Source organism: Loxodonta africana, chromosome 16 (genome assembly GCF_030014295.1).
Source record: "Loxodonta africana isolate mLoxAfr1 chromosome 16, mLoxAfr1.hap2, whole genome shotgun sequence".
NCBI classification, from domain to species: domain Eukaryota; kingdom Metazoa; phylum Chordata; class Mammalia; order Proboscidea; family Elephantidae; genus Loxodonta; species Loxodonta africana.
The window spans coordinates 83,037,036-83,158,931 of record NC_087357.1 but is presented as its reverse complement, the minus strand read 5'-3'; the positions used below and the strand labels follow the sequence as shown (position 1 = coordinate 83,158,931).

Sequence of the window (121,896 nt, the reverse complement as noted above, 5' to 3'; positions counted from 1 at the left end):
CTTCTTCTTCCCCTCCTCCTCCTCATTCTCTTTCAGTATTTAGTTAGAAAGGTCAGATCTTTTTTTAAAACACTATTTCTTTTGAGGGGGTAGGGACGTAATTGGATTGAAGCTCTCCATTCCTTTTTTTTTTTTTCAATTCTAGGAATGTCTCATGAATTTGCATTACACAAATTCAGTACTATATTTTTCTATCATTAATCAGTAATCTATATTATGCCCCTCTATGATGTAATGCTTTTACTTTTTTCCCTCCTTTTTCTCCCATACTACCTTCCATGTTAAGATTATCTGGGACTTTAAATGTATTGCACTATCATTAGTATTACCATTTTTTAAAGTAACCATAACTTATTTAAGCTTAAATGTAAATTTTACTGGTTCACTTGCTCACTCTCACTTCTTTTATTTTACATATTCCTCTTAAATTCATTTTTTATTTTGTTGAAGTTCATCTTATAGTCATTCTTTCAGAGAGCATTCTTTTTGGAGAGTAAATTTTCTGAGTTTTTGCATGATATAACATGTCTTTTTCTTTTTTTGGCATATTCACTTGAAAGACAGTTTGGCCATAGAATAGTAGGGGACATAATTATTTCCCCTCAGAATTTTGAAAATATTGCTACTTTGTCTTCTTTCATTCAGTTCTGCCAAGGAGAAATCTAATCTCAATAGCATTCTCATATTTTGGTAGGTAATTTAATTTTCTCTGTTCTTGGTCCTCTCGAATTTTACTTTGTTTTTTTTCTGGGTGTGGTTGGCTTTACATTTACCTCACTGGGTCCTTCCTTTTAAGCTGATGTCTATCTATTATCTTTCTTCAGCTCTGGGAAATTTACTTTTGCATTTAGCTCTATGAAAGAGAAAACAGTTTCACAAAATCCACACAACCAAATGGCTAAGCTTGTTAATACCTTGTTTGCATCATTCTTCCCTACCACTCTCTTCCCATGCAGCCTAACCCCAGGGAACAGTGATTTTCTTGCTATTCCTTAGCGTCACCAAGTTCTTTTATACTTCGGAGAATTGGCATGCCAAGTCTCTAAATTCTCTGATACACAGCCCTTCTTGTCCCGGCTGAATCATCACTCTGAACTGCCAATTATGGTTTTCTTTTTCTTTTTCTGATCTCCGGCAGCACTCTACTCACACCTGTAAAATAGTCCCTGGGTGGTACAAACAGTTACTGTGCTGGGATGCTAACTGAAAGGTGAAAGGTTCCAGACCACCCAGAGGGACCTCAGAAGAAAGGCCTGGTGACCTACTTCCACAGCCACTGAACACCCTGTGGATCACAGTTCTACTCTGACACACATGGGATCACCGTGAGTTGGAATCAGCCTGATGACATGCATACAGACACTACTTGACTGGTTTCCTAGGTTAAGGACCACATCTTTGTCATCTGTGTTTTTCCCACAGTGTCTAGAACCATGCTTAATAATAGGTAACATTAATAGAGCATTTACAAGTTTTGGGCACTGTTCAAAGTGTTTTACATGCAATAACTCATTGGAAACTGATGACAGCTGTATGTGGTAGCTTTGTTGTTGTCAGGTGCCATCAACTCAGTTTGGACTCATGGCAACCTATGTACAACAGAACAGAACACTGCCCAGTCCTGTGCCATTCTCACAATCCTTGTTATGCTTAAGCCCACTGTGTCAATCCATCTCCTTGAGGGTCTTCCACTTTTTCATTGACCCTCTACTTTGCCAACAATGATGTCCTTCTCCAGGGACAGATCCCTCCCGTTAACATGTCCAAAGTATATAAGTAGTCTCGCCATCCTTGCTTCTAATGAGCATTCTGGTTGTACTCCTTCCAAGATAGATTTCTTTGTTCTTTTGGCTGTCCATGGTATAGTCAATATTCTTTGCCAACACCATAATTCAAAGGCACCAATTTTTCTCCTGTCTTCCTTATTCAATGTCCAGTTTTCACAAGCATATGAGGCAACTGAAAACACCATGGCTTGGGTCAGGCATACCTTAGTCTTCAAGGTAACATCTTTGCTTTTCAACACTTTAAAGAGGTCTTTTGCAGCCGATTTGCCCAATGCAATGTGTCTTTGATTTCTTGACTGCTGCTTCCATGAGTGTTGATTGTGGATCCAAGTAAAATGAAATCCTTGACAACTTCAATCTCTTCTCCGTTTATCATGATGTGTCTTATTGGTCCAGTTGTGAAGATTTTTGTTTTCTTTATGTTGAGGTGTAATCCATACTGAAGACTGTGGTCTTTGATCTTCATCAGTAAGTGCTTCAAGTCCTCTTTACTTTCAGCAAGCAAGATTGTGTCATCTGCATAATACAGGTCGTTGATGAGTCTTCCTCCAATCCTAATGCCCCGTTCTTCTTCATGTAGTCCAGCTTCTTGGATTATTTGCTCAGCATACAGATTGAATAGGTATGGTGAAAGGATACAACCCTGAAGCACACCTTTCCTGACTTTAAACCATGCAGTATCCTCTTGTTCTGTTCGAAAGACTGGCTCTTGATCTATGTATAGGTTCCTCAGGAGCACAATTAGCGTTCTGGAATTCCCATTCTTCCCAATGTCATTCATACTTTGGTATGATCCACACAGTTGAATGCCTCTGCATAGTCAATAAAACACAGGTAAACATCTTTTTGGTATTCTCTGCTTTCAGCCAGGATCCATCTGACATCAGCAATGATATCCCTCATTCCATGTCCTTTTCTGAATCTAGCTTGAATTTCTGGAAGTTCCCTCTTGATGTACTGCTGCAGCCACTTTTGAATGATCTTCAGCAAGATTTTATTTGCATGTGATAATAATGATATTGTTTGATAATTTCCATATTCGGTTCGACCAACTTTCTTAGGAATAGGCATAAATATGGGTCTCTTCCAGTCAGTTGGCCAGGTAGCTGTCTTCCAAATTTCTTGACAGATGTGTGGGGGTGATAGCTTTATCATCACCATTCCCATTTTACAGATGAGGAAACTAAGAGAAAATTAAGTGACTTGTCAAAGGTCACTTATAGTAATAGTATAGTAAGTGGCACAGCAGGAAGGAATTAGAACTCAGCCATCTGGCTTCAGAGCTGATATACTTAACCATGCTGAATGAGTGATTATGTAAGTAACTAAACACATTGGTAGTTATAGTGTCTAAAAAACATGGATATATATTAAAAAAAAAAAGACAGGTATGGGTGAAGGTAGTAGGTACCTGCCATGATTCTCTAAGAAAGTTTTCTTGTATTCTGTTGTGCCTTATTTTCCTTCAGTGGGTAGTCATTTCCTTATGATCTGTGATTATCAGTCCTACTCACAGCCCACCGACTGAACACAAATCAGGGTCTGAAAAGGGGATCACAAGCCACCACCATAACCTGACTTTGGAAGGCTAACAGAGTTGAAAGGAATATTATCCACAGCAGCAGCAGGTTGGACTTTCTGGATGATGTAGGACTAGAGGCCAGGAGACACCTATTGTTCAGAGTGAGTTCACTGCTGAAAGTTGCAGAGACCTTTGCGCTGAGCTGCAAACACCCCATCAGAACATGCCTTGGGTCATTCTGAAACATGGTTTTAATTCCTGTTGGTCTGTCAGCAGTTGTGCTTGAATCATGATTTGTTTCCAGTATATAAGAACCACCTTCTGATTTAAACTCAGAAAAGAACAACAAAATACAAGAAAACCACATTTTAAAGTCTTCCTTATGGATCTTTTCATGCTGAGATCCATAGGGCAGCTCTAATTCACTTCCCTGGAGAGCTCATACCACCCTGCCAAGAGCTCCTGGCTGTCCACACAAGTGAGCAAAGGTGAGCTTGTCTTTATCTCGGTTGTGGACAAGCAACCCAAATCTATACTTCCTCCAGAGCAAAGCCTCAAGCCAGGGACAGTTTACCCAATTAGCAAGGTATGTGTGGATTTATTCATGCTTACTCACTGATCTGCAGTGCACAATTTCATTTGTTTTTCACCGCATCCAAGATATGAAACCCATGTGAAATTGTGCACTACAGATTAGTTAATAAGTGCAATGAAGCCTGTGCGCACCTTGCTTACTGTTTAATCCAACCCCACTATCCTAAAGCACAGGTGGTTCTGTGGGGCTACCAGCTTGTCATTAATTTGCAGCACTTACTTTGCTTTATTTATAAATGTTTTTTTTTTTTACTAAGCTTACCCAGTTCAAGGAGTCACTGGGTTATACAAACCAGGGCTTCGAACTGGTTCGTTCTGGTTCAAACCAATCCTGCGAATTTGCATTTCCACCCCAGATATACTGAATCAGAATCTACAGTTTAACGAGCTCCCCAGCTGTATCATAAACTGTGAGATCCACTGCTCTACTCGTGGTTCTCAGAGCTGGTCCCTAAACAGAAGCATCACCTGGAAACTTGTTAGAAATGCAAAGTCTCAGCAGGGCTTTGAACTGGAACAAACCAGTTTAAAGTCCTGGTACAAGGAGTTAATGTGGTTAACTGGTTACCAAAAGGTTGGAGGTTCAAGTCCACCCAGATGCACCTGGAAAAAAGGCCTGGTGATCTACTTCCAAAAAATCAACCATTGAAAATCTGAAGAGCCAGAGGCAACTCTAATTTAACTGGTACTCAGTTCAGAGTTAAGTAAGGTTTGTCAGCTATCTGGCTAATTTTATTTATATGAACAACAATAAAGATTAGTGAACACATAGCTTTCATATGATTATAATCAATTTTATGTTAATCTCAGCTTAAAAGAAATATCTCTTCATAAGAAAAACGTCAGACAATTCCCAACAGAGGCACATTCCACCAAATATCTGACCAGTACTCCTCAAAAATGTTGAGGCCATCAAAAACAAGGAAAGTCTGAAAAACTAGCACAGCCTAAGGAATATAACAACTAAATATAATGTGGTTTCTTGGATGGGATCCTGGAGCGGAAAACTAACATTAGATAAAAACTAAGGAAATCTGAATAAAGTATAGCCTTTAGCAACAACGCATCCATCTTTTTGTTCATTAGTTGAGAACAATGCGGCATACTAACGTAAGATATTAGCAATAGGGGAAGCTGGGGTGGGGCGTATGGGAATTCTCTGAACTACCTCTGAAACTTTTCTGTAAATCTAAAAGTGTTCTAAAATGAAAAGTTTGTTTTAAAAAATCTGCAAAGAAATTTGCCCTTAAGAATGAACCCTTCCTTAATCTCACCTTTTCTGAATTTCAGAAGGTGGTAGAACTTGACCAAAGCCATAACCCAGGCTGGCCGCGTCAGACGTTATCAGCGTATGACAGTGCTGTCATACGGTGCTCTAAGAGCTCTAGGTGCGTCACCTCCTGTCAGTCTCACCAAGACCCTGGCAGGCGAACATAACCAGTAGCCTATTTTAAAGTTGAGGAAACTGAGGCATAGGAACTTTGGATCATTTGCCCAGCTCACAAAGCAGCATTTGAACGCATACAGCCTGGCTCCAGCCATGTGCTCCCAACCGCCACCCTGCACTGTTCAGAAATGGAACCTCCGAAGTCTGAGTTAACAAACGGAGAGGAAAATGACAAGTCTTGACAATCCAGGACCCCAAGTGTGCTGATATGTGGGCTGATGCACCTGTCGCTGGAGTGACTTCCCTGGTTCTGAACATGTAGTCTGGTAGCTGGGCCACAGGTTTGTCATACACTGATATGCTCTCATGAAAATCAGATTCTTTGAAGGATGACGAACTTCTCTGACAAGTTTGAGACTCCAAAGAGGAAGAATTAGCCAGCAGGATAGGTCCTGAGCACAGAAGAACTGGTTGTGGATCCAAGGCTCCCATCCCTCTTCCAGCCGGGACCTGCCCCATTTAGGCTTCATGTCCCAGGTACCTCTCCCGCCTTCTGCTAGCATCTTCAAGCTCTGCTCTGGACTTCCTCACTCTGTGTAAGCAACTCCTTCTACGCATTCATCTCAGGGAGAGGAGCCTTACAATTCCTCCAGGCCAATTCTCCCTGCCTTCTCTAACGAATTCTAGAGCATGTTCTAGAACAATCTCTGACAAGTGTATTTTTAGCCTCGTTTCAAAAGTCAGAGCACCTGCAGGAATGTGACTTTCACTTTCTCCAAACGCAGCCGGTCCCTGGGCTTTCTAACAGGCAGCATAATGTGAGAGGCCCAAGACCCGACTCAGAAACCGTCCCGAAGCCTAGCACTCCTCCAGTTCTCCACATCTTAATAAATCGCACCCTCTTCTAACCCAAACCATTATGCAAACCAAAACCTAGGAGTGATGCTTCAGTCTTTTTTCCCTCATCTCCCCCAAATCTATCCATCTGCAAGTCCTGTCATCTCCACCTCTAAAGCCCACCCCAAACCCATCCATGCTCATCACCTTGCTGCCATCAGCCCAATCCAAGCTGCGCTCATCTCTCACTTAACTGTGGCAAGGATGCAACACAGAACCCCAGAGGTGGCAACTGATACTGACTTGTCATGACTTATTTGGAAATCAGAATAACCTCCACCTGCCTAACTCTTCGTCATTTTCAAACTCGGATGATGAAAAGGGAGGTCATTTATTAACTCCTTTAAACCCCCATATGTTTCTTGGAATTCTGTGATATTTGTACTTTTAACACACACAGAGTATATATACACACACAGGTAATTTTAAATGTATTGACTGTAATTTAATTTATACATATTTTAAATTTATTGATATATAGATTTATACATATTTTTAATTTGTTAACCTTGCCAGAAAAGTCTCTCCCATCTCACCTTCTCCTCCAGGTACTGGATCCTGAGGCACCAAACCACAGCTACCCCATTAGATCCTGGCTAGCTGCTGCCCCCTGCAGCCTCCTCGACCATGTTGGGATGGCTTTTCCTCTAAGCATTTGAGTGCTGTCAGCCCCTACCCTCTGGGCAGGGTGTTCTGCCTGCCATGGCGGGCTTTCCAGGACCTGTGTGTGTTTCTGTGGCTCTAGGACCTACTGGAGATGGACAACAGGGTTTGTTCCTGCCCCTGGCCTCTGCAAGTCTATTCCCAAACCACAGTGTGAGGCAGCTGTGTCTCAAAGCCTGAATCACTCAAGCTGTTTCACCAACAGAGAGAATGGGATCTTGTGACTCCTCCTAAACACTTCTGAGAGCCTGTTGGAAGCCCCAGCCCAGTACTAGTCCCATGACGAGAGGCTATTAAGAGGGGCTTCAGAGAGCTTCCAGCAGGACTGCAGCAGATGAAAACCACTGAGCTTAGATTTGGGGTGTAAGCCAGGTAGGCCCCCCAACGCACAATGCCTCCTGGGGCATGCCAGCCTGTCTACCCTGAGGAAAAAGCACTTGTCTTTAGCCGACTTCTCTCTATTCTTCAAACAGGAACATGCGTGTGGGGCTAAAACACAAACAGAGCCCAGCGGCGGTGCCGGGAGAGCGGCGGTGAGGTGGAGGACTCCAGGTTCTCTCAGGTCTGTAGAAAAGGAGATGGTTCCTGAGAGTCCAGGTGCACTCACCTTCCACTTGGAAGTGTCTCTGCTAGTTAAAGTTCTGCTAGGAGAAGCAAATCAATTAGCAGACACCTTACAAGATGGTTTATTTTATCCTAAAAAAAAAAAAATTTTTTTTTTTTTTTTACACACAGAAAATTGCTTATGAGTGTCTTGTTACTGCTTTAGGTTATCAGTTAACAAAGGCGGCTAATGAACAACATTGTTATGGAGTCAGATAAAAGACACACTGAGAATCCAGGCAAATTGTTGTAACAGAGCACTTTGCTGTGAAATAGAGCTCATCATTCTTTACACTTGGAGGGGGACCCAATCCAAGGAGAATCAGCCCACCCGTCCACCTGGAGCTTTTCACTATGCAGTCCCAGCAACACAGGGTTAATATCACAGGGGAGGAGTGTTGACAAGGGTCAGCGACACAAGGTCGATGGCAATAAGAGAATGATGTGGGTTTCCTCAACCTCTGCAAGTCATGCCTGCGTGCATAAGCTATGCACATGGTAATAATAATCACAGAATAATTATATAAGGATAAAAATAATCATTTATATTTGCATAACTCTCTACAAAACACTGAAGCTGCTTCTTCATTTAACCTTTTGTTAGCTCCATTGTTTACTTAGCCCAGAAGATCGGTAGGCCCATTGCGTGGCCATCAAGCCCCTCTTTCATTTCTTTGCACGTCCTCTCACCTCAGTACAGCCCACCATTTCCCCCCTTTGGTAGGTCACAGCCTCCATGCTTCAGTGTCCCTGGATGTTCTTAGGCCTGCGTTTGAAGTAGGATTCTCCTGGAAGCTAAGAAATCAGGCTAACTGTTCTAGAAAATGCTGCTTAACTATCTGTAAGACTGGTGATAAGGAGGCTTCAGTCATGGGTTTGGTTCCCGTTTCCGTGAGCCATTGCTGCGGGTAGGTTCCATTGCCGTGAACCGCTCCTTCATGGGAGCTCGGGATAAATGCTGTGGATTTATTAGCTTAAATCCTTTCCTACATCTAGATAAAGTGTTCATGCCTCAGCATATGCACCCAGAGTCTTGTGGAAGAGGAGCAATACGTTTCTTCAGGGTAGACGCACTGTAGATTCTGTCCCTTCTCCTTCTTGTCTCCTGAATTGAGTTCTTCGTGTAGGTCAAACACCAGCCTTAGCATTAAAATTCAAGAAATCCCCCAAAATGGAAATCATGGGCAGTTTTCCAGACTGCTGAACTACTCCTGAGGAGGGCGCTCTGTTACAGCTCAATTACCTGGGCATCTCTGAAAAAGAAGAGAACTATCTAAAAGGCAACAGAATAACTATGTTGTCACTAGTTGGTGCATGTAATTATGCAACACACAATTAAGCAGTTATGAAAGCATTAATCAGCAAACCCCAGCAAGGCGGGACATTTCCTAGTGCAACATAGAAAGGAACCTGAAAACCAATGTCTTCTGGATAATGGGGTGGGCATTTTTTAGACAGGGCTCAACCTGAATTTTTTTTTCTGTCTGCCAAGCCCAACACCACAAAACCTCACCCAGTTTGGTAACCAGAAAGGAAGAAGCCACTCTCAGGGGTCCATAGGCATATTTGGTTTGTGGGGGGCACTCTCACTTTCTGTAGTTGAAGCATTTGTACATATCTGTCAGGTGCTACCAAAAAAAGCACAATGTAAATAGATCTATGGGGATATAACTGGTAACTGACATCTTAAAATCTGAACTGTAAGCTGTTACAGAAACTTCTTTGTACTAGTGTACCAGCCTGGACAGGAGGGAATGGCAGTATGGGAGATATAAACAAAGAAAAGAGGAATACAGAAGAGACGAGAAGGTCACCAAATCGGACACTGATGCAATAGAGCTTGGGCTGAAAGTGGGGCAGAGACACTGCTGTGGCTATTCGCAGCTAAGACTCCCCAATACCTTCATATAGAGACATTGGGGGCTACACCAACACTTCACTGTAGTGTCACATGACCACCAGCTACAATTATAATAGAATGATATATTTATGCTTAATTGAATGCTGCAGAATGGTATATGTCATTTATTGTGCACACTTAGTCATAGTCTATTGGTATCTAAACTTTTCCTGATGGAAGAAGGAGCAATAACAGCAGAAAGGCAGGGCAGAGTTAAGCCTTTATGGGACAAGCCAAGTCAAAGACCATAAAAGGGACAACAAATACCTACCCCATGTCTGGAGGCCAGAGGCACAGGGGAAAGTCAGGGTTATAGAGCTTAAATGCAATAAACTCAACAATAAAGTAAGTTGGAAACAAACAAGGCAAAGTGAGGGGGAACAGGAGAGAGAAGTGGAGGAAGGGATTTCAAGAGAATACTTCAAATGCCGTTGTCAGGTGTTTGTGCACTTCCCTTAAAAGATGGGGGTTCAGGAGAACTAATGGTTAAGTTTGCTGGTCTGAAGAGCCAGGAGTTGAGCAGAGTTAATCCCTTCTTCTATTGTCTTCATGGAGCCCTGGTGGCACAGTGGTTAAGAGGTACAGCTGCTAACCAAAAGGTTGTCAGTTTGAATCTACTAGCTGCTCATTGGAAATCCTATGGGGCAGTTCTACTCTGTCCTGTAGGATCGCTATGAGTCGAAATTGATTCAGTGGCAACTGGGACCTCGCCAGCACTTGCCCTTGAGATACTGATGCCGGCCAAGAACTGTGGGGATGTAGGCAACCAAGAGAGCAGCTCTTCAGTCCCATCCCTGACAGCAAGGGGACATGACACCTGCTGAGCTATCGCGTGGATAAGGTTGTTCTCTGGAGATGGGTGTATCTGTAGGAGAAGATAAGAGGGGCTCTGATTGGGGTAGCATTTACTGGCTGGGCTATTTGGTGAATTAGGCTGCAGACCAGGCTGGATATCAAGAGAAAGAGCAAGAGATTTCAGACATCTGTGGGATGACAGTGGCTACCTAAACCCAAATCTCTTACTACGTCTTCCAAAAATCATCTAGATCAACAAGGAGAGAAGAACAATGGGAACAAAAACCAAGAACGAGGATGCTCATATATACTGGTTTGCCTGGGACAGTCCCAGGGGATATTCTGTGGAGGCTAAGTTCATGCCTGAAAGGACTCTTGACAAACTCCAACACACATTTCCAATGGAAAAACTCAATAAAATAGAAACTGATGAGTACTTTCTTAACATGATAAAATATGTGTACTTGAGCCCTATAGCCAACATCTTAGTGAAAAACACTAGTAGATTTCCCACCAAGGTCAGGAGCAAGGCAAGTATGCCCACTATTTCACTATTATTTAACATTGGTGGTTTAGGCCAAAGCAGTTAAGGAGGAGAAAACAATTAGAGGCATAAAAATTGGAAAAGAAGATCTACATTTTGGCATATGATATAATATCATGAAAACTCAAGGGAATCAAGGAGAAAGCAAAGACAATAAAAGTGTTCAATAAAATAACCAGCTATAATGTTAACATATATAAAAAAAAATCAATATAGCATCATTGACTAGGTAGGAGACATAATGGGAAACTCCCCTTACCAAAGCACAAAAAACATAAAATACTTAAAAATGAACTGAACAAGAAATGTGAAAAATCCTTAAGAGTAAAATCTTAAAACTCTCTTGAAACACACAAAAACAGACTTGAAAAAATTGCTTTTCTTGGAGGATACTTAATATCGTATAGAAGTCAATTCTCTTCAATTTAACATACAAGCAGAATGCAACCCCAGCAAAAATATAAAGACATTTGTTCAGTAGATAGAGTCTGACACTGAATGGAAAGTTCACATGGAAAATTAACTGTGCAAAAATAGCTAGGCCAGCCCTGCAAAGGAAGAGCAGACAGTAGAACACACCATGAAGCTTCTATAAGTAAAAAAAAGTGGTACTCACACATGAATAATCATAAATACCATTGGAAAATAATATACATTCTAGAAATAGGTCCAAGTACATATGAAAAGTTAGAATATATTATGGTGGCAGCCAGATTCCTGGGGAAATTAGGGTGTTTAAAAAAAAATAATATTGAAATAACTGGATTACCATGTGGGAAAAGATAAAATTGGATCTATAACTCACACTATACACCAGAATAAATGCCAGATATATCAGAGATCTAGGCAAAAAATAAAACTACAAAAGTTCTAGAAAAATATTATGTATATGTAAAAACAAAAATTTAAATATATTTTTATAAAAGGAACACAGGAAGGGTATCCCAGGAACTACTGAAAAGAGTTACCGAAAAGCAGTGGGTGGGAACAGGGTACGGTAGACCAGTATGGGAGCAAGATTTCTCTGAGTTTATCTTTTTGCTTATTTTTAATTTTGAAGCATGTAATGTTTTACGTATTTGAAAATTAAATTAGATTTAAAAATCTGTAAAAGGGAGCATTAAAATAGGATGCAAGCTAAAACAAATGGCCTTAACTCTGTCAAGTGTGTAACAACCACGCAGAGGACTCCTGCTGCACACACTTAGGGGGCTAGATTCTGAGGACCGAAAGAACTGTGAAGAAACCTTCAATTTAGTAAACAGGTCTGCAGTTGGTAGTTGTATGTTGTTGTAATTCTGGAAGTTTTTTGCGTGTGTTATAGGACAAAGCAAATGAGTAAAAATATCTATATGGTTGAGAATCAGGATTTTCATTTTGGAGGAAGCAAGATAGAAACATGGAGTGGGGACAGCTTAGGAAGAGCCCTATGGCATTGAATGTGTGACTTAAATATATGTTTCCTAACTCTGTCCATTGGAATGGCCCAGAAGCAACAAAAGTAACCGTGAGCACACCTTATGCCCAGATCTTGGTTTCTAAAAACTATTCCGCGCTAAAAGAAACCAGGAGTCCTTGGGAAAGAGGGTGGTACAGGTGGGAGCAGAGAGAGTGCAAGGTGAACCTAGAATACGCTGTTGTGTCAGAAGTCTAGAAGTGCCCAAAGACTAATGGGGACCCATCAAAAGGGCACAGGAGCCACTAAAAAGTGACTTACACTAGCCAAATGTGGGACCATTTCAGCATGAAAAAAATCATAATGGAGCAGGTTACAATGCACTTAAGTCCATAGTAATGATAGTCACCAAGCAAGAGAAAAACGGGGGTGGGGGAAGAAAGCCCTTTCCACAGAAGAAAAAAAAAAAAAACCAAAACCCAACGACGAGTAGATTCTGACTCATAGCAACCCTAAAAGGCAGAGTAGAACTGCCCCCTAGAGTTTCCAAGGAGCTTCTGGTGGATTCAAAGTGCCAACCTTTTGGTTAGCAGCCGTAACGCTTAACCACTATGCCACCAAGCTTTCACTGAAGTTAGAGAGTCAGCGTGTTGTAGCCAACAATGCTACTGATTGAAGCAAGGATGGTCTACGGATACAAAATCATTGGGTAAAAGCTGGTTCCTGTCGCCATCAAGTCAATCCCAACTCACAGTGACCCTGTAGGACAGAGTAGCACTGCCCCACAGGGTTTCCAAGGCCGTAATCTTTACGGGGAAACCCTGGTGGAGTAGTAGTTAAGTGCTACGGCTGCTAACCAAAGGGTAGGCAGTTCAAATCCACCAGGTGCTCCTTGGAAACTCTATGGGGCAGCTCCACTCTGTCCTATAGGGTCGGTGTGAGTCAGAATTGACTCGAGGGCACTGGGTTTGGTTTTCGTTTTTTTTAATCTTTACGGAAGCAGACTGCCACATGTTTCTTCAGAAGAGCGGCTGGTGGTTCAAACCACCAACTTTCCAGTTACCAGCCAAGCACCTGACCACTGCGTCACTGGGATATTCACATGGCCTCAAAGCACCACCTTTCAGATTCTCTATATTAATTACAAAGGGGCACTTTTCTCTCTATAAAGCAGAGATCTAGCAGCTGCTTCCTTAACCAAGTGATCCCACGCAGAGGCAGCCTGGAATTACACGCTCCAGACAACGTTGCCTCCGTGGTATTCTTGCCAAAATCTTCAATCTGTCTCTACTCAGGTAGAAATAATCAGACAAATCTGGAAAATGAGGTGTTACGCCATTGCCTTGGGTACTTCAAAATTGAGAATGCCATGGGGAAAAAAGTCAATACTCTGTTAAGCTTAAAAAAAGAAAAAAAAAGACAAAAACAAATGCCGGGTATAAACTTCGAATGGACCTGGGACTGGAAAAATAAGGTTAAAAAAGATATTTTTGAAACAATTGGAGAAATTTGAGTACGGGGTATATAACAGATATTGCTGAGTTATGGAATAATTTTCTCAGGCCTGGAGATGCATTTGTGAGTTCGTAGGAGATGCAGAATGATGCATTTAGGAGTCAGGTCTCAGAACATCTACGCTGCTTTCCAAATAGATCAGCAAAACAGTACGTACAGGGAGATAAAGCAAAGGGGGCCAAACGCTCCTGGGGGAATCTAGGTGAAAGTGGATGAGTTTTTACTCTTTCAGCTTTTCTGTATATTTGAAGATTTTTCAAAAAAGGGTGTGGGGGACAAGAGATTGCCCCAAGCCCTGTCTGACCATCTTGAGAGGGTCCAGCAAGGAGCCAATTCTCAGTGAAGCTGCCATTCTGGGTGCACGCGTGTGGGCAGGAAGGCAAGGATGAGACATAAACCAGTGTCTGCCTGAGGGGCGAGTGCAGGAAACGTGGCCTAGGGGATCTGAGCCATCAAACAATGATTCAGATAAACCCGTGGCCACATCTCCTTCCCTGGAAGCAGCGGTGCGCAGCTGGCCAGCCAAGGTCACCTCACCCTCCTGCAGGCCTTGGCCACAGTACGCTCCAGCCTGTCTACTCGGAGACCCCAAAGCACCAGTGTAAAGCAAAAAAAAAAAAAATTTTTTAACTTTTCTTTTGTAAAGCAAAAATTTGAGTGGATAAAGTATCTTGAGGACACATAAAAGACTTTTGGGAATTTTTTTTTTTTTCATCAAATGGACTAAATTGGCTGTTTGATCACTGTCAAGGAAAAGGTCTTGATAAATGAAAGGGAAATTCAATTATTCTGCTGTTATCAAGCCAGTCGTTACTGAGTCCGCTCTGACTCATGGTGGCCCCATGTGTCAAAGTAGAACTATGCTCCAAAGGGATTTCAACGGCTGGTTTTTCAGAATTAGACTGCCAGGACTTTCTTTTAATGCACCCCTGAGTGAACTTTGACCTCCAACCTTCTGGTTGGCAGCTGAGCGTATTATTTCTCAGCTCTAAGTGGGCGAATGCCTCCATGTCTTCACTTTAAAGCTTGCCCAGGTGTCACCATATCAGGCCTTTCTGCACATGCCCCAAAGAGGTATTGATTCCTCGGCCCGCAATCCTCCTGGTACCAAGTCTTCCAGCCAAGGGCTAGAGACCCCCGCCCGTCAGTGTGCCTGGGGTGACAGAGAGGATAACAAGGGCTGCCAGCGTGGTGGGAGGCGGGTGCTGCCCTCCCAGGAGGAGAGATCACTTTGAGGACTCACCTTTCTGAGGAATTGTGGTTTCGTCTGCAAAACAGAAGAGAATGCTCATTGACTTGTTTTTAGATGACAGAAAGCACATGCAAAGATTTCCTAAGAAAAATGGGCTCCTTGCTCCTAACTGTTTCTTCTGAGTCTAACTTCTTCTGATTCATCCTGACTCCATCTAGTGTTAGTTTCAGAAACTTGAATTGCGCCTTCTCTCTTCCCGAATCACTCCCTCTCTTTGCAGAGGCGCTCTGGCCTGAGCAACTCCCTGCTCTTGGCCGGGCATATAGCGGAGACATGAACCACTGTCCAGCCATGAGTGCCTGCCTCTGCTCCCTCTGCCCCCCATTTCTGCCTTTCCTTCCTCCAGTCGCCCTCTTCCATCCCACACCCCTTCACCCTCCTCTTCCTGAACTTTGCTTCCAAAATATTTGATGCTGGGTAAGTATTTTTAAGTATTGCAGTCATCTCACCTGGGTTATGGAAATTACCTCTTACAGCCCTGATGTATCAAAATACAGGTAGTCCTCGATTTACGACAGGGTTCTGTACAGACCGCTCAATCATGAGTCAGCTCCGAAGTCAGTCAGTCCCTCATTTTTTTAAAGTTTTCATTATCACTGCCATAGCCTGCTATGCAGCAGTGTTTTGAACAGTAAATCATAAAACTGAACATTTGGGAGTGAACATCGGAGAATGAGGACATCAGAAAATCACACACCGCAACACTGTATGTAGCGCGTGTTACCAGTGATAAGATGTACAATTAAAAAAAAAAAAAAAGGTTGTTAGTGTGGTTGGTCGTAACCCGAAGACATAGTAAGTCAGAGACTACCTGTAACGGCAAACGCTCATCCGCACGGACAATCCAGAAGCGCCTCTCGCGGCCTCACGTAGAGGAACATGGACACAGTGACTGTTCATTCAGCAATGCTTTTAAATTGACTTGTGTTTCAGGGTTCACCACAGCACCTTCACACATACACAGGCTGGGGGGTCTTCACAGCCCCTGGATCACTCACCCTCCCTCCCCCCCGCCACTCATCCTAAGATTACGAATTGGGCCTTGGAAAATCTTTCATTCTATGTGAACTCCATGACTAGGATGTCCCTGAAGGAGGAGACTGCAGCCAGCTCTGCAGAGTCCCGGGGCAGTGGAATTTCCAAAGCAAAGCACCTTCACCCTAAGTGACCCTCAGTGGGGGGAACGGGGACTCTGAGTGCCACTGTCTCCTGCAGCCGACTGGCTGGGCCAGCAGTGTGTCTCCAAGCCCTTCCTGTGGCTGGTGGAAGACCACTGCACTGACTGACTGTAGACACAGAATCTCCACTTAGTTAAACTGTCCTGACCATAGAGCTAAGCTTGTCATTGAAGTCTACAGCCACATGCACTGGGGACCCTGGTGACCCCAGCCCAGGGCCTCTGACGTCCTGTAGTGAGCACTGTAGACACACCCCACCATCCAAAACTGATTTCCACCCTGCACTCCCCACAGATGCCAGCTGGACCTCTGGAAGCAATGCAGGTCCTGGGCATGGCTGTCACCTGGTCACTTCCAGTCTCCCTTGGAGTCAGGCCTAGCCCCAGAGCAGATCAGAGCACTGCACCCATGAGCCAGGGCCAGGATGCTTCCTGGTGGGGTCATAACTGCACACTCCGGGGAGCCTGGCATTGTGCCCCTCCCCCCTCCAGGGCTGGAAAAAGAGATGACAGCTAGTTTGAGGACAGGAAAGAGATGCATCTTGGGCACCCAGTGACATCCCAATGGATATAACTCTTGGGGCAACTCTCCCAGAAGCTGATTTGGGTACACTTTGATTCTGCCTCATAGGGGATCCTGTGAAAGATGTTGGAGATCCTGCTAAGGGGCTGAACCACCAAATGGGCCGGGGGGTAAAGTGACCCCCATAGTCCACTGCTTTGGAGACAGGATGCTGGAAGCTGGTGTACATCAGGCCCCACAGCAGAAGCTTGGGCAGGAAGAAGCCAGCAGCCCAGCCCAGAGCCCAGGGACCCACTGTCATCCCAAGGAGAGGCTGTCTGCAGTGGGGGTGCTTGGAATCTGCACCCCATCTTGAATGGTCTGTCCAAACGCCTCTTCCTGCAGAGATGAGTGTCCACTTCAGCTAGAGTGAGAGTGTACACGTGTTTGCACAGAACTGTGGGTCAACATCTGTATTTAAAAGCACCGAGGGGTTCTCAGCCTCCAGCAGTGTTTCTTCCAGGGCACTGGGTGGAGTTCCTCCTCTAAGATGGGACAGTGGCATCCCCCAGCCCCAATTCCACTAGGACTTCCAAAAGTCCCTTAGGGTGCTCCCCCCTCCTTGAGAACCACAGGTACAGACAAGGCGATGGAGCATCTACCTCACCTGGCCATCAAGAGGAGAGTTTGTGGCTGCGCTGGGCCTGAAGACCACTCAGCCCTGATGACCAGATGTCCGCTTTATGCCCATGATTCCGACATAATCACCTCCAGAGCCTCTTCCACCCCCAGAGTGTCCTGACGTGGGTGATAAGCTATATGGTTGCACTGACTACCCCTCAGAACGTCCTGACGTGGGGGGATAAGCTGTATGGTCACCGTGAGTACCGCTTTTCCTTGCCAGCCCAGACCCCTGTGAGGTGACCAGAGGTGACAGTAGGGCAGGGGCCAGGGGAGGGGACTGAAGGAGACAGAGTGAGAGTTATAGAGATGAAGCGACAGAGACAGAAATGCTTGGAGTTAATGGAAAGTGCTTTGGGGCCTTAGAATCAGAAATCATTGCTGAAAACCAGACCACAGGAAGGAGGAGAGAGTCTTGAGAAAGTGATCTTCTCAAGAAAATCAGAAAGCCTAGCAATTATGGCTGCAGGCGTGAGTCAGGAAGGTCTGGTTGGGGGGGGGGCAGGACAGCATGGGGCAGGGGTGGGGGAATAGCTAAGAGATGGGAACCTCTACCACAAGCACTCCCTACACCCACGGCCCACCTGAGCACCGACCCAGTGCTCTTTCCCTAAGCGCGGCTCAGTGCTGCTCAGTCCTGGGCTCAGGGAAGGATTGCAGGGGGACTCCAGACCTCTGTCCTCAGTGCATGGAAGCCTCCAGCCACACGCCCGCCACGTTGACTGGCCAAACCTGCTCCCGCCTCACCTACTTCCCAAATGGTGCCACTACTACCTGGACCCCAAGCCTGAAAACACTGCACTGTCCTGGCTTCCTTCCCTCTTTGCCTGCTGCACCTGTTTCCCATGTCCTGGGCCCCTAGGCCAGCCTCCCCACTTGCTCACGCCTTCTCTTTGGATCTGCTCCCTCCACCTGGCCTTACTCCCTGCTCCCTAGTATTTCTCCCCCAAGCTACTGTAATAAACAAAACACTCCGTCCCTCTGCTGGTCAGAATCCTTCCTAAGCCAGACACAAGTTTCCGGACAGGGCCAGACTCCTCACCTTCCTGGGAAGCATTTGCTCCTGCCACCCTGAACCAAGGCTCCCAAATGTTCCCTGAAGTCGCCCAGGTGCACCTGCCCATCCTGGGCACCCCATCTAATGCGCCCCTCCCCCACTGACTTCTCGTCTTTCCAGATGCAGGTGGGGCTGCAGTCCCAGACACTCTCAGTGCCCCAGGGGTTAGGTGCCCCTCTGCATCCCAGGGCCACAGGCGTTTAGTCCTCACACCACTCCCCACCTTCCCTCTGCACTGCAGCTGTTTGGGACGTGCCCGTCTCTCCCTGTAGACTGGAAGCATCATGTCTTACTTCTCTTTTTTTTTTTTTTTTTTTACCTACCTCCAGCTCCTAGCCCTAATGTCCCTTCAATCAACAAATAATTTTCAGCCCTGGCTAAGTGCCAGGGCTACAGAGATAAAACAGGAGACCCCATCCTCAAGGAGTTTACATTTTACAGGGGAAACAGATAATGAAATTAACAAGTAAATATGTAATATATATAAGTTATAGTAGCAATTAATATAGAGTATATGATAATACGAAGTCCTGGTCGTGTAGTGGTTAAAAGCTTGGCAGTTTGAATCTACCAGTGGTTCTTTGGAAAGCCTATGGGGCAGTTCTACTCTGCCCTATAATGTTGCTATGAGTTGAGATCAACTTGACAGCAACAGGTTTATATGATAATATAATGTAATGTAATACATATAATGCCAGTGGAAAGTTCTATGAAGAAAAATAAAGCTGAGTAAGGGGAAAAGAAAGATTTGCGGGGGAGGGTCTCTTTTAAACAGAGTCCCTGGGTGGTGTAAATGTTAAGCTGTACGCTGCTCACGAAGATTAGCCATTCTAATCCACTCACAGGGCTCTCGGAAGAAAGGCTTGGAAATCTGCTTCTGAAAGATGGCAGCCACTGAAAACCTTTTGGAAAGCAGTTCTACTCTAAAACACACAGGGTTGCCTTGAGTTGAAATCAGTTCGATGGCAACTGGTTTTTTGTTTTGTTTTGGTATTTTAAACAGACCACCTAAATGAATAGTGGCCTTGAACCAGGTGTGTGAAGGAACCCTGGTGGCACAGTGCTTAAGAGCTATGGCTGCTAACCAAAAGGTTGGCTGTTCAAATCCACCAGGTGCTCCTTGGAAATCCTATAAGGCAGTTCTGCTCTGTCCTATAGGGCCTCTACGAGTCGGAATCGACTTGATGGCAACAGGTTTGGTTTTTGAGGGGAAGAGCACACCACATCATAAAAAACAGCAAGTGCAAAGGTCCTGAGGCAAGACTGTCCTCGGAGACATGAGCACTACACAGAAAAGCCTTGTGGTTGAAGCAGGGTGAGCAGTGGGGCCGCACTGTGCTGCTAGAAATGGCGCAGCAGGATGGTGGGAGGAGGGGCTGTGGAGGCATTCTTCTCTCCTACAAAGCCTGGCCCGGTGGAGAGAGGGACTGGGAGGGCAGGCGAGGGAGCAGAAATGTGCCTGGCTAAAACAGGAGGGAAAATGACTCCTTCAACGACTGTCAGCAGTGGCCTTACCTCAGGGCGCTCTTCTTCAGCACGATGGTGTCTAAACAGAAAAAGCAGCATTAGGAAGGCAGTGCTGTGACTCCGGGGTGCAGCCCGCTCAGTGCCCCCAGCCACAGGCAAGCGGGAGGGGTCCCAGCCAACCTGACTTTGGCAGAGCGAAGAAGCTCCAGGAATAGGGCTACGACGGGGGCTGACTGCTCCACTCCTCTTCCCGCATTAACCGCCTGTGTCCCCTGTACTCCCCTGGACCTCCTGTACCCCCACCCTCTATAACAGCCACTGTACCCACTGCACCTCCTGTACCCACTGTACCTCCTGTACCCCCCACCCTCTATAATACCCCCTCTACTCCCCCGGCACCTCCTATACCCCCACCCCCCTATAATACCCCCTGCACTCCCCCCATACCTTCTGTACCCCCACCCCCATAACACCCCCTGCACTCCCCCCACACCTCCTGTACCTCCCACCCCCTATAACACCCCCTGCACTCCTCCCACACCTTCTGTACCCCCTGCCCCTTATAACACCCCCTGCACTCCCCCACACCTCCTGTACTCCCACCCCCTATAATACCCCCTGCACTCCCCCCGTACTTCCTGTACCCCCCACCCCCCTATAACACCCTGTAACACCCCCTGTGCCCTCTTTACCCAGGACCAGTCACTGAGGCTCATTGGCTGGGCACCCAGGTAAGACTGAGCATACCCAGAACCCTCCCCCATTCCTCCCTGACTTTCCTTGCCCACCCCTGTCCTCTATGCCTTGTAGGTCCTGGCCCTCTTGTTAGCTGATGTCCTCAAGAGGTGGGGCTGCCTGGCTGCCCTGTGATTAAGAGGCTATTTTTTCTCCCCCCTTATTTACAGGGATGCAAAATCAACGACCGGCAAATGCCTCTGACAGATCAGCCCCTCCTGCGTTGGACAGGCCAGCGCCTCAAGAAGCCCTGGTGGTCTTGTCTCCTTCTCTCCCTGCCCCAGGTTCCCCCAGCCCTGCATATCTTCCCAGCTAACAATCGCATTTTCCAGAAACACAATTGGCTCCTTCCTCCTCGAACTGAAAAATACATCCTGGAACACCGCATTTCATTTCACTAAGCAGTTTACATGACAGAGGGCGACTTTGTGGGTCACACCTTAGGAGAGGGGGGAAAAATCAATATTGGGCTTTGCAATCAAAACTCACAAACAGCTTAGCATCTGCTTGGAAGATGTGTCCCCATGCAGAGCTACAGGACCCCTCCCCTGATGAGCTACAGGAGTGCTCCCCTGCAGAGCTACAGGACCCCTCCTCTGCAGTGCTACCAGAGTGCTCCCCTGCAGTGCTACAGGACCCCTCCCCTGTAGAGCTACAGGACCCACCCCCTGCAGAGCTACAGGAGTGCTCCCCTGCAAAGCTACAGGACTCCTCCCCTCCAGAGCTACAGGAGTGCTCCCATGAAGCACTACAGGACCAGATAGCCAAGCAGTCCAGCTCTGCTTGTAGCACGAGGCTTCTTTCAGCATGGCTCTGGGTGGAATGTGCTCAGTTTATGAAAAAAAAAAATGCAGTAGACCCACATGATCAGTGCTGGCAGCACCTCCCACCACCCACCCCATGCTGGGATCAATTTTACCTGTTTCATTGGAAATAAAAACGTAAGTTTCTCTCTGAAGCTAGTTTTAACACCTCTGTCTTTTTTCTCCCAGGAAACCTGATTTCCAGGAATACTGAGTGGGTGAATGAAAAAGAAACAGGGAGGGGGGCAAAGGGCAGGAGAGTGAAGAGGGAGGGGGAGAGAGAGAGAGAGAGAAAGGATGGAGAAGGGGGAGAGAGAGAAAAAGAGGGGGAGAGAGAGAGAAAGAGGGCAAGAGAGAGAGGAAGAGAAAAAGGGAGGGAAAGAAGGAGAGGACAGAGAAGGGGGGAAAGAGAAAGACAAAGACAGGGTAAGAGATAGAGGGGAGGGAAGAAGAGGGAGAGAAGAGACAGCCTGCCTGGCTGCCTGGCTCTGTGCCTTCTGGGTTGTTGGTCTCCCTCTGACCAACAGGGTGGAGCCCCTTCTCTGGTGTGGGGGCCCAGCTGCTGGCTGGGAGCACAGAGTGCTTCCCACTGGGCTGTGTCTTTCTGACCTGAGGCGTCGCCATCAAACATGTGCTGCCGGGCTGTGTCTTTCTGATCTGAGGCGTCGTTATCAAACACTTGCTTGCGGATCACGCAAATCTTCAGGGCCAGGAGGCCAGCAGATATGGCGACCCCCAGAACCGTCCCAATGATGGCATATTTGGCATCAGCACCTCACAGAAGGAGAAAAATGGCCTTAACCAGTCACTGTCCTGCTCAAGGTTCTCCACGCCTCTCGTCCATTCAGGACACAGTCTGACCTGTGGGGCCAACCTTCCCTCCACTCTCCAGGAGCAGTGTGGCTCTCACCCGCCTGTCACACACGTCTGCTCCCTCTTCCTGGAGCACCAGCCCTGGTCTTTCAGGTACCCAAGTCATTCATGCCTTTCAAGAATGGGCTCAATGAACACCCCTGACAGAATCTGGCCCCCAGTCCCAAGTGGCTGGTTGTTCATTTGTCTGATGCCTGCCCTTCCTCCTGCATTCCTTCATTCAGTTACTCCTTTATCAGACACAGGTCAGTTACCTGCTCTGTGGTGGGGGATGAAGGTAAAAGATGGGGCAGCCCCGTATCAATCTTTGGGGGAGCCACGGTTTACTGGGGAAGATGACCTGGCAAAGAACTCACTCTTATACCACATAACAGGGCCAGCTGCCCTGGAGGTGAGCCCCTGCAGTGAGAGGATTGGGTGGGTCCTAATGGAAGGAGCAGCACAGCCAGGGCCCAGACCAAGGCAGTGCGTGTTTGGCAGGGAGCCTACGGCAGAACACAGCATACTCACCTGGCACAGTGGACATGGTGGCCTTGTGGTCTATCATGTCCCCTTTGAGGATAGGGACTGGAACTCCCCCAGGCTCTAGCGTAGGACCTTCGCCCCCGGGATAAACTGTTAACCCCACTGATGCACAGGGAACAAAGGTCAGCCCTGCATTCATGTGCCCATGCCTTTTGGGGTGCTCCTTCCTGCCCTTGACCTCACAGAGGAAGCTTGGGCATCAACCTACCAGTGTCAGTGACAGCAGGCTCGCCCGTTGCCAACACTTGAGCTCTTCCAACATCTCAAAGAAAGAAAACACAGAGTCTGGTTAGAATGGAGCTGGCTATGATCAGACCAGGGGCACAGGTCAAACCCATGTTCCCAGCTGCCCCACAACAGGTGCGTGGGGTTAGCCTGGCTTCCCCCTTCCCACTCAGCCACCACCGCAGGAGCATGCAGGTGGGCTCCTGATTGTTGGAGGGCACTTTGGAGATTTGCTGGAAGGTTAGAGCCCTTCCCAAAACCCAGACCAGAATAAGGTTGCATCGAGTTCAATTAAACTAGTGTTTGAACGTGGTTTCCAAGATCCCCACAACCAGAACTCTACCTTCCTTTCCAGCCTCCTCCTGTCATACCCACCCACCAAACCAGTTGCCATCAAGTCAACACCAACTCATGGTGACCCTTATACATATCAGAGCAGAATTGGGTTCCACAGGGTTTTCGGTGGCTGCTTTTTCAAAAGTAGGTCATGGTGGACTCAATTAGCAGCCAGGTGTGACATTGCCCTCTTATTCCATTCCAGTCCCACGAACAGGCGGGTTAGCTCTTTCTCTGAGTCCTTCCCTGCTTGGCATGATCTTCTCCCCTCTCTTCCTTGAACTGGGCTTGGTCACGTGGCACGTTCTCCTGCTCCCCAGACCTGGGGTAGCTGCCCCTCCTGTGTGCCCTCACAGCGTGCTGCCCTGACCCCATCACAACTGATCGTACTCCTATTGATTTCACTATATTCACAGGGCACTTGCTGCGTGCCAGACATTATCCTACGTGCTTCTCAACCAGTAGCTCATTCAACGCGTTTCCTTGCTGGCCTCCCCGCTGGACTGGGAGCCTCCTGTGAGCAGTGCAGACCCCCCCATTCATTGTTTTGCTGCCAACATGGGACACAATGCCTGGCACATGTTGTTGTTGTTAGCTGCCATGGAGTCAGCTCCAACTTATGGCAACTCCACATACAACAGGCTGAAACATTGCCTGGTCCTGCACCATCTTCATGATCGTTGGTGTGCTTGAGTCCATTGTTGCACCACTGCATATTTTGAGTGTCTTCCAATCTAAGGTGCTCATCTTCCAGTGCTATATAAAGCAATATTCTGTTGTGATGCATGGAATTTTTTTTAATTAATTTTTATTGTGCTTTAGGTGAACGTTTACAAATCAAGTCAGTCTCTCATACAAAAATTTATACATACCTTGCTATACACTCCTAATTGCTCTCCCCGTAATGAGACAGCAACACTCCTTCCCTCCACTCTCTCTCCTCATGTCCATTTAGGCAGCTTCTGGCCCCCTCTGTTCTCTCACCTCCCCTCCAGACAGGAGATGCCATCACAGTCTCATGTGTTTACTTGATCCAAGAAGCCTGTTCTTCACCAGTAACGTTTTCCATCCCATATTCCAGTCCAATCCCTGTTTGAAGAGTTGGCCCCTGGAACGGTTCCTGTCCTGGGCTAACAGAAGGTCTGGGGACCAAGACCTCCACGGTCCTTCTAGTCCCAGTCTGACCATTAAGTCTGGTCTTTTTACGAGAATTTGAGGTCTTCATCTCACTGCTCTCCTGCTCCCTCAAGGGTTCTCTGTTGTGTTCCCTGTCAGGGCAGTCATCGATGGTAGCCGGGCACCATCTAGCTCTTCTGGTCTCAGGATGATGTAGTCTCTGGTTTATGTAATCCTTTCTGTCTCTTAGGCTCATAGTTACCTTGTGTCTTTGGTGTTCTTCATTCTTCTTTGCTCCAGCTGGGTTGAGACCAATTGATGCATCTTAGATGGCTGCTTGCTAGAGTTTAAGACTCCAGATGCCACTCTCCAAAGTGGGATGCAGTATGTTTTCTTAATAGATTTTATTATGCCAGTTGACTTAGATGTCGCCTGAAGCCATGGTCCCCGAACTCCTACCCCTGCTTCACTGGCCTTCAAAGCGTTCAGTTTATTCAGGGAACTTCTTTGCTTTTGGTTTAGTCCAGCTGTGTTGACCTCTCCAGTATTGTGTGTTGTCTTTCCCTTCATCTAAAATAAAACTTATCTACTATCTAATTAGTGAAAACCTCTCTCCCTCCGTCCCTTCCTCCCTCCCCTCTCTCATAACCATCAAAGAATATTTTCTTGTCTGTTTAAACTATTTCTCCAGTTCTTATAATAGTGGTCTTATACAATATTTGTCCTTTTGCAACTGACTAATTTCATTCAGCACAATACCTTCCAGATTTCTCCATGTTATGAAATGTTTCAGGGATTCACCATTGTTCTTTATCGATGTTTAGTATTCCATTGTGTAAATATACCATAATTTATTTATCCACTCATCCATTGATGGACACCTTGGTTGCTTCTAACTTTTTGCTATTGTAAACAGTGCTGCAATGAACATGGGTGTGCATATATCTGTTCGTGTAAAGGTTCTTATTTCTCTAGGATGTATTCTAAGGAGTGGGATTGCTGGATTATATGGTAGTTCTATTTCTAGTCTTTTAAAGAAGTGCCAAATTGAGTTCCAAAGTAGTTGTACCATTTTACATTCCCACCAGCAGTGTATAAGTGTTCTAGTCTCTGCACAACCTCTCCAACATTTATTATTTTGTGTTTTTTGGATTCATGCCAGCTTTACTGGAGTGAGACGGAATCTCATTGTAGTTTTGGTTTCCATTTCTTTAATGCCTAATGGTCATGAGCATTTCCTCATGCATCTGTGAGCTACCTGAATATCTTCTTTAGTGAAGTGCCTGTTCATATTCTTTGCCCATTTTTTAATTGGGTTGTTTATCTTTTTGTGGTTGAGTTTTTGCAGTATCACATAGATTTTAGAGATTCAGGCTCTGATCAGAAATATCATAGCTAAAAACTTTTTCCCAGGCTGTAGGTAGTCTTTTTACTCTTTTGGTGAAATCTTTGGATGAGCAAAGGTGTTTGATTTTTAGGAGCTTCCAGTTAACTGGTTTCTCTTCTGCATTTCCAGTAATGTTTTGTATACTGTTTAGATGCATGGAATTTTTATAGTATGATTTTTGGAAGTAGATTACCAGGCGTTTCTTCCTAGTCTGTCTTAGTCTGGAAACTCTGCTGGAACTGTTCACCATGGGGAGCCCTACTGGTATTTGAAATACTGGTGATATAGTTTCCAGCATTATGGCAACACAGTAGGCACCACAGTACTACAAACTGACAGACAAGTGGTGGGCCTCATACGTTAAGCCAGTGCTTGAAGCTTGAGACGAGGACACAGCCCATGATCTGTGGCCACTAGTGCCTGCAGCTGGGCTCTACAGAACTATGGCGGTACTGTGGGCTCATCAGGGAAGCAGCATGTTAATTGGCCACTTACTTGGAGCAAGATGTTGGGTACAATGCTTGTATTACGACACTCACAGCAGTGCTGCATGAGCTAGGCACTGGCACCATCCCCTTGGGTAAACGAGGAACTGGGCATCAAGTACTTTGCAACATGCCCAAGGGTCAGGGTGGCAGAGCTGGAAGGCAAACCCAGCCATCTGAACTGTAGCCCACGCTGTTTTGTGCTAGGCTGTCCTGCCCTACCAGCCTCTGTGGTCTCTAAAATGAATCCAGGGAATCTAACAGAGTAAAACCAAAACTGTTAAGGCTGGAGTGAAATAACAACGCACTGAAGACCAGAGAGGCTGGGGCTGGGATCAGGAGGCTGGGGAGGGGAGATGCTGCACCTGTCAAGCCTGACACGCACACCCCAGCCCCAGGCAGAGGCAGCAGCAGGAAGGGCCACAGCCCCTGCTCCTTGTTAATGAAAGCACTCCTCTGCATTGGGAGAAACCAGGCTTTTCCAGCTTAGCTCAAGACACTGGTCCCCTGAGTGCTGGCACTCAGGAGGGTGAATGACTGAGTGGATACTGCAGTGGCCTTGGTCTCCCAGGAGCAACCAGGTCACGTCTGGTGATCACCCCAATAGTGCCCAGGTGATGGAATCAGGTGAAACTCTACAAAGGACCTCATTTCTCTTTAGGGGCACAGGGATGGAAATCTTAATGGAGTGTAGGGTTTTTCTCATGGCCTAACTTGGTAGACAGGGAAGTTTGGGCATTCTAAAGCCAAAGTACGCAGCCTTGTGTTAACCACAGCTCCTTTGGAAAATCCGGTGAATCCCCCTCTCCTCCAGCATGCTGCCCACAAGGGGCACACCGGCTCACACACAGACTACCCTTCACCCACACACAGCAGGACCCTGATGCTGTCATTTCCCTGAAGCCCTGGGATGTGCTCCTGTACTTTATAGTCCTTATAGTGTTCCTGTACGTTAACCCTACTGCTGCAGCTAGGCTGAAGGCATCCTGAGGTGGGAAAGCTACGAACACTTGCTGCTCACTTATCGACTACCTCATTTTCTGACATTTGGCATAACAGTAAAAAACCTACTATCTGACTATTTTGTGCATTAATTACGTACATCTGGCAGTAATGTACACCGAGGTGTGAGGCGACAGTGATGCTGGCTGTGATGGTCAAGGTTGTGGGTCAACTTGGCTGGGCCATGATTCTCAGTGGTTTGGTAGTTATGTAAGGATGTATTTTGGCAGTTATTGCAATCATGTAGTCACCCCCATTTTGTGACCTGATGTGATCATCCTCCATTTTTGCATAATACCAATTTTTGCAAAACAATTTGGTCTTTGGCACCAATAAGTGAGGAGTGGGTGTATTTAGCATCAGCTAGGGGCTGGACTTTGTGGCCAAGCAAACTAAGGGCTGTGGGTGGGAGCTAGATATCTGGACTGATAGCCCAAACTCAGAGCTATGTGTGCCTCATGCTGCCCTGGTCCCTGTCCTACACCATGCTGGCCTCTGCCTGCCTTGACAGGGACCAGAGAGTGGGGCCCCTGTCCCTCTCACACACCAACATCCCACATGCCCCCACCTTAAGGGTACCCCCAGCAACTGGCACTCTCCTGTGGAGCCTGTGGCATAAAAACTGCATAAGAGCCCAAAGTGAAACTACAGGAGAGAAAGAAGGAGCACAGACTGGGAAGAGGGAGGTCAGAAGCACACAGAGACAGGAGAGACCTACAGAGACACACACAGACACAGGGGCAGGAGAGATATACAAAGACACATACAGAAACAGAAGAGACACAAAAAGATCAGAGAGACACAAAGGTAGACACACACAGAGGCACAGGCAGAGAGACACACATAAAGGCACGCAGAGGAAGATGCACAGGGAGCATAGACCACCAGCGGGAGGCCGGAGAAGAGGTGAGGAGAACTCTCAGGGGCAAAAAGGCTGTTGGCAAAACTGTAGAGACAGTGAAAAGAGCAGTGGTTGTTCAGATTCGGGCAGAGGTGGGGGTGAACGGGGGCACAGGGTATTTTTAGGGCAGTGAGACTATCTTGTATGATACTGAAATGGTAAACACATGACATTATGGTCAAAACCCACAGAACTGTATGACACAAAGAGTGAGCCCCAATGTGAACTACAGATGTTAGTTAATGGTCATGTATCGACATAGATTCACCAGCTGTAACAAACGTAGCCCAGAAAGGCAAGACGTGAATAATGGGAAACGGTGTGCAGGAGGGAGAAGGGGCGATGGGAACTCTCTGTACTTTCTGCACAAGTTTTCTGTAAACCTAAAACTGCTCTAAAAAATAAAATCTAGTTCAATAAAAGACCTGTCCCTTGGCCCCAACCTGCCCCCCTGGACAGACAGCAGCCAACCCCAGCATACTTCCTCATCAACCTCACCCACCAAATGAATCTTGCCAAGCACTGGCTCTTTCTACCCCTCGCTAGCAGGGTTCCCATGTTGGGCTCAACTCAGTACCTCCCATCCCACCTCAGGCCAGGCCCCTGAGACATCACCCCCAGCAGCATTTCTCCTCCTCGGGGAGGGAGGTCCCTCAATGTCTCCCCTTCCTGTGCTCCTGCTAGCTCAGCTCCCAGCCTGAGGCTCCCCACCGGTGGCCCCAGACAGGCTCTCCTGGCCTTCACCTCTGCTTTCTCCAGCCTGAGCTCAGGACCCAGGGCTGCACATAGTGGCTCAGATGGGCTCAAGGCCAGAGGGAGCAGGGCTGGTCCTGGACAGAGCTGTGTACCCTCAGGCTGCATTCCGTCAACTCCAGTTAGCCAACTGGCAGCCACTCCTGCAGCCTTTCTCCTCCTCGAGGGGCGAGGAGGAGGTCCCTCAATGCCTCCCCTTCCTGCGCTCCTGGTCTCCACACAGTCTGACCCTGCGCTATATGGAACCCCTGGGTAAGGATCCTTCTTGTGCATACCAGCTCTGCCTGTCGCTATCCTTGCCTTCTGCCAGGGTCTTGAGTGCAGGGGTCCTTTGTGGCCCACAGAAGCCCTTGAACCCCCACTGTTGATTTCCCCATGCTCTGCAAAGTGGCTGAAGGATGGATGGCTCCAGGAGAGTTTGGATCGGTGCAAGGCTTGGGCTGGGCTGTGGAGTGGTCCCCATGTTCAGACCCACGAGAGGCTTCACACTGCCCTTTCTCTGCTGGGACTCTGTTTCCTGTGCAGCAGAGGAGGGATAGAGCCAGATCCAGGGGGGCTCCAAAGGGGGGTGAGGGGGACTGGTTGTATCAGGCCAGGCTCACTCGAGACAGGGAGGTACAGGAACTCTGCTGACCAGATTTGCTAGGGCAGCAGGAGGGCACCCCATCCTACTGCCACCACCAGCCCCAGTGGCTGCTGTGCGCACCCACCCCAGGCTATCCATGCTGAGCCAGGCAAAGAGAGGAGAGCTGAGGCCAGGAGGCCTGCCTGGCCATGGCCCAGCCCTTACTGCTTCCTGGAGCTGAGAGCAGGAGACACTTTGAGACTCGCATGGAGTCCAGAGGCCACCTTGCTAATGCCCCTTCTGGCTTCTCTGGCCCTTGGTCTTCTAGCCTGGACCCACTCCACGGTGCACATAGAACACCAGCTGTGCAGGAGCTCGCTTGCCTGCCTCCCCCCGACTCACTCAGCATCACTCTTGCTGGCCTGGGATTGCACACAGGATCTCTCAGTGAGCTGTCCAACCAGGGCTGTGTCTGCCCCAGGGTGCCTTGTTCAATGTGCACGAAGGCCCTCTGCAGGCGTTCTACTACAGGGCCACTGCCTCCACCCCAGAGTCCCACCTGGAAGTGCTGCTGCTGCTGCTCAGTGATCTGGCACTGCCCTTCGCTGACCAGGGCCCCTCTCCAGTCCCCCTCTCGGAAGCACCTCCCCAGCCCTACAAGCAGAGCTGAGCCTGCTCTCCACAGGGCTTCCTCAAAAGCAAGGAGCCTCCTACGACAGCTTCGTGTCACATGGGCTCCCAGAAGGTGAGAGGTGGCCATACTGGGCCCTTCCAGGCAAGCAGCGGGCTGCTCCACAGAGAGACACTAGTGTGAGCACAAGATGAGGGACCAGGGCCCAGCCAGGAATCCGGCCTCCCTGGCACTCTGAGCCCTCCATGTTGCCCATCACACCTGTCAGACTGCCCTCCTTGGAGGCTGCCATGTTGTGCCATCCTTATTTGGGCAGCGTCAGGCTGGGTGACTCCCCATTGCAGGAGTGGGCGTGATGTAGTTGGTTTTCTATAAGTATCTGAACTAAAATTAGGCAGAGATCTCCCTAATGTTTGTCAGTCTGTGCCTGGCCATATTCAACTTGGAGCTTAAACACTAGAGAAGAGCTCCTAACTTTAGATCCCATGGATTCCAGGGTTCTCAGCTACAAGAGGGGGGTTGAAATGTCTAGGACATGCTGAGCTAGTAACAGTCACTGTCATCCCTAACAGGGTGCTTGGGGTGGCCCCAGGACCCAGGGAATCCAAGAGCAGCCCATCCCACGTCTCCCCATGAAGGGGCTCGAAGATAACAGGCGGGGGAGGGAGGGTCAAGAATCACATGGATACAAGCTCAGAGAGTCACAGGCAACACTCAGTGCCTCCCTGCGAACCTCAGCTGGAGGAAGCCTTGGTGGGGGTTGGGGGAGGCGACTCTTGCTGTGTGGCCTGTCCTCTTCCCTTACCCTTTGTCTGCTAACAGCATTTGGTTTTCCTCTGAGGAACCACTGTCACAAGACTCCTATGGGGCTGGCTCCAGGATGGACGGAGAACACACCTGACCAATTAGCATATCTCTTCTTCCTGTCAATAGTGATTGGTTGAGGGATGGGGCAGGTGATCCAATTCAGCCAATGAGACTCCATTCTGGGACTTTGAGGAAAACGAGGCTGGCGAGGCCTGGGGCTGGCAGAGCCCCATGGAGACGGCCTGCTGTCACCAAAACACCTTCAGAAGGGCTGAGACCACATCCTAAGACAGCTTTTGAGCCTCTGAGTCCAGCTGTCCTTGAAACACCTCACCCTGTACTTTTCAGACACTTCAGTGAGGACATTTCTTCTTTTTCGTAACCTTACCTGTGTCAGGGAACTGCCATCAGTAATCAGAAGAACCCTGATGACTAGGTGACAGGTCCCTCCTAGGGCATCATTAGAAATTGGCTGGCAAGGTGGAGACGGGGGCAGAGAGGCTGGCTGAGAGTGGATTGCTGCATAGCACAGCCTCGGCTAAGCTGGGCTGGGATCTGCCAGCACTCTGCACACGTGGCTTTCTTGATGGGGTGCCTTCCCCAGTCCCCAGGGAAAGTGCTTACTGATCTTTCAAGGCTTAGCTCAGGAGCCAAGTCCCTGAAAGTTCTCCAGGACCATCCCTGCCACCTGGTCATTCCTCCACCTGCTTGCATTGGCCTGCAGGTTGTTCTGTGGCAGGAAGGGTGCGGATAGCTCCCCTCTAGTCTCAGGGGGAAATGTGAGCCCTCTTGGGACATTGATTCCTGTCCCAAGAGATGCAAGGAGAAGGTGGACGGGGAGAGTCCTGAACTGACAGAGCAGTTACTCCAAAACTACTGAACAGTAAACCTGAAGTGACTTGAAGTGATAAGATCAAGTTTCTAGCACTGAATGACAGTTGGCCTTCAGAGCTGAGCTCAGCCGTAGCTGCCGCTTGCCATCCAGTCAGTTCTGACTCATACAGAGAAAGAAATCAAGTGATAACATTGCACCTGTGACCCTGAGCTGGGAAAACACGTAGCTGCTATTGCAATGCCTGTACCTGCCTCCCCCACCCGACTTTGGCCTGAGTCCAAGCCAAACACAGCTTATGCGGCTGCTGGGAAGGAGGGCAGGGTGGTGGTCAGCAGTGTGCAGTGAAAGAGGGCACCCTGTGTGCAGCTGGGTCCACTGATGGTTCACGCCATGGTTGGACTCCAGGCCTTACTATTCCCATCTGAAAATGGGGGCTTATGACCCTGATGAATAAAAAGGACTAATGAAGCTGGTTCCCTGAGTTCTCACCCTGAGCCTCCCTGTAACAAGAGGTGGCCCAGGAGGTCACAGCAGAACATAAGTCATGCTGTGCTACCTGGGCTAGCTTTTGTGACGTGAGGGTCAACAGCCCCTTCCCTTCCTCGGGGTTCATGAATGTGTCCATTTCTCAGGAAAGTAAGATCAGTTGCCCTGGCCCTTTGACTTCTCCATGGGGTTTGATGCTGGAAATAAGCCATAATTGTATCCACCCAAGATTCAGAACCTTTTCTTCAGCCTTTCCTGAGCAGACAGCTAGAAGGCAGCTGAGGTGCCATGAGTCAGGAAGTGCTCCGCTCAGTGCCTGCCTGGCCCACTCTGTGTCTGCAGGCTTCCAGGTCACTGCTGTCACTGCAGACCCCAGGCTCACCCTCACCTCCCAGCACCTGTCTGCTCTGTGATCTGCAGGTGTCCAGGTCACCGCTGTCACTGCAGACCCCAGGCTCACCCTCACCTCCCAGCACCTGTCTGCTCTGTGGTCTGCAGGTGTCCAGGTCACCGCTGTCACTGCTGACCCCAGGCTCACGCTCACCTCCCAGCACCTGTCTGCTCTGTGGTCTGCAGCCTTCCAGGTCACTGCTGTCACTGCAGACCCCAGGCTCACCCTCACCTCCCAGCACCTGACTGCTCTGTGGTCTGCAGCCTTCCTGGTCACCGCTGTCACTGCAGACCCCAGGCTCACCCTCACCTCCCAGCACCTGCCTGCTCTGTGGTCTGCAGCCTTCCTGGTCACTGCTGTCACTGCAGACCCCAGGCTCACCCTCACCTCCCAGCACCTGTCTGCTCTGTGGTCTGCAGCCTTCCAGGTCACCGCTGTCACTGCAGACCCCAGGCTCACCCTCACCTCCCAGCACCTGTCTGCTCTGTGGTCTGCAGCCTTCCAGGTCACCGCTGTCACTGCAGACCCCAGGCTCACCCTCACCTCCCAGCACCTGTCTGCTCTGTGGTCTGCAGCCTTCCTGGTCACCGCTGTCACTGCAGACCCCAGGCTCACGCTCACCTCCCAGCACCTGCCTGCTCTGTGGTCTGCAGCCTTCCTGGTCACCGCTGTCACTGCAGACCCCAGGCTCACGCTCACCTCCCAGCACCTGCCTGCTCTGTGGTCTGCAGCCTTCCTGGTCACCGCTGTCACTGCAGACCCCAGGCTCACCCTCACCTCCCAGCACCTGTCTGCTCTGTGGTCTGCAGCCTTCCAGGTCACCGCTGTCACTGCAGACCCCAGGCTCACCCTCACCTCCCAGCACCTGTCTGCTCTGTGGTCTGCAGCCTTCCAGGTCACTGCTGTCACTGCAGACCCCAGGCTCACCCTCACCTCCCAGCACCTGTCTGCTCTGTGGTCTGCAGCCTTCCTGGTCACCGCTGTCACTGCAGACCCCAGGCTCACGCTCACCTCCCAGCACCTGCCTGCTCTGTGGTCTGCAGCCTTCCTGGTCACCGCTGTCACTGCAGACCCCAGGCTCACGCTCACCTCCCAGCACCTGCCTGCTCTGTGGTCTGCAGCCTTCCTGGTCACCGCTGTCACTGCAGACCCCAGGCTCACCCTCACCTCCCAGCACCTGTCTGCTCTGTGGTCTGCAGCCTTCCAGGTCACTGCTGTCACTGCTGACCCCAGGCTCACCCTCACCTCCCAGCACCTGTCTGCTCTGTGGTCTGCAGCCTTCCAGGTCACCGCTGTCACTGCAGACCCCAGGCTCACCCTCACCTCCCAGCACCTGTCTGCTCTGTGGTCTGCAGCCTTCCAGGTCACTGCTGTCACTGCTGACCCCAGGCTCACCCTCACCTCCCAGCACCTGCCTGCTCTGTGGTCTGCAGCCTTCCAGGTCACTGCTATCGCTGCAGACCCCAGGCTCACCCTCACCTCCCAGCACCTGCCTGCTCTGTGGTCTGCAGCCTTCCTGGTCACTGCTGTCACTGCAGACCCCAGGCTCACCCTCACCTCCCAGCACCTGTCTGCTCTGTGGTCTGCAGCCTTCCAGGTCACCGCTGTCACTGCAGACCCCAGGCTCACCCTCACCTCCCAGCACCTGTCTGCTCTGTGGTCTGCAGCCTTCCAGGTCACTGCTGTCACTGCAGACCCCAGGCTCACCCTCACCTCCCAGCACCTGTCTGCTCTGTGGTCTGCAGCCTTCCTGGTCACCGCTGTCACTGCAGACCCCAGGCTCACGCTCACCTCCCAGCACCTGCCTGCTCTGTGGTCTGCAGCCTTCCTGGTCACCGCTGTCACTGCAGACCCCAGGCTCACGCTCACCTCCCAGCACCTGCCTGCTCTGTGGTCTGCAGCCTTCCTGGTCACCGCTGTCACTGCAGACCCCAGGCTCACCCTCACCTCCCAGCACCTGTCTGCTCTGTGGTCTGCAGCCTTCCAGGTCACTGCTGTCACTGCTGACCCCAGGCTCACCCTCACCTCCCAGCACCTGTCTGCTCTGTGGTCTGCAGCCTTCCAGGTCACCGCTGTCACTGCAGACCCCAGGCTCACCCTCACCTCCCAGCACCTGTCTGCTCTGTGGTCTGCAGCCTTCCAGGTCACTGCTGTCACTGCTGACCCCAGGCTCACCCTCACCTCCCAGCACCTGCCTGCTCTGTGGTCTGCAGCCTTCCAGGTCACTGCTATCGCTGCAGACCCCAGGCTCACCCTCACCTCCCAGCACCTGCCTGCTCTGTGGTCTGCAGCCTTCCTGGTCACTGCTGTCACTGCAGACCCCAGGCTCACCCTCACCTCCCAGCACCTGCCTGCTCTGTGGTCTGCAGCCTTCCTGGTCACCGCTGTCACTGCTGACCCCAGGCTCACCCTCACCTCCCAGCACCTGCCTGCTCTGTGGTCTGCAGCCTTCCTGGTCACCGCTGTCGCTGCAGACCCCAGGCTCACCCTCACCTCCCAGCACCTGCCTGCTCTGTGGTCTGCAGCCTTCCTGGTCACCGCTGTCACTGCAGACCCCAGGCTCACCCTCACCTCCCAGCACCTGTCTGCTCTGTGGTCTGCAGCCTTCCTGGTCACCGCTGCCACTGCAGACCCCAGGCTCACGCTCACCTCCCAGCACCTGCCTGCTCTGTGGTCTGCAGCCTTCCTGGTCACCGCTGTCACTGCAGACCCCAGGCTCACGCTCACCTCCCAGCACCTGTCTGCTCTGTGGTCTGCAGCCTTCCTGGTCACCGCTGTCACTGCAGACCCCCGGCTCACACTCACCTCCTAGTACCTGTCTAGCCCACTGTGTCTGCATGCTTCCTGGCCACCACTGTCACTGCAGACCTCAGGCTCACGTTCACCTCCGAGCACCTGTCTGGCCTGCTGTGTGTCTGCAGACTTCTTGGTCACTGTTCTCACTGCAGATCCCCAGGCTCACTCTCACCTCCCAGCGCCTGCCTGGTCTGCTCTGTGATCTGCAGCTTTCCTGGTCAGTGCTGTCACTGTAGACCCAGGCTCACTGTTCACAGCCAGAAGCCACCTGAATTTGCTTTTCCTCAACTACCCTTTTCCAATGTCGTTAATGCTCAGCTTGAGCCACCAAATTACAAGCAGACAGGACGTTCCACCACTCTTTCTGTGAGAGGACTTAGACTTTTTAAACCAAGCCTGGCAGAGCTGGGTGGCCCCATAGATAGAAAGCAAAAGAAAACAAAGGAGAAAGAGCAAAGCAGAGACAGCCACCAGGGGTGGCTCAGGGGCACCTCCTTAGTTTCCATCAATACCCCAACCATGGCAAGTGATGCCACACTGTGAAGGGAAGCAATGCACTTGCTCCCTGAACCAGATCGAGACCCCCTGATCTGGCCAGGGGCAGTCCCCAGAGCCCCTGGGAAAGTGGGCAGTAAGAAAAGAATCCCATTTGCAGGTGCATGGGAGGACACAGCAATCCAGGGGTCACACGGGGGTCACCCTAACCTAGCCTGGGGCATCAGGGAAGTTTCCCTGGAGTAAGCATTATTTAGGAGTCCCTGGGTGGTGCAAATGGTTTGTGCTCTACTACTAACCTAAAGGTTGGCAGTTCAAACCCAACCCACCCTGCACCGCTGTGGAAGAAAGGTCTGGCTATCTCTTTCCATAAAGATTACAGTCAAGAAAATGCTATGGAGCAGTTTTACTCTGCGACATATGGGGTTGCCGTGAGTCAAAATCAACTCAATGGCAATGGGTTTGATTTTCGGTTTTCAGGTGGCACAAACAATTGTAACCAAAAGGTTAGAGGTTTGAATCCGCCCAGAGGCACCTTGGGAGAAAGGCCTGGTGCTCTACTTTTGCGAAATCAGCTATTGAAAACCCTTTGACGCACAGTCTTACTCTGACACCTGGAGTTGTCACGAGTCGGAACTGACTCCACGGCAACGTTAAGAAGCATTATTTAAATTAAAACCAAAAGGAACAGTCAGAGCTAGTGAAGGTGAGGGGAAGGCTGGGGGTGGGAAGGGGTGTGCAGGTTGGGGGTGTGCCAGACAGGGGTAGAGAAATAGCAAAGGACTTAGAGGGCTCAGAGACGTGGGCGACAGGGTGTGACAGGACTGCAGCAAGCTAGGGGGGAGCTGGCGTCGGATGAGGCCAGCACTGTGGTGTGGTAAGGATCCCGGGTACGCAGGGAGGAGAGCCCCTGGCCATACGTGCTGCACAGCTCCAGGCTCGTGGAAGGGTCTTGGCCCTTGCTCACAGCTTTCCTATTCCAGTGGCCTCTGTCCTCTCTGCCAGACTGAGCCCCTGCTGTTCTAGGCCAGGTGAGCAGAGGCTCTTGGGCTTTCCAGAGCATCGCCCCCACAGCCAACACAGCCACCCTGGCCAGGAAGGGAGAGCAGGAGTTGAGGAAGCCACATGGAGGGTGGAGAGGCTGAACTGAGGCTGTGAAACACAAGAAGTGCCTGCAGCTTCCAGAAATAGCCTTGTAATTAAGAGGAAACAATAATGGCCGGTGACCAGACTGTATCAAAACTTCTGCCCACTTTGTTTTTCCTGAGCAATCTTTGCTAATTAATTCTTAACGATTCACACACTGGGATTAAAACACTCAGCTCACAGAAGCCAAGCTGGTCGATACCTTTTCAGCCTAATGGAGGGACTGGAGGCAGAGAGCAGGCTTCAGGCCTGAGGTGGAACCGGGCGTTCTGGGCATTCAGAGCTCTTCCAAAGGGGTGAGGCCTCCCAGGGCGTCGCAGGGGGCGTCCCCCTCCCCCACGGAGGTCCACTCTGACCAGGAGATGGTAACACATGCTAATACTACACCACCTGTGACAAGGTAGCCGCTAGAGCCTTGAGGGAGTAAGCCGGGGGCGCAGGAAGCCATGGGCGTGGGGCTCGAGGCTGTCCTCGGTAGTGTGGGTGGTGGTGTCCAGTGAGGACCAGACAAGGGGACCCAAGGCCAGAACTCCCAGCTAGGCCCTACACTCACTGGGGAAGGGTCTGCTCCATCTTAAGCACATCTCTGTTGGGACTGGAAACTTCCCTATGACCCCCGAGTGGGGTGGAAGGAAGAACCAGGTCCCTATTCAGTCACTGTTTACTCAGCTAGCGGCCTTGGGCCAGTGGGGCCATGGCTCTGAGCCTCTGCAGTGGGGCTGGTCACAGAAGCCGCTTGCTGGCCTGCCCACAAGGGTGGACAGGAGGGCCTCCAGACGGAGGGAGGACACAGGCCGTGCACTTGGGCAGACAGGGGTAGTCCTTCCACGAGCACACCCGATAGCCACTTTAGACAGGGTTCTGGAGGCCACGGGAGATGTGCTGTAGAAACAACACTGGGTGGGGCTGGAGCAGAAGGGAGACGCCTGCCCCGCAACGCACGGTTCTCGGCAGTTCTGAGAAGTCACTGTGCCAAGGCCTCCTGAGGCCACTGGACTTTTGAGCCTCAGACCAGAGGGGCCTGTTTTCAAGAGTGAGTCTCCGAGGCATTTCCAGAGTGAGCAGGGGAGTCTGGAAGCCGTGCAGAATGACTAATTAATGATGGTAAAGTACTGTGGGAGAGGAAAGCACTGCGTAACTGCTAAGTGGTGGGGTTATTACTATTCATGCAGTATTCATGCTGTGCTCTCCAGCCTCTGGGAAGCTTCACTCTGGAGTCCTCAGGGACTGGACTGAGGGAGCACGTGCCCAGGGAACAGGGCTGTGACAGCAGCTGGCCTGGCCAGCGGGGAAGGGGCCAAGAGGGTGCAGAGGGGCGGCAGACACGCCACCGCACTGAAGCCACAGTGCTTGGGGAAATGGGACCTTGGCAAAGCCAGGGAGGCCAGATGGAGCCTTCTGCCTCCATTTACCAGGAGAGGGCATCCATGGAGCCCAGCTGTGTGCCAGAAACTGGGCTGGGAGTTCCCACCATTGTCATCTCTTTCAAGTCAGCTCCTAACGCTGCAGAGGAGTCCCTGGGTGTGCTGACTGGAAGGCTGGCAGTTCAACTCACCCAGAGGTGCCTCCAAAGAAAGGCCTGGCCGACTTCTGAAACGTCGCAGCCATGACATTTCTACTTTGCAACACATGGGGTTGCCAGGAGTTGAAATCTACTTGACAGCAACTGGTTTGGTTTGGTTAACATCTGTATTATGTCTAAATATTTACAAGCTATACCACAGGCCAGCCTGCTTCCCACCCTGGGCCCTGCACTCCACTCCCCAGGGATCCCCTGCTGAGGGGTGCAGGTCTTCTGGGCCAAATACGAGGAGCCAGGCCTGGCCAGGACTCCTGGGAAGAACCAGACCCTCCAGGACTCAGGTAGGCCTGACCCAGTCAGATGCCCAGGCAGGTTCTCCTGCCTAACTCCTAGGCTTTCCCACCCAAGTGGTCCCCTAACCAGTCCTCCAATGTAGGGGAAGGAAGCAGAGCTACCTGAGAACCTGGCCTTCTGAGAAACCCATGCTGGTAATTGCAATAAAAGCAGCCCTCCCTCACTCTCCTTCCCAGGGCTGTGGTTTTCCCTCCCCACATGCACACGGCCCCCCTTTCCAGCCCCTTCCCCTGGCACGGGGACAGAGGACACACACAAAGCCCTCTTCCTGAATTCTCATGAACTTTCCCTGAACTTTCAAAATAACGTTCTTACAAGAACAAAAAGAAAAACAATGTCTTTGCATTTGGCATGTGTGCGATGTGTGGGGCCCTCAGAAGCCGGGACAGGGCCCGCTGTGCTGGGGGACGGTGGGCCTCATCTCGCAGGGCTGGGGCCTCCTCAGGCTTACACAACAGAATGAGAGACATCTGGGCCACAGCTGGTCTGCGTGGCTCCAGGGAAGACCTGCACTCCAGCACGGTGGATAGGGGTTGGCCACAGTATTTCATGTGCCTCAACCACCAAGGCTTCTCCATAGCTTGGAGGGCATCTGTTCTCCAGTGCTCTTGGCCTGCTCAGGGAGCCCCTCTGAGTATCTCCAGAAGCTTCCAGGCCTGCCTGTGCAACATACCTTCTGATGGGGCCAGGATGGCTATGACAGATACAGGCTACACAGACATACAGCCCTGTCTCAGGTCTCATGATCGCTACACACACATACAGCCCTGTCTCAGGCCTCACAGTCTCTATGCACACATAACGCCCTGTCTCAGGGCTCATGCTCACTACACAGACACACAGCCCTGTCTCAGGCCTCATGCTCACTACACAGACATAAAGAGCCCCGTCTTAGGCCTCAAGCTCACTACACAGACATACAGCCCAGTATCAGGCCTCATGCTCACTACACACACATAAGGCCCAGTCTCAAGCCTCATCCTCACTACGCACACTGAGAGCCCTGTCTCAGGCCTGATGCTCACTACGTAGACTTACAACCCCGTCTCAGGCTTCATGCTCCCTACACAGACATATAGCCCTGTCTCAGGCATCATGCTCAATACACAGACATACAGTCCTGTCTCAGGCCTCATGCTCACTAAACAGACATACAGCCCGGTTTCAGGCCTCATGCTCACTACAACTACATACAGCCCTGTCTCAGGCCTCATGCTCACTACACAAACATAGAGCCCTGTCTCAGGCCTCATGCTCACTACACAGACACAGCCCTGCCTCAGGCCTCATGCTCACTAAACAGACATACAGCCCTGTCTCAGGCCTCATGCTCACTACACAGACATAGAGCCCTGTCTCAGGCCTCATGCTGACTACACAGACACAGCCCTGCCTCAGGCCTCATGCATACTACACAGACATACAGCCAGGTCTCAGGCCTCATACTCACTACTCAGACATACAGCCCTGTCTCAAGTCTCATGCTCACTACACAGACACACAGCCATGTCTCAGGGCTCATGCTCACTACACAGATACAGTCGGGTCTCATGCCTCATACTCACTACACAGACATACAGTCCTGTCTCAGGGCTCATGCTCACTACACAGACATACAGCCCCGCCTCAGGCCCCATGCTCACTACCCAGACATATAGCCCAATCTCAGGCCTCATGCTCACCACGCAGACATACAGCCCCGTCTCAGGCCTCATGCTTACCACACAGACATACAGCCCCGTCTCGGGACGCATGATCAATACACTGACATACACCCCTGTCTCAGGCCTCATGCTCACTACACAGACATACAGCCCTATCTCAGGCCTCAAGCACACTACACAGACATACAGCCCAGTCTCAGGCCTCAGGCTCACTACACAGACATACAGACGGGTCTCAGGCCTCATGCTCACTACACAGACATACAGCCCTGTCTCAGGCCTCATGCTCACTACACAGACATACAGCCGGGTCTCAGGCCTTATGCTCACTACAACCACGTACAACGCTGTCTCAGGCCTCATGCTCACTACAACCATGTACAGCCCTGTCTCAGGCCTCATGCTCACTACAAAACCTACAGACCTGTCTCAGGCCTCATGCTCACTACACACACATACAACCAGGTCTCAGGCCTCAAGCTCACTACACAGCCTTACACCCTGTCTCAGGCCTCATGCTCACTACGCAAACATATAGCCCTGTCTCAGACCTCATGCTCACTACACACACGTACAGCCCTGCCTCAGGGCTCATGCTCGCTGCGCAAACTTACGGCCCCATCTCAGGCCTCATGCTCACTACGCAGACGTACAGCCCTGTCTCAGGCCTCATGCTGACTACACACACATACAGATGGGTCTGAGGCCTCATGCTCACTACTCAGACATACAGCCCTGTCTCAGGCCTAATGGTCACTACGCAGACATACAGTCCGGTCTCAGGGCTCATGCTTACCACACAGACATACAGCCCTGTCTCAGGCCTCATGATCAATACACAGACATACACTCCTGTCTCAGGCCTCATGTTCACTACACAGACATGTAGCCCGGTCTCAGGCCTCATGCTCACTACACAGACATACAGTCCGGTCTCAGGCCTCATGCTCACTACACATACAGCTCGGTCTCAGGCCTCATGCTCACTACACAGACATACAGATGGGTCTCAGGCCTCATGCTCACTACACAGACATACAGCCCTGTCTCAGGCCTCATGCTCACTACACAGACATACAGTCCGGTCTTAGGCCTCATGCTTACCACACAGACATACAGCCACGTCTCAGGCCTCATGATCAATACACGGACATATACTCCTGTATCAGGCCTCATGCTCACTACACAGACATAAAGTCCTGTCTCAGGGCTTATGCTCACTACACAGACATACAGACCAGTCTCAGGCCTCATGCTCACTACACAGACATAAAGTCCTGTCTCAGAGCTTATGCTCACTACACAGACATACAGCCTGGTCTCAGGCCTCATGCTCAGTACGCAGACACACCACCCTGTCTCAGGCCTCATGCTCCCTACACAGACATACAGCCCTCTCTCAGGCCTCATGTTCACTACACAGACATACAGCTTGGTCTAAGGCCTCATGCTCACTACACAAACATACAGCCCTATCTCAGGCCTCATGCTCACTACACAGCATACAGCCTTGTCTCTGACCTCATGCTCACTACACAGCCATACAACCTGGTCTCAGACTTCATGCTCAGTATGCAGACACACCACCCTGTCTCAGGCCTCATGCTCCCTACACAGACATACAGCCCAGTCTCAGGCCTCATGCTCACTACACAGACATACAAACCCAGTCTCAGGCCTCATGCTCACTGCACAGACACACAGCCCTGTCTCAGGCCTCATGCTCACTACACAGACACACAGCCCCGTTTCAGGCCTCATGCTCACTACACAGACATACAGCCGGGTCTCACGCCTCATGCTCACTACACAGACATAAAGTCCTGTCTCAGGCCTCACGCTCACTACACAGACATACAGCCTAGTCTCAGGCCTCATGCTCACTACATAGACATGTGGCCCGGTCTCAGGTCTCAAGCTCACTACACAGACATACCGTCCTGCCTCACGGCTCATGCTTGCTACGCAAACTTACAGCCCCATCTCAGGCCTCATGCTCACTACACAGACATACGGCCCTGTCTTAGGCCTCATGCTCACTACACACACATACAGTCGGGTCTCAGACCTCATGCTCACTACACACACGTACAGCCCTGCCTCAGGGCTCATGCTCGCTGCGCAAACTTACAGCCCCATCTCAGGCCTCATGCTCAATACGCAGACATACAGCCCAGTCTCAGTCCTCATGCTTGCTACACAGACATACAGCCCGGTCTCAGGCCTCATGCTCACTACTCAGACATACAGCCCTGTCTCAGGCCTCATGCTCACTACACAGACATACAGACGGGTCTCAGGCCTCATGCTCACTACACAGACATACAGACGGGTCTCAGGCTTCATGCTCACTACACAGACATACAGATGGGTCTCAGGCCTCATGCTCACTACACAGACATACAGATGGTTCTCAGGCCTCATGCTCACTACTCAGACATACAGCCCTGTCTCAGGCCTAATGGTCACTACACAGACATACAGTCTGGTCTCAGGCCTCATGCTTACCACACAGACATACAGCCCCGTCTCAGGCCTCATGATCAATACATAGACATATACTCCTGTCTCAGGCCTCATGCTCACTACACATACAGCTTGGTCTCAGGCCTCATGCTCACTACACAGACATACAGCTTGGTCTCAGGCCTCATACTCACTACACAGACATACAGCCCTGTCTCAGGCCTCATGTTCACTACACAGACATACAGCTTGGTCTCAGGCCTCATGTTCACTACACAGACATACAGCCCTGTCTCAGGCCTCATGCTCACTACACAGACATACAGCCCTGTCTCAGGCCTCATGCTCACTACACAGACATACAGCCCTTTCTCAGGCCTCATGCTCACTACACAGACATACAGCCCTTTCTCAGGCCTCATGCTCTCCTCCAGGGGGAAGAACACAGGAGCTTTGCATGTGGAGCCTCAGAAGCCAGCAGTGACCCTGCTCACTTGGCCCTGGACAAAGCCAGACCTTCTTCTCTGCCCTGGTGTAAGCAGTTGCCTCTTTCTGTAAGCCTTTCCCATGAGGCATTGATGATTCAGTTGTTGAATGCTCGCCTTCCATGCCGGAGACCTGGGTTCAATCCCCAGCCAGTGCACTCCATGTGCGGCCACCAGTCATCTGTTCATGAAGGCTTGTGTGTGGACAGGTTTCAGCTGAGCTTCCAGACTGGACTAGGAAGATAGACTAGGAAAAAAAATCTTGGATCTACCCCCAAAGAGCAGCCAGTGAAAACCCTATGGATTGCAAAAGTCTGACCTACAGCCAGCCACAGGGATGGTGTTTCACTCCTCTCTGCACGGGGCTGAAATGAGTCAGGGGCTGACTCAATGGCAGCTAAGCCCCCTTACCTCCAGCCCACCCACTGCATTGCCCCCAAGGCTTTTCCTCCAGGCTGTCCCACACCCCCTGTGGGAGCAGGCCCAGCTTCCTCACAGGGCTCACCAAGTCCCTCAGCCAGCTGGGCTTACCTCTCAGCTTCATCTCTGGTACCCACACCTCAGCAAGGCTATACCCGCTTCTCAGAGCACCGTCGTTCTTTCCCACCCAGATCCGTTCCTACCATAGTGCCTGCAGACTGACTCTGGAAACTGAGTGTCCACTTTCTACATTAATTAAATCACAATCAAGTGCTGCTTACAGGGCAGAAGCTGGGGGGCAGGGGGGTGACCAAACAAGGCAAGATGCTTGCTGTGACAGAGGTCACACAGGATGTGGGGATAAGATCTTAAACAGACATGCATGCAAATAGCTCTGTTATAAAACTGTGAATAGTACTGTGAGAGGGCAATACCATGGCCTCCTAGAAGGAGCTGAGATGCATTTCAGGCAGAGGACAGGACCCCTGAGGAAGCCTCCAGGCAGGGAAGGACTCGGTTCCATGAATGCAGGGAGCAGAAGCACCCTGCCGGAGGCACTGATGGGGTTAGGGTGGCCGGCAGGTCTAGAGAGGGAGGGCCTTGTAGGCCACAATAAAAGCTTAGGTCTTCCTAGCAACAAAGGGGAGCTACTGAGGGATTTCAGCAAGGCAGAGGCATAGTTAATTTGCACTTAACAGGATTCCTCCTCCAGGAAGCCTCCCTGGACAGCCTTTGTGGTTCAGGAACTTCTTCTGTTTCCCTTTTTGCTTCCTTCATTTCAGCACTTAACAAGCTGCATTGCAACTGTCTCCCCAGAGACTGTGAACTCCTTCAGTTTGGAGCCTGACTCACTTATATTTGTGTCCCAGTGAAGAGTTTGGTGAAAATCAATATTTGCTTAATGAAAGAGAAAGTTCCGGAATGTCTGCATGTCCCAGGCATCTGGAGTAGCCCGTGGGCCCAGCTCCAGGCCCTTTGCCTCCTCCCTGGGCAGCGAATTCTTGAAGATGTAGCTCTAGGGGTTGCACAGGCCTCTGAGGTGGGTGCAGCTGAGGTCCAGGCAGAAATTCCCCAGCTGTTCATCTATCCCATTCAGATAAGGAGGGAGAGAGTCTGGTTCATTTCACTAAGAATCATTAGCAGTTTTTTTAATGGAATAAAATTTAATAAAAGGAGCAGCTCAAGCAGGTCTGGTGGGTAAACGAGGGCCTGGGTGTGCCACTGATGCTTACCGTGACTTTAAAGAGAAAGCACAGGCAGCTTAATTTCAGAGCCAGTGGAAATGTCTGCTCACTTGTATGTCAGCCAGGTTGACTCTGGTTTCCAGCTGCCCAGCAGTGGCTCTCATCAGGGGCGTGAGGACCACAGGGATTTCTCTGACAGGTCACCCCTACTGCCTCCCTTCATGGGGAATCAGCCCTCCTCTGGAGTTTCCAGGATCAGGAATGTGCGTCTGGGAGACGTTAGATAGTCCACGTCCCCTCCTCAAAGAACATTACTCCAAATCACCTGTCCCCCAGGATCTTAAAAACTAATTTCAGACTTCTGCCTTCAAAAAAATGTAAATGTCCTTTTCCTTATTCCTCACATTAAGTACAATTAAAAGCCCTGAACATTGTATTAAAAATAAAGAAATAAATAAATAAGAACACTCTGTAATGTGGAGGGAAGAAGGCAGACCGGCTGGGAACCTCGAGGCCCCAGGAACATGACGTGCTGGTCAGTTCCCTGGATTTTCTCTGCCTTATAATCCCAGACTACATGCTGGAGAAGCAGCTACCCAGAAATGCCAATCAGCACATAAAACCCAACAAAAGCTTACTCTCTAGCCAAACTAGGAAAGGGGTAGCTTAACAAGACAGAAAGTTTTTAATCAATAACCATTCTACGCCAGTCAGACAACTCAGAAAACACTGTGGCCCCACCACTGTCTGTTCCACCAAAGGTCAGATGGGAAGCCCAGATTTCCGCTCTCGCCAGAATGTAATAAGCCACCTAATTCCCATTATCTCAGAAAAGGCCAAGTGGGAAGATAGGACTTTCATCCTCAAAGGATGGAAACAAGCCCCTCACCCCGATGGAGATCACATTGGGAAACTGGACTTCCACTCTCTGCTAGAATGATGTCATAGGAGGCTTCAGAGAAGGTTAGCAATAACCATTGCCCAGCAGTGCCAAGGCTGGTCCTCCTCCCAAGGATGTCAGTGGATGCCACATGGGCAGCAGTAACATTTCCCAGCAGGGGTTGTATCAGTGGAGGCCTAGTGGGGATCCTGAACTCCCACCTAAACTGGTAGTAATGAAGAACCCCTGTCATGGATTGAATTATGTCCCCCCAAAAATGTGTGTATCAGTTGGACTGGGCCATGATTCCTGGTATTGCGTGATTTTTCTGTATTTTTCTCTATGATGTTAATGAGGTAGGATGGGTGGCAGTTGTGTTAGTGAGGCAGGACTCAAACTACAAGATTGGATTGTGTCTTGAGGAAATTTCTTTTGAGATATAAAAGACAGGAGCTAGCCGAGAGACAGGGGACCTCATACCACCAAGAAAGCAGCACCAGGAGCAGAATGCATGCTTTGGACCTGGGGTCCCTGTACCTCAGAAGCTCCTTGATCGGGGAGGATTGATGACAAGGAATTTTCCTCTAGATCCAACAAGGAGAAAGCTGTCTCCTGGAGTTAACACCCTGAATTTGGACTTTAACCTACTAGATTGTGAGACAACAAATTTCTCTTTGTTAAAGCCACCCACTTGTGGTATTTCAGTTATAAGAGCACTAGATGACTAAGACAACCACTCTACCACCAGGTTTCAACAGGGGCTGAGAGAGGAAACTGAGCTTCTCTCCCCATTTGGCAGTAACAAGGAGATTCCCTATTTCACCCGCCAAAACAATGTCAAAGAAGGCCAGCTAAACAGAAGGTGTGAATAAGATCCAGAGTCTTATAACATAATACCAGAAACGTTCAGGTTGCAACTGAAAATCACTTGTTCTACCAAGAACCAGGAAGATTTCAACAAGAAAGATAACCAAGGGACACCAATACCAAGAAAACACAGCTGTCAGAATTATCCGATAAGGATTTTAAAGCAGCCATCATGAAAATGCTTCAATGAGTAATTATGAAAATGCTTGAAACCAGTGAAAAAACAGAAAGTCTCAGCAAAGAAATAGTACCTCTAAATAAATAAGTAGGATATAAAGAAGAACCAAATGAAAGCTTAGAACTGAAAAGTATAACGAAATAAAAAAAAAAGAAAAACTCAATTAATTCAAAAGCAGAATGAAGAGAACAAAGGAAAGAATCAGTGACCTTGAAGATAGAAAAATAAAAATTTTCCAATCTGAACAAGAAGAAAATGGAATGAAAAATAATAAAAAGAACATAGCTTCAAGAACCAGTGGGACCATAGCAAAAGATCTAACATCCATTTCTTCAGAGTCCCGGGGGTAGAAAACAAAGAGGGTGGGACTGAAAAAAGAATTTGAAGAAATAATGGCTCAGATTTTTACAAATTTGGTTAAAGACATTCACCTGGAGGTGCAAGAAGCTGAGCAACCTACAAATGAGATACACTCCGGTAAACCCATGGCAAGACACACCATAGTCTTGTCATTGGTTTACATCAGAGACAGAAAATTCTGAAAACTAAAGAAAAAGGAATAATCTTGAAAACAATAAGAGAGAAACAACGCCTTACTGTAGAGGAGAACAATTCAAACGACAGTGGATTTCTCCTCAGAAAGCATGAATGCCAGAATAACGTGGCCCACCATTTTTCAAGTGCTGAAGGAAAACAAATTAATAAATGTCAACCCAAAATGCTGTTAAATTATCCTTCATAATGAAGAGGAAATCAACATATTCTCAGAAAAAGGAAAACTAAGAAAATTAATCACTGGGAAACCTACGCTAAAAGAATGACTAAATTTCTCTGAACAGAAATGATAAAAGAAGAAATCTTTGAACATCAGGAAGTAAGAACACTGGAAAGAGTAAAACTACGGATGAATAAAATGGACTCTTAATCTCTTAATTTTCTGAATTATATGTGACTGTTAAAAAATTATAACACTATCTGATGTAGTTTTCAATGTAGGTAGAATTATAAAAAAAAAAAAAGAATTATAAGACAGTTACAAATGGGAGCGAATAAAAGGACATAAAGAGAGATACAGATTCTACATTTCACCTGAACCGCGAAAATGTTAACATCAATAGACTTGGGTAAGTTACGTATACATAATGTAATACCTAGAGCTACCACTAAAAAAATATGTATGCAAAGCGATATAATCATAAACACTATGCTGTTGCTGTTCTTAGATGGGGTGGAGTCGGTTCCGACTCATAGCGACCCAATACACAACGGAATGAAACACTGCCCTGTCCTGCGCCACCCTGAAAATCATTGCTATGCTTGAGCTCGTTGTTGTAGCCACTGTGTCAATCCACCTCTTTTCCGCTGACCCTGTACTTGCCAAGCATGATGTCCTTCTCCAGGGACTGATCCCTCCTGACAACAGGTTCAAAGTATATAAGACGCAGTCTCGCCATCTTTGCTTCTAAGGAGCATTCTGGTTGCACTTCTTCCAAGACAGATTTGTTCGTTCTTTTAGCAGCCCGTGGTATATTCAACATTCTTCACCAACACCACAATCCATAGTCAATTCTTCTTCGGTCTTCCTTACTCATTGTCCAGCTTTTACATGCATATGATGCGATTAAAAAGACCATGGCTTCGGTCAGGTGCACCTTAGTCTTTAAGGTGACACCTTTGCTTTTCAACACTTCAAAGAGGTCCTTTGCAGCAGACTTCCCCAATGCAATGTGTCCTGATTTCTTGACTGCTGCTTCCTTGGGTGTTAATCGTGGATCCAAGTAAAATGAAATCCTCGGCAACTTCAATCTTTTCTCCATTTATCATGATGTTGCTCATTGGTCCAGTTGTGAGGATTTTTGTTTTCTTTATGTTCAGGTGCAAGCCATACTGAAGGCTGTGGTCTTTGGTCTTCATCAATAAGTGCTTCAAGTCCTTTTCGTTTTCAGCAAGCAATGTTGTGTCATCTGATGCCCATTCTTCTCCATATAGTCCAGCTTCTCGTATTATTTGTTCAGCATACACGCTGAATAGGTATGACGAAAGAATACAACCCTGACGCACACCTTTCCTGACTTTAAACCAGTCAGTATCCCCTTGTTCTGTCTGAACAACTGCCTCTTGATCTATGTACAGGTTCCTCATAAGCACAATTAAGTGTTCTGGAATTCCCATTCTCCACGATGTTATCTATAATTTGTTATGATCCACACAGTTGAATGCCTCTGCATAGTCAATAAAACACAAGTAAACGTCCTTCTGATATTCTCTGCTTTCAGCCAGGATCCATCTGACATCAGCAATGATATCCCTGGTTCCACGACCTCTTCGGAAACCGGCCTGAATTTCTGGCAGTTCCCTGTTGATCTGCTGCAGCTGTTTTTGAATGATCTTCAGCAAAATTTTGCTTGCGTGTGATATTAATGATATTGTTCTATAACTTCTGCATTTGGTTGGATTGGCTTTCTTGGGTATAGGCTTAAGTATGGATGTCTTCCAGTCAGTTGGCCAGGAAGCTGTCTTCCATATTTCTTGGCATAGACGAGTGAGCACCTTCAGCACTGCATCTGTTTGTTGAAACATCTCAGTTGACATTCTGTCAATTCCTGGAGCCTTGTTTTTTGCCAATGCCTTCAGCGCAGCTTGGACTTCTTCCTTCGGTACCATCGGTTCCTGATCATATGCTACTTGTTGAAACAATTGAACATCGACTAATTCTTTTTGGTATAATGGCTGTGTATTCCTTCCATCTTCTTTTGATGCTTCCTGCGTCGTTTAATATTTTCCCCATAGAATCCTTCACTACTGTAACTCGAGGCTTGAATTTTTTTCTCAGTTCTTCCAGCTTGAGAAACGCTGAGCATGTTCTTCCCATTTGGTTTTCCATCTCCAGCTCTTTGCCCATGTCATTATAATACTTTATTTTATCTTCTGGAGCCGCCCTTTGAATTCTTCTGTTCAGTTCTTTTACTTCATCATTTCTTCCTTTTGCTTTAGCTGCTTGACATTCATGAGCAAGTTTCAGAGTCTCCTCTGACATCCATCTTGGTATTTTCTTTCTTTCCTGTCTTTTCAATGATCTCTTGCTTTCTTCGTGTATGATGTCCTTGATATCATTCCACAACTCACCTGGTCTTTGGTCACTAGTGTTCAGTGTGTCAAATCTATTCTTGAGATGGTCTCTAAATTCAGGTGGGATATACTCAAGGTCATATTTTTGGCTCTTGTGAACTTGCTCTGATTTTCTTCAGTTTCAGCTTGAACTTGCATATGAGCAATTGAGGGTTTGTTCCACAGTCAGCCCTGGCCTTGCTCTGACTGATGATATTGAGCTTTTCCATCATCTCTTTCCACAGATATAGTCAATTTGATTTCTGTGTGTTCCATATGGTGAGGTCCATGTGCACAGTCACCGTTTATGTTGGTGAAAGAAGGTATTTGCAGTGAAGAAGTCGTTGGTCTTGCAAAATTCTATCATTCGATTTCCAGCATTGTTTCTATCAAGGCCATACTTTCCAACTACCGATCCTTCTTCTTTGTTTCCAACTTTCGCATTCCAATCACCAGTAATTATCAATGCATCCTTATTGCATGTTCGATCAGTTTCAGACTGCAGCAGCTGATAAAAATGTTCTATTTCTTCATCTTTGACCTTAGAGATTGGTGCGTAAATTTGAATAATAGTTATATTAACTGGTCTTCCTTGTAGGCATATGGATATTATCCTATTACTGACAGCGTTGTACTTCAGGATAGATCTTGAAATGTTCTTTTTGACAGTGAATGCAAGACCATTCCTCTTCAAGTTGCCATTCCCAGCATAGTAGACTATATGATTGTCCAATTCAAAAAGGCCAATACCAGTCAATTTTAGCTCACTAATGCCTAGGATATTGATGTTTATGTGTTCTATTTCATTTACGATGATTTCCAATTTTCCTAGATTCATACTTCATACATTCCAGGTTCTGAATATCAATGGATGTTTGCAGCTGTTTCTTCTCATTTTGAGTCTTACCACATCAGCAAATGAAGGTCCCAAAAGCTTGACTCCATCAACGTCATTAAGGTCAACTCTGCTTTGAGGAGGCAGCTCTTCTCTAGTCATCTTTTAAGTGCCTTCCAACCTAGGGGCTCATCTTCCAGCACTATATCACACACTGTTCTGCTGCTATTCATAAGGTTTTCACTGGCTAGTGCTTTTCAGAAATAGACTGCTGGGTCCTTCTTTTTAGTGTGTCTTAGTCTGGAAGCTCAGCTGAAACCTATCCTCCATAGGTGGCCCTGCTGGTATCTGAATACTGGTGGCATAGCTTCCAGCATCGCAGCAACACACAAGCCCCCACAGTATGAGAAACTGACAGACACACGGGGGCATAAACACTATAGATAAATCAAAATGGATTTTTGAAAAATGTTCAAGTAACCCAAGGGAGGCAGGAAAATGAAAACAAAAATAAATAAAAACAGAACCAACAAAAAATAAAATATAAAATGGCATACCTAAAGTTCTAACATATCAAAAACTGCAGTATATGTAAATGGCCTAAGTTCATCAATCAAAAGACAAAGCTTGGTAGAGTGGGAAAAAAATGACTGAACTGTACACTGTCTACGAGAAACTCACTTCAAATATAGCAATATAGGAAGACTGAAAGTAAAAAGATGGGAAAAGATACACCATGCAAACATTAATAAAAAGATAGTAGGATTGGCTATATTAATATCAGATAAATTTCAGAACAAAGAAAATTATCAGAGACAGAGAGGACATTAAATAATGATGAAAGGATCAACCCACCAAGACATAGCAATCCTAAATGTCTATGTATCAATCAATAGAGCTGCAAAATATGTAAAGCAAAAACTTGTAAAATGGAAAAGAGAAATGACGAATTATGCACAATTGTAGTTGGAAACTTCAACACCGCCTATCATCAATTGATAGAACGGCTAGACAGAAAATCAGCAATAATACAGAAAAATTCAACGACACCATCAAGCAACGGAACCTGTCAACATTTATAGACCATTCAACAGTAGCATAATACACATTGTTTCTGAAGCAACCACATAAGATATGCCAAAATAGACTACGTTCTGGGCCAATCCTCAAAAAATAAAACCAAAAGAATTGACTTCATGTGGAATGTATTCTCTGACCGCAATGGACTCAACTAGAAATCAATCATAAGATAACAGGAAAATCTCCTAACATTTAAAAATTAACAGTACTTCTAAATAATCCATGGGTCAGAAAAAGTCTCCAGAGAAACTTAAAAAAAATAATGTACTGACTGAATGAAAATGAAAACACAATTTTATATACATGGGATGTAGCTAAAGCAGTTATGAATGGAAAGCTTATAGCACTAAATGCTTACATTAGGAAAAAAGAAAATAAAATTAGTAATCTAAGACCCCACCCCAAGAAACTAGAAAAAGAAGAGCAAAACAAACCCAAAGACAGTTTCTGGGTAACACAAACAGTTTGCACTTGGCTGGTAGCCAAAATGTTACTGGCTCAAACACACCCAGCAGCACAGTGGAGGTAAGGCCTGGCAATCTGCTTTCATAAAGATTACAGCCAAGAAAGCCCTACAGAGCAATTCTATTCTGTAATACATGGGGTCACCATCAGATGGAATTAACTTCATGGCACAAGACAACAATATAAATTATGATATACTCATGGGATAAAATGCTATCCAGCTATTAAAATCATCATGTTTAAAAATAAATAAACCCAAAGCAAGCAGGAGGAAATAAATAATATAGATAAGAGCAGAAATCAATGAAACAGAAAATCAATAGAAAAAATCATTGAAACAAAAAGATAGTCTTTGAAAGATCAATCAAATTGACGAACCACTACTAAGACTGACAGAGAAAGAGAGAAAGAAAGAGGGAAAGAGAATACAGCAATGACTAGTATCAGGAATGAAACGGGATATCACTGCAGCACCTGCAAATATCTAAAGGATAATAAGAGGATACTACAAATATCTCTACACACATAAACCTATCGACTTAGGTAAAAGGGATCAATTCCTCAGAAAAGTACAAACTACCACGCACACAAAAAAAACCAAGCCCATTGCTGTCGAGTCGATTCTGCCTCATAGAGACCCTATAGGACAGAGTAGAACTGTCCCCAAGGGTCTCCAAGGAGCCACTGGTGGATTTGAACTGCCGAATTTTTGGTTAGCAGCCGAGGTCTTAACCATTATGCAACCAGGGCAAACTACCACAACTCACCCTATATGAAATAGATGCTCGGAATAGCCCTATAGCTATTAAGGGAACTGAATTCATAATTTAAAAAATCCCCAAAAAGAAATCTGCAGGCCCAGGCTGTCCACGGGAAGATTCTACCAAACATTTAAAGAAGAATTAACACGGATTCTACACAATCCTTTCTGGAAAATATGAGTGTGTTGGTTAACGTTATGTGTCAGCTTGGCTGGGCTATGATTCTCCGTGGTTTGGCAGGCACTACATAATCACCTCCCACTTTGTGATCTGATGTGAGCAGCCAATCAGTTAAAAGGGGATTCTCATTGTGGGTGTAGCCTGCCTCCAGTACATAAATGGATGTTCTGGCAAAGCTCTCTTTCTTTCTTGCTCTGTGCTCTTTGCTCTTTTCATTGCTGACCTCTGGTTCTTGGACTGTAAGCCTGCAGAAATCTCTGGCCTGCTGTCTGACCTGCAAATTTTGGATTTGCCAACCCCCATAACCCTTGAGCCATCAGAGGCTTTCAGCCTGTCTCCTGACACATGGATTTGGGACTTGTGAGCCCTCACAATTGTGTGAACCATTTCCTTGAAATAAATTTATATACAGAGAGTAATTAATAAACAGTCTTTTCAACAAATGATGCCCCAGCAGTTGAATACCTATAGGCCAAAAAAAAAAAAAAAAAAAAAACTTTGACTTAAGCCTCACACCTTATACAAAAATCACCTCAAAATGGATCACAGAATTAAATGTAAAACTATAAAGCTTTTAGGACAGAATCTTAGAGACTTAGGCTTTGGTGAAAAAGAAAAAAATATATATATTTATATATGCTTCACTGGTTTTGCTCCTTGTGACTGCTAAGGTTGTGTGCCATCTTGGCTGGACCACGATTCTCCTTGGCTTGGCAGTTATGATGTATTTTGGCAGTTATGTAATGATGTAATCACCTCCACGATAAGATCTGATATAATGTGACCACTTCCGTGATGGGATCTGTTGTGCATAGCCAATCAGTTGAAAAGGAATTTCCTTGGGGGTGTGGCCTGCATCCAGTACAGGTGGACATTCTGGCAAGGCTTGTGGGCGTTTGCTCACTCTGGCCCCTGCAGCTGGCTCCTGTTCATCTGACCTCTGGTTCTTGAGACTTGAGCTAGCAACTTACATACTGTCTTGGGATTTGTTGGTCTCTTCATCCTGTGAGTCAGAGCCCTGCTGTCCAACCTGCTAATTTTGGGTTTACCAGCCTGTGCAACTATGTGAGTCAGCAGAAGCCTCCAGCCTGACCCAGGGAGTTGGACTTTCCAGCCTCTATAACCATGTGAGCCATTTCCTTGGCGTAAACCTCTCTATATATATATTTATGCACTTTATTGGTTTTGCTTCCCAGCCTAAAACACTCTCTAGAGAGCCCAGACTAAGGCAGTGAGGGAACACTTCCCATTTCCTTTTATGAAGCCTGTGTATCAAAACCACATACTGACCTTTTGGTTAGCGGCTGTAGCACTTAACTTCTCTGCCACCAAGGTTTCCAAATATAGGTGTAAAAACCCTTAATAAAACATTACCAAGCAAAATTTATCAAAATATGAAAAATAATACTCTATAACAAAGTAGAGTTTATTCCAAGAATGCAAGACTGGCTCAATATTCAAAAATCAGTCAGTGTAATCTGCCATATTAACAGACTAAAGAAGAAAAATCAGGTGATCATCTCCAGGGATGCAGAAAAAGTAACAGAATTCTACACCCATTCATGACAAAAATCTCAGAAAACTAGGACTAGAGAGCGACATCCTCAACTTGATAAAGAACATCTACTACAAATCTACAGTTAACATTATACTTAATAGAGAAATATTGAATGCTTTTCCCCTGAGATTGGGGACAAGGCAAAGATGTCCACTGTCACCACTCATTTAACACAGTATTGAAAGTTCTGGAAAGAAAAGGCATACGGATGAGAAAGGAAGAAATAAAACCGTCCCTATTTGCAGATGACAGGATGGTCTATGTAGAAAATCCCAAAGGAACTATAAAATAACTCCCAGAACTAATAAATAAGGTCAGCAAGGTTGCAGGGTACAAGATCGACATGCAAAAATCAATTGTATTTCTACATACTAGTACTGAACATACAGAAACAGAAATTTAAAATACAATAAATACAATAATTCAAGAAAAATACTTAGGTATAACTCTAATAAAACGTGCAGGAGTCATTTGCTGAAAACTACAAAAGTGCTGATGAAAGAAATCAAAGAACATCTTAGTGGAGACACATACCATGTTCATGAAAAACTCAACATAAAGAAGATGTCAAATTTCCCCAAATTTATCTATAGGTTCAATGTAATTCCTATCAAAAGCCAGCAATATTTTTGTAGGTATAGATAAGATTATTCTAAAATTTACATGGAAAAGCAAAGCAACTAAAACCAAAAAACCAAACCCACTGCCATTGAGTCGATTCTGACTCATAGCAACCCTATAGGACAGGTTAGAGCTGCCCCATAGAGTTTCCAAGGAGCACCTGGAGGATTCAAACTGCCGATCTCTTGGTTAACAGTCGTAGCACTTAACCACTGCGCCACCAGAGTTTCCGCAAAGCAACTAGATTTGCTAAAAACTTTTTGGAAGATAAGAATAAAGCAGAAGGAATTGCCCTACCCAATTTCAAGCCTTATCATACAGCTTTGTGAGTCAAGACCGTGTGACATTGGTGGAGGGGTCAGAGAACCAGTGATAGCCCCACATGAGTATAACCACCTGATTTTTGTCAAGCGAGCAAAATCAGTCCAAGGGAGAAAAAATAGGCTTTTCAACAAACGGTGCTCTAGCAATTGAATATTTATAGGCCCAAAAAAACAAAAGTACTTTGACTTAAACCTCGCACCTTATACAAAAATTAACTCAAAATCAATTATAGAACTAAATGTAAAATGTAAAACTATGAAGTTTTTAAAAGAAAATCTTGAGGACTTGGGGCTTGGTATAAAGTTCTTAGACATGACATGAAAAGCATGATCCATGAAAGGAAAAAAAACAATAAATTTGACTTCATTTAAATTAAACACTTCTGCTCTGTGAAAGACCTATGAAGAAAATGAAAGCACAAGCCACAGACGGGGAGAAAATATCTGCAGATCACATATTTGACAAGAACTTGTATCTAAAATGGGGCCCTGCTGGCACAGTGGTTAAGAGCTCAGTTGCTAACCAAAACATTGGTGGTTTGAATCCTCCAGCCAGTCCTTGGAAACCCTAGGGGGCAGTTCTCTGTCCTATAGGGTCGCTATGAGGCGAAATTGGCTCCACAGCAACAGGTTTGTATCTAAAATACGTTAAGAACTCAAAATACAACACTAAAAAAAAAAAAAGGGCAAGCAATCCGATTAGAAAACAGGCAAAAGCCATGAAGAGAATTCTTGCTCCATGAGGGAATTTCTCTTGCTTCCTGGGGGCCCAGCCTCTTTTACCCTCTGCCTACTTGCCCAGACCCTGGTGTATTAGCTTTCTTTTGTTGCATTTGGGATACTCTGTTACATAGAAATAAAAAAAGGAATTCACCAAGAATTCTTTCTCTCTGGAATCCGTACACGATTCTGAGCCATTGTCTTGGCAGGAACTTGAAACAGGGGAAAAGCTGTCAGGAAAGATTTTTACAAAGATCTCAGGGACTAAGAGCCAAGAAATAAAGTGATGGCTTTGACTTGTAAGATGAAAACGGATTTAATTCTCTGTACCCTGGCCCCTGCCATCTTTTCATTATAAATTATGGGAGGGGAAAAAAAAAAAGCCTCTGCTATCTTCAATAATCCTGGCTCCTTCAGTGAAGAATGTTTTAGGCACTGAAACATAATTAAAGTGATATTGTATTTCTTTTATTATCATGATTATAATAATACATAGATTTCAGTGGGTGCTTTCCAACAGAATTAAAATGAAGACAAATGGCTGGCACTCTGGTTAGAATTGGAGTTCACAGGGATATTTTATATGGCAGCTTTTTTTTTTAAAGGAAGATACAGACCTCTAGTAAAATGCCTAGAATTTCCCCGGATATTTTCAATAGCCTTTCTTAGATCAGTATTTCAGCAAGATTTAAAAATATTGATCAGTTGTTATTTAAATAGCAACTAATTTAAGATTGTGACAGCCATGATCTAAAACCAAGTTTTAAGGCTTTTATCATTATGTCAAAAAATGAACCAGCCTTTCCCTAACATGCTTCCTGATGTAAACCCTGAGGAGGACACCCCTCGGTTGTGTAGTTTTCTGACTGGGATTGCACAACCTGAATGTAGTCATTGAGAAGTGTCAGGCAAACCTCGAAATGAGGAATGTCCTATTAAAGCTGGGGAGGAGGCGAGAAGCTGTATCTTCAAGACGATTGGTGTCGTAAAAGACAAAGGCTGGGGACATATTTCAGATTAAAAGACTGAAGAGACACGGTTACTAAATGCAACACCTGCCTCCAGGCTGAAAGCCTGCCCGGGAGGCACAGCAAATGCTATAAAGGACATTATTGGGTCAACTGAAAAAATGGAATGCCGTTAGTAGACTCTATAAAATATTTTGTCGAAGTTAAATTTCCTGAAGTTGTTAACTGTGCTGTGGTTACGTGGCGGTACATCTCTACTCTTGGGAAATACACACTGATGCATTTATGGATAAAAACCAAGCCAAAACAAAACAAAAACCACCCGTGGCGTACACAACTTACTCTCAAATGGTTTAGAAAAAAAGATTACACACACACACACACACACACACACACGGAAGTCCCTGGGTGGTGCGACAGTTAATGTGATCTGCTGCTAACAGAAGAAAGCCTGGTGATCTTCTGAAAAATTAGGCATAAAAACCCTGTGGAGCACAGTTTCACTCTGACACGCGTGAGCTTGCCAAGAATCAGAGTCGACAGAAACAGGTGATACATTTTATATATCTGTATATGGAAAGCTGGTGGTGTCGTGGTTAAGCACTATGGCTGCTAACCAAAGGTGGGCACTTCGGATCTACCAGGCGCTTCTTGGAAACTCCATGGGGCACTTCTACTCTGTCCTGTAGGGTCGCTATGGGTCGGAATTGACGCGACGGGTAACAGTATATGCGTATGTACACACACACACACACACACAGAGAACACATAAGATAAAGCAAATGAAGTAAATTTTTAAAAGTAGGTAAATTATATGAGTGCTCTTTGTACTATTCTTTTTCTTACAACTTTAAGTTTGAAACTATTTTGAAATAGAAAGTTGAAAAACGTTTAAGAAGCAACAAATTCGGTTTTCTGTGATGATACCATCAGCACTGAAAATATAGCTTTTTGGCGTCAAAATGCCTCAGTGTGAACCCCAGCTCTGCCACTTATCAGCTATGTAACCTCTGGTAACCTGATTTAATCTCTTTGCGCTTCAGTTTCCTTTTCTGTAAAACGGGCATGGCTATAAAGAGAGTGTCTGCCTCACGCACTGTTTGTGGAAGGCTTGTGGAAGTGCGGAGAGCAGGCCATAAGCAGGCTAAGCTATCGGGAAGGGGAATTTATTATGCTTTCAAGGAGTGCTCTTTACAAGGAAGAGTATTGGCTTAGGAAAAGCCAAAATGATCCTGTTGGTGGTGGTGGTGGTTGCTGATTGTGACTCATAGCAACCCCATGTGCACAGAGTGGAAGTGCTCCATGTGGTTTTCAAGGCTGCAACCTTTCTGGAGCAGATCACTGGGCACGTCTTCCAAGGCACCTCTGGGTGGTCTTGAACTGCCAACCTTTTAGCTAGCAGTTCCGTGCTTAAGCGTTTGCACTACCCATACGATTCTAAGAAGGAAAAAAGAAGGGACACAGAAGCAGGATGTTACCTACAAGTTTTCAAGATTCATAAGCTATGGTAAATATAACGATGTAACATGATTCAAATATAGGCAGGTACAAGAATCACATGACATAGAAAGCCCATCAATACCTCAGACATTGGGGTACAGGATAGAGGAAGCATTACAAAGCAGGCGAGAAAGGAAAGATGACTCAATAAATGTTATCAGGACAATTGATGTTCCATACAGAAAAAAATAAGTTAGATCTTTCTTTAGGTCATACACAAAAATAAATGTCAAATAACTTAAAGACCAATCATATGAAAAAATGTAACCACTTAAAGTACGAAAATATTTCTTAGATGAGACAGAAAAATCAAACACACAAAAGCAAAAGACTGATAAATTGGGCTGGTAACCAAAGGTAGGTCAGCAGTTCAAATCCACCAGGCGCTCCTTGGAAACCCTTGAGGCAGTTCTACTCTGTCCTATAGGGTCGCTGTGAGTCGGAATCGACTCGACGGCTACGGGCTCGGTTTTTGGTTTGGCACGGCAAAGGATACTACAAGGATAAAAGTCAAGCAACAAACTGAGAGAAGATATTTGTAGCATATAATACAAATAATTAATATTCAGAAAACAACAAGTGAAAGACCAAACCAAATAAACACTGAATGAAAGGTAAATAACAGGAAATTTGCAGAAGAGAAAACCTGGCTGTCTGATAAACTGAGGGAAAACACCTATTGTACTCTCACTTCTTGTTGTTGCTATTGTTAGCTGCTGTCTAGTCCCCCCCTGACTCATGGCAACCCCATGCACGACAGGACAGGACCATTGTGATCCACAGGGTTTTCAGTGGCTGATTTTCAAAAGTAGATCACCAGACTTTTTTCCTAGTGTGTCTTAGTCTGGAAGCTCCGCTGAAGCCTGTTCAGCATCACAGCAACACACAGGCTTCCACTGATGGAGAGGTCGTCACTGTACGGGAGGTGCATTGGCTGGGAATGGTAATAAAAGAATACAATATAAAGAATTTTAGACAATATTTTACAACTACCCAATTGGCAAAACTGCCAAGTCTGACAATATCAAATCTTACTGAGCATGTGCACACCCTCTGGGGGAGAGCAATTTTGCAATATCCACTAAAAAAAGAATTGTGCACCCCTATTTTTTTTTTTTTTTTATGACACAGCAACCCTCTTCCTTCTCCTGGAAAGACACATGTGCTCCAGGGATCGGTCCGAGGGTGTTCTCTGCAGCAGCCATTGTTGAGTAGAAGTGAAAAACAACCTTAATTTCAGCAGTAGGGAAATGGATAAAGAAACAGGTCTGTACAGAATCTTACAGAGTAGTTAACGTGAATAAATTTGACCTGTGTTGTCAAAATGGACAGATGAAGTAGAATGTTAAAAAAAAAAAGCTTTTTAAACACTGGAAAGCTAGAACATTTTAAATGTTTGTTGTTTATTTGCAATTCTTCATTGAATTGACTGTTCATATAATTTGCATGTTTTTATTTGGCTTATTAAATGTAACTTCCTTTTTCCCCTGGGAAGGGCTGGTTTATGTAGACAGGTCAAAAGCAGAAACCCAGGGTAGAACCCCCCTCTTCCTCCATTACTGGCCACACACTGCCTTTAGTGTATACCGAGCACTCTGTTCAGTCTCAGCTGGGTGGTTCTCAAGGTTCCATCATTGTCATTTCCATGTCTATAATGGTATATATCATGCCGTCTGTCTGTCTGGCATGCTAACTCCCAGAGGCCAAGATCCTGTTATCCTCTGGGCTTCACATGGAGTCCTGCTCACAGGACTGACTTTGTCCACATCCAGAGATGGAGAACTGTCTCAGAGACAGACTGTTTGCCTTGAGCCTTGACCCAGCACAACTTTGGGAAAGAGCATCTTTGTGTATAATGAGCAGCATCCGTTGCTTTTTTAGGAAATAACAGTTGATGTTAAAGGAGACTTTGCAAAGTTGGATGACTCTCTCCATCTGTCTGTCTGTCTGTCTGTCTGTTAGTCTTTGGCTCTCTGCCTTGGAGTCTGTCTATCTCACTCCCTTTTCTATCTCTGCCTCTATGCCTGTCTCTAACCATCTCCGTTCCTCTGTCCCTCTTTCTCTTGGTGTTTCTGTGCTTCTCTAGCCTTAGTTTCTCCCTTTCTATTTATCTTTCCTTTTCTGAGTCCTGCTTCTCTCCCTTCTTCCTGCTTTCAGTGCACAGGAATAAAGGTGACTTTAAAAACAGAGCTGCCTGGGAGTAACCAAGAATCCAATTCCCTTTGTGAGAACAGTGATTCACCATTTACTAACCAGCCTCTGCTTGCCTGCATTTTCTCATTTTACGTAATGCTTTGAATTTGACTTAAATTAATTCTCACACAATCCTGAAAGGCAAGCATTACTACCCTATTTTTTGCTTAGAAACTGAAACTCAGAGAGTGTGAGTAGCTTTCTATGGTTTGTCAACAGCAGAGACAGAGTTTAAACTCAGATTGTCCTAGATCCTAAGTCCAGTGCTCTTTTTGTCACATGTTCCCTGCAGCTCAATGGGACGAAGAGGAGCACTGCTCACTGTCTGGTCAAAGTGAGAAAGGCCATCTGTGTGAAGAGACATATAGCATGCTTCTGGGAACGAGCCCCAAAGGCTGCCACTCTTGTTCCATGCTCCCTGTGGCACCTCCTGCCCAGAAGTCCCCTCCGCACCATTTCCACACAAGCACCACTCACCCAGGAGAAGCAGGAGGACTCTCAGGATGCTGGCCACCACGCCCATGCTGCACCTCTGCCCCTGGTTCCTCACAGAGTGTTACGGAGACTGCGTGTGTCCAGAGGCTCCGAGGGTCAGGAGCCAAGCCCCCATGTGATCGGGAAGGAAGCTGCCACCACAGCTGCTGCTCAGTTCCGCTCCCCGAGCCTACTCCAACCAGGTTGTGGGGGGGCCCTGAGGTCTGGCCTCTGCGAGGTGGTGGAGGGGAGCTGACCTCTAGTGAGGACTGCTGTGGCACGCTGGGAAACTGACACCCAACATCTTCTCGGTCATCCTCACCAGGAGCACAGGACCAAGGCACAGTCGGCACAATTTCTGGCCCAAAGACCCACAGCCAGTAAGCCTCCAAAGGGACTGGGAACTGATCCACCCTAAGGTCTGAGCTGGACAGTAGCCCTTCCTGCCTTGGGCAGGGATAGAAACTGCCCCCCACCCCTACCCCGCCCCAGCCCAAAGCTCAGCCCATCCCTGTTACTCTGCCCTTTGGTCATCCAGAGAGGTGACGAATCTCTTCTCAGAATAAGATTTTTAAATGCACAAAATAAAATACGTAGGAATTACAACAGATTTCTGTTATATTGAAATATTGTTATCAACATGTTTAAGAAAAGAAACCTGTGGTATGGGAATGTGTGTGCTTCTTTATTAACACAGAAATAGCAAGATCCAGCAGCAAGCCAGATAACTACCCAAGCTTGAGGCAGTGATACGTGGATCTGTTAGAGGGTCTGCAATGACTGGATGCCATGTAGAGAGGCCTGTGGTCACTACTAGGAATAAAGTCACTGTGGGTTTGTTGCCTGCACTCGTGATGGAAGGAATCACTAAGTTTTCACAGAGGTTAGCGAAATAGAAATGTAGTTTTCCCCACCCAAATTCACAGACCCCAGGCCATGCTGCCTGCCCTGTGGGAACCCTGGTGTTTCTACAGGTTCTCCTAGCAGGTTTGGAGCTACACGTTCCTGTACTTCTCTTTTATACCTGCGTACTGTATTGTCACCACTTACTTGTCAAGCCACCAACTCAATTGTGCAAGGATATAACTTTTTAAAATATAAATCAACTTAGTGACAGTTCTTGAGCCCCGCCCCCTCCAACTGAGGAGGCAGAAATTAAACTTTGTCTCTGGACTCCCTCAGTCAAATCCCTTACAGTAACGGCTACCTCACCTCACACTTCCTGCTAGGCCCAGCACTCTCTTAGAACATGAACTTGATTTGACCCTGATCACAACGCTGTGAGTTAGGTAGTAATGGTGGCCCTCGTTTTTCAAGGGGGTACCTCAGGGGTGTGGATAGTTAAGACACTCAGCTGCTAACCTAAAGGCTGGGAGTTTGAGTCCATCCAAAGGAACCTTGGGAGAAAGACCTAGGGATCTATTTCAAAAATCAGCCATTGAAAACTCTAGGGAGCACAGTTCTAGTCTAGCCCACGTGGATGGTCATAAATTGGAATCTACTTAATGACATCTGGTTTCCTTTTAACCCATTCATGATCTTAGGGTTATATGGTTGCCCACCAAAATTTTCTGCTTCTCAGGTTTGTTGGGAAGCTGCCTTCCCACTGACAGTACTTGCTGCCACAAGGCAGGGCCTTTATGACAGCTTGAAATGGAAAAAAAAAATGGAAGTGTGCCATGAATTACTGCTAATATAGGATATTGTATGAGGTGTAGGCATTTTTGGTAGGAAAAATTGAATTTTAAAATTTTGTCAACATTTGAAAATTTGGGGACACATGTCCCAGGGGGCAATCTGAGGGGAGTCCATTTGTCCCACTGGGCTCTAAAGGTAGGCTTGGGGGAGGGGCAAGAAAAAAAATTCATACTACCTACCAAAATTCAGGCACACTCAATGATTCAGCATGCTTCCATTAATGAAAACACAGGGTATCAACAAAAAATTCAAAGCAGGAAATAATTGGATTTTGAAATTAAGAGGAAGAAGCTAAAACCCAAGAGGTACATGGCCAGCCCCAGTCCCCTCCATGGTGAGTGAGAGGCTGTGCTTAGATGCCAGGTCACCTGTGGAATGGCCTGGGCTGTCCCACTGTGCTGTGCGCTTGGGGAACAGGCCATACCCTGCAAGGTGCAGCCCTGCCACTTTTGCTCCTTCTCAGTATCACATAAGTACTGGTGTGAGGGGAGTGGGCTGGTCGTGAGAAAGGCAGTTAGCTTCATGTCAGTTGCATGCTTCCACCCAGACACACAGGTTTCATATTAAGCACTTGAGATTAGACCTAACCTCCACCAAGGAGTAACCTTTCTTTCATTTCTCCTGAAATTTATGGCCCTTTTGAAATGTATAAGCTTTTCTCCCATTTCATGGAGACATTTGGAGGAAAAACATTTTGCTTTGCTCTAAATCAGCTGTAGGAAGCCTGCCGGGGAAGCGGAGTGGTGAGGAGGCAGTGGCTGGGCACAGCAGCTAAAGAGGAGCACTGGCAGCTGGTTCAGGCCACACCTCGAACCCAGCACCAGGGGCCTCCAGGGCTGCCCAAATGCCTAACATTAGAAACCCTGCTTCCATGGGAGATCACTGATTTTTAAATGTTTACAAATAATTTAAACCCTTTCAAGACCCAATTATTATCTCCTTTGAATTTTTTGTTGATACTCTGTGTTTTCACTGCCGATTTAATGACCAATTTAGAATTTTTGTTACAAAGTATGGATTTTGATACCCAGTATCTGGGATCACGTATGCCCTAGCGGACACTGGAGGTAGTAGCTCCTACTGTTAAGAGTCAGTGCTAAAATTGGGTTTTTAAATTTTATTTCTTGAAAATTTGCAAAACATGAGGTAAAACATGAGGGCACCTAGCAATGACTGCACATACTTTTAATGCTGGTCTCCATCTTAACCTTTTATTGTTTTTCATGAAACTTTTCAAAACATGGTACAATGTTACTCTTTACTGCAAAAACAGTACTTACAGCCCAAATAAATAAAGCCAAGGGATTTTTTTTAATCTCAGGAAAATTACCACTACAGTGCTTTCTTCAGTACTGCAGAAGCCATACTAACAGATCAAATAAATAAAACTAGTGAGATTTGAATCTCAGGAAAGTTACCACTACTATACATTCTTCATTATAACAAAAGTAGTACAAACAGGGAAGAAGCATGAAACAGCTGCCCTGGAGTACTGCAGAACTGCTCACAGGAGGGCATTCCACCTGATAGACGTGGAAGCGTTGACTGGGCCCTAAGATTGAATGGCAGGTAAGAATAACTTATAGGAATTCAGGTCTCTTGAAAAGTACTCCTGCAATGTGTTATTTCTTATTTCAGAGGCATTGTTTACTGTTCAGAAGCTAGAATATCAGGGAGCCAGAAACACTTGGAAACAATAAATGGCATCTGGGAGAAAATGGCCACTGTGACTGAACGAAGACTGTCAATAACTATTCTCAAGAAAAGTGCATTTTCATGAGGAAGTAGCAGCTGGTAAACATAGTGAGGAGGCTTGTCTCAGAAATAAAGGCAAATCTGTCAAAAGTTTAGAAAATTCACACATCCAGGAGGCGTCACCTAAGACAATGCTTGATCTACACAGAAATGAGGCTCTAATGCAGGGTTCTTGAGCTTCACACATTAAAATTGGGCTATCTCCTTTCCAAAGAACTCCAGAGGCATAAAAAGCGGATGGGATGCTGTATGACCTGGGGCAGGTCAACCCAAAACCCGGCATGTAACTTCTGCTTTAGAATACCTCTGAAACCTCCTCAGGCCCTCGTCCTTGCATCTACAGATCCCGAAAGGGAAGCAGCTGCAGCAACTTCTGCTTTTCACTCTGGTACAACCTCCTGAGCCACCAAAAAACCAGGGTCCGCTACTTGCTTGAAGAGAGAAGTGAAAGCACAGTGTCTCAAAATACCCCATGAGCTAAGACCTCAAAAGATGACCTGTTAAACTTGGGTGTGACCCCCTGCTGGTCTTCTCAGTGCGGGTGATGCCCCAGCAAGAGTGGGTGCCCTACTCCATGCTTCTGCACCACCCAGCCCTTAACCTATGACGCGCTTGTCACAGGTGTTGAGATGGCTCCTGCTAGGTGAGCCTGGGGAGGCAGGGGCCAGCACACCTAGCACCACACAGACATAGTAGGGGCGCCAGTAAGTGTCTGTTGTATAAAGGAATCAGTTCATTCACTTAGCTCATACCCAGGCCACCCTCAGCCTATGGAGGCGGGATGTTGGGGAACTTACCTGTGGTTTGGTGAGGCTAACTGCCTGGCCAGTCAGAAGAGAATGAGTCCCTCACCAGGTAGGTCTGATATTCTGGTGAGCAGGTCAGGGTGCTGCCCACTCCCCCAGGATGCCATGCCAAAGGGTCCCTCTGTCTTCCCCCACCCCTCTCCCACCAGTCACAGAGCACATAGGAGTCACTCCACCTGCCTGGACTGCAAGTCAAGAGAAGCTGTTAAGCCTCCACCACTACGGGAGATGAAGAAGAATATATTAAAGACAGGGAAGGTGTGAAACACACATTTGATTTATTGGCCTTATACTACGCACCCAGCAATTAGAAAATACCTAGTCTTCTCAAGCAAACATGCAACATTTACCCAAAAATGACCACATACTGGGCCATGAAGTAAGTCTCAAAAATGTTTTAAAAAAAGGGGGGGGGGGTGATGTACAGACCATGTCTTCTGATCACAATGCAATCAAATTAAGTGACAATAACAAAAATACTTTTAAATTTCCATATATTTGGAAATTTTAAACTACACTTTTAAGTTACTCATAGGTCAAAGAAAAATGATAGCGAAAACTGAAAATAACTAGAACTCAGTAAAAATGAAAATACCACACATCGAGCTCTGTGGAATGCAGGTGAAGTGTGAACTAGAAGGAGCTCTAGCTGGAAACGCTACCTTAGGAAAGAGGGAGGGTTGAAAAGGAATGAGCTAGGCAATCACTTTGAGAAATTTAGAATAGACTAAACCTCTAAAAAGGCAGAAGAAGGTGGCAATAAATATGAGAGGTGAAGTAAATGAACCAAAGGATAAATATTGTAGGACCCCACTTATATGAAATATCAAGACTAGGCAAGTGTATAGAGGCCAAAGTTTGTTTGTGGTTACCAGGGGCTGGCGGGATGGGGAGGAGGATTCCGTGCTTAGGGCACACTGAGCTTCTGCTAAGGATGATGGAAAAATTAGGAAATAATGGTGATGACTGAATGACACGATAAACACAATGTCACTGAATTGTATGTGTAAAGAAGGTTAAAATGGCAAATGTTTGTTACGGACATATTTACCACAATAAAAAAAGAAATGAATAAAGCAGAAAGCCAAAACACAATAGAGAGAATTAACAGATCTTAAAAGTTTGTGGTGGTGGTTGTTGTTTTGTAATCAATAATCTTCCTTTGAGATTAGTTTCCATCCAAGATGGGGAGAATATAAAGAAGTTTGGAATAAACAGTAAAGATGACTGGTTGTTTCCAGTGGAAAGCCATGTCAACATTTCTTTGTTGTTATTGTTTCTTGCCATCAAGCCAGCTCTCATCCATTGGCAACCTCGTGAGGAAGTGAACAAAACGTCACCCGGTCCTTCGGCACCTTCACAGCTGTTGGTATGCTCAAGTCCATTGTTGCAACCACTGTGTATTTTGAGTGCCTTCCAACCTTGTCGTTCATCTTCCAGCACTATATTGGACAATGTTCTATTGTTATCCACAACATTTAAAAGATCGTTTGTAAAAAACTAATAATATGACACACTTCCCACAGAATTGATTGGAGAGAGAGAGAAGACAAAAATAAATTCCATTAGAAGTAAAAGGGCACACAACTACAGAAACAGTAGCAGTAATGGTAACATTAACAATCTTCTACCAATAAACTTGAAAAATAGGATGGACACAGCCTCAGAAAAATACAGCTTACCAAAACAGACTTTCTCTTACAAAAATAAAAGGCAGAGGAATCCTAGTACCTTTAAAAAAAATGAATTATACAACAACCTTGCCACAAAGAAAATACCAGGCTAAATGGTTTTACAACATTTTAAGGAAAAGAAAATTCCAAAGTTAACAAACTAGTTTGGATAATAGGAAAAGAAGAAATATTCCCCAACTCAATCTCTGAGGTGAATATAACCTGGTTACTCAAACCAGACAAGAAGAGAATGAGAAAGTAACAGTCCTGGTAAATGTCCACATTACCACCCAGACAATGGGGGTCTCCCTTCTCCACTTTACCCGAGTTGCAATGAGCATATTGCTGTAGGTCCTGATTCCAGGGAAAAGAGAAAGGCAAAATTTGTAGGCAAACACAGGCAGTGGTTGAAGCCCACTTGTCCGAAGCATTTGCAATCAAAGCATAACGTAACATTGGACCATCATTAGCAGAAGTAATAAGGTAAAGTAAGAATATGTGTGCGCTTGGGGGTGGGCCAGAGGGAATCATACACGTAAATGTAATCCAATCTTACTATAAATACGTATATATGTGTTGCCATTTTAATAATGTTTCCTGATTACAAAAACCACACTTCTGCCTTTACAGACACATGGCTTAATTGCTTTCCCTATCTCTGCATGGCTGCGCACCCTTCTGCTGCTGGCCCAAGAATAATATTGTTATTCTAAATTTTCTCAAATATGGCCAGGTCATGATAAAAAGTATAAAGTCCATTAAGGCACTAAAGCAAATTTCATTATTAAAGTAATCAATCTCAAAATAATGAAACCATCGAAACCCAAAAGCAACTTTCCACCTCAATTTTTTCCGCTGTCACATGGGATCTAAGGAACTGGCAACCCAGTGGTAGGGCTTTGAGGAAGGTGCAACTAAACCCAAGCTCGCCAGCATAGAGGGGACCTGGCTCAGGGAGTGCTGGCCAAAGAGACCTGGACATGGCTTGTAAGAGCCCAACTCAAAAGTTGCTCAGAGAACAGAGCATCTTTCTCAGGCTGGGCATCCAACTTTATCCACATTCAGCCGTCCGCAGGCTGTGTGAGACGATCACTCCTGCAGTTTTTCCATCACAACTGAAAAGAAGAACTTCATTCTCAACACTTATCTCTCACAAGGTTACAGATGTTTGCATTTATAAAATTTGAAAACCAGCAAAAATGCAGGCCATCCAATGCCTGTTTCTTGACGTCAATATTGAGTAAAGGATTGCATGTTAGACTCCTATCTGGGCATCTTGGGTGATGCAGAATACTTCTGAGAGACCACCACCAAATTCTGAGGCTCTCACATTTCCATCTCATTTTCTCAGGAAGAATTAGAATTGTTCCTGGCTTCTCTGCCTGAGAAGTAAGCCTCAACTCATGTACAAATTCTCGGTTTGGAGATAGGATTCTGCCCTGGAGTCTGTGACAAGAATTTTCTGATTTTGCTTGTATTAACAATATTGTTCTATAAGCAAAGATTCTGAAAATGGACTGACGAGAAAAACGTCTTCCTACATGCATAAACCCAAGGATATAATCCAAGGTAATATTTCCACCAGGATAAATTGATTACTAAGCAGTTAAGACTTGGATTGGGGAAGAGTTTATGTAAATGGGGGGGAAAACAATTCAGAAAAGGAGGGTGAGAACGGTTGCACAACTTGAAGACTGTAATCAATGTCTACATACAGAAACTATTGAATTGGTGTATGTTTTGCTATGTATATTTTCAACAACAACAAAATAAAACTAAGTAACTTATTAAAAAAGAATATTTAAAGGGAAAAATGAGCTCAATGTATTTTACTGAAATTACATCACAGAAAAAGAGAAAATTCTAAGGGCTTTGAAAAAGAAAATTTATGTCAATGACAAAGTAAGAAGAATCAGATTGACATCTAATAACTCATCAGGAACAATGGATGCAACCATAAAATGGAGTGCTAAAAAAAAAAAAAAAAAAGGAATTTAAACCAAGAAATTATATCCAGCTAAATTCTCATTTAAATGCAAAGATAAGATACGGATATTTTCAGTCATGCAAAACTTCAGAATCTCTTTGAAAATATTCTTAGACAAAAATACTCCCAAAGGCAAAAAAAGAAATTGGAAATTAGGATGTGGAATCATCAAAAGAATGGAGATAAACATAATTAATTTTTAAATCTCACTTTTCTCCACTTATTTCTCCCATTCCTTTGACTTTTAAAATATTTCTGAACACACAGACACATATTCAGAATTAAAAATTTAGATGATACCAATATAGAGGGGGAGGTTGTAGAGATAGAATACTGGAAAGATATCAGATGGAGGTAAACATTTGTTAAAGTAATTAATTACCTTACTCCAAGGAAGACACAGTAATTGATAACCAAAACCAAACCACACCCATTGCTGCTGAGTCAATTCTGACTCATAGCAACCCTACAGGACAGAGTAGAACTGCCCCATAGGATTTCCAAGGAGCAGCTGGTAGATTTGAACAGGCAATGGTTTGGTTAGTAGCCAAGCTCTTAACCACTATGCCACCAGGGCTCCACAGTCACAGATAAGCTCAAGAAATTGATGAGGAAAAAACCACAGGGCTGGATCATGGTAAGTGAAGAGTAACCATTGAAATAATAAATATAGTCTGTTTAAACTTCAAATGAACAGGAGAAAATTCAGTCTGTCCAATGAGAAGAGAAAGAGAACAAACAAAAACAACAAAAAAACATAGTAAAGAAAAAACATAAAATAGTATGGCAGAAACGAAACATAGCATAATACAATTACAAAGTTAGTGAAATAAATGAAAATGGAGAAAATATCTGTGTGACTGAGTCGACAAAGATTTCTTAAACAAGACACAAAACATAATGGAGAAGATCGATAAATTGTACTTCATTAAAATTAGGACCTTCTGTACATCAGAGGAACCCTGGTGGCACAGTGGTTAAGAGATACGGTAAGCTACAGCTACTAACCAAAAAGTCGGTAGCCGGACTCCCCTTGAGAACGGGAACCAGACAAAGATGCCCTTTATCACCACCCTTATTCAACATTGTACTGGAGATCCTAGCCAGAGCTATTAGGCTAGATAAATAAATGGCATCCAAATTGGCAAAGAAGAAGTAAAAGTATCTCTATTTGCAGATGACATGATCTTATACACAGAAAACCATACAGAATCCCAAGAAAACTACTGAAACTAATAGAAGAGTTCACCAGAGTATCAGGATACAAGATAAACATACAAAAATCAGTAGAATTCCTCTACATCAACAAAGAGAGCTTCAGAAAAGAAATTGCCAAATCAATACCATTTAGAATAGCCCCCAAGAAGATAAAATACTTAGGAATAAATCTAACCAGAGATGTAATAGACCTATACAAAGAAAGCTACAAGACACTACTGCAAGAAACCAAGAGAGACCTAAATAAGTGGAAAAACATACCTTCCTCATGGATACAAAGACTCAACATTGTGAAAATGTCTTTTCTACCCAAAGCGATCTGTAGATACAAAGCAATCCTGATCCAAATTCCAATAACATTTTTTAATGAGATGGAGAAGCAAATCACCAACTTCATATGGAAGGGAAAGAGGCCCCGGATAAGTAAAGCATTACTAAAAAAGAAGAACAAAGCGGGAGGCCTCACTCTACCTGAGTTTAAAACCTATTATACTGCCATAGTAGTCAAAACGTCCTGGTACTGGTACAACAACAGATACATAGGCCAATGGAACAGAATTGAGAATACAGACATAAACCCATCCACATATGAGCAGCTAATATTTGACAAAGGCCGAAAGTCTGTTAAATGGGGAAAAGATAGTCTGTTTAACAAACGGTGCTAGCATAACTGGATCTCCATCTACAAAAAAATGAAATAAGACCCATACCTCGCACCATACACAAAAACTAACTCAAAATGGATCAGAGACTTCAATATAAAATTTAAAATGATAAAGATCATGGAAGAAAAAATAGGGACAACGCTAGGATCCCTACTACATGGCATAAACAGTATACGAAACGTTACAACAATGCACAAACACCAGAAGAGAAACTAGATAACTGGGCTTTCCTAAAAATCAAACACTTATGCTCACCCACAGTCTTCACCAAAAGAATAAAAAGAGAACCTACAGACTGGGAAAAACTTTTTGGCTACAACAAATCCGATTAGCGTCTGATCTCTAAAATCTACATGATACTGCAAAAACTCAACAAGAAGACAAATAACCCAATTAAAAAATGGGAAAAACACTTCCAGGAAACATGGTACCATAGACAGAAGCACCACACTGTCCCTCCACAGCAAAGATCTGAAAACCTAAGTAAAACAGAGACAAATGCCATTCCTGGAAACTGAAGTGTCAAATGAAGAGATAAAGAACTCAGTCAAGCATCGAATGGAGTAAGAAACTGACAGAGGAAAGAGAGCGAGGAGAGATACGTAAATACATGCTGAAGTCCCCACCAGCTAATGCAACACTGATCCGCCGTCTTGGACTCTTGTTGGGGATTGGCAGACAGGGAGCATGGGAAAGCAGCTTCATGGAACTCCCAGCAGGAGGCAGAGCACCCGGTAACCAGAGATACACATTTTCCCACTCCCCATTCTCTGCCTGTGGGTCTACCTCTGAGCTTCCTGGTTGGCTCCGGTGGCTCAGCTGGCCAGGAAGTGCAGCGTCTGTGCTGCTTGGATTCGCCCCATCCATGCTGGAGATGAGCGGACACGGAGTACAGGAAAGCAGCTTCAGGAAATTCCAAGCAGGAGACAAAGCACCCGTAATGAGCCATATAGGCTTTCCTAACCACCCCCTCGCCCCCGACACACACACACCCAGCTTCCTCTGCTTCCTGCCCGCTGCAGTCCTTTGGCTAGGAAGCAACTGCTTTGGCCTCAGGCTCCTTGGACTTACCCTGCCCACACTAGCCAGGCCCCTGGGCTGGTGTTGGTTCTTTCAGTCTCTTTCGGTTTCTTCTGTACCCCCTACAATTCTCCCCCTCCTTTCTCTGGAACACCTGGCTCTGTGTGGCATCTTTGCTTCTTCTTGAAAGGCCGTGAAACCACACTGGACCGGGGAACCACTCGCCTAGACCGTGACACCATGCTGGTGGGATCCCTGGAATATTTTCCCTTGTTTTGCTTTGTTCTGTTTTGTTATGCTTTGGTTTTTTTTGTTTGTTTGTTTTTTCTTTTCACAGCATGGGAGCTGCTTCTAGCCAGGGTGCACTGCATGCCTTAGGAGCCACTCCCCGAATCTGCGCAGCCACGTAGGTGGGATTCCTAGGGGCATTTCTTTCTTTTTTCCCCCTTTCTTTCTTTCTTATTTTCTTTTCTCTTTCTTTTTCCATTTCTGTCTTTCTCCATTTTTCAGTTCTCATCTCTCTACTCTTATCTTCTTGTGGGATACAATCAAAAGAAAAAATTTGTGAGTGAACAGAGTTCCAGAACAGGGAGAGAAAACAGAAAACACAGAGAGGATCACTGAAGAATTGCTGACAGAAACTTCCCTAATATCATGAATGATGAAAAGATGACCATTCAAGAAGCTCAAAGAACTCTATATAGGATAGACCCTGAAAGAAAAACACCAAGGCATATCATAATCACACTGGCTAAAACCAAAGGCAAAGAAAAAGTCCTGTGAGCAGCTCCAGAAAAACAAAAAGTCACATACAGCGGAGAAACAATAAGACTAAGCTCTGATTATTCAGCAGAAACCAAGTAGGCAAGAAGGCAATGGAGTGACATGTATAAAACCTTGAAAGAAAAAGGCTGCCAACCAAGAATCATATATCCTGCAAAACTTCCATTCAGATATGATGGTGAAATTAGGACATTTCCAGATAAACAGAAATTAAGGGGATATGTAAAAACCAAAACAAACTTACAAGAATTATGCAAGGGAATCCTTCAGTCTGAGAACAAACAATATCAGACCACAGCCTGAATCTAGGAGGTAAGTTCGTACCAGCCAGATACCAACATAGGAAACGAACTCTCAAGGACCATCCAAAACTAAAACGATTGCAACAGGGAACCAGAGGTGTTAATCTGTAAATGACAACAATGTCAGAACAATAAAAGAGGGAATAAATGGTATGGGTATAGAACTTTCTAATGGAGAGTAAGGCAAGGCAATAACACGTAATAATAGACTGGTTCAAACCTAGGAAAATAAGGGTAAATTTCAAGGCAGCCACAAAGAAATTAAAAAAAAAACTACACATCAAAATTAATAAGAAAAACTTAAAGTCTCAACAAAAGCAAAATCTACAAAAACAAAAGAAATGGCAAAGAAATCCACAAACAAAAGGAACTCGGCACAGGAGAGTAAGAGGAACAAAGAAAAGGTCAGCACCACAAAAAAAGCACTATAAAATGACAGCAATAAACTCACACCTATCAATAATTACACTGAATGTAAATGGCCTAAATGCACCCATAAAAAGACACAGAATGACAGAATGGATGGAAAAAAAAATGAGGATCCATCAATATGCTGTCTACAAAAGACACACCCTAGAAACAAAGATGCAAATTTATTAAAAATCAAAAGATGGAAAAATATATATCAAGCAAATAGCTACCAAAAAAGAGCAGCAGTGGCAATACTAATCTCAGATAAGATAGACTTTAAAACAAAATCCACCATAAAGGACAAAGAAGGGCACTGTATAAGGATTAAAGGGCTGATCCATGATGAAGACTTAACCACAATAAACATCTATGCACCCAATGACAGGGCTCCAAAATACATAAAAGAAACTCTAACAGCATTTAAAACAGAAATTGACAGTTCCACAATAATAGTAGGAGACTTCAACACACGACTCTCGGTAAAGGGCAGAGCATCTAGAAAGAAACTCAACAAAGATACAGAAGAACTAAAGAGCACAATTAGCCAACTTGACCTCATAGACATACATAGAACACTCTACTCAACAGCTGCAAAGCACAAATTCTTTCCCAATGCATATGGAACGTTCTCCAGAAGAGACCATATCTTAGGCCACAGAGTAACCTTCCACAAAATCCAAAACCTTGAGATAATACAAAGTATCTTCTCTGACCACAATGCCCTCAAGGTAGAAAGTAACAACAGGAAGAGTAAGGAAAAAAAAAAAACCAATTACAAGGAAATTAAATAACACCCTGCTTAAAAACCACTGGGTAATAGAAGAAATCAAAGATGGAATAAAAAAGTTCCCAGAATCAAAAGAGAGTGAAAACACATCATACCAAAACCTTTGGGACACAGCAAAGGCAGTGCTCAAAAGTCAGTTAATAGCAATAGGTGTGCACACCAAAAAAGAAGAAAGGGACAAAATCAAAACATCAGTTACACAGCTTGAACAAATAGAAAGAGAATAGCAAAAGAAGCCCGCAGCCACCAGAAGAAGAGAAATAATAAAGATCAGAGCAGAAATAAATGAAACAGAGAATAGAAAAACAATAGAAAGAATCAACAAAACCAAAAGTTGGTTCTTTGAAAGGGTCAACAAAATCAACAAACCACTGGCCAAACTGACAAAAGAAAAACAGGGAAGAATACAAATAACGCAAATAAGGAATGAAATGGGGGACATTACAACAGACCCGAATGAAATAAAAAGGATCATAACAGAGTATTATGAAAAACTACACTCCAACAAATTAAAAAACCTAGAGGAAATGGAAAAATCTCTAGAAACATACAACCTATACAAACTAACACAAAATGATGTTGAAAATCTGAACAGATCCATAACAAGAGAAGAAATTGAAAAGGTAATTTTTAAAAATCCCTACAACAACAAAAAAAAAAGCCCTGGCCCAGATGGCTTTACTGGAGAATTCTACCAAACATTCAGAGAAGAGTTTACATCGGTACTACTCAAACTATTTCAGAAAATAGAAAAGGAAGCCATATTTCCAAATTCATCCAATGAAGCCAGCATAGCCCTGATACCAAAACCAGGCAAAGACACTACAAAAAAAGAAAATTACAGACCAATATCTCTCATGAATATAGATGCAAAATTCTCAACAAAATTCTAGCCAATAGAATTGAGCATCATATCAAAAAAATAATACACCATGACCAAGTAAGGTTCATACCAGTTATGCAAGGGTGGTTCAACATTAGAAAACCAAGCCACATAATCCGTCACATAAATAAAAGGAAGCAAAAGAATCACATGATCATCTCAATCAATGCAGAAAAGGCATTTGACAAAGTCCAACACCCATTTCTGATAAAAACTCTCAATAAAATAAGTATATAAAAAAAAAAAAACCCCACTGCCATCGTGTTGATTCCGATTCATAGCGACTCTATAGGACAGAGTAGAACTGCCCCATAGAGTTTCCAAGGAGTGCCTGGCGGATTTGAACTGCCAACCCTTTGGTTAGCAGTTGTAGCACTTAACCACTATGCCACCAGGGTTTCCAAAATAAATATAGAAAAGAAATTTCTCAACACAATAAAGGGCATCTATGCAAAACCAATGGCCAACATTGTTCTCAATGGAGAGAGGCTGAAAACATTCCCCTTGAGAACAGGAACAAGACAAGGATACCCTTTATCACCACTCCTATTTAACATTGTATTGGAAGTCTTAGCTACAGCAATAAAGCAAGAAACAGAAATAAAGGGCATCCAAATTGGTAATGAAAAAGTTAAACTGTCCCTATTTGCAGATGATATGATACTATACATAGAAAATCCAAAAGACTGCACAAGACAACCACTGGAACTAATAGAAAGATTCATCAGAGTAGCAGGATACAAGACAAATATACAAAAATCAGTTGGATTCTTATACACCAATAAAGAGAACACTGAAAAGGAAATCAGGAAAACAATACTATTTATAATAGCCTCTAAAAAAAATAATAAAATACTTGGGAATAAATCTAACCAGGGACGTAAAAGACCTATACAAAAAAAACTACAAAACACTACTGCAAGAAACCAAAAGAGAGCTACATAAATGGAAAAACGTACCATGCTCATGGATAGGTAGACTCAACATTGTGAAAATGACAATTCTATCTAAAGAGGTTTACAAATACAATGCAATACCGATCCAAATGCCAACAACATTCTTTAAAGAGAGGGAAAAACTTATTAGCTTTATATGGAAAGGGAAGAACCCCCAGATAAGTAAAGCACTACTGAAGAAGAATAAAGTAGGAGGACTCACACTACCTGACCTCAGAACCTACTTATACACAGTTACCGTAGTCAAAACAGCCTGGTGCTGGTACAACAACAGATAAACGTTGACCAATGGAACAGAACTGAGAACCGAGATATAAGTCCATCCACGTATGGTCACCTGATCTTCAACAAGGGCCCAAAGTCCATCAAATGGGAAAAGGCAGTCTTTTGAACAAATGGTGCTGGCAAAACTGGATGTCCATCTGCAAAAAATTTAAACAGGACCAATACCTCATACCACATACAAAAACTAACCCAAAGTGGATCAAAAACCTAAATATAAAGAAAAAAACCATGAAGTTCGTAGAAGAAAAAATAGGATCAACACTAGAGGCCCTGATACATGGCATTAACAGGATACAAATCAAACCAACAACGCACAAGCTCCAGAAGATAAGCTGGATAACTGGGATCTAAAAATTAAACACTTATGCTCATCAAAAGACTTCACCAAAAAAGTAAAAAGAGAAGCTACAGACTGGGAAAAAAAATTTGGCTATTACAGATCAGACAAAGGTCTAATATCTAAAATCTACAAGGAAATCCAACACCTCTACAACAAAAAGACAATCCAATTAAAAAATGGTCAAAGGGGATCAAAAGACACTTCATCAAAGAAGACATTTAAGCAGCCAACAGACACATGAGGAAATGCTCACGATCTCCAGCCATCTGAGAAATGCAAAACCAAAACCACAAGATACCAGCCCACCCTGCCATTACTGGCATGAACCAATAAAACAGAAAATAACAAATGTTGGAGAGGATGTGGGGAGATCGGAACTGTTATGCACTGCTGGTGGGAATGCAAAATGATACAACCTTTTCGGAGAATGATATGGCATTTCCTTCGAAAGCTAGAAATAGATATACCATTTAATCCAGCAATCCAACTCCTAGAAATATATTCTAGGGAAATAAGAGTCGCTACACGAATAGATAAATGTACAACATGTTTACCTTAGCATTGTTCACAACAGCAAAATGATGGAAACAGCCTAGATGCCCATCAACAGATGAATGGATCAACAATCTGTGGTACACATGCACAATGGAGTATTATGCAATGATAAAGAACAAAGATGAATCTGTGAAGCATCTCATAACATGGATGAATCTGGAGGACATTATGCTGAGTGAAATAAGTCAGCCAAAACGGACAAATATTTTACCAGACCACTACTGTAAAAACTCATGACAAGGCTTACATACAAAAAGAAACAATATTTGATGGTTACAAGGGAGTGGTGAGGTGGGGATGGAAAAACACTTAATAGACAATGGATAAGAGGTAACTTTGGTGAAGTGTAAAACAGTACATTATCCTGGGGAAGCCAGCACAACCTGTACAAGGCAAGGCCATGGTAGCTCCATAGACACATCCAAACTCCCTGAGGGACCGCATTGCTGGGCTGAGGGCTGTGGGGACCATGGTTCAGGGAACATCTAGCTCAATTGGCATTGCAGAGTTTATAAAGAATGTGTTCTACATTCTACTTTGGTGAGTAGCATCTGGAGTCTTAAAAGCCTGTGAGCAGCCATCTAGGATACTCTACTGGTCTCACCCCTTCGGGAGCAAGGAAGAATGAAGAAAACTAAAGACATAAGGGAAAGTTTAGTCCAAAGGACTAATAGACCACATCTACCATGGCCTCCACCAGACCGAGTCAGTAAAACTAGATAGTGCCTGGCTACCACCACTGACTGCTCTGACAGGAATCACAGTAGAGGGTCCCATCCAGAGCTGGAGAAAATGTAGAACAAAGTTCTAACTTAGAAAGAAAGACCAGGCTTGCTGGCCTGGCAGAGACTGGAGAAACCCTGGGAGTGTGGCCCCCGGACATCCCTTCAATTCAGCAATGATGCCACTCCTGAGACTCACCCTTCAGCCAAATCTTGGACGGTCCCATGGAACAAAACAAGACTAAAAGGGTGTACCAGCCCTGGGGCAGGGACTGGAAGGTAGGAGGGAACAAGACAGCTGGTAATAGGGAACTCAGGGTTGAGAAGGGAGAGAATTGATGTGTCTTGGGGTTGTTAACCAATGTCATACAACGATGTGTATTGTTTGATGAGAAACCAGTTTGTTCTGTAAACCTTCATCTAAAGTTCAATTAAGAAAAAAAAAGGGTATAAAAAATAATTTAAAAAACTGGCAAAGATATGAACAGGGACTTCACCAAAGAAGACATTCAGGCGGCTAACAGATACATGAGGAAATGCTCATGATCATTAGCCATCATTGTTGTTCTTAGGTGCCGTCGAGTCAGTTCCAACTCATAGCGACCCTATGCACAACAGACTGAAACCATCCTCACAGTTGTCATGTTTCATCCCGTTGTTGCAGCCGCTGCATCATTTCATCTCATTGAGGATCTTCCTCTTTTTTGTTGACCCTCTACTTTACCAAGCATGATGCCCTTCTCCAGGGACTGGTCCCTCCTGATAACATGTCCAAAGTCTATAAGACGAAGTCTCACCATCCTTGCTTCTAAGGAGCATTCTGGCTTTACTTCTTCCAAGACAGATTTGTTCCTTGTTATGGCAGTTCACAGTATATTCAATATTCTTCACCAACACCATAATTCAAAGGCATCAATTCTTCTATCTTCCTTACTCATCGTCCAGCCTTCGAATGTATATGAGGTGACTGAAAATAGAACAGCTTGAGTGAGGCTCATCTTAGTCCTCAGAGTGATATCTTTGCTTTTTAACACTTTGAAGAGGTCTTTTGCAGCAGACTTGCCCAGGGCAATATGTTTTTTGGTTTCTTGACTGCTGCTTCCATAGGCATTGATTGTGAATCTAAATAAAATGAAATCCTTGACAACGTCAATCTTTTCTCCATTTATCTGGCAGTTCCCTGTTCATATACTGCTACAACCACTTTTGAATGATCCTCAGCAAAATTTTACTTGCATGTGATATTAACGATATTGTTTGATAATTTCCACATTCTGTTGGATCAGTTTTCTTTGGAATGGGCACAAATGTGAACCTCTTCCAGTTGGTTGGCCAGGTTGCTGTCTTCCAAATTTCTTGGCATAGATGATGAGCACTTCCAAGCATTGCATCTGTTTGTTGAACATCTCAGTTGGTGTTCCTTCAGTTCCTGGAGTCTTGTTTTTTGCCAATGCCTTCAGTGCAGCTTGAACTTCAATACCATCCATTCTTGTTCATATGCTACCCGCTGAAATGGTTGAAGGTTAACCAATTCTCTTTGGTACAGTGACACTGTGTAATCCTTCTATCTGCTTTTGACACTTTCTACGTTATTCAATATTTTTCCCATAGAATCCTTCAGAACTGTAACTCAAGCCTTCAATTTTTTTCTTCAGTTCTTTCAGCTTGAGAAATGTCTAGCGTGTTCTTCCCTTTTTGTTTTCTAACTCTAGGTCTTTGCACATTTCATTATCATATTTTACTTTGTCTTCTCCAGCTGTCCTTTGAAATCTTCTCTTCAGTTCTTTTACTTTATCATTTCTTCCATTTGCTTTAGCTATTCTACATTCAAGAGCTAGTTTCAGAGTCTGTTCTCACATCCATTTTGATCTGTTTTTTCTTTCCCGTCTTTTTAATGACCTTTTGGTTTCTTCACGTGTGATGTCCTCGATGTCTTCTCACAACTTGTCTAGTTTTCAGTCATTAGTGTTCAATGCATTAAATCTATTCTTAAGATGGTCTCCAAATTCAAGCGGGATATACTCAAGGTATTTTGGCTCTAGTGGACTTGCTGTAATTTTCTTCAGCTTCAACTTGAACTTGTATATAAGCATTTTGATAGTCTGTTACCTTGTTCTGACTGATGATATTGAGCTTTTCCAACATCTCTTTTCACAGATGTAGTCGATCTGATTCCTGTGTTTTCCATCTGGTGAGGTCCATGTCTACAGTCGCCTTTTAAGTTGTTGAAAAAAGGCATTTGCAATGAAGAAGTTGTTAGTCTTGCAAAATTCTGTCATAAGCTCTCCAGCATCATTTCTAACACCAAGGCCATATTTTCCAACTACCAATCCTTATTCTTTGTTTCCAACTTGCGCATTTCAATCACCAGTAATTATCAATGCATCTTGATTGCATGTGTGGTCAATTTCAGACTGTAGAAGTTGATAAAAAACGTTCAGTTTCCTCATCTTTGACATTCGTGGTTGGTGCTAAATTTGAATAGTAGTCATATTAACTGGCCTACCTTTAGGTTTTATGGATATTTTCCTATCCCTGACAGCACTGTACTTCAGGATAGATCTTGAAATGTTCTTTTTGATGATGAACTCAACCCCATTCCTCTTCCATTTGTCATTCCCAGCGTAGTAGATTGTATGACTGTCTGATTCAAAATGGCCAATACCAGTCCATTTCAGCTCACTAATGCTTAGGACATCTATGTTTATGCATTCCATTTCATTTTTGACAATTTCCAATTTTCCTAGATTCATACTTCATACATTCCAGGTTCTGATTATTAATGGATGTTTGCAGCTGTTTCTTCTCATTTTGAGTCATGCCACATCAGCAAATGAAGGTCCCAAAAGCTTGACTCCATCCATGTCATTAAGGTCAACTCTACTTTTAGGAGGCAGCTCTTACCCAGTCATCTTTTGAGAGCCTTCCAACCTGGGGGGCTCATCTTCCAGCACTATATCAGACAGTGTTCTGCTGCTATTCATAAGGTTTTCACTGGCTAGTGCTTTTCAGAAGCAGACTGCCAGGCCCTTCTTCCTAGTCTGTCTTAGATTGGAAACTCAGCTGAATCCTCTCCTCCATGGGTGACCCTGCTGGTATCTGAATACTGGTGGCATAGCTTCCAGCATCACAGCAACACGCAAGCCCCCACAGTACAACAAACTGACTGAACACTTAATTGTGCTCATGAGGAACCTTTACATAGATCAAGAGGCAGTTGTTTGGACAGAACAAGGGGATACTGATTGGTTTAAAGTCAGGAAAGATGTGCATCAGGGTTGTATTCTTTCACCATACCTATTCAGTCTGTTTGCTGAGCAAATAATCCAAGAAGCTGGACTATATGGAGAAGAATGGGGCATTGGGAGTGGAGGAAGACTCATTAACAACCTGTGTTATACAGGTGATACAACCTTGGTTCCTGAACGTGAAAAGGACTTGAAGCACTTACTAATGAAGATCAAAGACCACAGCCTTCAGTATGGATTGCACCTCAACATAAAGAAAACAAAAATTCTCACAACTGGACCAATGAGCAACATCATGATCAATGGAGAAAAGATTGAAATTGTCAAGGATTTCATTTTACTTGGATCCACAATCAACAGCCATGGAAGCAGCTGTCAAGAAATAAATCTGCTGCAAAGGACCTCTTTAAAGTGTTGAAGAGCAAAGATGTCACCTTGAAGACTAAGGTGCATCTGACCCAAGGCACGGTATTTTCAACGGCATCATACACATGTGAAAGCTGGACAATGAGTAACGAAGAAGGAAGAAAAATGGACACCTTTGAATTGTGGTGTTGGCAAAGAATATTGAATATACCATGGACTGCCAAAAGAATGAACAAATCTGTCTTGGAGGAAGTACAACCAGAATGCTCCTTGGAAGCAAGGATGGTGAGACTGGGTCTTACATACTTTGGACATGCTGTCAGGAGGGATCAGTCCCTGGAGAAGGACGTCATGCTTGGCAGAGTACAGGGTCAGCGGAAAAGAGGAAGACCCTCAACAAGGTGGATTGACACAGTGGCTGCAACAATGAGCTCAAGCATAACAACAATTGTAAGGATGGCGCAGGACTGGGCAGTGTTTCATTCTGTTGTGCGTGGGGTCGCTATGAGTCGGAGCCGACTCAACAGCACCTGATGACAACAGATGATAGTGATAGTAATGAAAGATTATTTTTATTATTTTATACAGTCAAATATCCCCTTCATTCCTCTTCATTCTTTCTTGCATCTCTTAGCTTCCATATGAATTCACTTTTTTTCTTCTTGAAGAACATCCATGATTTATTCTTCAGTGTGAATCTGCTGGTGACAAATTCCCTCAGTTACAACGTCTTTAATTTACTTTTATTGTTAGAGGATGTTTTTGCTGAATATCACTGTATGTCAATAGATGCCATCGTTTTTCTTTACCATTTTTGAAATATCAGTGACTTTTACTGCTCTTGTTTAAAAGTCAGCTGTCAGCATCAGAAAATCCATGTTTTATGTACTCTGAAGCTTACAAAATTTGGGAGATCCTCTTTAAGAAAAATAATGCAAAATGAGGTTTGAAAGTAAATATTTACTTAGAATGAGAGAAGAAATCACAGAAAATGGCAACCATCAAAAAATCTAAAATAATAATAATATTTTTATTAATTGCCTGACAAAATTCTACAGTACTTTTTTCCTCCAATTTTTGTTGCATAGTCTGGTGTCTTTTTGTATCATAATTATTTTACTATAGAGAGAAGGGAAATTTTCCTCTAACATGATTCAGATTCATTTAGTGTTTATAAAAGTTGCTTGAGCACCACTCTTTATCAGTAGCGCAGTAAATATTTGTTTGCGATTGTGGTTAAAATTGGGAAAAACCATATCAAGTTTCTTTCATATGTGAGCTGTAAGAATAGAATAACTTTTCAGAATATTTTCTGGCTTTGTATATCTCAAATCTTTTTTGCTTACTTATTTTTCTCCACTATTTGCATATTTCCAGTGAGAGGAACTGTACAGCATATTCATATAATATGTAACCTTTGGTTCTACACCTTTGTGTGATGGGGGCATGTGAGTCACGACAATAGGCAGTAGGACAGTAGAAGAGTGTTACTGAAATTGTTCCAATACCAGAATTGCTAACAATATATGAAGTTGACCAAGAGCCACATTATGTTACATTAAATCTCATTATATTATAACCCAATAAACCTAAACTAAATGAAACTTCAACTCAACTTTACCTCGACCTGATACAAAGAATTCTGGAACCACTCTAACATCACCCAACACGGTGGCTAGTAAACAGAGGGAAATTGGAATGGAAAAAGACAGCAGTATTAATCAATTATAGTTAAAATATCTTAATAGCACATTTTATTAAAGCCTATGGTCGTGTAAACAGATGCCTTGTAAAGATGTCCATGCAAATGAGGAGACCTGAAGTTTAAGCTTCATTAGTGTCACAGAAATCCATTTAGCCACTCTATCTTATTGTTGCTCTTTTGAAGGTGACTTCTTCTTTTTCTGGTTACTTTTAAGATTTTCTTTTGTTTTTCATATTAACCAATTATACTCGGATGTGTCTAAGTGCTGTTTTCTCTTGTTTGGAGATTGTAGGACTTCTTGAACATGCGACTTGATGTTTTCATTAGTTTTAGAAAACCCATATCTCTTCAGATATTACTTCTGCTTCATTCTCATTATTTTGTCCTTCTGGTACTTAAATTACACATTGTTAGGCTGTATCACTCTATTTCCTGTGTTTTTTACTATACCTTCTGTGTTTTTTATCCTTTCGTCTCAGCATGTTTCAGTCTCAATGTTTTCTTTTAAACTATCTTCTAGTTCACTAATTCTCTCTTCAGCTACACATGAACTGCTTTTAACGATATACCAAGTTCTTAATTTCAGTTATTGAAGTTTTCAGCTCTAGAATTTCCACTTGAATATTTTTCATACTTTCCTAATCACTTCCAAAATTCAAAATATTATATTTCATTTTTTTTTGAACATAGTAAGGTCAGTTCTTTTAAGATCTGTATTCTGGTAGCTCTGTTTTCTGGATTGACTGTAGGTGTGTTTCTATTGTCTTTTGTGTGTGTGTGTGTGTGTGTGTGTTCTTGTCTTCTCATGTGCCTGGTTGTTTTTTTTTATTGACTTGCTGACGTTGTAAATGAAATATTATATAAATTAATTAATATTAAGTCTAGAGTGATGTTACCTCCCTTCAAATGGATTTATGTTTCTTTTGGCAGTCTTCTAAAACACTGGCAAAGCTAGAAAATCCAAATAAAATTTCCAAGATTTAGCCCTTTAGCATATTCACCCAAAACTGGGATGATTACCAGTGACCCTCTTTCCTTGGCAAATTCTGAGTTCTAGCACCTCAGAGATGTCAACCAGTTTCCTCCACTTCTCAGTCTGTCAACACCGTCTCTTCTTGGATTGAAAGATGCCTTTGGGAGACAATTTGTTGCAAATTCCAGGCTCATTTTTGGGGTTTTCTTCTCCCAGATATTATCCTGTGTTTCTTCATTGTGTGATTAGCTCTCTGATGCCTTTAAATAGATGTTTGTAAACATAATTTGTCCAGCCTTTCTAGTCATCCTTACCGGGAGGAAAGGTCTAATTACTTAACCTACATTACTGTAAGTCTAATTCTGCCCAATACAGGCTTGTTACAGCACATGACAATATTGTGACTATGGGGGCACCTTCAAAACTCTTTATTCACAGAGATTAAAAGACTGAAAGCAGACGGATTTCATGAAATTTCTAATCATCTGCTGAGGACTCAAAAGAGTCTGATTATTTATATTAGCATGAATTGATCAGATCTTCCAACCCTGAGTACAAATTCAGGCCACCATCCCTAACCAAACTTCTGTTAGCAAGTCCCTCACTTACGTACAGAAAAATAAGCTAAGATTCTGATAAAACGAGCTAAGATTATCATAGTCAAACAGAGCTTTGAAGGTACATCCCACTCCCTAAGCTCGTTATCTAAGGCATTTCCCTACTCTGCCCCATGTGCGATGCTCTCCTCCCAAAAGATCCCAGATCCTGAGGGGCTGCCCAGTGCCAGGCTTTATTCACCTCATTTCAGACTTTGTAACAGAAGAGACCACATGCTTTCTCTCTCTCCCTGAAGGTCCTCCCCACCTATCTGTTGTAGCTCAGGATATATACATTTAATTAATTCAGTTTTACTTCCAACCTGTACATAGTAGAAGAAGTGTCAGATTTATATGGTGGATAAATAACAAGGATTTTTTCCCAAGAGACTCCATCCCGGTGAAAGAGGGTAACTGTAATTTTCAGCAGTGAGTAATTGTACATAATATAATCCTAAATGATTTTTCTTCCGTAATTTCATTAGAGTTTTGAAATTTAATTAGATTTTAAATCACTCTGAAATAAAGTAGCAAAACACCAAGAGACTGAGAGCAGTGGTTATTTCGTCCTTCAAGGCCACATTCTTGGTCTCAAATTGGCATGTCTTCATTAGGAGGAAATTTGCAGAACTTCTTGATATATTATTGTCTTTCAGAATGGACTCTGAATAGGTCTTTGGAGAGCATTAGAAGAGTACACAATTATTATGCACACTCTTCTTGAGGTTTAAGATCATCTGCCTTGCACATACTTAATAAAAATATGTCTCTGAAGTTGTTTAAGAAACTATGGAGACAGGAAAGACGTTCCTTGAATGCCCAGTGCTGTTTCTGGACTATTAGCAACTACCTGTACATTACGATGCAGTGAGGGGCTGTTTGCTTAACTTTAATGATTATGTAAGGTTTATGGTTATTTTTATTGCTACAACATACAAACTGTCATGGTGGCTGTAATTAGAGGCAAGCTAAAGTGTTGCTGTTACAGTCTTCAGGGACTGAGGAGAAACTACTTCTTACCAACTTTGCCTCTGTGCAAGAGTTGGCAAAAAATGAATCAAACTAAATGAAGAGTTCTTACCCCAAAACAGGTTATGACAGAGAAAAAATGGAAAGAACATTATAACTTCAGACCAACAGCTTGCACCCAATGAAGCTGCAAGGAAACCATCTTCTGCTCCCTGAAACATCCACAGTTGTTGAATTCTCTGAAGACCTGTTCCCCTGTCTTTTTCCAGAGGCCATTCAAGTGGCACGGTGATAGCAGAAATGCTAAGGTGCTTCCACGTATCTCTGCCACAGCTGCTGCCTTTACCGGTATGTCCTTCCAACATCCCAGGCTTCGGATCGAGAAAGTCAGGGCCAATTGAGATGCATAAAGGAAAGTAGACAAAAGTGGGGAGGAGAGGGATTTTGGGAAAAGGGGAGGCATAGGAGGTGCTCCCAAGGACACCTAGGACTAGGACTAGGACTAGGACTAGGACTAGGACTAGGACTAGGACTAGGACTAGGACTAGGACTAGGACTAGGACTAGGACTAGGACTAGGACTAGGACTAGGACTAGGACTAGGACTAGGACCAGGGTATGGGTATGGGAATGTGGGCCCGATGGGAGCAGACCCACAGATCTTGCCACATGGGCAAAACTGCTCAGTGCTGGTCTCTGAGCAAGACTGTGGCAGACACAGAAAACATGGAGCACAGCTCCACCTCCATCTCACACAAATGTGCTGTTTCATTCTCTGCTTCTTTTCTAGACTGTCAGTTCTATGAGGAGCAGTGATGTGTCCAATTCATTTTTTTTTTTTTAATACTATTTTGTTGTGTTTTCAGTGAAGGCTTACATAGCAGTTTGGGTTCCCATTCAGCAATTTTTACATAAGTTGTTCAGTGACATTGGTTACATTCTTCACAATGTGTGAACATTCTCAGTATTTCCATTCTGGTTGTTCTATTTTCATTAATCTAGTTTCCCCGCCAGCTTACATTCTCATCTTTGTTTTAAAGTAATTGTTGACATTTTGGCCTCATATATGCGATTTTTTAAAGGAGCACAGTACCTACAGGTAATATTATTTTTTTAGTCAATTTGTTATTTAGCTACAAGGTGACTTCAGGGATTAGTTTCAGTTCAATGTTTGAAGAGTATCTCAGGGCAATAGTATCAGGGAGCCCTCCAGTCTCAACCAGTCCAGTAGGTCTGTTTATTTATTTATTTATTTAAGAAATCAGAGGACTTTTTTCTCATTTTTCTTATTTCCACATTTTTCTCCTGAATGGCCCTGATTAGAATGGTCAGTAGTAGGAGCCAGGCACCATCTAGTTCTTCTGGTCTCAGGGTAGATAAGGTCGTGGTCATGCAGACTATTTGTCCTATAGGCTAGTTTCTTTTTTGAGTCTTTGGTTTCCTTCTTCCTCTTTTGCTCCAGATGAGTAGAGATCAATAGTTGCATCTTAGATGGCCACTCACGAGCTTTTAAGACCCCAGACACTACTCACCAAACTAGGATGTAGAGCATAACTTTATGAACTGTATTATGCCTATTGGCTGAGATGTCCCAGGAGATATGGTCCTAACCCTTCACACTCAGAATTCCAATCCTGTGAGGTGTTTGGTTATGTCTAATAAGTATCTGTAATTCTGTCCCCATGTGCTTTATTATGTATATGAATATATGTGCACACAGTCACATAGATGCATATACATATACATATGCATACACCTATATATACACACAGAAACCCTGGTGGTGTAGTGGTTAAGAGTTGGACTGCTGACCAAAATGTCGGCAGTTTGAATCCACTAGGTGCTCCTTGGAAAACCTATGGGGCAGTTCTATTCTGTCCTACATGGTCACTATGAGTCAGAATTGACTTGACAGCAATGGGTTTGGTTTTTGGTTATATATACACACATATATACATACCTATATCCATATATGAAGTAGCCCTCATGGTACAGTAGATAAGCGCTCGGCTACTAACTGAAAGGTCAGCAGTTCAAATCCACCAGCTGTTCCACTGGAGAAAGATGTGACAGTCTGTGTCCATAGAGAACAGCCTTGGAAACCCTATGGAGAAGTTCTACTCTGTCCTATAGGGTCGCTATGAGTTGGAATCGACTTGACGGCAATGGGTTTGGGTTATACACACATATGTCTACATACATACATACCCACACATGTATTTTTTGGTTGTTTTTGCTGTTGTTTCACCCAGTTCACTATCGTTGCCACTGCACGCACGGCAATGCCTGGCATAGAGCAATGGCTCGGTAACTGTGGAACGAGTGAACGAATCAGATCGTCTTTTGCCCACTGCCGGTAACACTGCAAACTGAGGCTTTCCTTTAGAAGGTCAGGAGTAAATGGTTAAGCACTCAACTACGGAATCAGCTCAACCCCACGCCAAGGCACCTCGGAAGAAAGGCCTGGTGATCTGCTCCTGAAAGCTCACAGCCTTGAAAACCCTTTGGAAAGCAGTTCTACCCTATATGCCTGGGGTTACCATGAATCAAATTTGACTCTACAACAACTGGTTTTTTACTCAGTTTTCAGAAGGCCAGTTGGCAATTGTGATCAAAAGCTTTAAAATGGGTATGCTCTTTGACACAGAAACTGCACATCTAGGGGTCTTTTCTAAGGAAATGACCTCAAAACACAGAAAACAGCTTTATGCACAAACACACTTACAGCATGAAAAATTAGAAACAACTTAAACATTCAAAAATGAGCATACCAGGCCATGACATACACACTTGGTGGGCTATAGTATAATTAATAACTATAATTTTTTTTAAGGGGAAACATGGAGAAACTCATCGGGGGGGGGGGATGTATTCAAAATTGCTTGCGTAGCACCATCACGAAAATACATAGGTAAAAAAATACGGTAATGACATACAACAAAGTGACAAGAATAGTTGTGTTTATACCGTAAGCTCACGGGAGGATAATGTCCTCCCCACCGCAGCCGCTTTTCTGAAGGTGAATGCCACGGCAGTGGTACCACATCTAAAAGAGCCCTTAGCCTGCTCCACCTCGGTCTCCAGCAAACGCCAGGCAAGCAAGCTCCCTGAGAGACCCTCACAGGAGAAGCGTCTCCTGCTTCCGGTTCCTTGGTGGCTCCTGCTCACAGAAGCCTAATGCCAACCCTCTTCAAAATGTACAGGGGCTTGAAGTCAACGAGCTGAATTGAGCTGTATGCATTTTCCCCTTGCTTTTGAGATTGTATTCAATTTCCTTTTATGCACTTCACCACGGTTCCATTTTTGTCAAACTTCTGCCTTGGGTCCCAGGTGGGACAATTATCTGCCACGCAGCCACTTCCTTCTGTCGTTGCCCCTGGAGTTGTGTTCTCATCACACTCTGTTCTGAGCTGTGCTGGCTTCTGAGCAGTTGGGAAATGCGCTCTCACGTGTCAGACACCATCTCTCAGCCTTGCTGTTGTGGTGCTGGGTGTGGCTTCATCCTTCATGCTCCTTGGAGGCTCATCTCACCAATTATCCACTCTTGCCAAGGGACCCTCTCTCCAGGCCATCATCTCTGCAAGAAGCGAGAGAGAGATAAGCAAGTAGTGCTCGGGGAACTGACTGCACGGAATGAGATCATGAGCTGATCATGAGTTCTAATTAAAAATTGGGGGGTGGGGGTGGGGGTGGGGGATGCAGAGCCCGTGATCAAAAATAGACAAGAGGCAGAGAAGGTGGGCAGAGTTGGGTTGAAGACACAGTTCTCTGAAAAAGCAGCAAAAGAAGCTGGGCCCTGTCTTAAGTGTCTGGGGCCAAGGCCCTGGGGGCCCAGACAGAACTTAGACCCAAAGCAGGGTCCCGGATTTGAACTCTGGCTCTGCCGTTTACCGGCCATGTGTCTGGGCACGGCTGTACCTGTGAAGTGGAGGGGCCATGCTGTCTCCCCCAGTTGTCACAGGCTGTACCAGTCCAGAAGAGAAGTGGCCTACTGCAATAGTTGGGGGCTTCTACCCTGGGACCACACAGCCTGGGTCCCAATCCTGCATTCTCACTTATACACAGTGTCACTAGGGCAAGTCACATAACTTTTCTGGGCCTCAGTTTCTTCGTCTGTGAAATGATGATAACAATAATAAGATCCTTGTGTTGAATGAGCTGACACACATCCGGTGATCGGGGTGATGCTTGTCACACGCTGAGTGTGCGTTCCTCCATCCACTGCAGCGTCTGGCACCTGGCAGGAAGATCCTCCACGGTTCTCACACGCTTGGGTCTACAGACCTCTGTGCTTCCTCCTGGTCCCAACGACAGCTACCGCCTTGTTTGGGCCCACTCTATGCTTCCACCTTCCTGAGCTGGGTGCTTTAGCTCTGTGGCAGCCCACTTGGGTCAGCCTAGCCTCACTCTTGCTTCCCCCTGCCTCCAGCTCACCAGGGCACTCTGATACCCTGCGCCAGGGCTGGCCCCAGCCTCATCTGACAGCACCTCTCCAACACAGATTGTGGAAGGCTGGTGACAAAAACGGCCTTGGTCCTATGACTCCACATCTTCCTCCCTCCTCTGTGGGGCCCTGCAGCTCAGATCAGCTTGCACTGGTTCTCCCTGCACCCCACTCCCCCATGCTGTCCCACCCACCCCTCCCCCGCCCCGCCCCACTAGTGAGCTGGCTCTTGCTCTATACGGCAAAAAAAAAAAAAACCTGTTGCCGTCAAGTCGATTCTGACTCATAGCAACCTTATCAGACAGAGTAGAGCTGCCCCATAGGGTTTCCAAGGAGCACCTGGTGAATTCAAACTGCCGACCTTTTGCTTAGCAGCCAAACCCTGTCATACTCCCACCCGAGAGCAAGGAGGCAGGAATTCCATCTGGTGCCGGCACAGGGCCTGGCCCATGGCAGAGTCTCACACACATCCAAACACTCAACTGAGTTCAGCTACATGTGGACACTGAGCCATGGGGATCCAAAATCCAGGACTAGAGACAGACACTGCCCCAAAGAGGAGCCCTGGTAAGGATATGGCCACTCCCAGGGGAAATGCTAGAGTGAACGAACAACCTAGAGATACTTCTTTTTCTTTGCCTGGAATGAGCAGAGAGAATTTTGCCCTCCTGAGGACCTGCGGAGCAGAAGCCCTGCATTCTCATGATCTTTGCTGCTCCTCAGCAGCAGTGTTTACAATGGCTGTAATACCCTCTGGTTCAGATGAGGTTACTGAGGCTCAGAGAGGCTGAGCAACCTGCCCAGGGTCAACAAAACTCAGACTCAGGCCTGCGTGATTCCCGAGCCCATATTTTTCTCATAACAAAAACCCAGAGGGCATTCATGAGGTTGGGACCAGAAACTAGAAGAGTCTTTCAGCCCAGCTTGGCCACTTTTGCTAAAGCATGGCGTTTGGAGGTGGTGTTGGGATGGGAAATGACTCAAACTCTGCCTGGACCCTGTTGGCCAGCCTTATCCCTGAGTTGAAATACCTAAAAAGTAGGGTGATTCCCTCCTCCAGCTCTGCAGGCATACCCATGGGTGGGTCCTGTCCTCTGCACAGAGGAAACTCCAGGTGTCCCTAGTAGTGCACCTTCCCTCCTCCAGCTCTAGAAAAACTGAAAAGGAACTGTTTTCCCGGTGTTCTGCATTAGAAGCACCATCCATCGGCCCATTGTGGGGCCCTTATTTCTGGGCAGCTTTGATATAAATGCTCCATAATGTGGCAGCAAGACATCTAAAATAACCATAGAGAGAAGAAAAAGACAGTGAGAGGTGTTAGAAATGCTTCTGGAGACTAGAAAAGACACCCTCTGAAGAGAATCCTGAGGATGCATACATCCTCCACACAGCGCTCCTGGAAGAGAAGTCCCTTCTAATCTACTCAGCCTGCTCACAAGGGCCAGGCTTTCAGCAACAGAGATCACCCTGGAGGAGGCAGACCTGGAGGACATCATGCCTACAGCAATTGCTCTGACCACCTATCCACCTCTCAGGGCCTGAAGCCAATTCACCTGTTGTCTGGGTCTTGTGTTAGGAGTTTTCATCGTGGACTTTGCATTGTCTTTCTTCCTGGAGTGGATCTGGTACAGAAGCAATGGCTGTGGATCTGAGTCACTAAGGGGTTGGGGGCAGGGGTGCTTAAAAGCTTAAGTTAGTTGTATAATTGTCTCAGCTATCACCTTACCCAGTGATTTTTCAGTCAGGTCTGCAAAAACTGCTTACCTTTGCAAAGACAGGAGACTGTAAGCTGCAGTTAGTTTGCAGTCTACCATCTCAGGTTAGGCAAGGAGTTGTCTGGGCAAGAAAACTAGAGATCTGAGCTTAACTCTTAACACTAAGAGCAGCTGGGCACAGCCTCACTCACCATTTTGAAGGATCAAATGTCCCATTAGGAAGGACATTGATAATGGTTCCAAGATGGGCTGAGCATAACCCATTGCTTGGAATGATTTGATTTGATTATATTCTTTTTTTCAAAATATACAAACTTATACAAATGAAAAAAATAAATGTACCTATACACTTGTTTATATAAAGGGCTGGAAGCTTGGGTCATATTTTATTGTTTTGGGCCAAAAGCCCATGATAAGATTTAGACAAAAAACAGATAAGCTCTGATCTTCAGAGTGGTTCAGGGTTACAGGGAGCAAATGATTTTTGGAGCACAACTAGAAAGATGTTCAGCATTTCAAAGGAGATTCATAAAAGGAATCATCATAGTATCCCACCGTATTGATTTATCTGGGCTGTCTAAAGTCTCTTTAGCTCAGAGTTTTTGAAGAGCCACTGCACAGCAAGAGTGACTCCAGAAGTAATGCATTTGTCTATGTCAGCTGTGAGAACCTCGCCCTCTGTGCATTGACTTTTGTGAGTGCTACTTACAGCAACAAGGCATTCTGGGTGTGGACGTAGGATAAAAGAGGACATGGAATCCCACTACTTCAAGAATGGAAGTGGCACTGACCCTCCAATGTTGGATGGGGTTAGGGAAAAGCTCTTGATAGATCAAACATGTTCTGTTCTTCGTCTTCAAAAGTATTTCCTGCTACAAGTTCATTTCCACTGTGTAACCACACCTTGAGTGCCTTCTTTATACTCCATCACCCCTGTGCCCCTTTCAACCAGAGGCAACTGATGCTCATGAAAACACTCCCAGGGGAAGATGCACATACTGATCAAGCAGGAAGGGACCTTAGAGAATACCTACGTCCAATTGTCTAGAGATCACCTGGAGAAGGTCATGCCCAGAGATGTGAGGGGATCTGCCCCTGCCCCACAGTTGGCCAATGGTCCAGAGCAGGCTTCCCTACCCCTTGCATGCATTTTATGAGCCCTTGTCTGGGTGATCTCCTTTGCCTCTCTTCAAAGGAGGCAAACTTTTATCCTTCAAAAATGAATTTGATTTGGGAAAAGAGCTGAAAAGTTCACTAAGAGTCAAGTCTGGAACCTAGGTAAGCAGTCAACAGGCAATGCCATTTTAGGAGAGAAAACACAGGTAAGATACTACAGGTTAAGTCAGTCTTTTTCATGGCTTCCTTATGATCAGCACTTCCCTGGAGGACACACTCAGAAACTAGTCTCCAACAAATATGAAACAACCACCTCAAAGTGGCTCTCAGGGTTGCCCTCCGCCAGCCTGTCCTCCTCTCAGAATTTGCCTGGGCTGCAAGGGGCTGCTCCGTCTTCTTCCTCTCCTCCCCATGCACAGCCCAACTCCTCCTTCTGTACCTCATCTTTCCTGAAACACTGCAAGTTTAGAGAGAGAGAAAAGTTTGACTTGATGTGCTCGTAAGGACAGATACTATCTCGCCAGATCTGTGACCTCTCTTCACCTTTCATCAGTGTTACCAAAAACCTAATTCTCCAAGACACAAACCATCAGTCTGAGAACTGAAGCTGTGCTTTTGCTTCAGTTCTTAAATAGATCAAATATGAACTGAGACAATGGAGAGAGACTTAACAGTGAGCAGCCCCGAACAGAATCTTTGCCTGTTCACCTTCTCATGCAGAGCCAAATGGCAGAAAGGGCCAAAGGATGGAGTGGAGGGAGGAAGGCAGACGTATTAGCTCTTGCTGCGTGCCAGGCACTGTGCTAGGCACCTTCTCAGATCCTCCTGTATAGCAAATGCTTCCAGTGTTTCCTTCCACAGCAACCTGTGGTTGTTAGTTGCCACCAAGACAGCTTAGACCCATGGCAAACGTATGTAGAACAAAAAGAAAAGTTGCCCAGTCCTGTGTCGCCTTCACGATCATTGGCATATTTGAGCACATCATTTCAGCTATTGTGTCAATCCATCACATTGAGGTTTTAACTGACCCTCTCTATTTTACCAGACATGATGTCCTGGACTTTCCTGATAACATGTTCAAAGTAAGTGAACCAAAGTCTCACCAACCTCACTTCTAAGGAGTATTCTGGTTATATTTCTTTTAAGACTTTCTTTTCCATTCTGCTGGCAGTCCACGGTATGTTCAATATCCAACGCCAAATTGGCCATCTGAAATTTTGACCCCAGCTGGGGTGGACAGTTCTAAGCACTCTGGGACTGGAGAATTTGTCCGAGTACTAGTAGTTAACACAAGGTGGAACCGAAATCTGGCCACAGAAAACCTGTGTTCTTTCATAACACCATGATGCTTCAAAGGGAAAAGATGATTAACCACATCACCAAGAGGGTTACCCTGGGGTGGTTTGCTCCCTGGAAGTCTGAGGAAGGGCAGCTGCGCTGGAATGAAGCAATATTTCTATGTTGTATTTCCAAGCACATCCTCTAACAGCTTCATCACTTTGAGTGGCTCTTCATGTTCCCGAAGACAGCTCTAGATGTCTCCTCTATTAATTGCCAGAGAGGAAAAGAGAGCTGTCGTATCTGGTGAATGCAGAAATGCAGCCAAATGGCTATTGAGACTCTACTTATGCTAAACGGTGAGCATCTCGTACCTCTAGTCCCATGGCCTCGTTTGGACAAAACAGAGTTCTTCTGCCTCTTAAGTGGCTCACCAACATGCCTGAAACACAGGCCTCATGGCCTGGCTGTCTTCACACAGGCTTCACATATATGGCAGAAGGTGGAGACACTTTGCTGGCTCTTGTGATCACAGAGACCCTGGGGGCCCACCAGTCTGAACATTTTCCATCTTTAGCCTCCCTGCATTGCTGTACGGTCTGTCATTATACATGTTGACCAACTCAATTACAGTGTGCACTCAGAAGACAGTAATAAGGTCCTGCACAGAACAAAAGCAATAGTCGGTGGTGGTGGTGGTGGTAGTGGTGGTGTTCACTGTCATTGAGTTGGCCCTAACCCAAGGCAACCACACGCACAACAAAGCAAAATGCCACCCAGTCCTGCACCATCCCCATAATGGTGGTACATCAGTCCTTTGTGATCCATGGGGTTGTCATTGGCTGATTTTTGGAAATAGATCATGAGGCCTTTCCTCCTTAGTCTGGAAGGTCCACTGAAGCCTGTTCATCATCGTAGCAACACACAAGCCTCCACAGTCTGGATGGTGCCTGTGGATGAGGTGCTTTGGACAGGAATCAAATCCAGGTCTCCCTCATGGAAGGCGAGAATTCTACCACTGATTCGCCAATGTCTCAGGTCATGCTTTTTATGCTTCTTTTGTTCCAGACAGTGTTCTAATGGCTCTTTTGGTATTAACTGATTTGCTTCTCAAAGGGAAAAAACTAAGCATGAAACCCACTATGAGTAGACACTATTAGTGCCATGCATTCTACAGATGAGAAAACTAAGGCATAGAGAGGATGTCTTTCTAAGGCCATACAGTCAGTTGGGAGAGGAGTGGCAGAGCTGGAATGTAAACTCTCATCATCTGATATAGAAGCTGGATCTTAAACACTATTCTCTAATATCTCTGAAAAGGGGTATTGGGTTTAATGGCTGAAAAGAGGAGGTGCACATGGAATGATCTAGCTTGGACAATCCCCACTTGGAACTTGTTGAAGATGTGGTTATGTCTCAACAGTCTACCAATAAACAGCTGGTGACACCATGTCTGATATCATCTGGAAGAACAACCTCAACTCAGACTAGTCCATATTGGATAAGGGGTTTACATTCTCAACTAAAAACCCTACGAGTAAGAAAGGAGGTAGGGAAGGTAAACAGAATCGAAGCTAATTCGGAGCTCTGGGGAAAGATGAACATAAAGCGTTGCTTCTAGTTAGTGGTTGGTAAACATTGATCCAAAAGATACCAGAAGGCTAGGTTACCATCAACCACTGCCTCTTCTCTTATCCTTGCTCTGACTTAATTTTCCAATCTCTAAAGCTAAACAATAAAGATGGAATCAAAAGTGGGGTTAATTCAAGCAGGATAAATACAAGAAAACCACAACTAGACACACCAAAGTAGAACTGTGGTAAACCAAAGACGAACAGAAAATACATAAAGAAGCTGAGAGAGGTAGTGGGGAAGGCACTTTATCCTTGAGGGAACAATAAGAAGACCGGAAGTCGACTTCTCAGGGGAAATGCTAGAAGCCAGAGGGTAATGGAATCATACCTTCAAAGGTCTAAAAGAAAATCCACTGCAAAGCCAGAATTCTACAGCTAGCAAAAATATCCTTCAAAATAAAAGCAAAATAAAGTTGTTCTCAGGTTAAAAAAAAAAAACAACAGATTTATCACCAGCCGACAGACAACTAGGAGATACCAGAAGGTTTTCTTTTGACAGAGGAAACTGATTCCAGATTGAAACAGAGAGGTTCGAAAAGAATGATGAGCAACAGAAAAAGAAAACACGCGTGTAAATAGAAATGACAATTGACTGTGTAAAACAAGAATAGCAATGCCTTGTGGGACTTGACTATACATAGAATCGAAGTGCATGACAGCAATAGCACAAGAGGTCAGAGGGGGTAAACAGAATTAAAGAATAACCTCTTGCTTTGTACAGGAAGTGGTAACGATATTCATCTATATTAGACTTAATAAGTCAGTGATGCGTGTTGTAATCTCTAGGGTAACTATTAAAATTAGTAAAAGAATATCTAAGAAACCTGCTAATAAAGGAGAAAGAATGGGATAATAAAAGATAATCCTTAATCCAAAAGAAGGCAAGAAAGGAACAGAGAACAGGCAGAAGCAGAAAGAAGTGGCAAAAAGTGTAGTTATAAAGCTAAATATATCAGTAAATACAGAACGTGTAAACAGAATATTTCAATTAAAAGACAGCTCACTAGAGAAAAAACTACACTTCTTACAAAGGACACACTTTATATGACATAAAACCAAACCAAACCCATTGTCATCAAGTCAATTCTGACTCATAGCGGCCCCTATAGGACACAGTAGAACTGTCCCATAGGGTTTCCAAAGAGCAGATAGTGGATTTGAACTGCTGACCTTTCAGTTAGGAGCCAAGCTCTTAACTACTGCTCTACCAGAGCTCCTATATGATATAGAATTGTTAGAAGTAAAAGGACAGGAAAAAATACACTATACAAACACTAACTAAAAGAAAGCTGGGGTAGCTATATTAATACCTATCCAACAAAGTAGGCTTTAAGGCTAGTAGCATTATTAGAAATAAACACGGGCATTTCATAGTAAGAAATGTTTCACCAGAAAGATATAATAATCCTAAGTTTTTACATATAATAACATAGCCTCAAAATATGTGCAACAGGAATTGACGGAATGAAAATGAAAATAGGCAAGTCTGCAAACATAGTGAAGATATTAAAATATCTCCCTTAGTAACTGACAAAACAAGTAGATAAAAAAACTCAGTTAAAAAAAAAAGATTTGAACAACACAGGTAAAAAATATAACCCAACCGACAAATATAGAATATGACATCCAGTCTTCCAAAGCTGTTGCCAGCCCTAGGCTTGAAGGGAGGAGAGAAGGGAATAGTTAAAAGAATCCAAAAGAAGAGAGTCACCTTGAGAGGAGTTGTGACCTTCGGTAAAGGAACAAAAGCCCAGGGTAACTCCACTCTCTTTCCTCCCTCTGATCTCCTTCCAGGACCCCCCACTGGCCGAGCCTTATTGAAAGCCACCATCCACACTGATTGGTCTCCCTGACTGAGAGCAGGTAGAGGACAGGACACCTGAGGGAGGAAGTACAAAAGAAAGATACCCAGCACAGGTGGGCAAAATGAGCCGTTATTTTCTATAACTCAATTTAATTTTTGACTCCTACTCTCGTTTTACACCACCCATCTTCCAGTTTGTCATACTGTGGTGGCTTCATGTTGCTCTGTTGCTGGAAGCTATGCCACTGCTGTTTCAAATACTAGCAGAGTCAGCCATGGTAGACAGGTTTCAGCAGAGCTTCCAGACCCAGACAGACTCGGAAGGCCTGGCAATCCACTTCCAAAAATCAGCCAGTGAAAACTCTCTGAATCACAGAACGCTGTCCAAGACTTCGACTCACTTACTTTGGACACATCATGAGGAGGGGCCAATTGCTGGGGAAGGAGAGAATGTTTTGTGAAATTGAGGGCCAGCAAAGGCAAAGAAAACTCTCAGTGAGATGGGTTGCCACAACGGCTGCAATAATGGACTTAAACATACCAACAGCCATGAGAATGGAGCAGAATCCGGCGTTGTGTTCCGTTACACGTGGGGTCGACGTGAGTCGGAGCCGACCTGATGGCAACTGACAGCAACGACACCCCATTCTGTCTTTTAGAGACACCTCATCTGTTCACTTGCCTACAATCTCGGTCCAGGTGTGATTTCTCAGTCACAGCTGCCGAGGTGCAGCCAGACCCTCGAGCAGCCCCAGCGGGGATCGTCCAAGCCACATCGCTGTGTGCGGATACCCTCGGCTCAGCCACTAGGCCCTGCGTGAATTCACCATACGCCTGTCTAGGCCTCTGCTAGTTCCCTCGCCCCACCAGGGACCCACTGAAAATTCTGGATGCTATGCTGAGCCTTAGGAAATCAAGGAACATGTTGGGGAAAAGGGACAATTCCTTGCCCTGTCACACCTGGGTATACTATACCAACATTTCTCCTCTGTCGCCCAGGCCAGTAGAGGAGATTTTACTAGCTCTTTCCTGGGATATGCTATAGAACATGAGGTACAAGTCCTCTCTACTGTCAGACCCCAAACTTTCTCAGTGGAATGCAAAAGGCAGAGAATCCCCCAACAGACCCCGATTACTTCCAAACACGCTTCTTTGCCTCTGTTTTGAGGGTCATTGTACAGTCTTGGGAGGGACCTGGAGAGTGTAAGACTGGATTGCTTCTCCTTTCAAAGATAATCTGGCTGACATTCATACAGTAGCTCTTGGACTTAGAGTCTGGCATCTCAGTTCTCCATCTCAACTGGACAAGCCCCACCGGGGTTCAGAGCATCCCCAAGTCTCACCGTTACAGAGCAGAAGGAAAATACGCTGGTGAGTGTCTCATGATAACCCCCCTCTCGAGTGGAAAAAGTGTCCTAGCTCACGTGAAGAGCTGGTCCCTCCTCTTGTGTTCTGGATCTCATCCTCTCCCACCTTCTGAAGGTTTGTATTCCTTCTACCATCTTTTTTCTCTCTGACAGCATCAATCTCTCCGTATCTACTTGGTCATTCAGCAGCATACACATGCTGTAGTGTCTCATCTTAAAACCACCCAGAATCCCCTTCCTCTTCAGTACTGTCCTGTTTCTCCACTCCCAGTTAGGAAAACATCTCAGGTAGGCCATTCACACTGGCTTTCTACCCTTTCATCTGCTCTCACACTTCCACTCACTCCAAGTAGGTGTACATCTTCATGGCTTTATTGAAATTACTCTTGTCAAGTTCATCCAAGACCTGCCCAGAGTCAGATCCAAAGATCCCATCTCACTCTTCGTAGTGATCTCTCAAAAACACAGTGGGCCGCTCTTCTGTCTGGGCTCCCAGGACACTACACTGTCCTTGCTTTCCTCTTCTCCCAAGTGGCTGTCTCTCTCAGGGTCATTGGCTGGTTCCCCCCTACTGCGTCCTATCTGTGAACCTCAGGACTTTAGGACCTTTCTGCTCTTCTCATCTACACTCTCTCCAGAGCAGTCATCATCCCTCCTCCTCCAAAGGCAGATTGTTCTCATAAGCATTCTCCAACCATGTCCTCCCCTGACCTTCAGACCTCCTCATCCAATGGCCTTTCTGACCTGTCCACAGCCATTGCCAGCTGGCATCTGAACGGTAACAGGGTGGACCATGCTTCACCCCTTCCCTGAGGTTTTGTCTCTAGGTCTCACCCATCCACCCAGTTTCTCAGTAATGTAGGAGGTGCACGTGTTGGTTTGCTCTCCTTTATGAACAGTCCAAGCCATCATCATCACCATCATCATGAACAACAACAAAAAACCCCAAAGCCATCCACTGCTCTCCTCTGCTAGGATCACCTGGCTCAAATCACTCTCACCTCTGCGGGGGTTATTTTGATACCCCAACAATCTCCTAACTAATGCTTTTCCCTCTCTCTGATCTCCTCTCCACCCAGCAACCACCGTGATGCATAAACATATCAAAAACTCCCCTGCATAAACTCCTTTAAAGGTATGCACTTAGTCTCAGCATAAAATTCAAACTTAATGCCAGAGCTTCTTTATGATACTTTTTTTTCCAGTGATGGTCAAACCTTAAACTCTTACTCTATTTCATAGATCAGAAACTATTAATCGATCAATCAGGGCATGTGATTATGAATCTAAACAAAAAGATCATTGATGAGCCTGAGCCTGTGTCTCCACACATGAGTGGCAGATCTGCTCAATCTTACCTAATATTGGCATGAAGCTACACAAGATGAAAGATAAAAATAAAATAAAGATAAAAGGAATGTTTTAAACTATGTATTCACACCTACTTTCAAAATTTCTCCTAAGTAGAAGAATGCCTGTGGTGGGGAAGATATTTATTGAATTACAATTAAATTCCAATATCTGTTAGAAATGTGAGGCCAAGGGAGAAAGCAAGTTGCCCAGGGACAGGTGGCCAACACATGGCAAACACCTGAAGCATCTCAGTCTTACCAGATCCTAAAGCTTCTTTGCACGTCTTCAAGCTGCTCTCCCTCAGTCTCTGAGGCCAGTGATGACGATGGCTGGCAGCTACTGGACTCTTTACTCTGTAGCAGGCCAGGTGCCTAGTGCTTTACATCCATGATCTCACTGAGTCTCCACAACGATGGGATGTGGTATGTCCTGTGATTATCACCATTTGCACCCAGGGAGTGGTATCACTGACTGCCCAAGTCAGACAGCTGGTACATAGTGGTGCCAGGATTCGAACCAAGTCTATGTGATGCCATAACCCTTGCTAGGAGTCATGCCACTATCCTGCCACCCTTACGGCTCTGGGACCTAAAAAGCAAACTGGCTCCCTGGGAGTACAAGAAGGTGGTGGCTGGCAGACTCCACCCAGGGCTGTGGGGGTCCAGCCATAGGCCACATTGCAGTTCCCACATGCTCAGCCCCCACATCAGAGTGGCTGCGCCCACAAGACCATGCCCAGTGGCACTGGGTCAGGGGAGAGTCCAGTTGGCTAGTGCCAGGAGCCAGTCATCTGCACATGACTACCGCATGCTGCAGGAGACCTAGGTGGGAAGCCAGGGTTGGAACCTTGGGATTCAGGACTTCCTATCACATCTTCCCCTTCACTTCTAAGTTCTAGGAGTCTCCAGAAACATCATGTTATCCTGGGAGGAATGTTATGTCATCAGACCAGACTCTCCTGAGGTGGATGGTCCATCTGGCTCCCCCTTAGCTTGCCTTTCATGCTGGAGCTGTTGTAGGTACCTCCAGTCATCTGTCTAGGTGACATCCTTCTCCAGCACCCTCAGTGTGATACCAAATCCCTTCAGGGTCCAAGGGCTTTTACCCAGCAATGTCCGTGCCCTTCTTGGGAGCATAGGAAGGCTTTCTGCCCTCACTTGCCACCAGGGGCCAGGAGACTACACATGGCTTAGAGCAGCCAGTGAGGGTGGGCTCTGACGGTCAGACGTGGAGGCAGGTGGGCTCAGGCAGGGCAAAGGGGAGAGCAGACCTGGGCAGGTAGGGGATGAGAGGGCTGAGGAGGGCAGCCTGGCGTAGTCCTGGGGCCTGTCCTTCTGCCTGGCCCTGGTACCCACTTCTCCCCCTCCCAGTTCTGTCTGTTTTGAGAAGACTGTCCTCTACACTTGGCATCTGTTTGACTCCTCCCTAACATGCTGTGTGTCCCCAGGAAATGTCTCTGCATTTTCCCGCCCCCTCATCTATAAAATGGGCTGTGTAATCAACCCCTTATCTAACATAACACCCCTCCCAAAGCCCTGTGGCATTCCCCTTTGCAGGGGTGGATTATCCAATAGGCAAGGTTAGCACAGCGCTTTCCTTGCTTACTGGGTTATTTCACATTTTTCACCACATCAAAGATTCTGCTTCTAGGTATGGCTGGCATCTGTCTCTCTCCCAACCCCATAGTACCTTCGTATAGAATCAAAGCCTCTTTTCAAAATTACAATCCCTGACAGGGGCTGATGACCCAATGAGCAAGGTAAGCACAGGTTTACTTGTGCTTACTTACTAATCTGTAGTGAACAATGTCACATGATCCATGTGACATTGTTCACTACAGATTAGTAAGTAAGCACAAGTATGCCCATGCTTACCTTGCTTACTGGGTTATTCAACCCTGCCCAGTTGGGAGATGTGAGGAACAGCAGACACATGAACTGGGTGAGAGGCTAAGGCCAGGGATCTGGGGCTGGGATCTGGGTCTCACTACCTTGCTGAGCAGCTCAGGGCAGGTCCACATCCCAATGTCTAAACAAATCCCTTTTTTTTCTTAATACTAGGTGACCAATGAAATATTACTTTGAAAACATGATATTTGTAAGATTCCTCTAATCAGACAGCTTTGAGCACCAAACCTAAAACTTGTTAACTACTTCCTGGTCATCTTCCATTTACTTCCTAGTCATGCTCCCCTTCTGTGAAGGCAGCCACTGGAGCCTCCCAGGTCAGCTCACAGATAGACCCAGGGAAGCATTCCAGGCAAAGTTGCTATGCTATTGTTGCTTTCCGATAACACCAGGCGGCTCTTACAATCATTCTTAAGTAGATGATGTCAGTCCCAAAGGTTTCTGAGCGAAAGAGGGTGGATGATGCATTTGGGCACTGGGGAACCCCTCCCACATCATGCTGTCCCAAGGAACTCAGCCCTAGAAGGTCAGCAAAGTATAGTACAGGTAGCCACTGGCAAGGAAGACACTGGGAAATGAATTTTGTTGTCTCCCGGGCCAGAATCCCTCCTTGCGGCAAAGGCTACAAGTGGTCAGGCGAGGCAATGCAGACACCAGCCCGTGACTGATTTACTAAAGGTTTGCTTACACACAGTGGCCCTGCCCAAGGGATTTCTGCCAGTGTCTCTTATGCTGACTTCTCCTGCACTCTGAGCAGCCCCTCCCTCTCCTGAGGTTGCTAGACTGTCAAAACCATAGAGCCCTCCCTCTTTATCAGCTCTGCATCTCCTGCCCTCTTGCTGACCAAGACACGCCCTTCTTGCTGACTGTGATGTGTTTGTGGAAATCCACCAATTTCTGCTGCTTCACTGCCTTCTATTTCTACCGACCCAATGTGGCACGCAGACTATTTCCAAACATGCATGACCACATGCAGAACTTCTTACCAGATTTATTTCCTGGTTTTGCTACTTAACCCGCAAGGCCTCCCTCTTTTACTTTTTTTTTTTTTTTTAAGTAGTGAGCATTGCCCTCTTGGTAATATTCTGCCTCCCATCCCTCAAATCCAACTTCACTTCCAATGGCCTCTCCTTCATGAAGTTCTCTGTGATCATACCAACTGGATGTGAGTTCTCCCACATGGATACTTCCCACCCCTACTAGCACCTGGTACCTGCCATACAGCACTTATTATCCTCAGTCCAGAGGTCTGAGCTAATTAACTCTCACCACCCTCTAATCGCAGGCTCCATGCAGGCAGAAGAAGCCTGGTGATGCAATGGTTAAGCTAACCAAAATGGCGACAGTTTGATCCCACCAGCGGCTCTGTGGGAAAAAATACCTGGCGACCTACTTCCGTAAAGATAAAAAGCACACAGAAACCCATTGCTGTCAAGTCGATTGCGGCTCATAGAGACCCCATAGGACAGACTAGAACTTTTTCATGTGGTTTCCGAGGCTGTAAACCTTTCCAGAAGCGGGCTGCCACATCCTTCTCCCATGAAGCAGCTGGGGGGTTTGAATCACTGACCTTTTGGCTAGCAGCCAAGTGCTTAACCATCGTGCCACCAGAGCTCCTTCCATAAAGATTACAGACTAGGGAACCCTGTGGGGGCAGTTCTACTCTCTCATGCATGGTCACTATAGTTGGAATCATCTGGACGGCACCCAGCAACAACATGTAGGCAGAACCTAGACCTTGTTTTCTGACTCTACCACTGTGTCTTACCAGGCCTGCTTTGTAGGAGAGGCCCACTGTGTCTTTGCAGTGAAAGGGAGAGAAGTGGAGAGAGGACAGGGGAGGGGACATAGAACTGAAGTTCTGCAGACATTCACGTGGCCTGGTCCAGCCCTGGCCTAGCTGGAGAGGAGGGAGCATGGAAGCAGGGTCGTGGGAAGACATGCTGAGCCCGCTGTGCTCTGTGCCACGCAATCAAATGCTCAGCTCTGAATGGGACCTGGGGCCCCAGCCAGCATCAATGTTGGGGCCATCTCTTTCCTCTACAGAAAGTGCTCATGCGTGGGATAAGGGACTATGGCCCCATCCATCCATAGAACTCATGCACCTCCCCCAGAACCAGATGCAGGCTCTGATTTGGGGTCTCCGTTAACCCTCCATACCCATCATGTGGGCTTCTCTGGGTGCTGCATGGGTGAACACAATTTAAGGGCACCATCCAACAAGCCACTTAGAGAGTCTAGGGTGACAGGTGCTTTAGCAACCTGAGGGAGTTCATAGTGAATGAGCCTGGGCGGAGTCCTGTACCTCAGGAGAGTGTGCTAGAAGCCCAGCTGCTAAAGTCTGGGGTAAAGAAAAAAGAGTGTGTAGCCGTTAGCTCTCAATGAAGAATGCAATGTAGGGTAGGGAGGTGTGACGTGCCCCAAACTGCAGCCCACAAGAGCAATGGGGTGGCCTGGAGGCCTAGTTACTTCCTGACAACCTGCTGGCTGGGATCTCCCCTGACCCATGTGTCCCACTCCCAGGACCACCCAAGGCCTTCCTGTCTGCCTCCTGTGAAATGGCCAAGGAGTCATCTTCCAAAAGGCCTGAAGTTCCAGGGGGCAGGCAACGGCCTGCTGAGCTTCCGCGAGTGCACGTCGCCTTCACTTACAGGAACAAAGCCATTTGGTTTAAAATCCTCATAAAAGCAGCAATGCTCATTTCCTATATTGGGTTGTATTTCCTAATTATTGTCCCCCAGGAAAACCTAAGGAGAAGGAAAGAGGCAAAGCCGGCGTCCTCGTGTTCATTTGTACATTTAAACGAAGTATGATTAAAAAGCACGCCCTGCACATTTCCTTGAAACACACCTTCCTTCTGCGGACATCTCTTATGAACACAAAGTGGAATCGCTCACAAAAATTATTAGTTCAGCTTGAAAGTAATTGCCACTTATTTTGTTTATAATGCAAGCTCTGCTGGTGACATCAGATTAGACTTAACTGCGTCCTGTTTTGATGCTAACTAATATTGGCCCTAATACTAAGCATAAATAAGTAGGAATTTCTCCTGAGACACCATAGATATTACGTCTTTAATGGAACCTAATAGTCAGAGGCAATCCAATTGCCCTGCTGTGGGATTATAATTATGTGAGCTCTTCTCCCCCTTTTAAATTTCGAGAACAGAGAGGCGCACTGGAAGCCATTAGGCTTTCTCCAGAAACGTAGGGTAAAAATAAAACCGCCCGTGTGCAAACTTCAGCATCGTCCGTTCCAGAAGGGGATGCATTCTGAGCGCTCCCTCAAATGCATTGCCTTTCCCAAGGCTTCCTGGAAGGCTGCTGATGCCACAGGCTGCTGGCACAAGGGTGGGCGTGGGGGGAGCCACGCCTCAGCAGAGGCCAGAGCCTGGCTGCACTCATCTCCTGCACTCGATGGTGATGGGTTTGTATTTTTTTTAATTAAGTGCTTGTCCATGCCTCTAGCCCAGGGCCTGGCCCCATCTCTGCACCTCCAAACTACTGAGAATCTGGGGCCCTGACAAGAGAAACAGAGACTAAGGACTAAAGTTGAAAGCAAGAATATATTTGACTTCCCTTTGAGACCCTGGAGGTAGAGGTTGGGACATGCGTGGTATAAAAAGAGCAGGCTGGGACCTTGACCCTAGGTAGACCTCACCCACACCAAGCTTGGAACAGCAACTTTTGCAGGGGTGAGATTGTATCTCTTCACAGTTTTGATATGCAGCTCTAATGGCTAATGATCGCCAGCATCTTTTCATTTATTTGTTGGTCGACTGTCTTCTTTGGTGGTCTGTTCATGTCGTTTGCCCATTTTTTGGTTAGATTGTTTGTCTTTTTGTTGTTGAATTGTTGAAGTTTTCTATATATTTTAGAGATTAGACCCTTAACAGTTATATCATTGACTAAGATTTTTTTCCCAGTCTGTAGCTACTTTTTTTACTTTCTTGGTAAAGTCTTTTCATGAACATAAGTATTTAATTTTTAGGAAGTCCCAGCTATCTAATTTATCTTCTGTTATTTGCACACTTTTAGGTTTGTCTGATAGGCTATTTACGCTGAAAATTAGGTTCCTTAGTTTTGACCCCATGTTATCTTCCAGGAATTTTATAGTTTTAGCTTTAACATTTAGGTTAACATTTCAGTTAGTTTTTGTGTTTGATGTGAGACATGGATCCTGATTCATTCTTCTGCATATGAATATCCAGTTTTGCCAGCACCATTTGTTAAAGAGGCTGTTTCTTCCCCATCAAATGAACTTTGACGCTTTGTCATAGACGAATGAATTTACTTCTGGGCTCTCAATTTCATTCCATTGGTCTATGTGTCTGTCATTAAACCAGTACCAGGCTACTTTGAATACCATGGCTGTATAGTAAGTTTTGAGATCAGGAAGTGTGAGGCCTCCTACTTTGTTCTTCAGTATTGCTTTAGCTATTTGGGATCTCCTTCGTTTCCATATAAAGTTGAAGATTAGTTTTTCCCTTTCATTAAGGGATGTTGTTGGGATTTGGATCAGGATTGCATTATATCTATAGACTGCTTTTGGTAGTATTGACATTTTCAAAATGTTAAGTCTTCCGATTCATGAGCATGGAATGTTTTTCCATTTATGTAGATCTCTTTTTTTCTTTTAGTTTATTGCAGTAGTGTTCTATAGTTTTCCTTGTGTAAGTCTTTTACTTTCCTGGTTAGGTTTATTATTCATATGTAGTCTATCCTTTTGGGGCTACTGTAACTGATACTGATTTCTTGACTTCCTTTTCAGAGTCCTCCTCGTTAGTGTAGAGGAAACCAACTGATTTTTGTATGTTGATCTTGTACCCTGCCACTCTGCCACTTCTATTACTTGCAGTAACTCTCTTGTGGAGTCTCTAGGATTTTCTGTGTATAGGATCATGTCATCTCTGAATAAGGATAGTTTTACTACTTCTTCCTTTCCAATTTGGATACCCTTTATTTCCCTTTCTTGCCTTATTGCTGTAGCCAGAACTTCCAGTACAATGTTGAATAAGAGTGGTGATAAATGGCATCCTTGTCTCATTCCCCTTCTCAAGGGGAAGGCTCTCAATCTTTCTGTTGAGAATAATGTTGGCTGTTGGTTTTGCATGTATGCTCTTAATTGTGTTGAGGAATTTCCCTTTTATTCCTGTCTTACTAAGAGTTTTTATCAGGAAATAGTGTTGGAGTTTATCACATGTCTTTTCTGTGTTGATTGAAATGATCCCGTGATTTTCTTTCTTTTATTTATGTGGTGAATTAAGTTGATTGATTTTCTAATGTTGCATCCGTGGTATGAATCCCATTTAGTCATAATGTAATATTTTTTTTGATATGCTGTGAATTCTGTTGCCTAGAATTTTGTTGAGAATTTCTGCGTCTATATTGATGTGGGATATTGGTCTGTAATTTTCTTTTTTTAGTGGTGTTTTTGTCTGGCTTTAGTACTGGGATTATTCTTGCTTCACAGAATGAAATAAGGAGTATTCCTTCCTTTTCTATGTTTTGGAATAGTTTGAGTAGGATTGGTATCAGCTCTTTAAACGTTTGGTAGAATTCTCCAGTGAAGTGGTCTGGCCTAGGGCTTTTTTTTTTTTTTTTTAATAACATCTTCAATTTCTGTTTTTCTTTTTCTTTTTTTGTTATGGGTCTGTTCAAATTTTCTACCTCTGTTTGCATTAGTTTAGGTAAGTAGTGTGCTTCTAGAAATTTGTCCATTTCTTCTAGGTTTTCAAATTTGTTGGAGTACAATTTTTTAAATAATATTCTGTTATGATCCTCTTTATCTCAGTTGATTCTGTTGTAATGTCACCCATCTCATCTCTTATTTTGGTTATTTGCATCTTCACATTTTTTCCTTTGTCAGTTTGGCCAGTGATTTGTCAACTTTATTGGTTGTCTCAAAGAACCAGCTTCTAATCTTGTTGACTCTATTGTTCTTCTGTTCTGTATTTCATTTATTTCTGCTCTGATCTTTATTATTTCCTTTTTTCTGGTAACTGTGAACTTCTTTTGCTGCTCCTTTTCTATTTGTTCAAGTTGTAGGGTTAAGCTATTTATTTTGGCCCTTTCTTTCTTTCTTTTTTTTTTTTTTGATGTGTGCAGTATTTGTTATAAATTCTCCTCTAAGCACTGCTTTTGCTGTGTCCCAAAGGTTTTGGTATGCTGTATTTTCTTTCTCATTTACTTCTAAGAATTTTTAAATTTCCTTTTTAGTTTCTCAATGTTTAAGTAAGGTGTCTTTCGGTTGCCATGTATTTAATTTTTTTTCCTTGTTCTTTCTGTTATTGATTTTTAGCTTTATAGCATTATGGGCAGAGGAAATGCTTTGTATTATTTTGATTTTTTTTTTTCCAATTTATTGAGGCTTGGTTTGTGGCCTAAACTGTGGTGATTCTGGAGAATAATCCGTGTGCATTTGAGAAGAATGCATACCGTGCTGCTGTTGGGTGGTATGTTCTGTATATGTCTCTGCAGTCGAGTTGGTTGATTTTGTTATTTAGATCTTCTGCATCTTTCCTGAGTTACTTTCTAGTTGTTTTGTCCATTATTGAAAGTGATGTGTTAGTCTCCTACTATTATTGTAAAATTGTCTATTCCTCTTGCCAATCCTGTTAGTTTATTTTATGTATTTTGGAGCTCTGTCATTAGGTGCATAAATACATTTTTTTTGATTATATCCTCTTGATGGATTGACCCTTTACTCATTATACCTTTGTTTGTCTTTTATAACGGATTTTTATTTAAAGCCTATTTTACCAGAGACTGTTATTGCCACTCCTCCTCCCTTTTGGTTACTGTTTCCTCGATATATTTTTTCCACTGTTTGAATTTTAACCTATTTATGTCTTTGTGTTCAAGGTGTGTCTTTTGTAGGCAACATATTACTGGGTCTTTTTTTTTTTTTAACCTGTTTTTCACTCTCTGTCTCTTGACTGGTGCATATGAACCATTTACATTCAGTGTGATTATAGGTAGGTGTGAATTTACTGCTGCCATTTTGTTATGCTTTATTTTTTTGGTGTTAACGGTTTCTTTGGTCCACTTAATTTTCTGTGATGAGTTCTTTTTGTTTGTGAATTTCTTTTCATATCCTTCATTGTTGATTTTGTGTTTACCAAGCCCTGGTGGCAGAGTGGTTAAGAGCTCGGCTGCTAACTAAATGGTCGGAAGTTTGAATCCACTGGCTGCTCCTTGGAAACCCTATGGGGCTGTTCTACTCAGTCCTATCGGGTAGCTATGAGTCAGAATCTACTCAACTGAATGGGTTTTGAGTCTTATTGATCTTCTTTATTTTGGTGAGTCAATTTTTTTTAATTTTCTTAGTGGTTACTCTGAAATTTACTTTTATCTTCCTAAGTTTAAAACAGTTTGTTATATCTTAATATTGCCTTGACTTCCTCTCTACATGGAAGTTCTATAACTATACCATTTATTCCTCCTTTTTGTTTTGAAGTTGATGTCATTTACAGATTGACATCTCTGGTTCCCTGCTTTCAGTTTTGCAGCTTTATTTTACTTTCGTGAATTCTTTATCTGGGTTGGTATCTGAGTGATGCTGTCATATGTCTTAATCTCAGGTCATTATCTGATGTCATTGCTTCTCTGCCTGAAGGACTCTCTCTAACATTTCTTGTAAGGTTGGTCTGGTCTTTATAAATTATCTTAATTTCTGTTTTTCTGGGAATGTCCTACTTCCATCATTGCATTGGAAAGACAATTTTGCTAGCTTTGTGATTCTTGACTGGGAATTCTTTGCTTTCAGGGTTCTAGATATGCCATCCCATTGCCTTCTTGCCTGATGGTTTCTGCTGAGAAATCAGTGCTTAGTATTATTGGTGCCCCTTTGCATGTGATATTTCATTTTTTTATGAGGTGCTTTAAGAATTCTTTCTTTGTCTTTGGTTTTGAAAAATTTGATTATGATTTGTCTTGGTGCCTTTCTCTTGTGTCTATCCTGTATGGGGTTCATTGAGCTTCTTGAAAGGAAATTTTCTTGTCTTTCGTATTAGGGAAGTTTCCCGCCAATAAATCTTCAAAAATTCTCTCTGTGCTCTTTGTTCCCCCTCCTCTTCTGGAATTCCTATTACATGTAATTTATTCCTTTTGATAAAGTCCCACATAACTCTTAGGCTTTCTCCATTTTTCTTCAATCTTTTTTCTGATTCGTCCTCAGTCAAATTAGTATGAAGGGATTTGACCTCTATTTCACGGATTCTTTCTTCCATTGATTCGATTCCACTTTTATGTTCCTCCCTTGAGTTATCTATTTCTAATATTTTATTATTAATCATATGGATTTCTAGTTGTTGTTTTTGTATGGCTTCTAATTATCTATTTATTTTTTCATTTTGTTCTTGTATTGCTTTCCTGAAATCTTGTAGGGCTTTGTCTGTGCTTTCCTTGATCTTTTGAAGATCTGATATGTAAGTTTTTTAAATTCCTTATTAGGTAGTTCTATTACCATTTCTTCCTCAGGGTGGTTTTCTGCCCTTTTATTTTGCTCACTTGTTTGATTCGTCTTAACCTGCTTCTTCAAATGATTTGTTATTGTCTGCTGTCTATGAGGTATTAAGATGTTTATTTATTTATTTACTGATTCTATGTATATTTGTTTTGTGTTTTTTTTAATTTGTTTAATGTATCCAGAGCTTTGCTTCTTCTATTTCTCTTTAGAATGCCTTTCTTCCTTTGTATTATTTTAATTGTTGTTGCTTTGTGGTTCTGGTCTATATGTGACTTTGGTGGTACCTGTTGGCTGGGCGTGATTTCCTCTTACTAGTGGGTATAGTGGATCTCACTCACATATAAGTCCTCTGCAGTTAGGCCCATATGTCTTCCCTTGCCAGATCGAGTGAAAGTGGAAGAGCAAGTTTATTTCCCTGATATTGGGTGGCAAATGTTGGGTGGTCAGGGTCCCTCCACAGCTGTGCGGGACCATGGGTGTCATGGATTGAATTATGTCCCCCCAAAAATGTGTGTATCAACTTGGTTAGACCATGATTCCAAGTATTGTGTGGTTGTCCTCCTTTTTGTGAATGTAATTTTATGTTAAGAGGATTAGGATGGGGTTGTCACACCACTCTTACTCAGGTCACCTCCCTGATCCAATATAACGGGAGTTTCTCTGGGGTGTGGTTTGCACCACCTTTTTATCTCTTGACACATAAAAGGAAAGAGAACCAAGTAGAGTTGGGGACCTCATGCCAGCAAGAAAGCAGTGCCAGGAGCAGAGCACGTCCTTTGGACCTGGGGCCCCTGTGCCTGAGAAGCTCCTCAACCAGAGGAAAATTGAGGACAAGGACCTTCCTCCAGAGCCAACAGAGGGAGAAAGCTCTCCCCTGGAGCTGACACCCTGAATTTGGACTTTTAGCCAACTTTACTGTGAGAAAATAAACTTCTTTTTGTTAAAGTCATCCACTCATGCTATTTCTGTTATAACAGCACTAGAGGGCTAATACAGTGGGGTACTTCCCGGTTGGTGCTAGAAGCTAGTGCATCCTCTGGTGATCAGGGCAGGACATCTCCATATCTGCTGTGAGGGAGTGTTAGCCAAATGGATGAGGTAAGCCAATTGGGCTTGCACAAATTGGCTTCTCAGTAGGTGGTCGGGTATCAAGGGTTTTCAATGCAAGTGCAGATGGCCTACAGGAACTGTTTGGATGTGGGATATGTGACATTCCAGCCAGGCAGATGTTGGCTAAAGGCACTAGGACCTCCTGTTTGTCATTTGGCAGAGATGCAGATAGTACCCATCAAGATGTGACTGGCATTGCTGTTGAGGTGATGTATCTATCAGCTGGTAACTAGATTGTGGAGGCAGAAAGCATTCTCTACAGTCACTGGGTTTGTCATTGTGTGTGCACACTGCTGGTTGCTGGATCATTGAAGCAAGAGTGCACAAGACACTGGTCACCAGGTGAGTCGCACAGTAACTTGCACTGCTGATCGCCAGGCAGGTGAGGTGGCAGGGGAGGGGAAGGGGATCGCATGCCTCTGGTTACAAGTCTGGCAACAGGAGCACACACTGGTGATCACCAGGCATGTGGGTCAGCTTAAGGTTAGGCAGAGCGGGGAGTAGCCTCCAGTCGTAGGTCTGACAGCATAGAACACGCACCTTGGATCTCCAGGTGGGCGGGGCAGTGTGGGGATGGGTGGAGCAGGCACAAGCCTCCAGTCACAGGTCCAAAGGCATGGAACTGTGTGCCACAGATTGCTGTGAGGGGAAAGGAGGCCCAATGCTGGTAATGGTTGGGGGATGGGGAAGGGAGGAGGGGAGGAGCATGTTCCCCCATCTCTGGTATGAGTGCTGGGGCATTCCCTGCAGAGTGCAGCCAGCCATCAGGACCTGGCCCTGACCAAATGCAAGGAGGGGGAACTGTCCAGAGTCTGGACAGGTGGGGGATCTCTAGCCACTTCTCCAAGGATCCTCCACTCTGCCAGTGCCACCTGCCCAAATGATCAGGGATCGCCGCTGGTGAGTAGTTCTGTCCTGTTTTCTGGCTCCCTCCCTGCTCTATGATTGCCTGGATCCCTAGGGCTCTTGCCCACCTTCTTGCACTTTCACTCCCTAGATCCAGTTCATGTTCTGCTCACCTTGCTTTGCTTCAGGTTTGTCCACACCTTGTCTCTGTCTCTTATGGGGGATTCCATAAAGTTGCCTTCCTATGCCCTTCACCCTGGAACACTGTTCACTTTGTCAAAAGACGGCCAACCTGTGATAGGCCAGCTGGCAGGGAGCCTACAGTTCATAAGCCTCCTCGTTCAGTGTTTTCACTCAGTTTCTCCCTTCTTTCAGTGTTCAATCTAATTCTTCATCCTTCTATTTGCTGTTCTGGGTTCCCAGGTTGTCGTCTGTATCTGTTTCACTTGGTTTCTTGGGTCTTTGCTGTAGGAGGAAAGCATGGTGTGTGTGTGACTAAGCTGCCATCTTGGGCTGTTCTGCCCCATCCACTCATTTTTATAGTTTTATATAGATAGGTACAAATATGTCCATGAATAAAATAAATAGTGCTATTTATTTTTGGTGTGTTTTTATGTTCATAATTGGCTGGAAAATGGATTTTTTTTCCTGTGCCTTGGCTTTTTTCACTCAGCATTAAGTTATGGAGACACCATATTGATTCATGTGGCTCAAATTTATGCCTTTGCTCTGCTAAGCAGTCTGATACATTTGCATGAGTTATATTTAATTTATCCTTTTCCCCATTCACACCTACTTTTAGGTGGTTACAGTTTGTTATTATGGCAAACATTATTGCTATGAATAGCTGCAAACATCTCTCCTGGTTTTCACCTCTAGGCTAACACGCCAAATCACTTCTGTCTTCAAAGACATGAAAGCCATTACCCTGAGAAAGATAATTGTTTCACTAGGGCCTATGCCTAAAGTGGAATTTTTGAGTAATAGAGTGTGTACATTTTAACTCCCTTCCTTTTTGTGAATGGCTTTAACTGGCCACGCATATTCCCAAAATAGAGTTCAGAAACTTCAGTGTGCTCTTGAGAGGAATCAGTCAAGAGGCTACATGAGAAACTATTTGACCTCAGCCCACTATTAATATCGGCATAAAACTTTTGTTCCTATGTACTTATATTTTTAATTACAAGAATAATATAACATTACATAAAATGTGAAAAGAGACAAAATGCCATTCATGTAGAATTAGAATATCATGCTTTTGAAATCTCTAAGAGATAATGAATCTAAGCAAAAATCATCGTCAATGGCTGCTAAATGTATTACGTGAAAGGTTGACGGGGGACTTTGTAGTAATAGATGGATCTAGCTGATATTAGCTGAACCCTCTGGTTAATTTGAACATCACTTATGGTGGAAATACCAGACACTATGTTCCTTATAATGTGATGCAATAGGAAGAATACGACACCACCTAGCAAGGGTTCTTTGCAAAACAAAGCTGAACCTAAACATAATCAAGTGTCTGGGTCTAACTGAGAGTTAAAGGAAATCTGGGGCCTGAAGAAAGATATTAACTGACACCTTTTGGATAAATCAAATCCGGAACATGGGAAATTCAACAGAATGAATGGTCCAGGTCTTCTGCAAATGAATGGCATGAAAAGGGAGTGCTATTATCAACTATTTAAATAGTTCAGAGAAACTTATCACCAAACAAAAGGTATGAATTTTATTGGGATCTTGATTAGAACAAATTAACTATAAAAAGGCATTATTTAGAAAACCAGGGAAAACTGAAAAAAGGGTATTAGATAATGCTAAGAAATGATTATTGGTAGCCAAAATGGTGGTGATCGCTTAATCCAAGTTTCCCAAAACAAGGTCCAAGAGAAAAGAATGAAGAAAAAGAGGGGGAAAAGAGGGAGGAAAACATAAAGAACAGGTAAAATTACATAAAACCCACATCTTCTGCATAATTAGAAGACAGAGACTGTCCAAACTTCAAATTATGTGATTGAACAAATATATTGTGGGTTGTTTTTGCTGGGTGCTGTCGAGTCTATTTCAACTCATAGGGACCCACTGTGACAGTAGAACTGCCTGGTAGGGTTTTCTAGGCTGTAATCTTCACAGGAGCAGATCGCCAGGTCTTGGGTGGATTCAAACCACAAACCTTAGTGTTAGCAGTCAAGTCCTTAACCAGTGTGCCACCAGGGCTCATTATATTGTGAGTTAGTGGGAGTTAAATTTATTCTGGTCAGAGATGGCAGCTACAAAAAAAGTGAGGATAAATGAGCCCTGTGGTGGTAGATTGGAAGTAGAGGTATCAGTTCCTTAAATTTGTTGTTGTTGTTGTTAGGTGCCATTGAGTCAGTTCCAACTCATAGCAACCCTATGTACAACAGAATGAAACGCTGTCTGATCCCGCACCATCCTCACAATCGTTGTTATGGTTGGACCCGTTGTTGCAACCATAAATTTAGGGATACATAAATATAGGTATAGGTAGATATACAGACACATTTGTCTGGGTGTAGGTGTATATGTGTGTATGTACATACATTTCCTTGTATGATTCACTGCAAGACTTAGAAGCCATAATACCCCGATAATGATGAACACGCCTAGCAACAAGATCTTAGTTTCTCAGCTAAAAAAATCCAGCACTCGTTGGTGAAAGGAACATGTGTCAGAGAATGAGAAGTACACATGACGCTGGAACATCTTGTGCTAGAAAGCAGGAAAGTCCTCAAAAATTTATGGATACATGTCAAAAGTACACAGGAGTTAGCATGGAGGGCTCTCATTGGCCAAATCTGGGACAATTAGAGCACTGAAAAAAATAACGACAGCAATAGACTACCCCATTGGTTAAATAAGAATCCGTGAGTCCATGTTGATGTCAATCAGTCAAATGAATAAATAAATAAGAAAAAGCTCTTCCTTCCAGTAGAAAACCAGCTAATAAATGTAGAAGATATTTTGAAATTACAAAGTCATCATCTGTCAATCACCATAATAATAATTTCATTCAAGCAACAGTCGTCAATTAAGGCTAAAAACTAGTGGATAAAAGTACGAGGAGTAATAGGATATTTACAGACTTAGAGTGTCTCTCCAAAAGATATTTAGCTATTTCAAAGGGGAAAAATAGTTACTTTATGGTTTCTATGATTAAAGTTAACATTACCAGTAAAGGTATAAATTAAAATTATGTGTCTCCTGATATACAGTCAGTTCCCAGGTTACAAATGTCCAGCTGACAGATAACTCGTACTTAAGAATGGATTGCCACAAAGCCTATTATATTTAAAAAATTTGAGTTAAATATGTATAATGGTTTGTAATAACAAATGCACTCACTACTTTGTGATGCTCATGAAAACACTGCATGGTTTGAAAGTGTTTCTTCAGTGTTTTATATGCATAAAAAGGTATAAATATATACCATACACTATAAAAACTGCATGGGGGCAGAATCTGACCTCCTCTAACTTCACAAAGCGGAAGGAGAATCAAGATCAACAGCCCAAGGCTGATTCCTGTGAGGCAGCGGTCAGGCATGACTCCTTTCCACTCCATCTTTACCGACTCTGACACCAACTGTACCTCTCGTGGCATGCTCTAGTTCTCTGCTGGATAAGATAATTCATTGCAAGAGCCACACATAGCACACAGACAATACGCATGGTTATGGCGTTTATTAGGGAAGTAACAGGTTACAATTCAGGTTTAGGATACAGTTCTTCCATCAGGACAGCCTCTTCTCAGCCGTGCTCACAGGCACGCCTCTCTGGCCCTCGGCCTCTGACCTGCTGGGGCAAGTGTTACAAAAACTCTTTTAGCTCTGCTGATAAGTGCCCAGAGGCACCCTACTCTGCCAGCAAGCCTTCTGCCCAAAGGCACTCAGCTTTCTCACTCCATGGGCCAGAAAGCTCACCATGCCGATTCCTGCCCTTTTTTCTCCGCCACCGCTTCTCAAGCTTTCTCTCTCTCTGTCTCCTGGTTCCAGGAGCTTCTCAGCACAAGGGATCCCAGATCCGAAGGATGCACTCTCCATTCCTGGATCCTCTTCCTTGTGGTAATGGGATCCTCTCTTTCCTGCCTCCAGGGTGGCTCATTTCAAGCCCAGCGGGATGGCAAAACTGACCAATCCCCTTAAAAAAAAAGTTGCAATCAATTCTGACTCATAACGACCCTACAGGACAGAGTAGAACTGCCCCATAGAGTGTCTAAGGAGCACCTGGTAGATTTGAACTGCTGACCTTTTGGTTAGCTGCTATAACACTTAAGAATTATGCCACCATGGTTTCCACCAATCCCCTTGGTGGGCTACAATTACCCTATTTTCATAGTCCCACTCAATCAGTTGGGAGAGAGTTGTGAGACCATGACAAGAGAGGCCACACAAAAGTGATCCATTGCACCGCATGACTAAGACAAACATTGGACTAACTGACACTAAATAAGAACCGTATATACCTGTTCTGACTTACCTACAAATTCAACTTAAAGATAGACTTAGGAACGAATCTGTTTATAACCCGGAGGAGGGGGTGGTGCCTGTAATGCACTGAGGGCACAGTGTCGCTTCTGTGATATTCCTGCCAAAAATGCATAACCTGAATCTAATCATGAGGAAACTCAGAAAACCTAAACTGAGGGATATTCTACAAAATAATTGGCCTGCGGGCTTGGAAAATGTTAATGTTAAGGCAAAGGAAGACCAAGGAATCATTCCAGACTAAAGGAACCTAAAGACACAAAACAACTGAGTGCGATGCATGATTAAGGGTTTTCTTTGGCTATGAAGAACTATTGGATAAAGTCTGAGTAGAGCCTGCATGTTAGATAAAATGATCACATTCAGGGCCAGGTACATAATTTGCAAATCCGGGGGCAAAATAAAAATGCAGACAAGCCCTTGTTCAAAAATTATTAAGAAGTTCAAGATGGCAACAGCAGGACATTAACCAAGCATGGAGCCCTTCTGAGTGTAGGCCCCTGGGCGACCACATAGGTCACAAGTCTGTAAAGCTGGCCTTGATTACTCATCCTTGGCCTTGATTGCATGATGTTAATTTCCTGATTTTTGATCCTTGTATTGTGATTATGCAAGAGAATGTCCTTGTTTTTAGGAAATTGCTGTTGTTAGGTGCCACGGAGTCAGCTCCCACTCATAGCGACCCTATAAGACACGGTAGAACTGCCCCATAGGCTTTCCAAAGAGCAGCTGGTAGATTTAAACTGTTGACCTTTCGGTTAGCACCTGAGCCCTTAACCACTAGGTCACCAGGGCTCCAGGAAATACACACTATTATTTAGGAGTGAAGGGACATCGTGCCTGCAATTTATTCTCAAATGATTTAAAGAAAATGTAGGATGTGTGTGTACGTGGGGGGAGGGGGAAAGGGTCAGTAGAGCAAATGAGATATAGCATTAACATCTGGGGAACGAAGACAAAGGCATACGGCGTTTTTTGTACTATTCTTCCAACTTTCTATAAGTCTAAAATTGTGTCTAAATTTTTTCTAAAAACATACATACACAATAGAAATTATTTTGCTCATTTGATAATGGAATGTTGGTTTTATTTTTTTAATCATTGTCTATTACATATTTTAAATATGTATGAAATAAGTAGTTCAAACAGTTAATAATTATGACATCCAGGTGGTGGAAGGGAGGAAGGAAAACACAAAGAACAAGTAAAACTAAAAAAATAAATGAAAGACCCATACCTTCTACATAATCAGAAGGCAGAGAATGTTCAAACTTCAAATTATGCGGTCGAACAATAGGTGTGCCTCTATGTATGTTTTAAGATTTTCATAATAAAGTTTTTTAAAGAGCCCTTCTTAATGACTCTTGCTTAATGTTATCATTTTTGTGTATTCCCTTCTAGTCTTTGGTGTGATGCACCTATTTTATATGATTTTAACCATGTTTTACACACCATTTTGATCCTGCCCATTTCCCTTTTCATGTTGCCGGAGTCTTCATAGTTTGCCCTTCGATGGCTGTGTGTTAGTTCACTGACCAGATAATATACTGAATCATCCCTCTGGTGTTGAATTGTCACATACTTATAATGTTCCATGCAAATGAATAGTGCTTAGATGGCTTTTCCCTATTTGAGGTCAGTTTCATAGGAAAGATTTCCAGAAGGGGGATTTTTGAGTCACAGACATGATTATGTTTGTGAATCTTGAAGCATTTTCCCGAACCGCTTTCCAAAAAGTAGCACCAGTTTATACTGTATGAGGGTATCCAGCAGGGATTAGCATTCATTTTTAACTGCTGCTTCGGTTGTGTTGCTTGTTTCTTTCTGATTCCTCTTTTGTGAGTTGTTCTGTCTCATTCCTCTGCTGGGATCTTAATGTTCTTCCAAACCTGCATGAGTTCTTCGACTGATAAAGATATTACCTTTTGGATCACATTTACCTCAAATATTTTCTCGGAAAAACTCTTTTTAAATGAAGGAGAATGTGTAGCTCTGCCTCAGTAACTAGATATCCATTACAAAAACCACCTCCCACATTCTCTCTGAGTCCTGGTCAGGTAAATAAAACAAAATATTTATATTCATTTGAGATACAAAATATTATGAAAGGCTTTCTATTGGGATAATTTTCCAAAACCAAAACCAAACCCAGTGCCATCGAGTCAATTCTGATTCATAGCGACATTATAGGACAGAGTAGAACTGCCCCATAGAGTTTCCAAAAAGCGCCTGGTGGATTCGAGCTGCCGACCCTTTGGTTAGCAGCCATACCACTTAACCACTACGCCACCAGGGTTTCCAATTTTCCAAAGACTACAAAATATTCCAAAGTCCCTGGCTACATCTTCATGATCAAAACAACTAACTTTCTAGGTAGAGCCAACACGATGCCATAGACTGACATGCTATGCTAACCCTCTGCAGCAAAGACCCCCAAAAAACTAAGTAAAACAGATACAAATGTCAATCCTGGAACCTTAAGCATCAAATGAAAGAATAAAGAACTAGACACTGACAAGGAGAAATATTGAGCAGAGGTTCCCTGCCAACTAACATGACAGTGTTTCCATCTTGGAACACAGCCAGCAACAACCCAGACAGGGAGAATGGGAAGGCAACTTCATGGAGCACCCAGTAACCAGAGAAACATGCTTTTCCACTCTTTACCCTACTGTCCCATATGCAACCTCCATCCCTTCTTGATGGGCCACAGTGGGCTACTTGGCTAGACAGCCACCAGCCCGCCGCAACCCCGGGTCTTCCCCACCCCACACACTAGCTCCTGCCATGGCATTTTTCCCCCTTTCTTCCTTTTCTTTCTCCCTCCCACCTATCCCCGTATGCCACTTCCACCTTGTCTCAACAAGCCATGCCATGTCACTCAGCTACAGAGCCACCAGCCCACAGCCACCCTAGGTCTGCCCTGGCCCCACCTGCTGGCTCCCACCATGCCATTTTTTCCCCTTTCTTCCTTTTATTTCTCCCTCCTGCCTAGCCCCATGCACCACCTTCACCCCTTCCTGATGAGCCACATTGCACCACCATGGCTAGTGTACCACTAGCACACTGCTGCCCCAAGCCTGCCCAAACCCTACTTACCACCTCCTGTCACAATATTTTTTTAATTTTATTTTTGTTTTTTTCTCTTCCTTCCTTTTCTTTCTCCCTCCCACCTAGCCCAGTACACCACCACCCCCACTTCCTGCAGGGCCATGCCACACTACTGCAGCAAGAAACCCATCAACTGGCCGCCCTCCCACCTAGGCCCACCCCGCTTCCACTCGCCAGTATCTCCATCACCATTTTTTCTTTCTGTTTATTCTTTTCTTTCTCTCTCCCACTTAGCCCCATATGCCACATACCCTCCTCTGCCAGCAGTACCCCACTGTGGCTAAAGAGCCACTGGCCCACTGCCACCCAGGTCCACCTCACCCTCACCTGCCTACTCCTGCCACACCACCATTATTTTTTTCTCTTTATTTTCTTTCCCTCCCACCTATCCCCATAAGCCTCCTCCCCTGCCTTCCTACCAGTCCTCATGTTCACCCTACCCAGACTTGCTGGCCCCCTCCATGCAGTCAGTTTTTTAATTTATTTTTATTATTCTTTCTCTCCCTCTTCCTTTTCTTTCTCCCTCCCACCTAGCCGTGTATGACACCTCATCCCCTTCCCACCGGATCCCACCACACAACCGCAGATATAAAGCCACTGATGCCCTGGCCCATCACTCCCCTGGCTCCACCCCACCCCCACCCACCTGTGGGCCAAAGCGGCTTGGCTAGAGAGACATCAGCTCACAGCTGAACTGT

At 44.8% G+C, this 121,896-nt stretch overlaps 1 protein-coding gene across 2 annotated transcripts; it reads right to left on the bottom strand.

Moving 5' to 3' along the window:
• Positions 1-230: 230 nt before the first annotated feature.
• Positions 231-62,326, bottom strand: TMEM273 (transmembrane protein 273). 2 transcript variants are annotated; one of them, XM_064269849.1, is made up of 6 exons: positions 61,842-62,320; positions 22,884-22,937; positions 21,887-22,051; positions 19,788-19,818; positions 14,847-14,870; positions 231-8,706 (listed from the first exon to the last, which is right to left on the bottom strand). In XM_064269849.1, exons 1-6 carry the CDS (start codon positions 61,885-61,887, stop codon positions 8,682-8,684), a joined length of 345 nt encoding a protein of 114 aa, XP_064125919.1. In that variant the 5' UTR covers positions 61,888-62,320; the 3' UTR covers positions 231-8,681. The 2 variants fall into 2 exon arrangements, with proteins under 2 accessions (XP_064125919.1, XP_064125920.1); XM_064269850.1 differs by lacking the exon at positions 14,847-14,870 and having other exon boundaries at positions 61,842-62,326.
• Positions 62,327-121,896: the final 59,570 nt, after the last annotated feature.

Bases quoted from the DNA above. Each gene is read 5' to 3' on its own strand.
- TMEM273 (XM_064269849.1), bottom strand. From the start codon at position 61,887: ATGGGCGTGGTGGCCAGCATCCTGAGAGTCCTCCTGCTTCTCCTGG. The intron at 22,938-61,841 runs GTGAGTGGTGCT...TCTTTCTTTGAG, and splicing joins AGTCCTCCTGCTTCTCCTGG to ATGTTGGAAGAGCTCAAGTG. The intron at 19,819-21,886 runs GTCAGAAAGACA...TTTTCTGTTTAG, and splicing joins GTTTGATGGCGACGCCTCAG to ACACCATCGTGCTGAAGAAG.